General features: G+C 58.6%; 1 protein-coding gene and 2 long non-coding RNA genes across 5 annotated transcripts; 2 read left to right on the top strand and 1 right to left on the bottom strand.

The window, feature by feature from the left end:
• Window positions 1-47,605: 47,605 nt before the first annotated feature.
• LOC123382850 lies at window positions 47,606-50,898 on the top strand. The gene is made up of 2 exons (XR_006591920.1): window positions 47,606-50,198; window positions 50,843-50,898. It is a non-coding gene; the product is annotated as an uncharacterized LOC123382850 (long non-coding RNA).
• Window positions 50,899-54,863: 3,965 nt separating this feature from the next.
• STUM (stum, mechanosensory transduction mediator homolog) lies at window positions 54,864-117,028 on the top strand. 2 transcript variants are annotated; one of them, XM_023247311.2, is made up of 4 exons: window positions 54,864-55,215; window positions 103,330-103,509; window positions 110,581-110,589; window positions 111,597-117,028. In XM_023247311.2, exons 1-4 carry the CDS (start codon window positions 55,023-55,025, stop codon window positions 111,629-111,631), a joined length of 417 nt encoding a protein of 138 aa, XP_023103079.2. In that variant the 5' UTR covers window positions 54,864-55,022; the 3' UTR covers window positions 111,632-117,028. The 2 variants fall into 2 exon arrangements, with proteins under 2 accessions (XP_023103079.2, XP_044904546.1); XM_045048611.1 differs by lacking the exon at window positions 110,581-110,589 and having other exon boundaries at window positions 54,865-55,215.
• LOC123382733 lies at window positions 58,820-67,664 on the bottom strand. Of its 2 annotated transcripts, XR_006591606.1 has the most exons (3): window positions 66,773-67,664; window positions 64,560-64,948; window positions 58,820-61,361 (listed from the first exon to the last, which is right to left on the bottom strand). It is a non-coding gene; the product is annotated as an uncharacterized LOC123382733 (long non-coding RNA). The 2 variants fall into 2 exon arrangements; XR_006591607.1 differs by lacking the exon at window positions 64,560-64,948.
• Window positions 117,029-117,269: the final 241 nt, after the last annotated feature.

Consider the following 117,269-nt stretch of genomic DNA (forward strand, 5'->3'; position numbering starts at 1 on the left):
AACAAAAACATCTGGATGGCAATTTATTAATCTACCACGGGAAACTGGTATGCAGTAGACCTGAACTTGGAATTGACTGGTCAAGGTTGTTATCCTTTTAGGAAAGAAGGTAGGGTGCCCTTTGAGAATCCGAAGGGAGAGCAGGGCCCTGTGTCTGTGGCTCGGACAGAGGGTCTGCAGGGCCGAAGTCCGCAGGCTGTGGGGCCACAGACTGCCCTGCGCTCCGGGGTCACCGGGGCACTGCACCGTCCCTGTCCACTGGCCGCGTTTGGAGCCTCAGCAGCTCACCTGCAAAGGGTGGGCAGGGTCCTGTGTTCGCCGCTGACTCCCCCTGGACAGAGGGCAGGGGTGGAGCAGAGGTGTAGGGGGTCCTGAGAGGGACGGGGGGGCTCTGGGAGGGGTGGGGGCCACAGCCAGCTCCGGGACCACCGCAGCAGGGCCCAGACCTGTGATCAGAGACCCAGGGCGGCCGGGCCGGCGCGTTCCCTGTGGCCAGGACTGTCCTAGCCGGCACCTCCAAATCCTCGGCCTGCCGACCTTTTCCCGTCAGTTCCCAAATTCGCTTTGCGTGTAGGGGTAATGACACCCAGAGGAGCACTGAGGGCCGTTTCGAGGGACTGCCAACAGGGGGGGCAAGGTGCAGGTCGGGGCAGGGGGAGAGGCAGGAAACCACAGAACCCTCGTTCGGCCTCGGCCTGCTGTCTGGGTGTCCAAGGGGTTCCCCTGTAAGTGCCTCCCCTTCTCTATGAAGAAATAAAACCGGAGGAAAGAAAACCGTGCCCTTTCTTACAGATGCGGGCCAGCGTGGAGGACGGCGCTTTGGGTCAGCGGCGAACACCCGACCGCAGGAGAAAGCCCACTCTGGGGGTGCGTCTGGGACCACCCCGGGGGCGATGGGGACAGAGGGACGACTGGGAACCTCCATCTCCTGGGGACAGGTGAGTCAGGGAGGGGACGAAGGCCGGGCCTGGGATTAGAAATCTCTCCCGTGGGCGGTGGGCAAGAATCCGCCCCCGTCACATGACCGGTGGTGCGCTTGGGGGGGGGGGTGCCCTCCTGGGTTCGTCTTATGCTTACAACCCTCGATCTTTCGTTGTGCGTCAGGCCAGGCCATCTCTCATTCTTTTCTTCTTTTCCCTGGAAACATTGCCCACGTGGTCCAATGACACCTTCCCCGAGGCCCAGCGCCGCAGACTCTGGGGGCGGCCCCCCTCCTGTGTCCTCCTCTCAGCGCACGTCCTGCCCCCCCCATCCCAGCAGCCGGACCTGCTCCCTGCCGGAGGGCCCCCCACTCTGCTCCTCTCTCGAAGCTTCAGTACTGCCTCGCCCACCTGAGTGGGAGCCTCTGCCCTCCGAGCCCCCAGCAGTCTAAACCGATGCTGGCCGAGGATGTGTAAACCCCTGGGCCCCCTGACCCCCGGGGTGGGATTGTTCTGGAATCTCCAGGGTCTCCCATCAGGATTAAGCTTCAGCTGCCCTCGGAGGCGACTGGCCTGAGGAAGCGGCCCGTGTGGTGACTGTCCCCTCCTCCCCCTCCTGTCCACAGTAGACACCAGGAGCATCCTTCCGTCAGGTCTGCTTCTGGAGAAAACTGTAAGGTGCTCTGGACAAGGGACTGTCGCCCTTCCTACGCTTGGGACAAGCGTGGGGCGCGTGTGGCTGTCGCTGATGGTTCCAAAGCTGTCTCTTTACAGGTGGGCGGCCATTCATCCTGGCTTGCCCGGACCTGCGCTTCTGGTGTCCGCCTGGCTTAGCGTTTCCCTTGGAGGGAAGTGGCCCGGCTTGGGGGACCAGGTGCGCCATTCCTAGGACAGTTGTGGTTGGGCAGGGGAGCGGGGTTTAACAGGGCCCCGGAGGTTAGAGCCGATGGTGACGGATGAGGCAGCTGAGGCCCAGGGCACACGAGGGGGAAGGCTCCTGGCCAGGCCCCAGAAGCCAGGTGACGCTGGTCATGGCGTCCCCCTCGTCCCCCTTCCCCTGGCCCACCACTTTGCAGCAGGCCATCACTCAGCGGTGCCCCGTTGACCTTACCGTGGGGTCACAGCATCCTTGCTTCGAAAATCTGGCTTTGTTCTACGGGCGCCCGGGGGGCTCAGTCACTTAAGCCTCTGACTTCGGCTCCGGTCGTGATCTTATGGTTTGTGAGTTCAAGCCCGTGTCGGGCTCTGTGCTGACAGCTCGGAGCCTGGAGCCTGCTTGGGATTCTGTGTCTCCCTCTCTCTCTCTGCCCCTGCCCTGCTCTCCCCCTCTCAAAATAAAGTTTATAAACAAAACAACATCTGGCCATGTTCCGAAGGAAGCCTCGCTACACCTTGGCGAGTTGGTGCCTTAGCCTGGAAAGAAGTTGGACCCACTGACCACTAGGTGGCGTCCAACACACGCGCACTCGTCCCCTGCACGCGCGCCCTGGGGGCGCGCGTATAGATGAGCTGACGTCATGCACACACGTCCCCTGCACGCACACATCTCCAGCACGCGCGTCCCAGGCTGCGCAGACTACTTGACGTCACACACACACACACACACACACACACACACAGACCCACACACCCTGCATGCACATCCCGGGGCCGCACAGACGGCCTGAGGTCATCATACACACACACACACACACACACACACACACACACACACACACACACTCACACACACCCTGCACGCGCATCCTGGGCCGCGCAGACGGCCTGATGTCGGTGTAAGGACCCGCGAGGTCCGAGTCCGGCACCCGGGGCCTCACCTCGGCTCGCAGATGCACACCCACATCCGTTGGGCACACTTGGGGTGGAAAAGGTGAGGTGCGCCGTGCTCACGGGGAAGGGAGGTGAGCCTCCGAGAAAACATTCAGGGAACCTGCTGCCCCTTACAACTCGGCTCAGTGTCCTGTCGTCCTGGGAAACCTCCAGCCCCCTTGGGCAGAGCCTGGGTGACTTAAGAGCCCCCCCCCCCCCCCCCCCCCGGCACAGAGAGCCCTGGTTCCTGGCGTCCCGCTGCCCCTGCCCGCAGGTACCTTTGGGCAGAAACCCTGTCTCCACTTCTGGCTCTAGAAACCAGGGCCCCATGCACAGCAGTGCTTGTATTTGCTTGTTGAAGGAACGGCAGGTGCCGTCCGAGCTCAGCCTTTGTGAACAGGGAGGAATGAAGGGTGGGGATGGCCGGGTGCAGGGAGGGGGACACTCATTAGGAAGACAGGAAGCAGAGGCAAGAGGCTGCTTCCCACCCCCTCCACCATCACTCTATGGAGCATCTGAGCCACAGGGACCCCTTCTAGCTCCGGAAACCAAGAGCTTTGCAAGGCCGTCTCCTCCTAGGCCGGGCTCTGCACCAGGTCTCCTGGTTCTCTGGACATTTGCACGGCCTTGCAGGGGAGGCGTGTGGCCAGGGCCACCACGATGCTCCCGCCCCCTGGCGGCAGCCATCGCTGAGCCCGTGGCTCTCTTCTCCGAGTGAACTTCAGGATCACCAGGGAAGCTTTTCAAAAATACGGATGCTTTAGTTAATTGGCCTGGGGTGGGGCTGGGGGGGCATCGTGTGATCCTGGCGATTGGCGACACTGAGAAGCCCTGAGCTGCTTCCCCCAGCCTCCTTCCCCGCAGGACGTCCCAGAGCCCTCTGGGGGCTACATTACATGTCCCTGCGGCTGGCCTGCGGCTCCGTGGGTCCCGGAGACCTCTCCTGGGCAGATAAATGGAAGCGTTCAATCATTCGGCCACACGGAGAGACTCTTGGCCCCCGGAGAGAAGGACTGGGGGTTTGCGGGAAGCGCAGAGAGACAAGGGACAGTGAGGGGGGTGCATTGAAACAGGGGACAGTGAGGGGGCCCCCGAGAGGCAGAGGGAGAGAGCATGTGCGGGGGCTGGGCCGCAGCCAGAGAAGAGTCCCCTCTCTGGAACAGAAGACCCGCAGGGGGCCGTGGGGGCCACAGGCAGGTGGGTGGGCAGCCCAGAGGTTGGGCCGACGGGGTGGCGAGGCCTCTCAGGGTGGAAGGGAGCTTTTAGCCCCCACAAGTGGGGCAAAAGAACGCCTCTGTCCGTAGCAGCCCTTCAGGGCCCCAGCCAGAAATTTCCTCCCTGAGGACCGAGGCCCCGGCCTGCCAGCCCTGAGGACACAGACCACTGGGACTTCTGCGGGCAGGGCTCCTGGGAGCTCCTATCAGGCTTTTATTCATGCGCTGCTGAACGATGATTTCCCTAATAGTGGCCCTGGCTTTGGGCAGAGGACGGGTCGTGCTGGGGAGGGCTTGGCTTCTCAGCGGGGGGCCCAAGCCGTGGCCGTGGCCGGGCTGGGGCTCCGTGCTGCCGGATGGAGCCTTGTGGAGCCTGAGGCTCGTGGTGTGGGCGTCCCTGTGGGGCAAAGGGACAGCAGGAGGGTGGCGGTGGTGCGTGTGCTCTTACTGGGACAAGTCTCTAGAGACAGCTCTCGCGGGGCGCCTGGGTGGCTCAGTCGGTTGAGCGTTCGACTTCGACTCAGATCACGATCTCGCAGTTGGTGAGTTCGAGCCCCGCGTCTGGTTCTGTGCGGACAGCTCCGAGCCTCGAGCCCGCTTCGGATTCTGTGTCTCCCTCTCTCTCTGCCCCTCCCCCTTATGCTCTGTCTCTCTCTCTCCTTCAAAAATAAATAAACATTAAAATAAGTAAAAAATAAAAAAGAATCTAATACTTCTGTGTCCACGGAATGGACTAGCACGGCTGGGAAGGACATACACGGTGTCCGTCACGGGAGGCGCGCGGGGCTGCGGGAACACAGCTTGGGGTGAGGCCCCGAGGCCCCAGGCCTGCAGCAGGACCTGCCTGTCCCTGACCCGGAGGCTGTCATCAATTTTCAATTAGCCGGCGGCTGCGGGCTCCAGACACCCGCGCGCTAATGAAGGCATTGGAGACAGCGCTGGACCAGGACGGGCCTCAAATTAGGTTACCCTGTAGAGGGACATCCAGGCTTCGCTTTGGAGCTGTTGGCTTACCTCCGGCAGGGCGGGGCATCTCTCTGGGCTCGGGGGTTGGGGGTGAGCTCTGCCCCCCCCCCCGTCTTCCTCTGGGCCCGAGTGTGCCGGGGGGGGGGTGCTGGTGGTCAGAGACTTTTGTACCCCAGGGGCGGAGTCTCACGCCTCTGGAAGTCTTCCTTCTGGAAGGGCGAGCAGGAGCTGAAGACAGGGCTGGGGGTGGGGGGCTGTGTCCGCTGCCCACGTGTAGACGAGGCCGGGGGGAGCGAGGAGGCCCAGGCTCCACGACCGGAAGTCCGTCCGCAGGCAGAAGCGAGGCTGTTGCCGGAACGGGGAAGGGGGACAGGGCAGAGGGCCGGTCAGAGCACCGAAAGCTGGCCATACGACCCAGAACGGTCGCTGGGGAGCCCGGGCGGAGCCGTCCACGCTCCCGTCTCCCCGGCAAAGCGCCCGGGGAGTACCCGCTGCCCAGACCCGCTTGCCCTAGTCTGTCTAGTCTACCGTCCAGGCCAGCCACAGGCGGCCCGCGGTCGGGGCCGGCCCTCTGCCCTTCCGCCCGGATCCTCGGGAAGCTGGAAACAGGAGACGGTCCTGACAGGCTGGGGACCTGGCAGGAGGGGTGGGCGGGGGCTCGTCGTGACCCTCGGCACCCAGGTTGCCGCCTCAGGGCTTGCTGGGTGTGTCCCACCCTGGACTGGGGGGCCCGGGAAGGAGGCAGAGGGTCTGGGGGTGGGCGGGGGCTCCCCGACCTCCAGGAAGTTGAACCGACATCTGTGAAACGCCTTTCCCCGAAAGCGTCATTGTCTTTTCAGCGTGTGTCCTGGTGGCTCGGACACGGGCATGTGGGGGGCGCTCGGAAAGCATTTGGGGGGGGCGGATGAGTGGGGAAGCCTCTGGGTGATTCCTGCCTTCTCTCCAGCTTCAGGTAAGGCTCTGGGGTTTCAGGAGCCCGACAGCGTGCTGGTGGCCCGACACCAGCCGTGAGATTTGAGAGCCGGTCAGAACCCCACCTTTGCCCCGCCACGTCCCCGCGAGTGTGAAGTCATGGCCCACGGCCACCTGCCGGGGCCAACCTGCCCGTGCCCCGGAGGGGCCACTGCTGGGTCAGAAGAGGGTCGGGTCCAGAGCCTCAGCCACGCCAGTGGTGGCCGTCCGGGCTGCAGCAACAGGGCTCCCGGGGCCATGGTGGCTGCAGGGGCCTTCTCCTGGAGAGCGGGAGACAGAGGAGCGGCAGCTGGCACAGGACAGCTGGGACAGGTTCGGAGCACGCCTGCCAGATCCCCGGGGAGCCGCAGAGGTGACGCGTGTCTGCAGGTGGCGGGTGTCTGAGCCTAACAGATGGGACAGGACGAGCTAGCAGGGCTCGGCTCTTGCCAAAGGGATCCGACGGCACCTGGGGTGGGGTGCGGGGGGAGACCACGGCGCACAACCCTCTCTCCTAGCTCTGCGCCCTCCCGGAGGGAGGACTCCCCGCCGCTTGGACACGCAGCCCGGGGAAGGCCAGCCGGAGAAGGCTGGCCCAAGCCCTTCTCTTTGTGCGAGCCTGGTGTTCACGCCGGCTGTGGTTCCCGGGGGTGGTTCTGGGACACTCCCCTCCCCGCCCTCCCCATAGCTTCCATTTCTTTTTAGCAATTGTCAAGAAGTAGAATTTCGGAGTAAACATAAAACGTGGCTGTTTCACTTGTTAAGGAGCCGGCCGACCGCTTTCCAAAGGAGACGTTCTGTCTCACGCTCGGAGCGAGGAGCAGATTTCCAACGGCTTTGCGTTGTCATCGACGCTTTGTACTCTACATTTGAGCCACTCTGGTGGGGCTCCAGGGGTATCGAATCGCGGATTTAATCTGCACTTCCCTGGTGATTAACGACGTCCGGCGTTCTCAGATACTCCTCAAGGGAGAGGAGGTTTCGGCCAGCGTGCCCGCGGCTGTGTGGAATACGAAACACGGCTCAACTCGCTTGAACCACGAGGACTGCTGTCGTCCCTCACGTTCTGGTCCCTGGGTCCCCGGGTGGGGCGGGTGTCGGGGTGGACGCCATCCGCAGCCTCTGGCTCTGTTTCTGTCGCTCGACCCTCCTCTGGGCTGGCTTCGTCTTCAGACCGGTGCAGGCCGGTAGCCCCAATTCAGTCTCGGGGTCAGGCCGGAGAACATTCCACGGGAAGAAAGTGAGGCTCATTTCGCAGAAGCCGTATGCCTCGTTGGCTCCCATGAGGTCACATGCGCTTTCTAGAACCAACCACCTCGAGGGAGATGAGACTATCCTGAGACGGATGGGACCTACTCCGAATGCTGGTGCCCCCAGGTGCCCCCAGATCCTTCTCATTCGTGATTACCCTCTTCCGCGTCTTGCTGAAACTGACCTTGAATGACGAGAACAGTCGAAAGCCCAGGGAAGGAGGTGGAGAGGGGAACCGTTCTGTGACTCTGTTGGAGCGGGTGCCCTGACCTGAGGAAATGACCATCTGACCACCCTACGAGCTCGGTCATCTGGCGATTCCAGCTGGAGGGAGAGAAAGCCACGTGATCTGCTCGTTTCGTATCCACTGGCTTTCGTAATTCAATTCCTCACGTAGATTTTCTTCCCAGGAAGACAGTGTGCCGAGTGGACAATGTGTCTGACCTTCTTGTCAATTAAATATTAAATATTATAGCTCTCATTCTAAACTAATAAAGAGTCCCCTGGTTCCTCAAATCATTCCTTTGGAATTTCAGTTAAATCAGTTGGCCAAGGCCCGATCACCCCTGGAGAGCAGGGGACATTAGATCTCCTGGACTGAATAACTAAACCCTACATTAAAATACCCGGGTGGGGGGGTTGCGCCTGGGTGGCTCAGTCGGTTGAGCGTCCAACTTCGGCTCAGGTCACGATCTCACGGTTCGCGAGTTCGAGCCCCGCGTCGGGCTCTGTGCCGACAGCTCGGAGCCTGGAGCCTGCTTCCGATTCTGTGTCTCCCTCTCTCTCTGCCCCTCCCCCACTCGTGCTCTGTCTCTCTGTCTCTCAAAAATAAATAAGAACATTTATAAAAAAATTTTTTAAAAATACCTAGGTAAGTGTAAGTGTGGAATATTATCCTGATCAAGGTCGTGAGCTACCCGTGTTGGGTTCTGGGTGATCATGACAGATGCTGGGTGGACCCATCCCGAAAAGGATGTCCTGCTTCCAGTCTGACTACACAGACCTGCTTGGCCAAGGAGGCAACTGATACGTTAGTAGGTAATAATTCTGTCTGGGAAACACTAGGACGTTAAAAAAAAAATTTTGTTTTAAAGTTTATTCATTTTTTGAGAGACAGAGACAGAGCGTGAGCAGGGGAGGGGCAGAGAGAGAGAGAGGGAGACTCGGAATCCGAAGCAGTCTCCAGGCCCTGAGCTGTCAGAACACTATGGAAACAATAGCACAGAGACACAATGATCAGAACTTCACCCGGGGTGGGGGGGTGGGTTGCTGGCCGGCTCAGTCAAAAGAGCATGTGACTCCGGGGTCATGAGTTCGAGCCCCACAGTGGGTGTACAGATTATTCTGGGTTGAACAGAAAACCCAAGCTGCCTTGTAAATAGAAGTTCTGTTCGCATATATAACAGGGTCGCTGTCCCGTTAGACGCAGCTAAATCAGCTGCTCAAATGAGGCTCTCCGGGGTTTCTCTTTGCGTCGGGCCAGCCGCTGGTGGACGCATGGGGCTCTGGGGGAGCACACGCTCTGCCACCATCATCCCACATCTCCTCGGGTCCCCGTGTGGCTGTTTGCAGGGGTGCCAAGGTAGGGATGCTGGGAGCCAGACGATGTGATCCCCGCACTCCACGTGGTTACACGCTCTGTACACACGGGATGGGGAGGAACCTGATTAGCCTCTGGTTTCATCCCCCCCTCCCCCCACTCACTACAGGGATTTGGGGGAAAGGAAGGCGGCAGCATATTTGCGTGGTGTATGAACAGTGACCCCTTACCAGCGCCCCCCCCCCCCAAGGGCGGCCTGCATCCCGATATAAACCACCTCATCCTATCTGCATTAATATATTCGGATGCCTCATTTGCATGCCCACAAGACCTACCTGCGGACGGGGCGGGGGGACAGAGCCAGCACATACAAGTGACCGGATCTAGGATCGACGTAAGCGAGTCCGCTATTTCGCACGAAATCCAGCCTCTGACGCGTATCTTCATACTGGGTCCCGCCGTCAGGTTGTGGCCTCCCCAGCTGCTGCGCGGGGCCGGGGTGGGGGGTGGGGGGAGAGAATGTCTGGCCGGGTGGCTCAGAATCTCAGGGGCGTGTGTGGCCTTTCACCCTGACTTCGCGGAGGTACGTTCCAAATGAAAAGAGTTTAGGTGACTTTACACTGGCTGATCTTTGTGACGTTGAACACATCCCATAACGGATACAGTCCGAAAAACGCTGCCTCTGGTTGGTTTCCCCTGGTGACATCAAAGCTGGTGACTGTAGGAGGGTCCCTGTAGCTTGACACACACCAGCCCCCACCCCCGTGGAGCTGACATCCACTTTGGAGGGATGCGCGATGAGCAGAGAACAAAGGCCCAGTCGGTGGGGGCCGGGAGCTCACCCCCAGCCTTGCGGGTGCCCACGCCCCCCTCTCAGGAGCCTCCCTTCCCAGGAGGCTCGAATCCACAGACTCCACAAACCGTGAGATCACGACCTGAGCCCAAGTCAGATGCTTAACCCCTTAACCGGCTGAGCCACCCGGGCGCCCCTAAGTGTGTTTTTAAACGCAGGGACGTGTGGGTGCCTAGGGGGTGAGTGAGCGGGGGAACAGAGGCGGGTTCAAATAAGGCTGCCCTTGCCCTCTGGAGAAGGGCCCTGGATGAGATGCTGGTCTGGAGCAAGGCCTGGCCGCCTGGTGTGGGGGGAGGGGAGGGGAGGCTGGTTCAGGAGGGGGGTCGGCGACCCAGTGTCTGTCCAGCTTTCTCTGCAACCGGTCAGGAACGAGGCAGTCAGCTGGGCTGTTGTCCCTGCAAATTTCGGTGCGGGATCAGCGAGGGGCCGCCATCCAGGCTCTGTTCTGGTTCCACACTTGACAGCGGGGTGGGGGGTGGGGGGACCCCCGCCTCCCTTAGGAGTCCAGACGCGCTTCCCAGCGGAAGGGCTCGCTCGCTTGTCTCTCCTCGCTGGCAGGGGGGGAGAGAACAGTGAGTCCTCCCTCCCTCTCCCCGCCGGCACCTTCTAAAAGTGCCTCCCTGCCCACCTCCCCGTCCCCCAGCCATCAGAGCTTTGGGAGAGAGCCATAAAACACACGCGGTTCTCGGACAAGCTGTTACTGCATTTCCTCCGTCAAGTTCATGGCCGCGAGGCGCTTCAAGTAATAATAAAGACAGAAGTAACAACTTGCAGTCACAGAGGACTTTCGCTTTCGGGCCCTCCCACCCCTGTTCTCTCCTTGTGCACAGTCCTGCTAACCGAGCACAAGCACTTAGGGGGGAAGGGGCTGGCGGCCCCGAGCTATACTCGTCCCCAGGCCCTGTGTGTTCTCACTTAATCTTTGGAGCCTCACGCCTGGTCCCCTGGTCCCCCAGGCGCTTGGCATCAGGAGCCCAACTCGTCAGGTGAAGAAACGAAATTCAGAAAGATGCAAGGCGCTCCCTCCCCTCGGTGCTTTTTTTTTTTTTTTTTTTTTTTAAATATCTGCAAAGACGCAGATATAAACGAATCAATGGTAAATAAAAGCCACTTGCTCACGGCAGCCCTTCAGGGTCCTCGTCTCCACTTCCGACCTGGAGCTGGGTCACATCTGAAGAAGGGCTCCGGTCAACAAGGAGTGAGTAACTGAATAATTGCCCCCACTACTGCAATCTCTGGGCATCGTGGAGGGTCCCAGGTGCAGTTCCCAGAAACGCCTCCAGCGCCCTTCCCGGCCCCTCCAGTCCTTCCAGAATCCCATGATCCCCACCCCCGCAAGCCCCGAGCTCCCCTCCCCTCTGTATTCTTTTTTTTTTTTTTTCTTTCAATGTTTATTTAGTTTTGAGAGAGAAAGAGAGGTGCTGGAGAGAGAGAGAGCAGGGGAGGGGCAGGGAGAGGGAGAAAATCCCAAGCCGGCTCCACACTGTCAGCGCAGAGCCCGAAGTGGGGCTCGAACCCACAAATCAAACTGGGAGACCGTGGCCTGAGCCAGTCAGCCGCTTAACCGACTGAGCCAGGCGCCCCCCCCCCCCCTTTGTATTCTTGTGGCTTAGGGCTTTTCATTTAAGACTGACTGAAAGGGTTCTTCTGGAAGTCGACAGAAACATGGACCCTACCAAATACCTTGTCTGCTCTTGATTTTGAACCGCTTTCTAAGCGAACTATCTCCTACCTCATCTCCTGTGTCTCGCTTTTTGTTTGTGTTTTTTAAAGACAGCTCTGTTGGGACGTAATTCACCCACCACGCAATTCACCCGCGGAGAGAGTACATTTCAGTGGCTTTCGTGGTTCCCAGGCCGCGCGGACCCCACTGAGGTCACCTTAGAGCGGCTCATCCCCTGGGAAGTCAGCTCAGCGGCCTTCTCACTCTCCTTTTTCACCAACCTCACCCCTCCCAGCAACCAGGAATCTGCTCTGTGTCCCGAGCACAGAAAGAACAGGGCTGGCCTACTGGGGCCTTGCCCGTGAATGGAATCAGACAGCAGGTGTTCTTTGGAGACCGGCTTCTGTCCCTGAGTGTAATGTTCTGGGAGTTCACCCCTGTGGCCAAGGGTCAGGACGCCATTCCTCTTCTCACCGAGTAATGCTTCATGGTGTGGATATACTACGTTTTGTTTCTCCACTTGTCTGTTGCTGGAGGCTTACTTTTTTTTTTTTTTAAATTTTTTTTTTTTTTTAATTTTTTTTTTTCAACGTTTATTTATTTTTGGGACAGAGAGAGAGCATGAACGGGGGAGGGGCAGAGAGAGAGGGAGACACAGAATCGGAAACAGGCTCCAGGCTCTGAGCCATCAGCCCAGAGCCTGACGCGGGGCTCGAACCCACGGACCGCGAGATCGTGACCTGGCTGAAGTCGGACGCTTAACCGACTGCGCCACCCAGGCGCCCCAACATTTATTTATTTTTGAGACAGAGAGAGACAGAGCATGAAGGGGGGAGGGGCAGAGAGAGAAGGAGACACAGAATCGGAAGCAGGCTCCAGGCTCTGAGCCATCAGCCCAGAGCCTGACGCGGGGCTCGAACTCACGGACCGCGAGATCGTGACCTGGCTGAAGTCGGACGCTTAACCGACTGCGCCACCCAGGCGCCCCAACATTTATTTATTTTTGAGACAGAGAGAGACAGAGCATGAAGGGGGGAGGGGCAGAGAGAGAAGGAGACACAGAATCGGAAGCAGGCTCCAGGCTCTGAGCCATCAGCCCAGAGCCCGACGCGGGGCTCGAACTCACGGACCGCAAGATCGTGACCCGAGCCGAAGTCGGATGCTTAACCGACTGCGCCACCCAGGTGCCCCATTTCTTTCTTTCTTTTTTTTTTTTTAGTTTTTTTTTTTAACGTTTATTTATTTTTGAGACAGAGAGAGACAGAGCATGAACATCGTGGGGTTTCTTATTCCACCCCGAGCTAGGCCGGGGTAAGACAGCATACCGCATCGTGTTCTCGGGAGCAAAAACGGGGGTCCCTGTCCATCCTGCCCTTTGAGACGTGGGAACACCCCTAACCAACCTCAGCCCGGACGGGTGCTTGCCTGTGTGAGCTGCACGCGTGGGAGATGTTGCGGGTGATCCCGGGGGGCTCCCTGGGGGAAGCATCAGCCCCGGGTAGGCAGGGAAAGCACTGTCAGGGAGGAGAGAGCAGCCCAGTTCAGGCTCGGGGCTGCCGAGTAGTGGGGCTGGGGCCTCGATGCCTCGATCGGTGCTGTGGGCCCGACCCGGATGCGGAGCCAGCTCTACAGGAGAGGAGGGCTCTTCCTTCTTCGTCTGCAGGGGGGAGATTTTGCTGAGAAATGGGTAGCAAGTGACTTTCTCTTCCGTGGTAAGAACCAGTTTACAGAGATAGAGGACAAGCCCTCAGGAGTGTAGTTCCGATGACCTTGGGAGCTGCTGGTGGGCTTCCAGAAGTTTCTGGGAGCTGCCAGTGGGCTGCTGCAGGAGGAGCCCTGCCTCGCCTCCCTGCCGCCTGCCCTGGCCCCTTGGCTTCCTCCTCTCTAGTTAACCGGGCCCCAGACACACGATGATAGCAGCCGCGGGAGAGCCTCCGCGGGGCCCCGGCCCTCGGGCCCGGACGCGCCCCCCTGCCCTGGCGTGTGCCACCGCCGTCCCACCGCTGCGTCAGGTGTGTTCGCAGGGAGCATTCCCACCGGCCTCCAGGTGGCCCGGGGCCTTCGCTGCCGGGCCCTCTGCAACATGTAACGGCCGCCGCCCGCCAGCATCCGGCCCGTGTGGCTCCCACAGCTGCCTCGCTGTCCCAGAACCTGGTCATGCGTCGGAGTTGCCATTGAAGCTTAAACCTTACACGGTTTAACTGATAGGACGTAAATTGGTAAAAACCTGAGTGCAAAAACTATTGGGAAAGTGAATGTAAATGCCTTGGGAGGATTTAATAAAGACAAGTCATACAGGAAGGAAGGAAGGAAGGAAAGGAAGGAAGGATAAACTAGAGAAACCAGAAGTGGGCGAGACTCAAAACGACCGCGGAAACGACATCGAACAACCAGGGCTCTGAAGGCCGACGGCCTCACGAGCGTCTCTGCGCCTCCCTTCGCTGGAGACGCGTCGCACGTGGAAACCCCGGGGTAAAAGGCAACAGAGCTTCCCCTGAGAGAGAGGGTCAAGTCCAGACGGCAGGCCTGCGGGCACGGAAAGGCCCGGACTGCGCACTGCGAGACTGGAACAACGGTTACGTCATTTCCACAAACGTAAAACGCTTGAGACGCATCATTTTCAGTGATTTCTCTCTGCTCCGGTGAGCGCACACCGGGGTTGGCTGTGCGGGCGAAGAGGGCTCGGGCTGGCCGCGGACACGGGTGGGGACGCGGTGCCCCCTGCCCACGTGGCCGCAGCTGGGGGACACGGCGGCCCGTGGAAGCCCGTGGAACCCGTGGCGCTTGGGCCTCGTCTGAGCGGGTCCGCCCTGGGCTGTGGTGTTACCACCGCGGGGACCACCCCTCTCGCGGAGCCCTGTTCCTTTTGTTCCTGGTCCCTGGGGCTGGGTCCGGTCCGCTCAGGCCTGAGCAGCGCCCAAGCAGGGACGGGAGCTGTTTTTCGCTCCGCCGCGTTTCCGCAGTGCCCGGCACGTAGTAGGTGCTCAACTAATGGTGGCCCATGAATGAATGAGTGAAAGGGTCCTGTGAACACTAGAGAGGTTACCAGTGTGTGTGTGTGTGTGTGTGTGTGTGTGTGTGTGTGTGTGGTATCGGTACGTAAAGTACCCACGAGGTCTCTGACTTCAGAAAGCTCACATTAAGGGCACCTGGGTGGCTCAGTCGGTTGGGCGTCCGACGTCCGACTTTGGCTCAGGTCACGATCTCGCCATCCATGAGTTCGAGCCCCGCGTCGGGCTCTGTGCTGACAGCTGGAGCCTGGAGCCTGCTTCGGATTCTGTGTCTCCCTCTCTCTGCCCCTCTCCTGCTCACGCTCTTTCTCTCTTTCAAAAATAAATAAATGTTAAAACGCATTTTTTAAAAATGCCATGAAATTTACAGTTAAAAATATTTTCTGAACTTACAATGATTATCGTCAGGCCGAGTCATGTCAGGTCAGTGGATGCTTGTGCCCGCATGTGCAGTGGGCGTGCAGTTCCTGCACGGGCTTTGGCTTCCTCCGATGAAGTAAGCTTCTAGATGTCAGAGACTTGGCCCTCAGCACCTGCAGCTTGGTCACCCCCCGGGAGCCTGGCTTATCCTTAAAACGGACATAATATAATTACGGCGAGGCCATGTCGGGAGGGTGTCTGTGGGTGGTCTGAAAAACGGCCCCCAAAGAATCAGACCATGATCCCCGAAACTTGTCACTTCTGCGGTGTTTGGGAAAAGGATATTTGCGAACGTGAATACGTTAGATGTCTCGGGATGGGGAGACGAACTTGAGCTAGCCCCGGTCGGCCCTGAATGCGATCGCACGTGTCCTCCTAGGAGGCAGGGCGGGGAGGCCCGACCACGTGCTGAGGAGAAGGCCGGGTGGCGTTGGAGGGGAGGCTTCGGGGACGCGCGTGGTGTGGCCGCCAGCCGCGTTCTCCCCAGAGCCCCTGGAGGGAGCGCGTCCCTGCCCACACTTGGAGTTTGCTCCGGATGACTGATCCTGGACGTGTGGCCTCCAGCACCGTGAAAGGACAACATCTGCGTGGTTTTAAGCCTGCGGGAGCGGACACGCTAGGCGCACCACGCCGCGTGGCGCCCGGGCACCGCGAGCTGAGGGACCCATCCGCTTGCTTTGTGACTTTGGGGGAGCTCGTTCATCTCCGGCTCGGCTTGCTTTTTCACCGGTAAAACGGGTACGGCAGCACCTAGAACAGCGCCCATCTCCCAGGCTCCTGGTGGGAACAGAGGGGGAGGGGGGCAGAACTTCCTTCCGGCCCCTGGGGCCATTTGGGGCCCATCGGTCCTTGTTGTCGGGGGCGTGGCTGTGCTCCCCTGGCCTTTACATCCGCTCAACCGACAGGGACTATTTTTTTTTTTTTTTTTTTTAATTTTATCTAAATCCAGGCTGGTTAACATATCGTACCGATGGTTTCAGGAGTAGAATTCAGCGATTCATCGCTGACATACGACACCCAGGACTCGTCCCAACAAGTGTCCTCCTTCATGCCCTTCCCCCCCCCACCTCCCTCCAGAAACCCTCAGTTGGTTCTCTGTATTTTTTTCCTCTAATTAAAAAAAAAAAAATCTCTATTTTTGAGAGACAGATAGCGCGAGCAGGGGAGGAACGGAGGGAGAGGGAGACCCAGAATCCGAAGCAGGCTCCGGTCTCCGAGCCGTCAGCACGGAGCCCGACGCGGGGCTCGAACCCACCAACCGTGAGATCGTGACCTGAGCCGAAGGCGGGCGCTTCAACGACTGAGCCACCCGGGCGCCCCTGTTCTCTGTACTTAAGAGTCTCTTACAGCTTGCCTCCCTCTCTGGTTTGATCTTATTTTTCCTTCCCGTCCCCTATGTTCATCTGTCTTTGTTTCTTCAAACACGCCCTACCCCCTCCCAGCTCCGTGACCCCCGGCACGTTAGGTGCCACAGTCACCTGTGGAAAGGGGGTTAGTGTAAGGATTGCACAGGACGGTCCAGGCCGAGCATTTACAACAGAGTCTGTCCTACTCTCAGCTTCAGTTATAATCATCGCCGTCGTTAACTGCTGTTTGCTGTCTATGGACGGGCAGCCGGGAGCCAGAATGTGACCACTGCTTTTGGGCAGGTGGCCAGACGGCCTCGCGTCTCGGTGGCTTCTCAGGGCGCCGGCCAGGGCACCGCACACGTGACTGTGGTCACCGCGTTGTAGAAGGAGTCTCGCCACAGGCGGGATCTGCCCACGGCGTCGTCGTCGTCCCGGTGGGTCGCCCCAGACGGAGAGGCATGGCGTCACACTCTGTAAGATACTGCGTGGCCGGAGGGCGGCTCTGTCCCCAGGTGCGCTGGGGACGCGGGGGCACTGGGTGCTCGAAGCCAGACACGGGGACCGAGGAAGCCAAGACCCCCTTTTTGACAGTAAGGACAAGGGCGCTCGCTACGGACCTTCCGAGGGGTGCCGACCAGGCTACGCGTGAGCTGGGAGCCGATGCTGTGGGGTCTGGGGGGGGAGGGAGGCACACGGCCTCCTCTTGAAGACGTCCTACGAGTCCCTCCAGCTGCTCCCCGCCCTTCCCACAGTCCAGGCTGTGGTCACCAGGCCACCCCGGGAGCTATGAGGCTCTGGCAACGGAGGTTTCGCCGAGAGCACTGCTAGAAACGCAGAGGAAATCTGGGAGTCGGTTTCCGGAAGAAGGGAGAATGCGTGTTGGGCGAGCAGCGCTGGTCACGAGGGAGTCGGGTGAAATTTCCCAGGAGGAGGAAGCTGTCACTGCCACATCCTGGGGTTTCCCCAGAAGGGACCTGACGCCCAGGGCTGCAAGCCAAGGAGGTAGGTCTAGGCGATCGTTGGGAAGGGGGGAAGGAGGGAGAGCAGGCTTTCCAGCGGCCGCGATACTCCTCCAGCTCACCTTCGGACTCAGTTTCCCCAGCTGGCCTCCAGCCGCACCCCGATTAATATCCCATCCGTGTCCGTCCACAGCACTTGTACCGTTTTAACCCTAACCCCGATCTAGCCGTAACTTGAACCCAACCCTGACGCTAACCCCCCTCTAGGATGAGCCCCGACCTTACCCCCACACTGACCCTGACCCCGGCTTGCACCGCAACACCACCCCACCCGAATTCTTGGCCTGAACCCTAAGCCCCACCTAAGGGAACCTGCCCCTGAACCCAGTCACCACTGCAGCCTTGTGATGGGTCCTTCTCAGAAACAGAACCAAGTGGGTGTGTCCACACAAAAGCGTGTCGAAGGAGTCGGCTCACCTGGTTGCAGAGATCCGGCAGGAGCCGATGCTGCAGGTCTGGCGTGAGGGCCGCCGCTGCAGAATCCCCTCTTGCTCAGGGGAGGTCCGTCTTTTGTTGTATGTAGGCCTTCAACTGCTTGGACGAGGCCCACCCACATCGTGGAGGACAATCTGCTTTACTCAAAATCACAGAGGGGTTACCAGCCGGCTGGGGGCGGCAGTGGCTGGGCAGCAGAACCACAGTAGGCGCGGTGTCTGCTCAGCCCCTGGCCCACCAGGCGTGTGGCGGCCGGTGGTGTTTGCTGTACAAGGAGAACGTTCACAATACAGCGTCACCTTCCCGTTGACTTTAAGTGCGACCGTAGTGAATTGCGCTGAGTTCTACCTTCACTGGCTCGGGTTTAGTGGCTTTTGAATTCATCTTCTAAGTGTATGTAAATCACCCTTTCTGGTCCCAGATCCAGGAATTTGTGTGAGAGGACGGTGGGGTGTATTCCCGGAGGACTGCGATTTCTGGAGGGGGACTTTGTTCCAGCTCCTGCCGGCATCGGCTCACTGGCATGGGCCCCGCGGAAGATTCAAACGGGGGACGAAGCATCGAGACCGTTTGGCGGAACGAGGAACACTTCTTAGCGAGCAGAGGAGAAGCGATAGAAGGTCCTGATGCTGGACGGTCCAGCCGTGCGCTTCGGACACGGCCGGGGTTGGAATCGCAGGACGGCGAGCAGGAGAGCGGTGGTTACCAGGCTGGGGATGGGGGGCGGGGGACCTGGGGGGGGGGACGAGAACAGCGCCCAAGCGACACCCCACCCTCCTCTGCCTCAGTGCGGACGCGTCCGAAAGGTCGTCCCCGCGCGCTCTGTGAGAAAGGGCAGCTTTCCAGTGTGACTCCAGGCCCCGCGGGAAACGGGGTGCATTCTACGGGAATCTTGAGGGGCCCCAATGAGTCAGAGGCAGGGAAAGCTCCTGACTAGGGTAGTGAGACCCCCCCCCCCCCCCCGCCAGGCATCGCTGAGAAGCCATTCCCAGCCCTGGGCCTGAAGCTGGAGGAGGAGGAAACGGTAGATGAGCATCTGGTTAGAGCCCGAGTGGTCTGTGAGGTATTGTTGGCTACTGCTACGGTCCTGGCGGGAGGGACGTAGGCCCGCCAGGACCACCCGTAGGAGGAAGCAGGAAGACATTCCCAGACCCCTCGCTCCTCGTACCACCGGTGTGCTGGAACCCGCTCCCACTGGCTCACGAGGGCCGAAGAGCGTGTCTCCGACCCCAAATTCAAGCTGGTCTCTGAAACCTCTCCGGGGGGAGTATTTACTCCCCAGAAGTGGGCCGATGCTACCCGTCAGGCTGCTTCTCCCTGGCCGGCTGGCGGATACGCTCTTACTAGCACACCGCTGCCCCCCCCCCCCACCCCCAACTCTGGCATCTCTCCCTTTTTTTATTAGTGTTTATTTATTTTTGAGGGGGGGAGGGGCAGAGAGAAGGGGACAGGGGACCCGAAGCGGGCTCTGCGCTGACAGCAGCGAGCCGGACGCCGGGCTCGAGCTCCTGAGCCGCGAGGTCACGACCTGAGCCCAAACCAAGAGTCGGTCGCTTAACCAACTGAGCCACCCCGCTGTCCCCTGACATCTCTTCTTTCTGCCTCATCCGACCGGGAGTCAGAGGAAAGGAGTGCGGGTGAAGGAATCACTTACGGGTCGGCCCCCGGGGGCACAGGACAGGGCTCGGAGGGAGGAGAAAGAGCGGAAGGTCGGGGGGAGAGGAGCAGCCGGCGGGGGACAGCCGGCACGCGCACCTGTCACGCTTCACCCGTCCAGCCTGCTTTGTTTCACGGACCCCATCCCCCCCCGCGTGTGGATCTTAGCGTCGGTCTCTCGCCCCAGAGTGGAAGCTTCCCGGGAGAAGGGGCTTCATTTCCCCCTCTTAACCTGCCTCCGGCAGGTGCACGGCTCGCAAACTGGTGCCGAATGACCGAGTACCAGGCCGAACCGGAGTGGCTTCGGAGAAGCCGGAAGGACAGGGTCCTTTCACACCGTGGGTGGAGCACCCAGAGAGAAACGTCTAGCGGGCAGCTGCAAACAGGTCGGGGCCGAAGACGCAACTTGGTGCTGACACTGAGGATGCCAGGCTGCTGGGGACCGCGGGGGGGGGGGGGGGCGGGGAGGGGACGAGCGTCAGGGCCAGCCTCTCGAGATTCCTGTACTCAGAGCGAGGAGGGCCGGGGAGGAGGAGCCAGGGAGCACACGGGCAAGGTCAAGGCGGTGGTGGGTTCAGCAGCCGGATTCCAGTGAGCTGGGGGCTGATGGGACCGCTTGGGAAATGAGGCAAAATGCTACCACGGGGATGAACCCTGTAAACTCCCTGGGTGTGAAAGAAGCCGGTGACGGGACACCGGTCCCCGCGTCTGTTGCCTGAGTCTGTCGATACGAGACGTCCGGAAAAGGCAGATCAGTGCAGACAGAAAGTGGGTTGGTGGCTGCCGGGCACCGAGAGTGTGCAGAGCAATGGGCGGCGATGTCGGGGTGCAGGGAATCCTGGTGGGGGTGATGAACGTGATCTCCGGTTGGCTGTGGTTGCACAGCTCTGTGAATATGCTGGAAGCCAACGAACGGTATGCGTTCGACGGGTGAATCATGTTGTAGGTGCCTCACCTCTCAATAAAGTGGTTCTGGAAACACTTATTCGGAAATATTTCTCCTTACGGATACGGGCCGCGTCTTTTTCTCCTCTGAGGCATCATCGATCGCCAGAAGCATCGCGGTTTCAGGGCCACGGAGAAAGCGGCCTACCAAACACGTTAGGGCGCGAGGCTTTTTGGTTCTTAGCCCATGGATCGTGAGATGCAGCCCGATTTCCGAGAGGTTACGTGTTACAAATGCGTCTCTGAGAACCAGCAGGACACAGAGCATCCGTATGTGGCCGCGGAGGAGGCAGGTGTGGGCACAGGCCGTGAACGAGACGAGTCTAACAGAACGAGCCCCCGTACTTCCCACAGCACAGGGGCGCCCTCTGTGGATCCCTCCCCTCCCCCTGCTGTGACGTCATCGTGGGTTTTTTCTTCTTTCTTTTTTTTTTAACCTAGTATAACATCCTCCGGGCTCATCCATGTTGTAGCAGGTGTCCGAATTTCCTTCCTTTTTATTTTTATTTTTATTTTATTTATTTTTTTAACGTTTATTCATTTTTGAGACAGAGAGAGACAGAGCATGAATGGGGGAAGGTCAGAGAGAGAGGGAGACACAGAATCTGAAACAGGCTCCAGGCCCTGAGCTGTCAGCACAGAGCCCGACGTGGGGCTCGAACTCATGGACCGTGAGATCATGACCTGAGCCGAAGTTGGACGCCCAACCGGCTGAGCCACCCAGGCGCCCCCCCCCTTCCTTTTTAAAGTCGAACAATCTTGCCCTGTATGGATACACCATCCGTGTTCCGCGTTCACCTGCCGGTGGGGATTCGGGTTGCTAACTTTGGACTTCCGGGAATAATGCTGCTGTGAACATCGCTGTCCAGACCTACCTGTTCGAGTCCCTGCTTTCAATTCTTTCGAGAAGGGCGGGGGCGGGGGGAGAGAATCCCAAGCAGGCCCTGCACTAACAGCCAGGAGCCCGAGGCAGGGGTCCATCCCACCAACGGGGAGGGGAGATCGAGACCTGAGCTGAAATCGAGACTCGGACTCGTGCTTGACCTCCTGAGCCACCCAGCCGTCCCTCTGTGCCTCTAAATGACACATTGTTTACTTTGGCAAGTTTTTAACCTTTATTTCAAGAAGTCGTTTAGTCATCTGGGGGTGCAGGTGCTGGGGGAACCCCGCCTTCCCGTGGACAGCCTGGTGGGCAGTTCCCAGCAGGTGCGCGCTGGAAGGGGACTCGTGGCTCGTGGGAGAGGCTTGCTGGGCAGACTGACCCAGATCGAGGGGCAGGGAGGCCTTCTGAGGACTTAACTTATGAAGTTTGACGGTGAAGAAGTGCCACATGCAACGGCCGTGTGGAGGGCATGCAGGCTCGAGAGAAGGCTTTAAAAAAAATTTTTTTTTTAACGTTTGCTTATTTTTGAGAGAGAGACAGAGCTCAAGCAGGGGAAGGGCCAGAGAGAGAGGGAGACCCAGGATCCAAAGCAGGCTCCGGGTTCTGAGTTGTCAGCACAGAGCCGGATGCGGGGCTCGAACTGACAGACCGTGAGATCATGACCTGAGCCGAAGTCGGGTGCTTAACCGACTGAACCACCCAGGCGCCCCTGAGAGAAGGCTTTTTTGGGAAGAAGAACTCAGTCCAAAAATAGGGCACAAGGGGAGAGGGAAGGGTTGCAGACACCTGGCCCGCAGGGCGAGTTCCAGCACTGCAGGGGGGTGGGGTGCGAGTCCCCGAGCGGAGCAGGGTGTCTCCAGGATCCCCATGCTTCTCTGCTCTGCAGTCCCCCTGGCAGGGCCTGGGAAAGACAGGGCGGACAGCAGGGGAGGGGGCGCTCTGGGCAGAGGGCAGGGGTGGGGGCGCTCAGGACGCAGAGCAGGGGTGGAGAGCAGGGGCTGGGCGCTCAGGGCGCAGAGCAGTGGGGAGAGCAGGGGTGGAGGCGCTCAGGGCGGAGAGCAGGGGGCAGGGGCGCTCAGGGCGCAGAGCAGGGGTGGAGAGCAGGGGCGGGGGCGCTGGGGTGCGGAGAGAGCAAGGGCGCAGAGCAGGGGCGGGGGCGCCCGCAGCCTCGGGCTCTCACCGCCCCCCCCCCCCCCCAGCACGAAGAGGAACCGCTCCGCCCACCCCTCAATCTGTCGCCTGGTCACCCTCTGCCGCGTTCTATTGATAGGCGCCCGAGCGGTTCCGCCTCAGCACAGAGCCAGGTGGAGTCTATGAAAAGCCTCCTGCAGGCAGACGGCGGGGGCTGCAAGCGGGAGGGGCTCGGGCTTGCAGCCGCCCCCACCCCTGCCCCTTCCTTTGACCTCCTCCCCTCCAGGGCCGGTGAAGCCCGCAGAAACAACACCAGAGGTACTCCGCCGCCCCTCGGAGATGTCCCCCCCGCAGGGAGGGCCGGAAGACGCCTCCAGGGTCCTCGCAGGGAAGAGCTTTGGAGGGCAGTGACCCCAGGGAAGGTTCTGGAGGCTGTTCGGAGGCCGCACCTCCCGGTCCAGCCAGGGTGCAGGGGCCGGCAGGGGGTCACTTCTATCCCTTTGCCCCGGGGACCGTGGACGGGCAGACGACAGCTGTGGGACTTCTCTGGGCTCCTTTACAGCCGGGCTTCTCGTCCTTCGTGTATGCTTTGACGTATCCGTTGTAACTGCCGCCATCCCTCCCCCGCCCCGCACCCCGGGTGATAACGGCAGCCAGTGCGGTCACTGTCAAAGGCAGGTGGCCCGAGCCCAGGGGCCCAGGATCTGGAGTTCCCATCACAGAAGGTGACTCAAGCCTTTTTCTGTTCAGGGGAGACAGAGGCCCAGGGCAGCCGGCTCCCCTGCTCTGTCCTCCAAGCGTGGGCTGTGCCTCTGTCCCGCTCCCTGGCTCTCCCTCTGCCAGCTGGGTAGGTGACAGGGCTCATCTGGGGAGCAGGGGGGGGAGGGGGCAGCCTCCCTGGGGTGCTTCCGGGTCTATGTTCGTGGAGAGTGTGGGGTCCACACGGGAGGCATGGCAGACTGCCAGGCCAGGTTCCCAAGCCCCAGAGGTGGAGGCGGGAGGGACCCCTGTGCAGGACATGGTGTGCAGCCTGAGGGCGGCCCTCCGGCTGATGCCATCAGACCCACACGTGTGTGTGTGTGTGTGTGTGTGTGTGTGTGTGTGTGTTCCACTGCATTCCTTGCCAGGATGGAAAAACTGGGAGATTTCAGTAAAAAAAAAAAAAAAAGTCCGGAGTTGCAGCTTCCTTGACAAACAGAAAGATCTGGCATCACGGGTCCACTTGACTGAAGGACAGAAGCTGTTGGGGTGGGGGCCTGAGCCACGCCTGCGCCTCTAGCAGCCAGGGTGTGATAAGAGCTGGACCCCCGGTCCCAATGGCCCGTCCTCTGGGCTGCTGTCCTGGGCTGATAAACGAGCCAGCGTGGCTCCCCAGCACCAGATGCTTCTAGATGCATTTTAATCTCACTTCCGCCACTTGGCAATGCCCCTCATCTCACCCTCTGCCTCCCCCTGTCACTTCCCAGCGAGCAGCTGCCTTTGTGATCTGGCTTTTGGGAGGGCAGAAGAGCCCCCTGAGCAAGGCCAACCCCAGCGGCCAAGGATGAAGCAGGGGACAGGATGGGCGGGGAGCTTGCTGGGCTCCCCGATGCTTTGTCCCCTCGGGAAGCTCTAGAGGGAAAGCCTTGATGGGATCTCAGGTGGCCTTGCCTGCTTGACTTGGGCAAGGCATTTGAGGACGGTCTCAAGTCTTTTCAGCCACACCGAAAAAATGTGGCCGGCGGATAGCGGCGTTGACTGGATCTGTACATGTAGAGAGACCACACCCAGTCAGTTGTGGTCATTGGACGGACGTCAGCGTGGGTCGTCAAGAGGGCCAGTGTTCGCCAGAAGGAAAATGGAAAATATGTTTTTGCTGTGCATTTATGGGACAAACCCCACGGTGCTGACATTAAGAGCCTGGAGATGAGCAGACACAGGTTTAAATACCCGCTCTGCCGCTCGTTAGCTGTGTGACTGCAGGCAGATCGCTGGCGCTGTCCAGAGGTCTAGTTTCCTCATCTATAAAGAAGGTATAGCAGCGATACTGTCTTGTCGGGTTGCTGTCTTGTGAGGATTACACGGTCTAATCACAGGAGGGCACTCAGTAAACGTCCCTGACGGTGACATCAGGCAGCATTGCTGTGGGAGGATGGGGACAGAACACTGAGCGGCAAGGCGTGGTGTTGTTACCCAGTGAAAATGTTGTGTACCTGCGTCACTGCTACAAACACTACACTCTGTCTGTCGTCCACCTGGGACAGAGCCGGGCGGCAGGTGGAGGATCACACGGTCTCGCCCCCCCCCCCGACACTTGGGGACTGTGTTAGCGTTTTGGCTTCACGTATTAAGAGGGACACGTGGGACATTTTGCCTAAAAAGAGAAGCGTTCTTTCCCCCTCGCGTCCCAGCCTCCGAGCGCCTGGCACATAGCTAATGCTCAATAAATGTTGAGCCCTGGAGAAGAAAGAGGCTTGGCGGGGGGTGGGGGGGCGGGTGACAGTTCACGGTGACTTGGAAGCCTGTGCTAATGGTGGTGAGGGCAGGAGGGCCTCCCCGTGTAGCCAGCCTTCCCTCCCCCCCACCCCCGAGGAGATCCCATGGTCCTTATTATAGTTATCGAAGTACTGTGTGTACAGAGTCAAGATCAAGTACTTACAAAAGCTTATAATGGTCACAGTGGATCCTGCCCTGTCCTGTCCCACTCCCCAGAGGCAGCTGTAGTTGCACAACGGCCTCCCCTGGAGATATTTGCAGTAGGAAAGGGCTGGGAATGGCTTCCCCAGCGGCTGGAAAACAATGAAGAATCTCTTTATGAACCAATGTAAAATGATCTCGGCATCTATTAAGTGCAAAAAAAAGGAGGGTCAGATGAGTCCGCCTGGCATTTGCTACCAGTAATCAAAACAGGGGGACAAAAGATGTCTGTATGTCCCAGTGTCCCCGAGTGCTCGGGGAAGTCCCGGCCGACCACGACAAGCGCTGGCAGAGGCCTGAGGGGGGTGAGCGGATAGACTTTAGGGTGACCCCACTGATCCCGGTCTCCTGGCGTTCACCCCCCTTGAGTGTGGCAAAGGCGATGGGGGTTACTGCCACTTACTGTTGGATGAGGCTCCTTCTTAGCGGACTGGGACCAGAGGCCATCCCCGTGGGCTTGACAGAGGCCGTGGCCGAGGTGGAGAAGCCCACGCGGCAGGGAACCGTGGTGGCTTCTGGGGACTTTCTGTAGCCTGTAGGTCTGATGTCAGTAAGGAGCTGGGACTCTCAGTCACGCAACCACAGGGAGATGCTTCTGCTGACAACCTCAGTGAGTCTGGAAGAAGATTCTTCCTAGGTCGAGCCTGCGGATGAGGACACAGCCCGGCTGCTTTGGTCTGGGCCCTAATGGGGCTGCAGAGGGCCCATGCTCAGCCCCCTGACCCAGCGAAACTGTGAGATGATGAATATCTGTTAGCCCTTGACTGTCTGCTCACCTTTCAGAGAAGCTCTGTGAAGCCACCGCAGGCTCTGAATGCGTGGGGGCTGCTGGTCTTCCGGGATCTTTCTCTCCGGGGGCACTTCAACTACGAGAGAGGAGAATCCTCTATCTGCCTGCCCGGGGACAGGGTTCCTCGGCAGGAGCGGAGGACGGGAATCGGAAATCCACCGTGAAGTTTCAGGACTGCATTCCTGAACCTTCCTCCCCTCCACGCTCTGCCTGGGATCCCCAAGCTTCTCCAGAGAACAAGCTTTGGGCTTCTCGCCCCGGTGCGTGGCGGGGGAGGGACTCTGGGGTCCAGCTCGAGCAGGCTTCCACGCGAGCCCCCCACCCCCCTTCTCCGCCCCACACTGGACCACTACTCTCTGCACCTGTTGCCTCCCCGTCCCGAGTGTGTCTGGTTTTCCGCAGGCAAATGGGTTCGCTTCTCATCTGGAACCTGCCTCGCCGGAGCTTTAGTTTACAGCCCCCTCTGCCAACTTTCCTTCTCCATCTGCTTTCCGTCTTCTTTAAACTTTGTTGAAATCTCCTGTCTATAATTATCGCGTCTCATTTTCTCCTAGGCTTTGGGTTTACTTTCAAAGAATGCATTTGCTTTCCTCTTGGTGGGGAGGGATTTGGAGGAAGAGAGGACAAGGACCTGTAGACACGTCTTGTGCTACCGGCTGGGGCTCCGGGGCCTCTCCGGCATCCCCTGAGGGCTCCGAGCAGGGGCTGAGCTCAGACAGCTCTGGGGGGAGGGGGAAGGAGGAGTGGGCAGCCCACAGGCACCCCGCCGTCCCAGGGAGGTGGACATCTGGGACAACAGGCACATGCAGTTGCCCTTGGGGACCTTCGTCCTCCGGGAGTGGGGTTTGGCTCAATGACTGGGGTCTGAGTTTTGGGGAAGGTAAGATACCTAGTCCCAGGGCATGGCTCAGATGGGGATACCGAGGCAGATTGTGGCAAAACGGTTCTGGGGACTGAGTTACAGAAAGAGGGAGGGCCAAGGGGACGAGCCGAGTGTCCTGGAATCTGAGCTGGAATACCCGCAAGGCAGACAGTCAGGGCCCCTGTGACAGCGGGGGGTGGGACTGATTCTCACGCAAGGGCCCGGAGGTGACGTCAGGTGAACACAAGACCTGGAGGCAAGGAATACCGGAGAGTCTCTTCCACCAACAGGGCTTGAACTCAAATTGTGCCCCCGCCTCCCCCAGGACCTTTCCTGGGGCAGGGACTGGCTTTGACCCCTCATCGGCTCTGGAGGGAGACACACACCGTCGTCCGCTGGGAACCAGGCACGCGTGCTGGTAACTGACCGTCTGGATGAGCTGGGCAGGGGTGGGGGGGGAAGAACGAGCCTCTGCCGAGCAGGTGCGTTGCAGACATTATCTCCTTTAATCTCGCCATCGGCCCTCAAGGCGGGTCTTCCCCATCAAGCAGACGACGAACCAAGGCTCAGAGAGGCTGACCGGGTCGGCCAGGATCACACAGCTGGCAAGCGGCAGACCCAGAGCCAAGTCAGGCCCGCCTCAGTCTCTCCCCACGTCACCTGCCACCTCGCTGCCTCCCGAGGAGTGACTCGTGCTCCTTCGTGGCAGGAGTGGGGTCCCATGCCCTGACTGCCAGGCTCCCGTGCAAACACCGAGGCTGTCGCAGAAGCCGAACAAGGCTGGAGTGAACCTATGGGCGTGCCTGTCTCCTGACGCAGCACACGCGGAAGCCCCGGGTGCCAGGCAAGCCTGAGGTCTGCCTCTCCCGGCACACGGCCCTGGGGGCAGGATATGCCCTGCGGAGCCAGTAATAGGATTTCATTTGCAAGCCTGCTCTAAGTCTGCGGTGTTCATTGGGTCTGGGGCATTGCGAGCCCTGACGAAGCATCTGTGTTATCCGGGCAGGGCTGGTCCAGCCGGTCTGTGCGGATGTGTCCCGAGTCCTGAACCCGAGTCCGTCCCGGCTGCTGCCTGGGCCCACCTTGCAGGGGTCTGAGCTCAGACTCGGAAGGAGATTCTGGCAGAAGGGAAAACGTATGGAGACAGAGAGGTCATGCGCTAGACGTAGAAATAAAACATAACAGGCACACGAGTGCGGACAGACTCAGCCCAAGCAGAGGCCCCTGGAGACAGCGGCCCCTCACTGAGTTCATCCGACCCTCCCGCCAACCCCCTGCAGGAGTTTTTATCCCCGGTTTACAGAGGAGAAAGCGGGGCGACTCACCAGACCATACAGGGCTGGAGAGGAGACACGGTGGGGTCCCGATGGCTTGGTGAGGGCCCAGCCCCCCAGCCTCTGGCTCTCAGCCTCCTTGGGCCTCGCTCAGCCTTCTAAGGCAGCGGGGACGGAACCCCAAGCCCCACCTCGTCGCGATGCTTTGGTGGTAGGGAAGGGGACCCTGGGTTTAAACCCTGCTGAGCCCCCTGGCGGCCCTGAGAGCAGTGAAGCTGTCTGGGTGGGCACAGCAGGGAGGAAGGCTCAGAGAGAAGGGGCGAGAGGGGTCGTGCCTGGGCCCCACTGGATTCTGCTGGACACCCCGCCCTCTGGAGCTGTCTCTGACTTATTTGATTCCAACTGTAATAAAAACCCCACTGAACCGCACGCAGCGCAGGGGAGGCCCGGGAGGGTGGAGGCTACAGGCTGAGTTGTCCTCAATGGGCTCGCGTGCCCACAGTCAGAGCACGGGGACGGGAGCCCCGCGCAGACACAGCGGGGGCTCGGGGGCAGGAGAGGGGCCGGCACTGCCCTCCTTTTCCTCAGTCAAGCCTCCACAGAACTTCTTCTCCCCGGTCAGCCCTGGGCCTCCACCCACCCGGTCTCAGGGCCCGCGGGGCGCACACCAGGACCCCGGGAAACAGGCCGCAGGCTCCCTTATGCTATTGGCGTCGTTAGACTGGAATCCCAGCTCCGGGCCCCCTCCTAAGCCTCTAACCACATCATCCTTACTCTTCCAGCCTCTGTCTTTGAGGCTCATCTCCTGCTCTGGCCTCACCTCGCTCCGCTCCACTCAGGGCCAACTCTCCAGCGTTGACTTCCCGAGCTTCTGGTCCCTTCTGGGTCACAGCGGCTCCCCGGCCCTGGGCCCTTCCTCCAGCCAGCCTGCTTCACCAGGGTCCCGTGGGGGTCCAGGCAGGCTTGGGTGTTGCCCTACCGGGGGGGCTCCTGAGAGGTCGGGGTGATGGGGCCGAGGAGGCCAGCATCAGGACAGCGGATCCTTGCCCACAGTGGGAACGGGTTTCAGCATTTTATCCACAGGCACAGCCGCACAGTGCAGACCAGCTGGTCAGCAGCCCCGGCTGGTCCCGCCGAATGACGGTTGGATAGAAAAACAGGTCTCGATCGTAGGGGCTCGAACTCACACACTGTGAGATCACGACCTGTGCGGGAATCGAGGGTCAGCCGCTTAACCGCCTGAGCCCCCCAGGCGCCCCCTGTTTGCTCTTGCTGAGAGGAGGTGTGGGGGGGGGAATGGAGGGGAGAGGTAGCGGTCAAGACCTCAGGCTCTGACATCGCACTGTCCTGGTTTGACAGTTGGCTGCGTCACGGGCTGTGTGACCTTGGGAAAGTTGCTTACCCCCTCTGAGCCTTGGTTGCCTCATCTGGTACACAAGGCTAAACACGCTTCTCACTGGGGATCCGTGAGGTCGGTATGTTGGAAGTCTGTAAAGCACCTGGCATACAGTAAGTGCTCAATTAATGGTGACTCAATTAAAGTGCTCAATTAGGCACTGGAGCCTAATATTATTCTAAGTAACTTCGCTCTGATGGTCCAAGCTGCCTCTCACCCTTCCGGACGGTCAGGCCTCTGGGGATCAGGGCAGGGTGGGTCCAGCCCGGAGGACCAGCCGCCTGCTAGAGGCTTCCTTTTTAAGTACAGCCAGACGCTCACGGCACTAAACGGGGTCTGTTTCAGGGGCCGCTTGTATTAGAGCCGGTAGATCCGGGCTGCCTTCTTTCAGAGCTTTGCAGGCGTGTGTACTTAAACAGACCAGCAATCTGTCTTCGCATCTACCCTCCGATCCATTGTTCCACCAGGCAGCACGACTCCAGCCCCGATCCCGGCCGAAACTGATGACGAACGATCTGTCCTGCCTGGAAGTTTCCACCTCAGCCCCGCGGCGCTGTTCTCACGCACGAGCCCGAGAGGCCGCTGGTGACCATAACAAGCAGTTAGAGTTCTCATACCTTTGAAATGGAGACAATTGCTCGATTTTCTCTTCTTAAAAAATTTTTAATGGTTATTCATTTTTTGAGAGCGAGAGAGAGAGAGAGAGAGAGAATAAGTGGTGGAGGGGTAGAGAGAGAGAGAGAGAGAGAGAGAGAATCCCAAGTAGGCTCTGCACTGTCAGCTTAGAGCCTGATGTGTGGTTCGAACTCACAAACCTTAAGACTGTGACTTGAACCAAAGTGGGCCATTTAACCAACTGAGCCGCCCAGACGCCCCTTGATTTCTAATGCTGGTAATTTGTAGATCAGGATTTGTATACACTGCCTGACGCTGATGCCGCAGCAGACCCCATCCCTTTCGGGACGCCCGTGTCAGGCGTGCACGCCCACCTGTGACCTGTGCGCACGCTCGGTCCCGGGCGGGCGGCAGGTGCTGGAAGGCGGGCGAGACGCCCAGATGCGCGGAGCCCGTATGTTTCGCACATTAGGCGTGGAAAGAGACCAGGCTGCATTTGCTTCTTGTCAAGCACTAAAGCTTAATTGGGCCAGAAATACTCCCCAGTTCCTGCTTCTGGAAGACAGATCTCGACTGTCGCCGAGCATCTGTGGTCCCCGGAAGGGACTAGGGGAGTTCTGTGGGCTGGAGGCTTTGAGAAGGAGATGTTTTCCCCCCTCCGCGTCAATTGTGTGCATGGCGTTTGCTTTTCTTTGAACCTCTGTGTCTGGAACGTGGGCCCTGGGGCTGACGTCCTGAATGCGCACAGGAAAGTGTGCCCACTGAACCCTGGTCCCGCAGGGTGAGAGCCAAGGGGGGCTCCGAGCGGGGCGGGGCGGCTCAGGGAAGGCCTCCAGAGGCAGGCGGGGGGACTCTGGAGAGCTGACGACCTTGGAGGAAAGGGGGGTGCAGGCAGGGGAAGCTGGGGTGCTCAGGCGTGGAGGCAGCACATTCACCGGCTCCCTTCTTTGGAGGGTACCTGGTGCGCGTGCAGCAGCCAACAGGGCAGATCGGCTCCCGCCCCTGCCGTCGGGGAGGGGGAGGCGGAGGAGGGCATCGAGCAAAGGCAGGCTTTGATGATCTCTGCTCCTGGATGTGCACGGGCGGAGCCCGCGGGCAGAACAAGTGCAGCGGGCGTGAAGGGCACCACCAGGCCAGCCAGGTGTCTGGGGGAGCAGGGAAGGCGGCTGGCTGGGGAGGGCCGGGCGGGCACCCCCGGGGGCAGGGAGGAGGTCGCGGCACGTCAGGGCCAGGCCCTCTGCCCTGCGAGGGGATCCGTTACCTTATTCCACCCAACCCCTCAACCAGCCCAGAGGTGCACGGAGAGGGGCCGTGACTCACTCCAGGTCTCCATACAGGTGCTCCTGCTTGGGAATGGGGGTGGGGGGGTGGGCACGGCTCGCTGGAAGGTTGGCCTTCCCGAGGGAGGTGGGCAGAGAGGGAGGGCAGGTCCCGGGGCCTTGGGAACGTTCTCGGGGGGGGGGGCCTTGTGTTTCCGGGCGAGCCCCCGCCCAAGTGACCAGAGACACCTTCCCGGGTTCCCCCACCCCTTTCTGTTTCCCCTCCTCAGTTCCAGCCCCTTCTCTCGCCAAAGCCCCTTCTGCATGTCCCCCCCCAACCCCCAACCGGGCAGGCTGCGAGGCTGGGGTGAGTCTGCAGGTGTAAGCTGGGGACTCTCACGGGGCTGGCGAGCAGAGGGGCCCAAAGCTACCAGGGTCTTAAAAGGCCAATTAATGCCACTGGGGCCACAGTCAGGCCCCCACTGGCCTTTCACTGTCCCCTGGGGCCATCCTTCAATCCGCATGGAAGTCTGAAAGCATCTCCGTAGAGATGTCAGTCTGTCCCCTGGACAGAGAGCGCGGTGCGCCCCAGCTCTGGAGTGGGTCCGTCACTTGTCTGCGAGCTGGCCCGCCAGTCATGATGAGGCTCGGGTGTCTTCTCATCAGGACAACCAAACAGCCACATGTGAGCATCAGAGGGGTCTTTGGAGCTGCGTCTGTTTCGTGGCCTGTCCCTAACCATCCTCCCCGCTCCCAGCACGGCCCGGCCGCGGCTCACACGGCACCCGGACCCCAGCTTGCTGGGAGTCCCCTCCACCCCGCCCCGCCCCCCCCCCAGCCCCCGCCCCGCACACAGCAGCTCTCCCTTTAATTAGCAGCTCTGGAACGAATTAAAGCGTCTCCATGGAGTGGAGACGCCGAAGTGTCTCAGAATGATCCTGAGCGGGCTGTAAGGGGGTGGGGGGGAGGGTTCCGCAGAGGCTGGGGCAACGTCACCCCTCTGTCCCCAAGAAGAGGACCTCGCTGGCCCGTGCAGGCAGCTGGGGGGCGGGGGGCGGGGGAGAGACGGCAGGATGCGGTTCCTGAGTGGGCTTTCGTTCACACGGCAGGCAGCTCCCGGCACCCGCCCTGCTGTTGGGCGGGAGGGACAGCGTAAAGCCCTCCTCGGAGGAGGGCATCAGCCCTGCACGGGAGCGGGGGCGGGGCCGGGGGCGCGGGGGTGGGGGGGAAGGACCTCGGGGGACAGGAGTGTCACTTGGGCCAGCCCACCGGTCCCTCCTTTCCTCCCTGGTTCAGCCCCAGCAGTGAGCTCAAGATACGCTGCTTCCTGACCCGCTCCCGCCCCAGGCAAAGCCCGGACCAGGAAGGTTCTCGGAGGGGACAGCAGGGTCTTTTCGCACAGTTGAAGGCACAGAAGTGGGGATGGGGATAAAAAGGTCAGGACGGTGAAAGAAGAGGGCGTGTGAGACCGACATGCTACCTCCCCTGACTCCGACACGCACCTTCACGCAGACACGTGCACGTGCGTAAGTGCACACACACACAACAGCAACGTGAGCGTGCGTGCACACACAAGCATGACCACACACACACACGCGTGCATGCACACACACGCAAGCACGCACGCGTGCACACACAAGCGCGCGCACAAGCACACACAGCAGCACACGAGTGTGCATGCACATATGCACACGAGTGTGCATGCACGCAGCATGCACGCACAAGCACGCGCACACATGCACACGAGTGTGCACGCGCACACAGCATGCACACGCACACACATGCATATAAGTGCGCGCGCACACAGCATGCACACGAGTGTGCACGCACGCAGCATGCACACACAAGCACACTCACACATGCACACGAGTGTGCACGCGCGCACACCATGCACACGCACACACATGCACATAAGTGTGCGCGCACACAGCATGCACACGAGTGTGCACGCACACACAAGCACATGGCACACGCACGCCCATACACGTGCACGCACGCATGGCACACATGCACAGGAGCACGCACCGTGCACAAGCGCATTGCACATGAGCTTGCACACACACACGTGTGCAGGCACGCACGCGTACACACACACATACACGCACGCACATTCTCAGATACAGATGGCAGACGGGAGGAGTGAGAAGAGAGAGGGAGATGGGCGGATGGAGGGCCGTGTGACAGGAACCCCACTCCCTAACCATCACTCAAGCTGGAACAACCAAGCAGCGGGTGGCCCCTTATCACTGCTTTTGAAATAGGCCTGCAGTTGGCAAGCATGCGCCTGGGGGGCGAGGGTGTCTTTGGTGCTGGCCGTCCTGCCCAGCGCTGGGCGACACAGATCTGCCTTTAGGCCCCTTTGCAGTCTCCGGGCGAGAACCATCGGTATTCAGGCCGACCCCTCCGTGGGCTCCCCCCGTGCCCGGGCCTCTGGGGCTGCGCGGTCGTGTCCCGGGTGGGGGGATGCCTAGAGCTTAGCCCCACTTTGGGCGTCACTGCAGGGACCCCCCCCCCCACCAAACCTGCATCCAGACCCTGGAACCCGCCCCCTGTTCCTGAGCTCAGGGCCCCCTTGTAACCTGAGTCGGTGATGATGTGTTTATGACTCGTGTCACAGTCCCGTGGAGGGAGGCTCTCCTCACTATTACCAGCCCCTTGTTTTGTCCCTAGCCCCCTGGGTCCCCCTGTCGCCTGAGGCCTGAGGCCACGTGGCCATCCCCAAGGGTGTCCGACTGTTGCCTTAGCTCCTGACGCCAGCCCTGTGCCTAGATCATGTGTCACCTGTTTGCGGTGACATTTTCTTCAGCTCCCCGGGGTGACCACCGGGCCACACCTGAGCTGGCTCTTGCCGCGCCCTCCCAATTAAATGCCGCTTGCTTCGCATCGGAGCCCCAGCCCGGGGTCTGACGGTGATGACGGCAGCGAGGACACCACGGCGCTTACTCTTTGCTTCTCTTTGCTTATGAGAAAACAGGAGCCAGAAAGAAAGGGACAGGATTGTGAGGAATCCCTGTGTATCCATCACCCAAGTCACGGCCCATCTTGTTCGCTCGGTTCCGCCCGCTTTCGCTGGCGTTCATTTGTTTGCTGGAGAATTTTGAAGCCGATCCTAGAGGCCGTGACATTTGGGTCAGAACGCATCTGGGTCATTTTGAACTGGTTTGATATGTTCGCGTGTAAGACGCAGCCGTCAGGTCACTGTCGCGCCTAGCGCGTGTTAACTTCATGACCTGTACCGGATGGTCTTTAACCAGCTTGGTTTGTCCAATCGGCGCCCCCTGAGGCCTGCATATTCGCTCTTCGGTTGTCTCCTTGGACCCCTCCATTCCTTTCCCTCCCCCACTTAGAGACCCCTGGCCGTCTGCCCCGTAGAATGCTCCGTCTTCCGGACTGCGATGAATGCTGCCTTATGATGTCAGGTGACTTATTCCTCCCTGTTCCATATTTTCCGTAAGCTGTTATTCAGGCAGAGGTGTGTGAAGGCTGGAGACCCACCGGGGACAGATCTCCTGGAGGAAGAGGAATTTTATCACTGACGTCGCTCAGGGCGGCCGGTGCCCGGTGATAATAAAAAGCAAACTGACTTTGTGTTGGTTTTATTATTGGTTTAAAATTCTCTGTCGCCTGCACACGGGTGGACCCCTGCCTCCCCCGACCCCCTCCTTGGCCACTGGGTCCCAGTTGCATTTTTTCAGGCAAGAAGATTTTTACGGGTCGTGTTGTATGCTCTTGACCTCGTCCGGCACCAGGCGCGGGGTCTGGTTTGTCTTGTCAGGTGGGTTCAGGTCGTACCAGCGAGATGGGCTTAGCAGCTCAGATCCGTGATTTCCTTAGAGGTTGCAAACTTGTGATTTTTCCAGGCTATCATTTCTTCTGATTTGTTGTCTGACGGTTACCTTTTACAAAGAAGGATATCTCTCCTTTTGGTCAGTATTCAGAGTAAGGAGTTCTGCCCTAGCCTTGAATATTGACCAGTGGCTTTTATTGTTTTTAGTAACCTTTATTTTATCTTTTTAGAGAGTGTGTGTGAGAGGCAGAGAGAGGCAGAATCTTAAGCAGGCTCCACGCTCAGCCCAGATGTGCTGCTTGATCCCATGACGCTGGGATCACGATCTAGGACGAAATCAAGAGTCAGATGTTCAACTGAGTGAACCACCGAGGTGCCCCTTTTTGGTAACATTAGGGCACACAGATTTCTATCGGTGCGATGCCTCCAATCTACTGCAATTACTATTCTTTTGTGTTCTTTAGATGGTCTCTGCTTAGGTCAGTGGGTACGTCTCAGGGTTGGCTCCTCTGCCTTTTTGATGTGACCTCAGCCCTTCCTTTTTTTCTGGTGTAGCAACATACCCCACGCTCCTCCTAGGCATTTCCTGCCCCAGACCTAGGCTTGTCCATTTCTCCGAGGAGCCGTGGTTCCTCTGGGAGGAAATGGTGCGTAGAGAACCGCATCCGGTCACTAGCCGTGCTCAGTGCTATGGGGTTGTCATTACCTGCAGTCCTGATGGCACTCAGCTCAGGGGGTTTTGTTTGTTTGTTTTAAAGGACTGTTTTTTTTAAATGTTTATTTACTTTTGAGAGAGAGAGAGAGAGAGAGAGACAGAGTGCGAGTGGGGGAGGGGCAGAGAGAGAGCAAGTGAGAGCGAGAACGAAAGAGAGAGAGATATAGAGACAGCATCTGAAGCGGTCTCCAGGTTCCGAGCTGTCAGCACGGAACCCGACATGGGGCTCGAACCCGTGAACCGAGAGATCGTGACCTGAGCCGAAGGCGGACGCTTAACGGACAGAACCACCCAGGCGCCCCTGTTTGCTTTTAATTAAACTTTTCATTGTAACCGAGCACGTATTACAGGGAAGCGAATAGATCGTAAACGTTCAGCTTGATGAATTTTCACATAGAACGAGGAGGACACTTCCGTAATCAGTATCTGGATTGAGAAATGGATGGGAGCACCTGGAAGGCCCCCTAATCTCCCATCCCAGGCACTACCCCCTCACAAAGAAGACCACCCAGCTGACTTCTAACGGCAGAGTCTTTGTTCGGTTTTGAAATTTATACAAATGTCACAAAATGCGATGTTTTTATGCTCATATTTTTGAATTTTTTTTTAACGTTTATTTATTTTTGGGACAGAGAGAGACAGAACATGAACTGGGGAGGGGCAGAGAGAGAGGGAGACACAGAATCGGAAGCAGGCTCCAGGCTCTGAGCCATCAGCCCAGAGCCTGATGCGGGGCTCGAACTCCCGCACCGCGAGATCGTGACCTGAGCCGAAGTCGGACGCTTAACCGACTGAGCCACCCAGGCGCCCCTATGCTCATATTTTTGAAAGGCAAAGAATTATGAGTTCATACTGATATTTCCAATTCACATGTAAGATTACAGAGTTTATACTTAACTTGGTTGAATTTATGCTTTCCTTCCTTTTCTCTTTGCTGAAAGCTTGTTTTTTTAGTGACTTCAACACAATCCCTTATTTGCCTGGTTCCACAATAAAACTATAATAGTTTCAAAATAGCGGTGTGCCTATTGGGCTAAGAATAGGATTACTGAGTGGGGCCTAACATTTCTTTCTGGTTTGTTTTGTCTTAGAATATATCCTACCAGGACTGTATAATCGAAATTCTGTATTTGAAAGTCATTGGAAACTATTATTTTCTCTCTGTTGTTATGCTGGTGACTTGATTTGCAGTTAGGTGAATTTCTTTCCTTTTGTCTTCAATTTAAAAAGGTTTTCTAAGGGCACCTGGGTGGCTCAGTCGGTTGAGCGCCCGACTTCGGCTCAGGTCATGATCCCACGGTTCGTGGGTTTGAGCCCGCGTCGGGCTCTGTGCTGACAGCTCAGAGCCCAGAGCCTGCTTCGGATTCTGTGTCTCCCTCTCTCTCTCTGCCCCTCCCCTGCTCGTGCTTTCTCTCTCAAAAATAAGTAAGTAAACATCAAAAAAAAATTTTTTTAGATGATCTCTACACCCCACATGGGGCTCGAACTCCTAACCCTGAGATCAAGAGTCACACACTCCACCGACCGAGCCAGCCGGGAGCCCCTGCTTTCGACTGTTAAGACTTGCCTTTTTTCCATGTTTTGTTTTTAACTTTTGGTTTTTACTTTTTATTCAAGCGAAATTAACATACAGTGTCATGTGAGTTTCAGGTATATTGCCATGTTTATTATTATAAATTATTGATTCGTAGTCAAAACTATATAACCAGATCTATTCAGGAGAGTCCGACTTCCATTCTCTCTCCCTGCATAGGTAACTTTTTACTAACAGAGGTGATTTAAAAATTTCTCTATTTATTTATTTTGAGGGAGAGACAGAGAGCAAGAGAATGAGCAGGGGAGGGGCAGGGAGAGAGGGAGAGAGAGAATCCCAAGCCGGCTCTACACTGTCCGCAAGGAGCCAGATGCGGGGCTCGAACTCCCAAACCGTGAGATCGTGACCTGAGCCGAAATCAAGGGTCGACGCTCCACTGACCGAGCCACCCCGGGCGCCCTGTAACAGAGGTGACTTTTAATATTTGGTTTATCCATTCATCAGTTTAGAAACCAGAAGCGAATACGTATATGTTCACGTTTTGTAGTGGATTAATGAGGGTAACACGGTTTTTGTCACTCTCCCCCACTGAGCGGTGAAGTTTCTTTCTCTTCCCCTTCCACCTGGGTTGGTCTTGTGGCTGCTGTGACCAATAAGGGGCAGGGGACGGGACGGGGCACGCAGCCAACTGGCGACTTTCCTTCCCTCCTTGGTGAGCTCTTGGAATTTAGGACTCAGCTGCCTGGCTGGTGGGGGTCCAGCTGTGTGCAGGCGAGAGCACCCACCTAGGGGCACCTGGGTGGCTCAGTCGGTTAACGGTCTGACTCTTGATTTCGCCTCAGATCACGGGTTTGGGAGATCGAGCCCCGCGTCGGGCTCTGGGCTGACAGCTCGAAGCTTGGAGCCTGCTTGGGATTCTGGGTCCCCCTCTCTCTAGCTCTCCCCTCCCCTTCTCACATACACACGCTCTCTCTTTTTCTCTCTCAAAATAAAAGCCCACGCTAGCCTCCCTCCACCCCCAACCAAGGCACCAGACGTGTGAGTGAGTCACCTCGGATCGTCCAGCCCAGCCCCCCCCACCGCACCGCAGCGGAAGAAAACCCAGCAGAACTGCTCACTCAACCCACAGATTCACGAGAGAGTTTCTTTGTTGATGGGCTCAAGCCACTAAGTTTTGGGACGGTTCGTTTTTGCAGCAGTAGAAAATCAAAAAATCAAAAGGCCTATTTTTTTTTTTTTTAATGTTTATTTAGTTTTGAGAGAGAGACAGACAGACAGAATGCGAGCAGGAGAGGGGCAGCGAGAGAGAGGGAGACACGGAATCCGGAGCAGGCTCCGGGCTCCGAGCCGTCAGCACGGAGCCCGACGCGGGGCTCGAACCCACAAACTGCGAGATCGTGACCTGAGCCGACGACGGATGCTCAAGCGACTGAGCCCCCCAGGCGCCCCATTTCTCTCTTTTTAAAACTTGCCCGTACGCGTCCACATTTCTCTCTTCCGTCGGATTTCCTCCCCTCCCTCCCTTCCTCTCTCGCTTCCTACTTTCTTCTCTTCTCTCCTTCCAGTGGGGAAGGAAAGAGAGGGGGCGAGAGGAGAAAGCGCGGACCCGTTCTCTGTAGGCAGCCAGCCACCTCATGAGGTGCCCCCTCGGCCTCCAGGAACCCCTCAGGGTGCCCTGCGTTTCTTGCAAAGTGGAGCCTGGCGGGGCTTTGCCATCACGGGGGCCTCCCGGGCAGGGCCGCATCTGGTGATTAGGGCGCCTGTCTGGCCCCGGCCTGGGTGCGGCCAAGAGGAAAGGAGAAAAGCCAGGATGTATGATGCACGACTGGGGTGGGGGGGGCACAGGTCAGGTGTCTTCCTGCACTTGAACTTCGCAGCTACACCCCTCCCTGCCCTGAGGGCTTCCTGGAATCTCGGGCACTGGGGACCCAGGGACAGCAGAGACGGCCGCGCCGGAGGCAGGGCCCTGCCTGGGAGACCTGGCCCCGGCCCCTCCTGCGGTGACAAGGGCGCCTTGCTCCTGAGTGGGGCCACCGGGTGGCAAAATGCCCTCACGCTGAATTGCCTGCCCGGAAGAAAATCTAGAAATTTCCGTCTGAATGATGACCAGAGTGCCCTCAGCCGGGAGCCCACAGCTTACGATCACTTCGCCGTGCCCTTAACTTCTTGCGAGGAACGCGGCGGGTCCCGTGCTCTGCCCAAACCCTCACGTCACACCCAGCCAGCTTTGGCACTTCTCAGGACCCCTGCCAGGCTGGCAAAGTCACACGGGTGTGTGGAACACCACCGGCCACTCGGAGGAATCACGGCAGCTAGGAAAGGTGCTGGGGGAACAGAGCCGGGGAAACGCGTCCAGATCTTTGCAAACAAACAAGACACGTTTTACGACTGCATTTTGCCGAGTGTGATGTCAACCCCCAAGAAAATGCTCCCCAAACAAGTTTTCAGGACATGATTTTTAGGGACTTAGGGAAACAAAGCCGTCCTTGCCAGCTGTCGTTGATTGTTTATTAAAAATGAGCTTTCAGAGGGGCGCCTGGGTGGCCCAGTCGGTTAAGCGTCCGACTTCGGCTCAGGTCACGATCTCGCGGTTCGTGGGTCCGAGCCCCGCGTCGGGCTCCGTGCTGATGGCTCGGAGCCCGGAGCCTGCTTCGGATTCCGTGTCTCCCCCTCTCTCTCTGTTCCTCCCCTGATTGCGCACTGTCTGTCTGCCTCTCTCTCTCGGAAATAAAAAACATTAACAAAAAGAAAAAAACAATTAGCTTCCAGGGATTTCTGTGCCGAGATGAAAGCTGGATTCTAGTACCTTCCTCTCCCAATGCTGACCCTAAACCCAAAGACTTTGTCAGAAGGAAAAAGACGGGCCCATCGCACTCAGGAATATAGATGCAAAACCACTAGACAAAATATTAGCAAATAAGACACCAACATGGCATGAAAAAATAATATACTACGTGTACGTTAGGCCTATTCTGGAGGTTTCGGATGGTTTGCTCTAAGAGAACTGCAGGTGTACCCTTGCCTTATTTTTTTTTAACTTTTTTAATATTTATTTATTTTTGAGAGACAGAGAGAGTGCAAGCGGGGGAGGGGCAGAGAGAGAAGGAGACACAGAATCCGAAGCAGGCTCCAGGCTCCGAGCCGTCAGCACGGAGCCCGATATGGGGCTCGAACTCACGAACCACGAGATCGTGACCCGAGCCGAAGTCAGACGCTCAGCCGACTGAGCCACCCAGGCGCCCCTACCTTTGCCTTATTTAACGGATTAAAAGGGAAAAGCCGTCTAACCACCTCAGTAGACGCAATAGATTCATCTGTGATAAACTTAAAACAAATTTTTAAGTTTATTTATTGCGAGAGGGAGCTCAAGCGGGGGAGGGGCAGAGAGAGAAGGGAGAGAGAGAATCCCAAGCAGGCTCCGGGCTGCCCTAGACCTCCCGGCTCTGCCCTCTGCCCTCCTGGTCCCTTTGCCACGAGGTCCTCATTTGGATCCGCGCTTGGATGAAGAGGGGAGGGGAGGGGAGGCACGTGGATGGGCCTGGTTGTCCGCCAGACTAGGAAGTACCCCCCCCCCCAGCTGCGACTCAGTAGCCCCCCTTTCTCTTGCCTCTTTCCGGTGACTTCCGGTCACAGCCGCCGCCCACAGGCCCTGGTGCTGGCCACCAGCTCGCAGGACCCAGCCCTGCGCCTGGCGTGCTGGGTGGCAGTTCCTGCTAACTGGGGTCCTCCGTTGGGGGTGGGCTTAAAGCTTGGCCGGGAGACCAGATCTGGGGGTGGGGGCGGGAAGCCCCCCTTGCGAAGGCCATTTGGAGCCCGGTGGGCTGGGGGTGTCGGGACCGCCGTGAGCTGGGCTCTCACTGCTGGCTCTCGCCGCAGCCCTGCGTGGCCCTGACCCCCTGACTCCCTTCCCCTGTAAAAAAAAGCCCGTGACACCTCCGTCCCCCGCTGTCTAAGCGGGGATTTAACAAGAAGACACCGAGGGGGCACCCAGCGAAGAGCCTGTGTCTGGAGCCTGGCTTCTAGGCGCCCTCCCCGCAGGGGACAGGCTTCGGGGAGGATGGGGGCAGGAGGACGCCCCGGGTGACCCCAGCCGCGGAGACACCCCCGCGGAGGAGAGCGCGGCCGAGGAAAGGCCACCAATTTAGAGATCCACTTTCTGCCACTACGGTCACCGCTGCTCGCGACTCGTCCGTCCGCTCTGCGACCGGAGCTGCGCCAGCCTTTCCCACGGTGTTGTCCCCGTTCGCAGCGGGGGACACCGAGGCACAGGGGAGGTGAGTTGTCCAAGTTCACGCGGCTGGCGCCTGGCGGAGCTGGGACTCACGCCAGGCCAGTCTGCTCCCGGGAGGGCTGATCTCTGCCACTGCAGTGTTTTGTCTCTATTTTTTTTTTAAAGGCCTAAAAAGAGAAGGTCCCGCGTCCCTGCTCGCGGGACTTTCTGTCCAGGACCATGTCCCGGGACCCCTGCCTGTTGGCCCCGAGGACTCCGTCCGTTGACCCTGCAGGGCACAGTCCTGTTTCCAGGACTTCAGAGTCATTGCAGGCTAAACTCTCCCCTCCTCCCCCCTCCCCCTGTCCCCTTCTCCCTCCCCTTCCTTCTCCCTCCTCCTCCCCCCTTGGCCCTCCTCCACCCCTCCCCCCCCCCCCCCCCTTCCTCCTCCTCCTCCGTTAACATCTTGGGATATATTTACTCAGAACAGACTGGTTTCTTTCTGTCCTTGCTTCTCACTTGATGTTTTCCCTTTCATTTGTCAGTTTGCAAAATGACGAATTAGTTTATTAGCATCCTTAACTGATAACCGATTAGTTTCTTTCTTTCTTTCTTCCTTTTTTCAAGTTTATTTATTTATTTTGAGAGTGTGGGGAGAGGAGGAGGGAGGGGGAGAGACCGAATCCCCCAGCGGCTCTGCACACGGCACGGAGCCCGACACGGGGCTCCGTCCCATGAACGGCGAGATCCTGATCCCGAATCAAGAGCTGGACGCTCAAGGCTCAGCCACCCTGGCGCCCCTCTTTCTATTTTTTATAATGCCACTGCAGGTGCACAGACTTAAATACGCTTGACCTGCTTCAGTCTCCTGACGCCCCTGTCCTTACTGCCACACGCCGTCCTGTCTCTGGCGGGGACAGCCTCTTTGCGCTGGCTCCGGAGTCCTTCTGACCTGCGCCCCGGGGGTCTTGGGTGGCGTCCTCGCTATCTGGGGCGACAGCTTGGTCCGCCGCGTCATTTTCAGGGGCCCATCTGTCAGCGATGGTGGGAGAGGCCTAACTCGTTTTCCAGGATCTTCCTCTGATGTCCCTTTCCCCATGGTGGGGGGGGGGGGGGCGGGCGACAGAGGTGGGGGTAAGTCTGTGCTAGGTTTCAGGCTTGCTCAGGAGGTTTGGGCTGAGTTCCTCTGGGCTGGGGGCCGACCCGGGGGGGGCAGGTTTCCCCAAGAAAGGTGAAAGGCTGGGCGTGGGGGCTCCTCAGGGGGGCCATGTCCCCCTTGGAACCCCGGGGGTGTCAGACCCTTGCTGGGGCAGCCGGTGGGTGTGGGAGGCCAACCGAGCCGCGGGCTTGGGACGCTCCAGAGTCCCTGTTCCCGAGCATAGCTCGTGGGCCATGCCAGCCCGGGCCTCGGGCCTCTCAGGAGCCACCTGTGAGGGCAGGCTGGAGACCTTTCCTGGTTTTCCTATGAGTTCTGTCCTCTAATCTCGCACAGCTCAAGGAGGGGAGGCTGAATCTGACACGGCCCAGAGGCTGCTGTCACACACGAGGGCTGTCGTCTGTGACCGGGTCCCCAGTGCTGACACCCGCTGATTGGGACACTTTGTTCCCTGGTCCCGAGGCTCTGGGGACGGGAGGCTGTCCATTCTCCAGATGTGGACGACAGGAAGGGGAGGAGTTCTCTTTAAGACCCTTCATCAGTGCAGCGATGTGGAGGCCCCTCTACGCCCTGTTGCCCCGAGAACTCCAGTCTCACCCCTGCGGCCCTCCCCACCCCTCCCCACGACACACCCTGCAGGTGGAGGACCATGCCTGGGGCTCTGTCGCCTCTGGGCCTTGGCACCGCGGCCGTGTCAGTTCGGGTGAGATGGCGGTTGCACGTGACAAGGGTGACACACGAGGGGTTTGAATATGCCGTTCGTCCCTCTCGCGTGTGGAAGGAGCCGGAAGGAAGGCTCTCCAGGGCTGGTCTAGCTGCGCCACAGCTGTCGGGGAGCCAGGCTTCTGTTGACCCCCCGCCTGCCATGCTTCACAGCTTCCCTCCTGACGCCTGCTTTATGGCACAGAATGGCTGCTGGGATTGCAGCCATCGAGTCCATATTCCAGGCGGGGACGCCAGGCTGCAGGGGAGACGGGACTCCTTCTACGAAGCCCTGGGCACTTCCATTCAGACCACATTACTCACCAGCAGCCACAAGGGGGTCTGGGAAATGCCGTTCCTCAGCCGGACACTGCCCACCACCCAAAATGGTACCTAACCATAAGAGAGATGGACGTGTACCCGGCGGGAGCGGGTGACCTCGGCCACTCAGCGTCCTTTCCCACCTTCCGGATTGCTCTGCTGACCTTTCCGCTCCCCGTTTAGACACTGCTTCTTCTAGAAGCTTCCCCGGCCCCAGACTTGCTGGTGTTCACCCAGTCTCGCACCTGCCGGCTCACCGGTCTGACTCTCCTCTTCACCAGCGAGCTCCAGGAAGGCAGGGGCCGGAGGCGCTCCCCTCATGCTCATGGAGGCTGGGGCAGGAACGTTCTGGAACATTTCACGCGAATTCTCCCCGTTCGGGATGCTGTTAGAGCCCCCAGTCGATCTTGCTGGTTTTTGCGTCTGAGTCATCACCACAGACGTGTACCCAAGTCTCGTCTTTTTATTTTTTTGAAAGAAAAAGCGTCCCCTCCCCAACCCCTGGGGACGGTGCCCGACTGGCACCCTCGCGGCTTTGGGGAACGACTGGCGCACCCTGAACGGCGTTTGCGCCTGTTTCGCTGCCAGTCTGTAGGGTAATAAAATAAGAAGTAATTTGGAAGCGGCCAAGAACTTGAACTGAAGCACGGTCCCGTTTTGTGCCGAGAGCCAAGCTGTTCTGCACAATTTGTCAGCCGGCCAGGCCTCTGTGACTGTCTCAAGCCAACCTCTCCTGACTCGCTTCTCCTAACGCGATTCTAAGCGGCGGGCTCCCGGTGTCCCCAGTAAAGATGTTTTCTCCCTCTCAGCTGAGCCGGCTGGTCTAGCCTCCTGGCGGGTGGCCGGCCTGGAACAAACACTCTGGGCCGTCCCATTCCAGAACCCTCCCGGAACCTCGCTGGCGGAAAGTCTATCGGTGGTTTTCGGCCATTTCTATCACAGCAGGACAACTCGCTCCGAAATGCGGTGGCTTGAAATGACTATTGTTTCTGGGCCGGTGCCTTGCGGAGAAGGTGACCGGCTTTGGTCACCCATGCGGGGGCCCACCTGTGGCCGGCGCACGCGCAGGGGCCTGTCGTGTCCACCCACTGCCCCCCCCTCCCGTTTGGTCCCCCACCCGTCCTCCCCTGTTTGGTACCTAACTTGAGCTTTGTTTAGCACGGCAGCTGGCTTTCAAAAGGGGCTTTCTTTTTTTAAAGTTTATTTATTTATTTTTGAGAGAGAGAGAGAGAGAGAGAGTGTGTGTGAACAGGGGAGGGGCAGAGAGGGAGGGAGAGACAGAATCCCAAGCAGGCTCCGGGCCGTCAACCCAGAGCCCGACCTGGGACTCAAACACACACACACCGTGAGATCGTGACCTTGAGTGGAAACCAAGAGTCGGACGGTTAACCGACCGAGTCACCCAGGCGCCCCCAGAAAGCGACTTTCTAAGGGAGGAACCCCCAACTTGCAAGGTCCGGTCAGGCCTCCTGACAGTGAATATCCGATTGGTCACAGCAAGTCACATGGCCGATCCGAGAGTCACGAGACAGAGGAACACGCAGGGGAACACACGGATCCTGGGAGGCGCCGGTCCTTGGGCCCCCAGGGTAACAGTCTACACAAGTGGCCTCTGAGGGGAGTGGCCTGGGGACTCTGTGTCCCTCTTAGCCCAGGCCACACGTGACTTACTCCTTGAGTCCGGACGCAGGGCCAGTGGGTGAGCGTGGCAGGGAGACTGAGGACAGCTTCACAGCAGCTGCTCGGTGAGATGTCTGCTTTGGAAGAGAGTGAGTTCCTCATCACGGGAAGCATCCAAAGAGAGCCTGGACCACCTCTCGGTGGGGATGGACCGAGCCGGGACCGTAATCTCCTTCCAGCCGGGTCCGATGCCCTTTGCAGCGGGCCAAGTGCAGGGTCCCCCAGATAGCAGGTCCCCGTGTCGGGTCACCTGTGGTGGGGACGCGCATGGGGTCGGGGGAGGGACGCAGGGCCGAGGGAGGTGAGCGGGGCGGCCAGGGTCCCGCGGCTCCAGCATCCCGCACAGGGCTGTACCTACAGCGTGCGGGTCCGGTCCCGGGGTGATGGGCCTGCTTCCCCAGGAGGGGGTGGCCCCGTCCGCCCAGACGGCTGTCATGACAGGGCCCCCCTGGGGGGACCGAGGGAGAGGGGGGCGCGGCTCCGGAGCCAGATCTGATGGCCCTTCCCCTACAGCCCTGCAGTGACTCAGGAATGACCCCCTCCTCAGGGCAGCTCCAGGCAAAAGCTTTCAGGGAGCAACAGGGCCCTTTCCACCGGGAGATAAAAACCGGGTGGCCCCCCCCCCGCCACAGTTGACCCCCCCATGTGCGGCGCCCCCACCCCCTGCCCCAGGGCGCTCTGTTGCTGTCCCACAGGATGCCAGCGTAAGGGGACAACACACATCGGTCTCGCGCAGCGCGGGTGGGGCAGGAGCCGGGCGCGGCCTGCCCGGGTCCTCTGCTCGGGGTGTCACCAGGCTGCGAACCCCGCGTTAGCCCGCCTCGTTCTCTCCGGAGGCTCTCCCCGGAAGACCCCATTTCCAGGCTCACTCTGGAAATTCTGTCCTTGCAGCTCGGGAATGCGAGCTGTGCTTTTGGCTGGCTTCGTGACCGGAGGCTGTCCCTGGCTCCCTGCCACGTGGGCCTGGTCAGCACAGCCTCAGACTATGGCCAGAGCCTGTCACCTCGGGGAGGGCCCGGTTCTGCTTTAAGGGCATTCGCCTGATTAGGTCAGGCTCACCTGGGACAATCTCCCTTTATTTAGTTTCATTTATTTTATTTTATTTTTAATGTTTATTCTTTTTGAGAGAGAGAGAGAGAGAGAGCGCGAGCAGGGGAGGGGCAGAGAGAGAGGGAGACGCAGAATCCGAAGCGGGCTCCAGGCTCCGAGCCGTCAGCACAGAGCCCGACGCGGGGCTCGAACCCACGGAATGCGAGATCGTGACCTGAGCCGAAGTCGGGTGCTGAGCCAACTGAGCCGCCCAGGCGCCCCGTGTTATTGTCCCATTTTAAAGGTGTGGAAACTGAGTCTCAGTGTCTTGCTCAGGGTCTCATGGTGGCTGAGAGGCAGGAGCCCTCCTGGCGTGTCACACATGCCGCTGTTCCTCACCGGCTGGAGCACCTGGTTTTCCCTGAGCGCGTGCCTGGCTCCTCCCTGGAGTGCGGCCACACACGGGGTCTCTGAGGCAGCCCCTGGGGGCCCCGGGAGGGCGGGGGTGGGACGGGGCAGGAGGGCTGCCCAGGGCACAGGCCTGAGCCGGCTGCTCAGGAGGGAACCACCACCGCCCCCCCCCCAGCCCCCGCCCCCCCGGAGCTAACTGCCCAGAGTCCCGGAGCTCTGTGTCCCCATGTGTCATCACGGGAAACATGAGCCCCACAAGTGGGTGAAGCAGCCCAGCCCTGCCTGCTGCCCCCCCTCCTCCCTCCTGGGTGCTGGAGGGGTCGCCTGGGGGAGGCCACCAGGCCAGGACCCCCAGCATTAGGGCCAGAGGTCAGTGTTAGGCATTCAGCCGACGGACTCGGACACAGGTCAGTGGGGGGACGCTGGGTCTCTGCACGACCCATGGTCAGCGATGGGGGATGTCCAGGCTGCGGGACTTGGGGTTGCTGGTCTTTGTTTCCTTTTCCAGCTCCTTCCTTCCTCCCTCCCTCCCTCCGTCCTTCCTCCTCCCTCCCTCTCTCCTGCCTCCCTCCCTCCTCCCTTCCCTCCTGCCCTCCCTCCCTCCTTCTTCCTTCCTCCCTCCCTCCCTCCCTCCCTCCCTCCCTCCGTTCTTCCTCCTCCCTCCCTCTCTCCTGCCTCCCTCCCTCCTCCCATCCCTCCTGCCCTCCCTCCTGCCCTCCCTCCCTCCTCCTTCCTTCCTCCCTCCCTCCCTCCTCCCTTCCTTTCTACTTAATCCCAGCAGAGTTAACACACGGTGTTATATTCGTCCCAGTTGCACAATACAGTGATTCAACAAGTTTATACACCACGCAGTGCTCAGTGTGACAAGCGCGCTCTTAATCCCCGTTGCCTATGTCACGCTGTCACCTTCTTAGTTAAATGCCAGAGTCGTGAGTACAATGGTGCACGAGCCGCCCTGCGTCCCGGCACCCATCACCTTTAGGATAAGAGGCAAGCTCCCTCCGTCCGTCCGTCTGTCCGTCCGTCCGTCTCTCCCCTTCCCCCACCCAGACCCACTCCTCTCCTTCCTTCTCCCTGGCTTCTCTCGTCCCCCAACGACTCATCTCCTTCTAGGACACCCACTGCTTCCGAGAAGACATCAGTGGCTGGGGGTGGGGGGTGGGGGTGGGGGGGGCGCGGGGAAGCCGAACGAGAAAATTGCGCGGGGAGACAGGAATTGATTGGTGCCCGCACAAGTGGGCGAAGTCAGTCCACACTGATCGAACACCCGGGATGTGCAGCCTCTGTGCGAAGCCCGGGTGTGGGAGTGTTGCAGCGAGGGGGTGGGGGTGGCGGTGGGGCAGAAGGTTCCAGAAGCCCAAGCTGGCCGGCCTCACAGGAGGGGAGTGGGGGATGAATGGTCTGCGTCCCTGCCCCAACCGAGCGGCCCCACCCCTACTTGGGTTTCTGGGGAGGGAGAAGAGAGGGAGATTAATTCTCAGGTTCCGGGGTATCTCCCTCCCCTGTGCTCCTGGCTCCGCCACGTTTTTCTCTGTGACCTTCGGGCTCGAGGCCAGAGGTCTGTCCCCCACACCCTTAGCCTCAGGGACAGGTGGGGAATAGGACAGCAGGGAGCCCGTAGTCGGTGGCCACAGACCGCGGCAGAGAAGAGGAAAGGTATTTTGAGGTCACCTCATTTTTTTCTGTCAGTCACTTTGCTTTATTGCCTGGATCTTCAGCTGTAATTACTGGGAAACGCAAACCCGATGCCCACCAGATTTAATCAGGAGAGCTGGCTTATAGATTGATACAACTTAATAGATTTATTAGGGGCTGTGCAGGCCCCATGGGGAGTAGGCCGAGTGAGGCCTGCCTGCCTGCTGTGTTCGGAGGGAGGAAAGAGTGAAAGCCAGGAGGTGGGGGGAGGGGGAGCCGGGGTGAGGGGAGAGAGAGGGAGAGACACAGGAGGACCCGGACGGGGATGGAGGAGCGGGGGCTGGGGCAGGCAGAGAGGAAGGGGGCCCAAGGCTCTGGAACCTGTCTGGCCCCGCTCACTGTTCAACTTTGCTGAGCTGCAAGGTGTTCATCTGTGAAATGGGCATAAGGAACGCCTCCCCTGCAGTGAGTGTGTGTGTGTGTGTGTGTGTGTGTGTGTGTGTGAAACAGCTGGGCGCGGCAGCCTCCGGGGCCCGTGTGGCCACGGAGCGCTTGAACTGGGGCCTGCGGTGGGGAACCGGATGGTAAAGGGACTTGGGTCCAGGCGCCAGCGCGCAGGGTCTAGGAGTCCTCGGATCCCCAGAGAGTGCACGTCCGCCCCGTTGCAGCAGATCGGAAAGGCCCTGGCTCTCCTGTCCTCTTGACGGCATCTGACGCTTTCCTTGGCGACCTGGTCCGAGGCCGCAGCCTTCCCAACCTTAGAAACACGGAAAACTCTTGCGTCCGAAGCAGGGCTCCCCAAGGGCAGCGCCAGCTCTGAGGGGCTGCTGGGGGGTCCCTGAAGGAGACGGCGGTCTCTTTCTCCCAGGCCTCGCTAAGCCTGTTGGACGGCCACCCCAGCTCAGCTTCCTGCAGCGTGGATTAGCTTCTGCACCGGCACCTGTGCCTCTGAGCGTGCCTTCCTGCGAGCACTGGCTCTCCAGACGCTTCCGTAAACAGCTGGTGTCCAAATCTCGACAGCCGGGTCTGATTACCGCTCCGTCGCCAGCGTTACTCTTACGCTTACCCCATTCCGTGAGAACACAGGAGACCCGGAGGGGCAGCGCCCCTCCGTCGGGACAGGGGCCCGCTCCGAGCCCGGCACAGCGCGTTGGCTCCAGGGGGGCAGTGCGGAGGGCAGACGTCCTTACGGGGCGGCGGGGGAGAAGTTGCCTCCACGAGATAGCAGGGACGGGGGCCACCTGGTCCAAAGGCCTGAAATAACCCTCCTCTTCTAACTTGTGAGCTGAGGCCACACTCGGTCTCCCGGAAAGGGAAGGCTGGGTGTGGACGTGGACGTTCAGCAAACGGGCAAGCGGAGGCAGAGGGAGACGACGCGCTCTGACCGGGGTCCCACGGCTGGGTAGGGGTGACGTGAGAGGGGGGCACAAGCTGCGCTGGGCTCTCTGTCTTTGAGCTCACGCTTCCTGGGAGTAGGTGCATCTGGGAAAGACGACCGGAGGCCGTGTCCACGGAAGTCGGCACGGGGCGGGAAGAGTCCAAACACGTGGCTCCCGCAGGTCGAGATCCGTGACCTAGAAGGTTAATGATCAAGAAGCCCAGTCGCTGTCGTCGTCGCAGACAGAGGTCACTACTACAGCTGTGTGTCCAGCACGCCTCCCCACACCCCTGCTCTGGCTACGGTGCCACTGATTTCTCTGGGGGCCCTTCTACCCACTCCTTGAGGGCGGAGGGGGCTGTCGGTCCCAGAAAACCCCTCATCACGGGCCTGGCCACTTTTTGTACCCGGCCACAGTGACTGAGCCAAGAGCCCCTGGAGAGAGACGTTTCCTTCCTTCCTTCCAGAATCCGAAGCAGGCTCCGGGCTCCGAGCTGTCCGCACAGAGCCCGACGCGGGGCTCGAACCCACGAGCCAGGAGATCGTGCCCCGAGCCGAAGTCGGACGCTCAACCCGCCCCGAGAGACCTCTCTCTCTGCTGGGCTTGTTTGGGAAGATGTGAGTCTGGGGCATTCAGAGGCCATCTTCCTCACCGCATGGGGAGACCCAGTCGGCCGAATGAAGCCACACAGAGTGGAGATCGTTTGAGAGAGACACAGAAAGCGACAGAGAGAGAGGCATTCGTCCATTAGGTAACTTATTGATGTGACCCGGGGCTTCTCCGGGCCTCCCGGCCCCACGAGCATATTGTGTCAGCTAGGGTTCAACTAGAGAAGCAGAACTAGCAGAATCATGTAGATTAGACAGACAGACAGACGACAGAGGGATGGATTTGTCAACATAGGGGCCGGCTGAGCAAATCTGAGGCCCACAAGCCAGGCCCTCAGGGTGGGATGTTCACAAGCAGGCTGGAACCCAATGGCAAGGTCAAAGCTAGGTGTCCACAGGCTGCGGTGAGAAAGGAAGACCCAGGGGGAAGGGAGGAGCTGGGCGGCTCAGAGTCTCCCTCAGAGAAGGCCTGTGCCCGCCCTTGACGCCTGATTAAGTCAGGCCCACCCAGGGCAACCTGCCATTGACTAACTTAAAGTCAACCGACTAGGGGTTTTAACACACCTGCAGAACACCCTCGCTGCAGCACCTACATTATTCGTATTTGATTGAACGCCTTGGGGAGGGTGCATGGAATGGCCACACGCCCCCCTCTGTCCTCCAGCCCTTTGCAGAGATCGTCACTTGTAGCCCACCCCGAATGGAAGCGGTTCTGGGGACTGTAGTTCGGCCTCGCCATCATATCCATAAATTCTTTTTTTTCTTTTTTCTTTTTGTATCCTGAAAGGTAAATTGGGGTTGGCTTTCCACCATTTGGGATGAAAAAAAGCTCCTCATTCCGTTGCTGTGTCTCACGTGCCTTACGTATGTTCTCCCGCTTAATCCTCACTCCGACGCGGAGGAGACGGGGATTATTTCTAATTTCGGAGACCGCGGCTCAGCAGGGTTGAGAAGTCATTCAGAGACACAGAGCTCCAATAAGGTCTCTCTACTGCCAATGCTACGATGCTCGTCTTCGCCCAAGGGGCCACCCCAGTGGCGTATGAATTTCTTGTGCAGTTTGGAAGCTGATCTCAGCAAAATAATTTTGTTTTTCAGCTAAAGAGAGTTCCAAAGCGGAGGTACTTTATTCTGCTGACAGAACAAGGCCAAACAACATTTTTAAGTGTACTTTAAAGCTTTTTTTTTTTAAAGTTTATTTAGTTTGAGAGAGAGAGAGAGGGAGCAGAAGTGGGGAAGGGGCAGAGAGAGAGAGAGAGAGAGAGAGAGAGAGAATCCTAAGCAGGATCTGAGCTGTCAGCACAGAGCCTGATGCAGGGGTCGAACTCATGGACCATGAGCTCGTGACCTGAGCTGAAGTGGGACGCTTAAATTACTGAGCCACCCAGGCACCTCTTTTATTTTGTTTTGTTTTATTTTATAGTTTATTTTATTTTTCATATTTTTATCTTCGTGACCCAGTGCCCAGCCTGGATATGTTGTTCTTTGGCTGATGTAACCGTTTGAGACGTTTGCCCTGTTGTGTGGACATAGTAGAAACCCCTCGCGGGAACGACAGAAAAGAGAGAAAGCCCACAGGAACAGTATCAGGTCAGGACCGAAACAGGAGACATCATTACGGATTTTACAGACACGAAAGAGATAAGAGGGTATTATAAACAATTGTACGCCGACACGGTCAATAATGTGGATGAAAATGGACACGGTGGGAGAGACTTTTGCCCTGAGACTCCGGCGAGCCTCCTCTCCCTCCGCTGTAAATGATACCTCCTTAAGTATTATATGGAAAAAGGTGGATGTTTTACAACTAGACAAAACATCCTGCAGGCACTTTTGGGGTCTTACCACCCCCCCCCCCACATTTGACACTGCTTAAACATCTGGCTTCCATGAGACACTCTTAGTGTTTATCCTTTTAAACTTCCTTCTCCCCCCTTCTTTCCTTCCGCCTAATTCCATGGTGCTAGGGACCCTCTGGTCCCCCAAACCACATCTCATGATGGTGGTTTTAGAGCCGGGGGCCCAAGTTCTCGGACATTGCTGCACTGAGAGGTGGGCTGTCCTCTAAAAAGGTTTGTGACTGCTTTGCTAACAGGGTCCGCATAAATGACACCGAGTGACAGCTGAGGTCAGGGCAGAAAGTCCACGCAGCCTCTATTGGCCCTGCCCATGCTCTCCTTGGGGGCCCCTCTGGGCGGGGTTTCCTCTTGGAGGCCAGCCACCATATTGTGACAAGTCCGAGTCACGTGGTCAGGCCACGTGGTAGGCGCCCTGGGCGCAGGGTCCCGGTTGAGCCAGCTGTCAAGTTATCCCAGTCCAGGTACCGGATGGGAGAATCATTTTGGAAGTGAGTCCTCGACCCCAGCTGCTCTGGCCGCCACCACCTGCGTCTTCTAAGCTGAGGCTCCAGATGTTTCCAGACCCACAGAATTTGTGATCATTACAAAATGGTTGGGACAGGCCACGAAATTCTGGGGTAGTTTGTCACATAGTAATAGTAAACGGAACACTCACGCCAGGCCACACCCCTGCTTAGAATGTTCCCCGTGATTCCTCATTGCCACCAGGGTAAAGCCCGGATTCCTTTGCCCTTCCTTCCTGGGTTCCCGCCCACCACCAGAGCCAGCTCCCACCCCTCGCGCCTGAGACGGGGTCCCAGACACACTGTAATCCCTGGAACGTTCCCTGCTTTTCTTGACTTCCATGCTTCATCCGTGCTGTTGCTCTGTCTGGATATCTTTCGGACATCCAGATATTAAGTGAATCCTCTGGAACATTGGGGGATGTAAATCCACTTTCCTCCCTGAAATCCACCCCCCCTCCCCGGCCAGGAATAATAGTGTTTGCACGGCCCTAAAACAGTTCGAAAGAATATTCAAATAACGTGGGTTATCCCCTAGGTTTCTGAGTAAAATAAATCATCCATTTGGATTCTGGAGCCACACTGCCCACATTCCAATCCCAGCTCTATTACTTACTAGCGGGTGACTTTTGTGCAAGATACTCCACTTCTCTGTGCCCCCCTTTCCCCATCTGTAAACTAGGGCATAAAGAATACTTACCCCACAGAGTCACGGAGCAGGGGATTAAATGAATTAAAATGGGTAAGGTGCTTAGTACAGTGCCTGGCAGAGAGTATTTGGATAAAGAAGTGTTTCTTTAAAATAAAACACAGGGGCACCTGGGTGGCTCAGTTGCTGAGCGTCTCAGTTCGGCTCAGGTCACGGTCTCGTGGTTCATGAGTTCGAGCCCCGTATTGGGCTCACTACCGTCAGTGTGGAGTCGGCTTCGGATGTTCCGTCCCCCTCTCTCTGCCCCTCCCCTGCTTGCATTCTCTCACAAATAAGTAAACATTAAAAAAAGAGTAAAAAACATGACACATCTCCTGAAAGTAGCTGGCTAAAGCCATTGCTGGCTCTGGCCGGTAGCAGCTTCCGGGGCAGGCCCACGTTTGCTCAGCACCCTCAGCCCTGGCTTCTGTCACTGTCTGACTCTATCACCCTGACTCAGTTTATCTATCAGACCCACGATGCGAGAGCCTGGGCTTTACTCCTTCCTCTCTCCCCAGAACCTGAGTCTTCTGAGACCTCCAACAAACGTGTGTCCAACCTGGCTTTGATGTTACAATCGCACTAACTCAAGCCCAGAAAAGGCTCATGTGAGTTCTTCTCAGCCACACAGGTAATTAGCGGCTAAGAAGAGACTGAAACGCTCAGTCTTGTTCATTCTGACTGCCAGGTCCGAGCTAGTTACTGTGTGTGTGTGTGTGTGTGTGTGTGTGTGTGTGTGTGTGCGCGCGCGCGCGCGCGCGCACGAGTCTGTGTCCACGGTATCACCACTACCCCCTGCTGAGCATCTGCCTTTAAATTTTATGAAGATCCGCAAAAAGTACCCTATGGTCTTACAGCATCCTCCCTCTGACCCCTGGGCTGTTTTAGGGTCATGCAAACAACTATTATTCCTGAAGACGGAGAACTTGCCTTTTCCCGATTATTCGGACAGTTCGCCACATTGAAAAAGAGGCGGATGCTTTTGTCCGTTCATTTTTTCCAGGTGTGGAGGTGAGGACGGCATTTTTCCAAAAAAAAATCAAAACCAAAACCAAACCAAACCCCCCTAACTCCGTAGGGGGCCTCATGCCTCGGCTTGGACCCTGAGGCCGAACCTTCTCCTCGCTTCCACCAACTGCCGCGCTGTCAACACCAGACGGCGCTGTGCCCTCGCTGGCTTTTTAACCACCACGTCGAGCGCGCACAAGGCCAAGTCTTCCTCCCGGACGACGGTCCAGGGGTTGGATCCCAACATCCCCGCTTCCCGGCAGCAGGTGCAGGCCTTCCGCATCTGAGTGCGAGGGCGTGCGCACGTGCGTGCAGGGGAGGGTCCCATCTTAAGCAGTCTTGAACCTGTTTGAAAAGCTGTCTCCTGCCTGCAGCCCTATTACCGACCGGAACCAAATCCAGGAGAATCGGCAGGCGTTGTTGGCCTACTAGGCACCAGGCGCCGTGCGTCCCCGGCCCCCCACCTGCGCCGCGTCGTGTGCATCCTCCAGATTAAAGGACCCAACTCCCGGCTTTCGCGGCAGGGCCCGCCGAGCACACCGGCCCCCTTGGCGGTGTCCCGGGGCCGAGGTTCGCGCCGGCTCGGCTGTCGGGGGTGCGGGGGGCGCCGGGGCGTCCCTCCCTCCCGGGGAGGGGGCGGACCGGCGGCTCCCTCCGCCCCCACCCGTAAGTGGCATTTCTCCGCGGGGGAGGGGAGAGGGAGGGGCGTCGGAGCGCGGCCGCCGCGTGTGGCGCCGCCCCCTCCGCCCCGCGCCGGGGTGTGGGCGCGGCGCAGCGCCGGCCGCGTGGGGACGCGGGAGTGCGGGCTTCTGGGCGAGCCGCGCGGCGCGGGAGCACGCTGGCCGCCTGAGCTCGGCGCGGAGCCCGGGGCCCGGAGCCGCCGCCACCCGCCCCTGGGCGCGCCCCGCCATGGAGCCCTCGCACAAAGACGCCGAGACGGCGGCGGCGGCGGCGGCGGCGGACCCCCGCGCGGCGTCCTCGTCCAGCGGGGTGGTGGTGCAGGTCCGCGAGAAGAAGGGCCCCCTGCGCGCCGCCATCCCCTACATGCCCTTCCCCGTGGCCGTCATCTGCCTCTTCCTCAACACCTTCGTGCCGGGACTGGGTAAGACGCGGCGGCCGCGGCCCTGGCGCCCCCGGGTCCCGCCGCGGAGGGCACGGGGTCACCCCCGGGGGGCGCCCCCGCGCGCCGGCCCCCGCGCTCCCGGCGCCCCCTGGCAGGTGGCCGCGGCGCGTGGGGTGGGCGCCCCGGGGGAGGCGCCGCGCGGCAACCCCCCCAACCCGCCCTACGCCTCCCCCCACCTGTGAGCGCCGGGGGTCCGGCCCCGAGAGCCCGAACTTGTCCCGGAGAGCGGGGGCCGGCGGGCGGCGGCGCGGAAAGGCTCCCCCGGCTCCGAAGAGGCGCCGCTCCAGATGCCCCGAGACCCTCTGCCCCTGCTCGCCGCCGCGCGCGCCCTCCCGCGAGCCCCTTCCTTGGAGGGGCGCGGGGCCTGGCGTGGGGGGCGGGGGGAGCGCGGCGGCGACAGACCGCGGCGGAGCGGGGGAAAAGGGACACCCCGCGAACCCGCCTGCCTTCGCGGGGTGCGGACCGTGCGGGGGCGCGCGTCCTCCGCCTCCTTCCCGGGTGCCCTCGGTTCCGTCAGCGCCCGTTAGCTCCCGGGGGGTTGGGGGGACCATCTCGCTAGTTCCAGCGCTCCCGGCCGGAGGGGACCCCGTGGCTCCTTCCCAGCCCTTCTGTTCCTGACAGAGTGGGGAGCGCGCCGGGGCAATTCTGTGTCGGACCCTGGCTGCCCGCGGGGGCCCTGAGTTTCCCAGTGTCCCAAATTTTAAAACAAAGTCCCTTCCTAGAGGTAGGGGTGCCGAAGGGTGCGTAGCAGGAGGGAATGAGAAGTTTCCCCACCCTGCGTCTCCTTACCCCACCCCAATCTGCCCTCCCCCAACCCCCAGCTTGCCTGCCCGGGACCCCCTCCCATCTCCCAAATGCCTGAGGGACTGGAGCGACAGGCGCCTCTGAGCCCTCCCCAGGAGCGAGCCGGCTGCCAGCGTATAAGGCTCCAAGTTCCCAAAGAGGTCAGCTGGAAGTGCTTTTCTGTTTTACTTTGGCCTTTCTCACGGCCTCGGGCTCAGCGCGCTCAGCCCGGCCTCCGGCCGTGGCCGTGATAGCCAAGGTCACACCCACCCACCCACTTGGGTCGGATTCACATTCCCTTTCGCGCCTACTGGTGCTTCTGCGCTGGGCGGCCGCCCGGCCTGGGTCGTGGAGCTGTCCGAGCAGGCGGTTAGGGGTCCCCTCCGCGGCACCTCCAGCAGCCTGCACCGCCCTGCCCCCGGGTGGAGTGGGGGGTCATCAGGCCGGCTCTCTGCAAGTGTAGACTCCGGGAGGAAGGCTGGCCGATGTGAATTGCGTTGGAGATTCCCACCTGCTGGAGTACAGAGCACCGCCCAGCCATCTCTCCATCACTCCAGGATGTGAAGATCGTGTGTCTTCACTTTTTCCTTGTGGCGAAGTCAGTATCACCTGATATGGTCCTTTGAGGAAACAGATGCGTGTGGCCGGGTAGGAGATGCTGTACCAGGCTGGGGCCGGCTGAGGGGATCACCTCCAGGAGGGGCAGCTGCCCACCAGGGCACCTGCAGGCCTCCCCGGGTCTCACCTCCCCAGGTACCTTTCCCACCAGGTCCTGCCTGCCGCTCCTCCTGGGCCCCTGCTCTCCTGCCCGCGGGGTCCAGCTCTTCACGCTTCCCTTTGTTAGATCCGAATCCCACGGGATTTTTGTAAGGAACCTTCCTGGGAAGGCAGGAGAGAATAAAGAGAAAAATAAGCAAACCGCCAAAGGGCTTAAAACCGGTGAGCCGAGGGGGTGCAGATGTCTGAATTTTCAGCAACTGAATCCGGGCATTTTTTTTTTTTTTTCCGTTTCGTTTGGGTTGCCTTGTATAGTTCACTGGGCGCACAGCCCCCGCCCTTCTCCGTGCCATGGGAGGGGTTCCTGATCCTGGGTGGTGTTTCTCCTCTGTTAGTCGGGGATGCCTGTCACTCTGGGTCCTTGAGAGGATCGAATTAAATGATAGAAAGCTCCGGGGTGGGGTGCAGGGGTGGTGCTCCGGGGGTGGTGGGTTCCTCTTGCCCTTGGCCTTTCTGCAGAGCCGAGCCCTGCCCCCACCTCTGGATGTGTGGGGGTGCTCTTTGGGGCCTTTGAGTCCTGTGGCTCTCTCTGCTCCCCTCGACCCGCAGGGGAGCCCCGATAGAGCAGTCCCGGTGAAACTTACAGGTGGTTTTGTTCTGTCCTCCATGACTGGTGTCGGTGGTCCCAGCGCCTGGAAATCCTCTCCTTGGCCGAGACCCTCTTCTCCAGGTCCTTCTGGCTTATCTGAATATTTGTGAATATTAACTGAATATTTATGTCTGGCTCTGCCCTTTTGTAACACGCGGCCTGTTTCACTCCACGTGCTGTCATTCATTCCACAAACGCAGAGCGACCACCACAAGCCAGCCACCGGGCCTGACGATGAATACGTCGGCCGAGGCGTCATAGACTGTTGGGGAAGATCGATGCAAACTTCGAATTTGGTGAATGCTGTCTCGGCAGCAAGAACAGAGCGTTTGCGCGCAGTTAGTTCATTCTTCCTGTGTGGAAGTGGGGTTCAGAGAAAGCCTCCCAGGGGCGCAGTAGTGGGTTAGACCCTGCCGAGGAAATCAGCCCCACGGCCCCAAGCATTTGGGGTCCTCATTTTACCCGGGACTCTTTGGAAACCGGTCAGACCGTTGGCCCAAAGATCTTTTCTTTTTTTCTGGAAATGCCTTTCTCTGCAAGTCCTCTCCTCATTTGCAAATCGAATGAGAGAGCCAAGTGGGGGGCTGAATGAGGCCATGGGTTTCCTCTAATGCAGGTGTCTCCGGCTCACCCAGTGTGCAGGGTCTGCGTGAGGTGCCGAGTCCTTATAATCCCCGGGCCTTCTCGATGCAAGTGTCCGTGCTGTTAGGATGTCAGAGGGATGCTTCCTCCCCTGGGGAAAGGAAGGGAAGGAGCAGTGATCTGTGATCACTCTGACTCCTCATGGGAACAAAACAAAACAAATTTTAAAAATGGATGTGATGGTGGGGCGCCCGGGGGGCTCAGTCGGTTAAGTGTCCGACTTCGGCCCAGGTCATGATCTCGTGGTTCGTGAGTTCGAGCCCCGCGTCGTCGGGCTCTGGGCTGACAGCTTACAGCCTGGAGCCTGCTTCCGATTCTGTGTCTCCCTCTCTCTGCCCCTCCCCTGCTCGCACTCCGTTTCTCTCTCTCAAAAATAAATAAACGTTAAAAAGAAATTTAAAAACGGATGGTGGTAAAGAGAGTGCCTCCCGGCAGGACCCTCCCATGTCCCCCCGTCCCGTTCGGTGAAGTGCTACTCATCAAGACCATCGTGGGCAACTTCACGGTCCCAAAAGTAGGGCATTTTGAAGTTTCTATACAATTATTCATATGTGTTGTGAAAGTTCATTGTTAGGACCCAGCATGGACAGAGGGTTTGTCTGTTGGTCAGGGGCAACATCACACTTTCGTATTTGAAGATTTTATGTGTCTCGATTGACTTGGTGAAAAGAAAACGTTGGTTACAGGGGAGTGGTGGGGAGGAGAGCCTCTACTGATGGTTAGCCATTCTGTCAGAATCCTGTTGGCCATCCATCTGCAGTTGGACATTCAGAAATATTTAATCTCTCTCTAATACCCTGCCTAACTCTTTGACACTCAGCTGAAGTCTTGCTTCCCTAATAAGAGCACCGCAGGCCGGCTTTGCTTCTGTCTTAATTCCCCGTAGCCCCGAGGCTCAAACCGATGACGAATATTGCCCTCTCGTGTGGCGTCTTTTGTACTTGGCTTTTTGTTGCTGTTTTAAGAGTTTACTTTTTGCCACTCTAAACGTGAGTTCCTTGAAAGCAGCAACCATTTTAAATTTCTCCTTGATATTTATGCTAATTATGCTATGAATATGCTATGCTATTTACGAATGAATATGGACTTAGAAGCATACTCCTGGAATAGGGACTAGAGATCGTCCGGTCCGATGCCTTTATTTTATATATAAGTGTGGCAGTCCTGAGGATTCAAGAACCAAGGAAGTTTACATCCTATTCAGCCTTCTTAAGGAAGTTATTTGAGTACGTATTTCAGCAAAACCAGAGAGTAAACCAAGAGAGAAGATATGAGATCCAGGAAACAATGGATCCAATTCAGGGCAGCCATGAACATCGGAGGAGAAATTGTTCAGCGGGTCTGAGAGCAGTCAGTCTTCTTTAGAGGGGGAGGATGAAGGCGCCGGGGAAGAGTTTTCTGAGGATGAGGTGAGAAGGGGACATTCCATAGAGTTAAGAGTGTTATTGGGACTGCCAGAAATAAAAGCTTTGTTAAAAAACAGAAAGCAATCAGTAACTGCAGTAAAGACAGAAAGCTGTGCAAAAGCGTCAGGTTCCAAAAATGAAGCAGACCACCCAGTTAGATCAGGAGGTCAGCAGGCTTCGAAAAAGAAGAAGAAAAATATTCCACATGATAAATGGAGTGAGACAGAATTTGGAGGGGAGTGGGGATACAGTGCAGCACACGTTTCCTCTACCAACAATAGAAAAAAGAGACGTAATCAGCGACTTCAGAAAAACCAAACGTTTTTCATGAAAGGCATAACTCAGGAAACAAATCAAAATGTGGCCTGATACTGAGCAGATGGTGAAATATAAGAAAGGCTCTTTTAAGTGCGTAGGGCCTGGCTCATTGGAACAGTGGCCCACACTATGGGCTCTCAGCTCCTCTTTGACTCTGCAGCAAAGAACACTTGCTTAGTCATAATAATATACATGCTGCTCGGTAGTTTTCAACTCTTCAACGCAACCACAGACAGCCCCGAAGACTGCTTAATAACAGCTATAACGGAAGATGTAAAGATGTTCCATCCGGCGACGTAAAATGAAAACCATAGCTCGTAGAACTTGGCAAGTGGATTGTGGTAGATTAAATTATCGTTCCCGATTCTTCAGTGTCCTCCCTGAAAGAGGATGGCACTTACCCACCTGATGCCATATGGCTTGTCATGCTTCCTGTGGGAGGGGAGTACTTCCTTCCCTGCCCACTGATAACGGGCTTGGCCGTGTGACTGGCTTCAGCCAGTTGAATGCGAGTGGCGGTGACCGAGCAGACACTTAGAGAGGCGTTGTGAATTTCTGGCATCGTTCTTCTCTTTCTCCCGTGAGAATGGCCGGTGGGGTCTGCTCGGCAGTCTGCCTCCCAGAATAAAGAGGACATCAGAGGCCGGGCACCCCGTGTCGTGTGAGTGAGAAGCATGAGTCGCTGAGGTTTTGTTGTCGTCGTTAAGCATTGGCGAGGGGGGTAGGGTAGAGGGTGTGAATGCCCTACTCCTATAAAGCGAGATGCTGTCTGTAGTTGGCAGACCGAGAAATAAAGGTTACCAAGGTGATCATAAAGGTTGCCAAGGTGATCAGTCGATGAACTGAGCTAGAGTTATAGGGACAGTGGGGCAGTAGTGATCTCCTGGGATAATTTTGGAGGGGACGGCAGGAAGACGAGGGGTGATGTCAGTAAGCTAATCCCACCTAGCCTAGCAGAAAGTCAAGGGCCAATGCTGGTGAACTAGGAACAAACGATACCAGTATGCTCTGGAGATCAGGAAAATACCAGAAGAGTTCCCGCCCTTTTCTGACATCACCAAGGTTTCTGTGTCGACTGGCTCATTCCCAGTGGTGCGTGTACCTGCTGAAATCGTCCCCCGCCTTTTAAAACTAGCCTGTCTCCGTCCTGCACCATTCCCCGCGCCACGGCCCTCTCTCTCAGCTCCCGCAGGAAGTATGCGGGTTGGCGGTCACCCACCCCTCTTCTCTCACCTCCCCTCGAACCCACCGGCCTCTGCCTCCATCACTCACCTGAATTGTGCTTGTCGGGATCGCCGGCACCTCCAGGTTGCTAAATCCAGCGGTCAGGTCTCTGTCTCCGTCTTCTGGAACGTTCGGTAGCGTTGGACGCCGTCCCCGCTCCCTCCCCCTTGAAACACTATCTTCCCCCGGAACACCTCCCGTCCTGGTTTTCTCTGCACCTCACAGCCCCTTCTCCGTCTCCCGTGGTCGTCTCGGCAGCCTCCAAACTTGGGGGTCCCCGGGGCCCTTGAGGCTCTCAGTCTCCGCCTTCTCTTTGACCTTGTTCTTTTTCCCGCCTACGCTTGCTCCTTTGATGTTCCTGCTGTTTCCTGGCCTTCAGTTGCATCCTTAAAAAAAAAAAAAATTTTTAAGTTTATTTATTTTGAGAGAGACAGAGAGAGCACAAGCAGGGGAGGGGCGGAGAGAGAGAGAATCCCAAGCAGGCCCCTCGCTGTCAGCACAGAGCCTGACACGGGGCTCCAACTCCCGAAACCCTGAGATCACGACCTGAGCCTAAATCAAGAGTCGGGGGCTGAACCGACGGAGCCCCCCCCAGGCGCCCCTCGATTACGTCCTTATAATAACGACCCCCGAGGCCGGATCTTGGCTTCAGAGCTCTCCCCGGATTCCAAGGTCTCGTACCCCACTGACGTCCTAACGTCTCCTCTCAGAAACCAAAAGGCGTCGAGACGTAACCTCTCTAAAACCAACCCCTGCTGTTCCTCCCTGGACCTGCCTCTCCCTTCTTTCCCACCCCCCTCGCAGCAGATGACATCCTTCCAGGAGCTCAGGCCAAAAACCCGGACTCATCCTTGACTTTGCTTTTTCTTGCACCCCACGCCCAATCTGCCAGGAGACACTTCTGGCTCTGCTTTCAGAGTCTCTTCGGCATCTGACCCCTTCCTACCATGCCGCTTCTGTCTCGCTGGCCCAAGCCCGTCTTCTCCCGGATGATCTCAGTGGCCCCATAAATGACCTGCTCACCTCTGTTGATGTCCCTAGTGGTCCGCCCTCACCGTGACCGCCAGAGGGATCCTTTGAAAATAGGATGGAGTCAGGTCATGAAATTTTTGAGCTGGAAACCCTCCAATCGCTCCGTGTCGCCCGGGGCAAGAGCCCAAGTTTTTGTCGTAACCCACGAGGCCTTGGGCCCGAACTTTCCCAAAGAGATAGAACATGGGCCACAGGTATGACCTAAGATTTTCTAGGTACCTACGTTATTCAAGATAAAAAAGAACAGGAGGAATGGACTTTAATAGATATTTAACTCAATATGTCCAAACTACTTATCATCCGATGCGCATCAATAAAAATTATTGGGGCGCCCGGGTGGCTCAGTCGGTTGAGCACCGACTTCGGCTCAGGTCACGATCTCGCGGTTTGTGAGTCCGAGCCCTGCGTGGGGCTCTGTGCCGGCAGCTCGGAGCCCGGAGCCTGCTTCGGATTCTGTGTCTCCCTCTCTTCTCTGCGCCTCCCCTGCTCTCTCTCGCTCGCTCTCTCAAAAATAAAAAATAAAAATGATCAGTGGAAGGTTTTGTGTTTTTGTTTTGCGGGCTAAGTGTTCAAGACCTGGTGTGCGTCGCTCGCTTACGACACGTCGCAGTTTGAAGCGGCCCCGCCCCGGGGCTCACGGGCCACTGAGACGCGGCCAACGCATCTGTTTCCCACGGTCCTGCGGGTCATCGCCTCCTCTCCGTCTCGCTCACTGTGTTCCAGCCCCACCGGCCTCTTTGCCGTTTCTTGAATATTTCAGAGGCACCTTCTCACCCTCGAGCTTTGACATTTGCTGTTCCTTCCGCCTGGCGTCCTCGTCCCGCAGAGATCTATGTGGCTCGCTCATTCGCGTCCTGAGATCTCTGCTCCCGTGTCGCCGATGCCGCGAGGCCGCGTATTGGTGTGGCGGGGCGGCCACGGCCAGCGCCACAGACCGGGCGGCTTGAGCGACAGGAATTTATCTTTCTCACAGTTCCGGAGGCTGGCGTGAGGGGCTGGGGGTGGGGACTTCAACTTGGGGACTTTGAGGGGATGCAGTTCAGCTCAGACACCTTCCCAGAGGATGTTACTTGGGACTGCAGCTCTTCCCCACCTCCCCACACCCCTACCTTTCCCTACTCCGCTTTCCTTAAGAGCACTATTTTTTCCTACCGTCTGTCTCCTGGGGGAGGGCAGGGTTTGTTGTTTGTTTGGTTTTGGTTCTGGTCTGCGTTGTTCATTGCTGTAACCCTGCACCCTGGAACAGAGCCTGGTTTATGACAGAGGCTCCACAGACAGAAGCTGGATGGATGATGGGTTGGGGGGGTGGGGTGGATATGCTAAAACCAGAAATAGAAGTGATTGCCTTTTGCGGCACCCGGGGGGCTCCATCGGTCAAGCGTCCGGCTCTTGATTTCAGCTCAGGTCATGATCTCACAGTTGATGGGATCAAGCCCTGCCTTGGGCTCGGCACTGACCGCACGGAGCCTGCTTGGGATTCTGTCTCTCCCCCTCTCTGCCCCTCCCTGGCTCGTGATCTCTCCCGAAAGAAAAGAAGTGATTGCCCTTGGGAAGCTGGACGCGGAGCAGGGAGAGGTGACGTAGGGGACGATTGCTTTCCCCTGAAAGCCCCTTTTTCCCTATCTGATTTTTTGAAAAAACTATATACCTGTATTGCTTGCTTTTTTTCTTTAAGTTTATTTGTTTTGGGGGGGGGGAGGGGCAGAGAAAGGAGGAGAGAGAGAGAGAGAGAGAGAGAGAAAATCCCAAGCAGGCACCGTGCTGTCAGTGCAGAGCCCGAGGTGGGGCTTGAACCCACGAACCATGAGATCATGACCTGAGCCAAAATCGAGAGTCAGACGCTCAACCGACTGAGCCCCCACCAGATGCCCTACATGCTTTTTTTTTTTTTTTTTAAGGATAAGAATCAACGCTATGGAAAGAGAAGGGACTTTTATACCCTGTCAATAGGAACGTAAATTGGGATGTCTTTTCTGGAAGCCAGTTTGGCCCTTACGTATTAAGAGTCTTAAAACATTCATGCCCTTTAATTCAGTAATTCCACTTTCAGGAATTCATCCTAAGGAGACAACCAAAAGCAGGGACAAAAAGTTATGCATCAAAATGTGCCACGAAGCATTATTTATAACCTCGAAAATCGTAAACAAACTCGGCACCTGGCTGGCTCAGTCAGTGGAGCGTGTGACTACTTGATCTTGGGATTGTGAGTTCGAGCCCCACGTTGGGCACAGAGATTACTTTTAAAAATGGTGTTGGGGCGCCTGGGTGGCCTAGTGCGTTGAGCCTCCGACTTCGGCTCAGGTCGTGATCTCGTGGTCCTTTAGTTTGAGCCCCGCATCAGGCTCGGTGCTGACAGTTCGGAGCCTGGAGCCTGCTTCGGATTCTGTGTCTCCCTCTCTCTCTGCCCCTCCCCCGCTTGCGCTCCCCCCCTCTCTCTCAAAAACGAAACATTAACAAAATTTAAAAAATGGCGTTATAAAGAAACCCAGTTGACAACAACGGAAGAAAGGTTAAATAAATCGCGGCTGTCTTTATGGTAGAATATTATATACCTATGAAAATAGTGTTTACAAAGTTTCTGATGATGTGGCAGAAGGGGGGAAATGTAGGTTGCAATTGTGCCATCAGTAGGATCTCAAATCTTTGTTGTTTGCTTGATTCCAAGGTACCTCCTTTCCCCACATTTGGGATGTTTCTAAACGGGAGACTGATACCAAGAGACGTGATCTTTTTCCTTTCTTTCCTAAAAAGTGGCCGGATTAGCGGCGTGTCCTATGATCGACAGACTCTTAAAATCCAGACGACGCAAGGTGGAACGTAGCTAGGTAAATAGACAGATGGGCAGAAAGAACCAGAAGATGGCACATGGAGATGGTAACAGGTGGCGAGAGCCTGGGGGATTATTTTTCTTCCTTACACTCTTCTGTATTTTCCAAATTTTCTAAAATGAACAGAAAATGTATTACTTATTTTTTTTAAGGTTTATTCATTTTCGAGAGAGACAGAGCACAGGCGGGGTTCGGGCAGGGAGAGAGAGGGAGACACAGAATCTGAAGCAGGCTCCAGGCTGTCAGCACAGAGCCCGACACAGGGCTCAAACCCATGAACCGTGAGATCATGACTCGAGCTGAAGTCAGACGCTCAACCGACTGAGCCCCCCAGGCTCCCCTGTGTATTACTTAAAAAAAATTTTTTTTTTTTAATGTTTATTTGTTTTTCAGACAGAGAGAGACAGAGCATGAACGAGGGAGGGTCAGAGAGAGAGAGAGACACAGAATGTGAAGCAGGCTCCAGGCTCTGAGCTGTCAGCACAGAGCCCAACACGGGGCTCGAACTCACGGACTGTGAGATCATGACCTGAGCCGAAGTCGGTCGCTTAACCGACTGAGCCACCCAGGCGCCCCTGTGTATTACTTTTCTAACTGGAGAAGCCGAATAAACATTGTCTTGAGCGCCCCGTCACTCTCACGAGCTGTGTGACGTGCTCAGTGACTCTCCCGTGGGATGTGTCCCATTATGGGTTGGGTCAGGGGTGACTGGGTCCAGTTCGGTAACGCAGCTGGCCTCCCCATTTCTTCTGAGATGTTTCGAGGGCCCGAGCTGTTGGAAGCGGTTGGTCAGCAGGGGATACGGAAGAAGTTTGTGTTTCAAAGAAGCGTGGCCCGAGTGCTGAGCAGGGGACAGTGACTTCCGGGTGCCCCCAGCAGCGTGTCACTTGCCGGGCATGCAGTATGCCCCTACTGTGTTCCAGGTCTGTACTCGAGCTGAGGAACGGAGTGAGAGAAGACAAGGCCCCGCCCTCTAGGAGCTGGCTGGCTGTTGGGGAGGGGGGCCAGAGCAACGGGCGTGTGCGTTAATGGAAGAATGTTCTGGGCCCAACTAATGCGGTGCACAGAGGTGAGGGAATGCGTGTCGGCAAAACTGGCCTCGGAAAACGAGCCATGGGCTGAACAGAATGACCTGGGGCAGGGGGGCACCTGGGTGGCTTGGTCAGTTAAGCAAACAACTTCGGCTCAGGTCTCAACTCTCGCGGCTCAAGGGTTTGAGCCCCGCGTTGGGCTCTGTGCTGACATCTCAGAGCCTGGAGCCTGCTAGGGATTCTGTGTCTCCCTCTCTCTCTGCCCCTCCCCTGCTCGTGTTCTGTCTCTCTCTCAAAAATAAATATAAAAAAAAAAAAAAAAAAAAAAAAAAAAAAAACAATGACCCGGAGGGGAGGGGGGCATTGGAATGAAGTGACATTTCCCGTTGTGCATCAGAGTCCCGAAGCCGCAAGTGTCATGGACGTCAGGAGGCCTTGGAGCTCGTTCCGGATCTCAAGAGCGTGAGACCCGGAGCAGGCCCCGTGACCTCTCCGAGCCTCTGTGTCTCCATCCGTGAAATGGACATAATTCCCGCCCAGCCGCCTCACAAGGTCATTGTCAAGGTCATTGTCTTTTTTTCGTTATGAGTTGACATCCGGAAAATTTCTTGGGTTCTCAAGGTGATCTCTGGGGCCATTCTGGCAGAGGCTCTGGGCTCGGGGGGCAGGACACCAGGAGCACTTCCTCCTGAGCATTCAGGCCCCACGCGCTGGGGGTGAGTGAGGTCTCTGGGGTGGAGGGTGTTGATGGTGCACACCCCATACCCAGGGCCCGAGGCTGACTTTATAGTTTTCTAAGAGGCCGTGGGAGCATCCGACTGGTAATGTGTGTGTGTTGGGGGGGGGGGACGCATATGCATGTGCACACACGAATCCCACCCCAGCCTTTACCTCGAGTTATCTTACCGTAGACAGAGGCGGTTCCTAGGCCTGTGTGGTGCCCCGTGAAGCCCCGTCACCTGGGCAAGGTGGGGGTGGCCTTGGCTGTATGTCGGGCAGGTGCGTCTCCAGCGTGGGAACTTCCCCACGAGAACTGAGTGCTGGGTCTCCGTGCCCCAGGCTGAGCCGTGCGCACCCGGACGACCTTTCCAGGGGACGCCGAGGCGACGGCGTGGGGGCAACGTTTCCTTATTCAAATGGCAAAACACAGGGGCCTGTTCTGCATTTCCTTTATAAAAAGCCTTAAATCCATTGGAGAGGTTGCTCTCCTGGACGGAGTAAGCTGACGTTGAGGCCAGGGCCGTCCCGGAGCCCAGAATGCGGGGTTGGGCACGGCCGGGGTTCGCCCGTGGAGCCGAGCACCCCGTGGGCTTTGGCCGTTGACAGAGAAGCTTGACTTCGATGCCAAGAATAATCCGGTGTCTGTGAAAAACAGCCTGTCCTAGAACCTGGACAAAGTAAATGGTCCGGCCTTCCCAGGGCCGGGAGCTTTACCCGAGAGGGGCCGCCTCTGCCCGGGGGGCCTGCCCTGGGTCTGTCCCCGCCGACTCCGGCAGCGACCCTCCCGCCGCCTCGGTGCCGCTCGTAGTGGGCGCCCGATTGCCACTTGTCAAATCGAGTGTGCGCACGGGCCCTGCAGAGATGTACCGAGGGCTGCGGGGGACGGCGTGTGACCCGCCGCCAGGGCCTCCTCGTCACTGCCAGCCTCTGCGCCCCTCCTGATGGCCTCGTGGAGGTGAATTCGCAGGCCTGTCGTGCGCATTGTGGATAGTGATCTCCCACGGATGGAAGGTTCGTGGCAGCAAGTCTCTGGGGGCCGTTTTCCCAGTGCATCTGCTCACTTCCTGTCTCCGTGTCACGTTCGGCTAACTCTCGCGATATTTCTGACTTTCTCGTTATTACAGTTGCTATAGTGGTCTGTGGTCGGCGTTTCTGATTCCGACGCACAGATGGCTGGTGTTCGCTTGGCTTGTTTTTTTTTAAAAAAATTTTAATGTTTATTTATTTTGGGGAGAGACAGAGCGTGAGTGGAGCAGAGAGAAGGAGACGCAGAATCCGAAGCCGGCCCCAGGCTCCGAGCCGTCAGCACAGAGCCCGACGCGGGGCTCGAACCCAAGAGCTGTGAGATCATGACCTGAGCCGAAGTCGGATGCTTACCCGACTGAGCCACCCAGGCGCTCCTGTCTGGTTTGTTTTTTATTATTTTTTTTTAATTTATTTTTTTATTTTTTTTTAACGTTTTATTTATTTTTGAGACCAGGAGAGACAGAGCATGAACAGGGGAGGGTCAGAGAGAGGGAGATGCAGAATCCGAAGCCGGCCCCAGGCTCTGAGCCGTCAGCACAGAGCCGGACGCGGGGCTCGAACTCGCAGACGGTGAGATGGTGACCTGAGCCGAAGTCGGACGCTGAACCGACTGAGCCGTGCAGGCGCCCCCTTGACTTGTTTTATTGTAACCGTCACTTTGCTGCGGCGTTCTGGAGCCAGACCCGCAGTGCCCCCGAGGTCCACCTGTACATACCGCGTGCCCCTTTCAAAGTGTGTGATTCCGTGTTTGTTGTTCGTTAGCAAATCCATCCTTTTCTGTGCCTTCCCGCGTCCTGTCTTCCGCTCTCGCTATTTGACCGCGTTCTCTCAGAACCTCCGAAGCGTGATGCCACGGGAGCGCGCCAACACAGGTGCCTCCGAGGAAGCTTCTCGGCGTGGCCGCCTCGGGGTCAGCTGGCGCAGGCACGCGCGGCCGGGCAGGCCGGGCCCGGGTCGCTGTGGCGGATGGTGACGACGCGTCCGGCCTGGAAGGCCAACCCCCCCAGGGAAGACGCGACAGCCCGGCACCAGTGCGGAAGCTGAATCCTGGGACCTTTCCGGGGTGGAGAGAGCCCTGCCCTGCGGGACAGGCCGGCTCTGGCCACGCTGGCGTGTGTGGGAAGCGTCCCCTGTGGGCCGGGCTGCGTGGCCGCGGCCCCTCCCGGGTCACCGCGTGGTGCGGCCGGGCGGTGACGTTGCTGTGCCAACGGGGCTTCTGTGTCCCCAGATCACATCTGTGCCCCCGTCCCCGCTCTGACCACTTCCTCTTCTGCTCCGAAGCCCTCGGCAGCTCCCCGCCGTCCACGCACGGGCTCAGTTCGGACGCCACGCTGGGCCCGCGGGACCCGTGAACTGTGACCCACGCTGCTTCAGTGGTTTGTTTAGTCCAGCGGGGCCGCTTGGTTTCCCAGGGTGCCACCTGGGCCCTGGCCCCTGTCGCACATCTGCCCCCGCCGTCACGGGGGGGATGCCCAGCCGTCTAGGCCCATCTCACTGGCCTCCTGACCACTTCCGTGTGGGCGCTCCTCCTTCCGGCACCGTCCGGCCTCCTCCGTGTTCCTCTTGCTCCCCCGAAATCCTGCTTTTTCTGTTTAAACCTACAGTGTCCTTCCTGTGGCGGTGCGGGCTAAGTGTCTGTCACCTGCTGGTGGGGCCTCCCACCGCCGGTCCGGGCAGGTGGAACGAAACGCACGTTGATTTCCCGTGGCAAAGTAGGGTGGAGGGCGCCTTGTTCCTTTCACCTGCTGAACCCCAACCCGAGGGACACGGGCTTTCGTGTCCCCCCCTCCGCCTTCCCAGCTCAGCCGGAGGTAGGGGGACCGCGTTCTCCGGCTGCAGGCGGAGTGGAGGGCGTGCTGTACCGGAGCATGTGCGCCTCTGAGGGGTCCTTGGTGTCCCGGCCGCTCCGGGGAGGGATGTTGGCTGTCCCTTTGCTGGGGCAGAGGGCCTGCTCTGCAGGAGCTTCGCTGGGGACAGTCACGAGGTTACTGAGAAGAACCGGGCCTCCATCCGTCCGTTCGAGTTACGTAGCTAATGGCTGATAAGTGGAGGAGGCCGACAGGGGAGGTGATCGATCTTAGTAAACGGTTTTAATCAAGATTGGCTTGGGCAGTAGCCATCACATTACATCTAGGGGGGAGTTTTGACGGAGAGCAGGATGTTTGCGTGACCTCAAAATGTCTCCACAGAATGCTTATGACTTGCGGGGGGGGGGGGGGGCGGGCGCCTGGGGGGCTCAGTCGGTTAAGCGTCTGACTCTTGACTTCGACTCCGGTCGTGATCTCGCGGCTCATGACTTCGAGACCCGCATCAGACTGTGCTGACAGGGTGGAGCCCGTTTGGGATTTTTCTCCCCCCGCCGCCATCCCTCACCTGCTCTCACTCTCTGTCTCTGTTTCTCTGTCTCTCAAAATAAATAAAGAAACTTTAAAAAAAACCTGCAAAGGGAAAAGTCGTACGGCATCTCGCCGGGTGAACCGAGTAATATCGCCTAGACCTTGAAAGAATTATGGCCACACACTGTACGGGCGCATTTCTATGGACTGTCTGGAAGGGGCAGGTGCACAGAGGTGGAAGACAGCGTGGCCGAGGGGCATGGCTCGGAGAACACGGGGAGACCTGCGGATACATACGGGGGTTCTTCCCGGGTGGCAGAGACGTCCTCAAATTGGATGTGCTGCTTTGCATGACTCTGAATATACCAGAAGCCCCTCAATTATTAAATGGGTGAATGTGACAGTACATGAATTACCTCTCAGTTCAGCTGTTAAGAATTTACATCGCCAAGGCGGGACGCAAAGATATGGCGGGCCTCTTGGTGGGATCTCCTGGGTGGGGGGGGGGGGTCATAGCAACACTTGTGTCGCGTTGGGGGGTGCGTGATCTGAACCTACTCTGAAGAAACACCAGGAAGCCCAAAGTGAAGGGCATTCTGCAACATAGTTGGGCAGCGTTCTTCCAAAATATCAGTGTCGTGAAAGATTAAAGAAGACTGAAGAAACACGACAGCCGGGTACAGAGCATAATCTTGGATCGGATCCTGTACTGGAGGGAAAACAAGTACCAAAATGGGCATTATCGAAGCAAAGTGGCAAAGCCGGAATATTGGGCTCTCAATTAGATACGTTACCTTTATCTGTTGTCGCGTTTCCTCAAATCGGCAACTGTGTAAGAACACAGCTTTGTCGTTAGACGCACGATTAAGGGACTCGAGAGCCGGGACGTATGCAGCCTGTTCACAAATGGGTCGGGAAAAAGGAATCATAACACAGAGCGAAAGAAACTCGCTAAATAAATGTAGCAAAGTAGCAAGAATCGGTGATCTGGGTAGAGCATAGATGGGAGTGCCCTGGATTGTTCTTGAAACTTCTCTGCAAGTTTGGGAGTATTTTAAAAGTTAAAAAATATGGTTAAAGGGGCGCTTGAGTGGCTCAGTCGGTTAAGTGTCCAACTTCAGCTCCAGACATGATCTCACGGTTTGTGGGTTCGAGCCCCGCGTCGGGCTCTGTGCTGACAGCTCAGAACCTGGAGCCTGCTTTGGATTCTGTTTCCTTCTCTCTCTGCCCGTCTCCTGGTCTCTCTCTCTCTCTCTCTCTCTTAAAAAGAAATAAACATTAAAAGAAGAATTAAAAAAATAAATGGTTAAAAATCAAATATACTCCTAGGGTTCAACTAAATGCAAAGTAGGGTACTCTGAGTAGGCTCTTCCTTCTCCCCTAAGGTCTATTACCAGTTCTGACCAACTCGGGGGCCGTCTGGGGCCACAGGAGGGGAGTCATGGTGCAGGTGGCATTGGCCTGTAGGGCCCAGACCCCCTTAAGAGGTTTTCCCAGGAACTCCCCCTGTTGAACCCCCCGAGGTCACACGCAAGTTTGGCGCAGTCCTGTGGGTGTGTGTGATCCGCGCAGGCTTGAGCGTCACAGAAATGAGTTTCCCAGCAGGCCGGGCAATATAGGCAGCTTCCTCTGCAGCGGCCAGCTGGGACTAAACCTGCTGCGTGTGCAGCCTGCCTTTGGGGCGCACCAAGAATCTGAACGCCCCAGCCAGAGCTGGAGCGGATCCCAGGGCTCCAGATCTATTTTGGAGAGGTCTTTTCTTGTTTATTCCTGTTTGGCATCTCCGTGTGGAGTCAGAGAATCCTCCGTGGACCTCAGAGAAACCAACCTCCAGCCAACGGCCAGTGAGTGCATCACATCGTCACGCCAAGCACAGAACTTCCCCGCGGCCTTGGCTGCTCCGGCAGGGAGGGGGGCTCTGGGGTTGAACGTACAAATGGAATCTTTCCAGGAATCACTCTGTGGCCCGGCTCGGAAGCGGATGGAAACGTAACCGTCTTTGGCCCAGAGAGCTGGGGTTCTGAGGTCGGAAGGTTCGGTTGGTCTTGGGCTTCAGCATCCGTGGCTTGACTCTGAGTCTGACGCACGTCAAGGAGCGGGGCCTCGGTGCTTCGGAAATGATTTTAACGAAAGCGGGGAGAAGCCACAGGGGCCCGTCGCTTGGGCCCGCTCTTGGACGACCCTCCGCCGTGCGCTTTATTTTCCTCGCCAGCTCTCACCTCAGCGCAGCGCAGCTCCCGCCACGGGATGTTCTGGATCTCCCCGTGTGGGGCCCCCCGAGGACCCAGGGCCAGCTCTCCCCTGTGTCAGGACGCAGGGACTCGGGGATGCTCGGAGAGACCAGGGGAAAGGCAGCCGGGTCTCCGCAGTGCTGTCTGCATCCTGTCATTTCGTGTTCCGTTTGGGGCTCCCGGCCGCCGGGGGGACCGGCACCGTCACTGTCACCGCCCGGGAGGGGAAGTGCACGTGACTGTCAACACAAGTCTGAAGATCGCGAACGCTGACCGGGGGTGGGAGGCGGACCGACGGGCAGAACGTCCCTTAAAACCGAGCAGCCGTTGTCTTGGGCTCTCTGGTCTACCTGCCACTCCGCTTCCATTTATCACGAGAGCCCGCCTCCCAGCCTCTCCTTCCAGCTCCGCCGTGAGGGCCCCGGACCCCGAATGGTGCTCACCGCCCCCGTCTGGGCCCCACCGTGTGCCTGTCCACAGCCGGGGTGGCGAGCAGTCCCGCCTCTGTGTTTATGCTGGGACGGTCGAAGATCTCCGAGCAGGACCACGGCAGCCTGTACCTTTGTCAGGAGGCGAATGGGGGCCCCACTCCGGCTGCCTGGCCTGCTGGCCCTGGTTGGTTTCGTGCTTTTGTTTCCCGAAGGGGTGAGCCCTGCCCTTGCGGAGGTGGGGGCAGGAGGGGAGGCCTCCACCGCCTGTCTCCCTGGGCCCCGGGGTGCTGGCCTGCCTCACCAGGGGTGCTGGGCACTGGGAGGCACTGGCAGGGGATGGAAGAGAGGGACGGAGGCTGGCTGTCAGCTCCTCCTGTGGCCGTGGCTTCTGCCCCGCAGCCCCCTTCTGCCACCCCAGCCCCACCCAGCCCGTTTCCTGCTGGGACCCTCTGGTGCAGAGATGGCTGTTTCCAGCGCGTTCCCCTTCACCGGGCAGGGGGATCCTGGCCTGCCAAGCTTGGCCCCCCCCCACCCCCCCCACTTCCCCTGTGGTCCTGCAGAAGCCGGTTCTAACACGGTCTTCCTCGTGGAAGTTCTGGAACAGCCAGTACCCCGAGCCGGAGCCTCCTGCCCGCGGACGGTCGTGGGCGTCCGGCTGCCAAACGGCTCCCGTGCTCGTGAGATGCCGTGCTCCCAAGTGGGCCGGGGGGGGGGGCGGGCAGGGCAGCGTGACTCCCCGGCTTGCACATCGGGGGTCCCCTTCTGGGTTTCCTCCACGGTTTTCGCCTTCTTGCTTTGCCGCCAGCCTCGGCCGGGCTCCCCGGGGCGGCTCTGGGCCCGGCGCTTGGCTCACGGAGCTCGGGGCCGACCTCTCCTCCCAGGAAAGCTGGGCTCTGGAGGCTCCGCCGTGCCGGGAGCACCCTCCCCTCCTCCTGCCTCTGCCTCTGCCTCTGGGCCACCACCCGCTCCGCCTCTCCCCTTCCCCACAGTCCACAGACGCCCGCCTTTCGCCAACTCCCCGTCCATCGGCAGTCCTCAGGGACACTTCTCCGGCTTTGTCATCACTTTGGAAGAGGCACCGTCTGGCCCCTGTTCGTGCCTGGCACAGCTACTCCTCTTTGGCTCCCTGAGATAACCACGGGCCATTAAAAGCCAGTCACCTCCTCCGTCCGGGGCACTGTCCACTCCCAAAGACCCAGCATTTTGCTCTCTCACCCCCCTCTTCCCTTCTGTCCCCCACCCGCCCCCTTCGGAGCCCGGGGCCAGGAACACCGCGAAATCGTCATCGCGTGGCTTGATTTTTCTTCCTCCACGCACAGCGAGAGCCTCCGCTGTTTGAGTTGTCTAAAGCCCCCGGCGATTCCTTGTTAGGAGAAGAGTCATCAAAACACGCTTATTATGTTTTAAGTCTTCACAAAAGACGCCCCAAAGCGGTGCGTCGTCTGCTTGAAAGGATCCCCTGCGATAGCCATGCCAATTATGGTTTGAAAAAGCAGAAAGGTTCTAGTCGGGTACTTCTGAATCCGGCTTTCTCCCCCTCCTGTGTGATTTGTGTGCAGACTTCTGAGAAGCGGGTTTTATAATAGAGATTCAGCCAGGCTAAATCGCAGCGGCAGAAGCTTATGCAATTGCTAAGAGCCTGTGAGTTAAAAATGGAATTGTCTTGCAGAGTGGAGAAGGTAATAATATCAGTGATGTGAAAATAGAAAGTAAAAAAATTAGTCTTTTCAGCCGTTCGGGTCTCTTACCCGCATTTTTCGGCACCAGAAGATCTTGGTGTCCTTTTCCAGAATAACTCCAAAGTGCAGTCTCTCATTAGGAAAATAAAACTTTGCTTTCCCAGATTCAAACCCCCCGCCCCCCTGAGTACAGGAGCCCCTTTTTACGGACGTCTGGGCCCTGGGGCCACGAAACGCATTTTGTGTTTGTTCCATCTGTATGTTCGCTAATGCTCATCAAGGAACAGATTTTAGGTTTTTATAAGTGGGTTTTGTTAATTTGCTATTTTAAAAATACTTGTGAGACCTTTACAGTTGCCATGGTGATATAATTTCCATAAACATGATTTTGGTGGGGATTTTTGCACATTGAAGGCTGAGGTTGATACTGAAGGCAGTGTTGGTGGGGGGAGGGGGGAGGTAGGTGGTGAATCTGGCAGTCGGTCCAGCTCTGCCTCCCTCAAACACTGCAGATCTGATTCCAAGGATCCGCACCCCGGCAGAGCCCCGAGCCCCTAAACCTAACACCCAAGGCTTCTGGGGAGTGGGCCTGGTCAGGGGACAAGGGGCCCAGCCGGCTGGCTGATGGGTCACGGGCATCCCCTTGGCTTATCAGTGGTCCTGCCCAGGTCAGAGCGACCCACAAAGCTTTGGGGGGATCCGACCTCGGAGCTGCCCGAGGGGTGGTAAAGAGCCTGAAGCCTCTTGTGCCTTTGAACCAGATTCATCCAAAAAGAAAACAGAATAATTTCCCACATCATGCGCGGTACTGCTGAAATGCTGAACGCTTGCAACGGAAGACAACAGCGAGTGAAAACGTAACAAATGTTAGCTGTTAAAACAAGAGGACCTTGTGGAAGAAATTCTTGTGTTAAGGCCCTCTTGAATGCCAGCAGTTGAGAAGAAGCCGGTTTAATTAGAAGAAGAGTTAGATGGTCCCAGTGGCACCAAACTTCTTATCAATGACGCTAGACATTTGTCTCGGCTCACGGGGAGGCTTTGCCATTAAGCTTTATTTCACAGAGAAAGGAGTATACAGAGAGATCAAGGGAGAAGCAGAATAAATAAGAGAGAAATTTCTAACAACGCAGAGTGTTCTGGGAAAGCAGCAGGTGGAAACGTGTCCGCACGAGACGATCCACGAGGCTCTCCAGTGTCCCGCCGGGCACGCGATGGCAGGCGCTGCCTAACTGAGAGTCGGGGCGCAGCCGAAGGGTTTGAATCATACAGAACCATGAATCATAAGGAATTATGAATTACTAGAAAGCCCTTGCGTTGACTGTTTTTATGCACGTAAGACCAGAAACCCGAACAGGGCCCCCCAGAGGAGAACGTGCCAGACTCCCCTGCCTGGCAGAGGGCTGATCTTGGTTCCTTGAAAGCCAAGCCGAGGTGTCCGGGAGAGTGTGTTGTGCGCGTGTGGGCCGGCACGCCGTTGCCCGGCGTGTGCACTGGGCAAGGGCGTGCTCTCAGGTTCGCTGGAAAGGCGCAGAGCACCAGCTGCACCTCTGCACGGTCTCGTCCTCAAGCCTCACGCCTGCGGAGGCACAGAAGGTCACGGAAAGTTGATTTTTTTTTTTTTTTTTTAAAGTAATGCTTCATTAGCAGGCAGCGTGGCTGCTGGCAGGGGCTGGTGGGCGGTGAGGAGGAGAGGGAAGGATCCTGCGGGGGGGGGGGGGGCAGGTACATCCCTTGGCTTCGGCCCTGGGCTGTGGGGAGCTTTGCCCTCGGGGTGCTGCCTTCTGAGCTTCTCTGTGATGCTCCAGGGTGCAGGAAGGCCAGGATGGGCCCCTGCTCCCCGTGTCGGGAATGGGAAGATTTCACCCTTTGGGAGGAAACAGGAAGCGGAAGTAGATTCACCTGCCACGCTGCCTGGAGGAGGGCACGTGGGAGGGAGAGGTCCCCTTTGGGTTGTTGTCGAGCAAAAGGGCATTTCATGATGGGGAGCCAGGGACCCAGAATTTTTGTGTGTGAGTGCTTCCCTGAGTCCTGGTGACCTCTGGCTGGGTAGCACTTCTTTGGCTGAGGGGAGCCCTCCTGGATCCCACTCTGCCGTGTGAGAGCTGTGTGACCTCGGGCAAGTGACTTAACCTCTCTGCTTCTTCGTCTGCAAAATGGGGATACCGATAGTACCTGCCTCGCGGGGCTCTTTGGAAGGTTAACCAGGCTGTTCCACAAACCGCCTGGAATGGTGCTTGGCACATGGGGAGGGTTACATTTCCTTTCCAGGCTCTAAAGGAATGTATTTTTGTCTCCCCCTCTCCCCCCCGTGCCCCAGCCTCTGGTGACCACCGTTCTACCGGCCGTTACTCTGAGCTTGGAGGTGTTTTTTTTTTTTTTTTTTTTTTAGCTGTGGCATGTGAGATCGTGCGGCGTGTGTCTTTTCGCGTCTGGCTTATTTCACTTAGCGTTACTTCCTCAAGTTTCATTCACGTCGTTGGCAAATGGCAAGGTTCCATTCCAGCGTTCAGGCGGAATAACGTTGCACGGTACACAGACCGCGTTTTCTTTATCTGCTCGTCCGTCCATCCGTCCACCGAGGGGCGTGTAGGTTGTTTCCGGATCTTGGCTATAATGTGGCGATGCGCGTGGGGGTGCAGGTGTCTCTTTGGGACCGTGATTTTTGTTTCCTGTGGATCCGTACCCAGGAGCGAAATCGCGGGATCACGGTTCTCTCTTTTCAGGAGCCTCCACGCTGTTCCCGCCAAGGGTGCACGAGGGTTCCCCTTCCGCCGCATCCTCGCCGACACCTGTCGTCTGTCGCATGATGGCCGTTCTGACGCCTCCTGTGGTTTCGATTTGCGTTTCCCCGGGGATGAGTGATGTTGAGCACCTGTTGGCCACGTGTGTGTCCTCTCTGGAGAGATGTCCGTTCAGGTCCTCTGCCCGTCGTAGGATTATTTTTTTTCCGATTAAATATTATTGTCATCTTGGAACATGTTGGGGGGGGGGTCTAGCTGTAAGAGAACGGATGCCGTGTGAGCCACCAGGGCCCCTGGATGGTGGGCCGTGGGCACACTCACCTCTGTTCCACCAGGGACACGGGACACTGCCTGGCTCCCGGCGGGTGCTCAGAAATTCTGGAACAGAGTACCCGGTCGGGGACGTGGCCAGTATGGGTGTGGTCCCCCACTGTGGTTTTCTAACCTCAAGGCGCCTCCGAATCCCCTGGGGAAGCTTGTGAGATGTCACATTCCAGCTGCCGCCCTCGGAGAGTCTGATTTAGTAGGAGGAGGAGCGGGGCGGGGCCGAGGAACTTGCATTTCTGGAGAAGAACCCCATTTGAGAAATACTGCTGGGGAGCCTCAGTCCATGGCACCCTAACATGCTGCTGAAGCCTGGCCGGGGGAGGAGGAGGAAAGCAGGGTGGGTGCTGGCAGGGCCAGCCCTGAGGGCTGGGAGGGGAGGGGGGTGGCCCGTGCCCGGGGCGGTCTGGTAGAAACACCAGGGAAGGGGCGCCCCGGGGGGCTCGGCCGGTTGAGCGTCCAGCTTCGGCTCAGGTCACGATCTCGCGGTCCGTGAGTTCGAGCCCCGCGTCGGGCTCTGTGCCCACAGCTCGGAGCCCGGAGCCTCCTTCGGGTTCTGTGTCTCCCTCTCTCTCTCTGCCCCTCCCCCGCTCGCGCTCTGTCTCTCGGTCTCTGTCTCTCTCAACAAATAAGTAAACATTTTTAAAAATATTTAAAGAAGAGAAAAGAAACAGCAGGGAAGACTGGGGCCTCCCAGGGAGAGAGGCTGTGGTTGGACTTGGTCTAAAGCATGCTTAACTTGAAACCTTCTGCAGCAGGGAGCAGTGAGGCCAGTGGCTCCTGGAACTACTGAAAGGACAGGACAGCCCGGGACAGGGTGGTGGCTCACTGGTCCCTTGAGGTGGCCCCCCACGTCTCAGGGCCCCTCCTGCACCCTCCGCCCAGGCGGGCCCCTTCTGGGGGGCCGTCCCTCACGAACCCCCCTGCCCGGAGTCTGAGGGCGGCTGGGGCCAGGACGGTGGCGTCCTTTCTGCCGTGGCCGTCACCCTGAGCTCCGCCAGTGGCCTCTCTGGATACTTAGAGCAGTGCATCAGGTTTTCCTGAAGGCTCCGAGTGAGACCTTTCTGATGAGAACAGCTGCCGGGTTAACCCAAGTGGCCCCAGGACGGGACAGAGTGCCGCTGAGGGGGGAGGAATGGGCTTTGATGGGGCGCCGTGCTTGGAGGTACAGCTGGGGTTTGTGTCTTAGCAGCGGGGCTCCCGCCAAGCACGCCAGCAGCGTCGGGACATCCGGCCGTGCCCGCCAGCACCCTGCAAAATGCGACAAAATCCGGAGAGGAGGAGAGACCGAAGCAGAGTGCCTCCGGCGGGAGGGATGCTCAGAGCCCGGAGCGGAGGTAGTAGCCACAGGGGTAGACCAGAGACGGGGTGTAGACCAGAGCGGCCCAACCCACCTGCTAAGCCACCTGCCCCCGCGGGGCTCCCGTTCTCCGACCAGCATCCCTGGGGGGCTCTGCCCTGGTCACGCCTCCTCCCTCCCCAAGTGGCCCTCCAGAGAGAGCCTCAGCTGGAAGATGGCAGGCTTGAGCCCCGGAGGAGACATCAGACCCTGACCCAGAGGTTCCAAACCTTGTTGTAGTGCCGTTGGACCCGTTAGCTGTCTGATGGACTCGGACCCCTTCTCGGAATACTGGGTTTCTTAAAAATGCATCTTACATGCCTTTATTATTAAAACTTTATTTTTAAATTGATACTAAGATTTTTTTTTTTAATTTTACTCATTTCTTGGAGAGAGAAAGAGAGAGAGAACCAGCAGGGAGGGTCAGAGAGAGGGAGAGAGAGAATCCAAAGCAGGCTCTGAGCTGTCAGCACGGAGCCCGAGGCGGGGCTCGAACTCACGAACCGTGAGATCACGACCTGAGCTGAAGTCGGACGCTTAACCGACTGAGCCACTTGGGCACCCCTCTTAAATGCTTTTGATACGGGGTGGCCCGGGTGGTTCAGTCGGTTAAGCATCTGACTCTTGATTTCGACGCAGGTCGTGATCTCACTGTTCGTGAGTTCGAGCCCCGCCTCGGGCTCCGTGCTGACAGCTCAGAGCCTGCTTTGGATTCTCTCTCTTTCCGCCCTGCTGCCTGCTCTCTCTCTCTCTCTCTTAAAGTAAATAAACTTAAAAATATATAAATGCCTTTAATACAGACTCACAAAGACCACCAAAGATACTAAAAAATAATCATGGACATATTTAAAAAGCCAGCTTTGTGCGCAGAGATGCTCCGCTTCTGTATTCATGCATTAAATAAGACCCAGCAGTGGGTCTCACAAGTGCCTTAACTTTGAAATGTTTTAGAGATTAGTGTCAATGATGTTTGGAGAAAGCTCTTCGGCTGCACCGGGGTCCGGAAATATCTGTGATTTCTACTGGTGATGAAGGCCAGGTTCTCCTAATGTTATTGTGGCTGTTGCCTGCATCTGATAATGAACGGAAATGCTGAAATTGAGTTAGAGGTTAGTGTAAACACGGAAGCATGTTTTCAGTCCCAGCTCACGGATCCCCAGGGGCTCAGGTCGTGATCTCGCGGTTGGTGGGTTCAAGCCCCGCGTCCGGCTCTGTGCTGTCAGACCCCGACCCAGAGGTCCCTTGGGCAGCCCCCTGCTCTATCCTACTTCTGTGGCCCCCGAGGCCTGTTAACAAAGTTGCTTAAAAACCCACGTTGTTGGAGCTGCTACGCGGGCACGGACAGACAGACGGGCAGAACAGAGAGGCAGCGAGGCACTCCTGAACGAGCACGGCCAATGCGTAAAGGCTATGGGACAGCGTGGTGTCGTGCTGCTGTGAGACCCGGTGACCCCGCTCGGCAGAGAGGCCCGTGCAGTCGCCTGCCTCCCTCCACAGAGGGACGTTTACGGCACAGATGTCCAAGGTCAGGGCCATCGCGATGTCCTTCGATCTTGGAAGCATGAGAGCCCTTACCTGTGAGTTCCTCGGGAAGCATGAATGGGGGCCTTCCTCGGTCAGCTTTCCTTTCCTTTTTAATGTTTATTTTTTTAAGTTTATTTATTTTGAGAGAGACAGGGACAGGTTGAGTGGGGGACGGCAGAGAGAGAGGGGGGAGAGAGAATCCCACGCGGGCTCCACGCTGTCAGCTCAGAGCCCGACGTGGGGCTCGAGGCCACGAAGCTGAGAGATCGTGACGTGAACCGAAACCGGGAGTTGGACACGTAACCGCCTGAGCCCCCCAGACCCCCCCGTTGTTCTAACGTCTACTATGTTCACGAACAGCTCTTGGCAAGCGTTTCATGAAGTGCCTCCAGGGCAGTGGGTGCTGGGCTAAGTCCGGGCCACGGTGCCGTTCTCCTGCAGGCGGGTCAGGTGGACGGGGACAAGCCGCCCAGAGTGCCCGCAGTCCCTGGGTCTGGGAACCAGGCTCCCTGGCCGCCTGCCCTGGGGCACGGCCACCTGCAGGCTGCTGGGACGGCCTCTGGGCACGTGCGTTGCTGAGCAGGAAGGTCGAGGACCCCCCGGCTCTGGTTCTGCCCGAACGGCTTTCTTCTGTCCCGCGGGACCAGGGTCACAGGAGCTTAGAGCTGGGAGGCTTCTTGGGGAACGTGCCATCCACGTGTCTTGTTTCACAGACGTGGACGGCCAGGCTCAGAGGCCTGCCAGGTCACCGGGCGAGAGCCGGGGAGGCGGGCTGGAGGTCGCGCCCGAGTCCTGGGCCAGGTGCGGGTCGCACGTTACATACAAGCGGCTGAGTCAGCCCGGCAACCGCAAGTGTCATCCGGGCGGTCCCGGCGCCGGTGACCCACACAGGTGAGTCACTACACGGGTCTGGTTTCCAGAGCCGGGTACTTGGTGCCGCCCGTTTTAACCTCAGCCAGGCCGGGTAGGCTCTTTGCAGCTGCTAGTGCCGACTTCACAGGCTTTTCGCCACATGCGAGTTAATGCACGCGGAACTCTCGGAGGTGCCCGCTGAGCGTCTTTCCGGTAGGAGCATGAGGACCACAGCTCTACTGGCTTAAACCGAAGAGGGACGGGCGCCCGCGGGGCTCAGGCGGTTGAGCGTCCAACTCGGGCTCAGGTCACGATCTCGCGGTTCGTGAGTTCGAGCCCCGCGTCGGGCTCTGGGCTGATGGCTCAGAGCCTGGAGCCTGTTTCCGATTCTGTGTCTCCCTCTCTCTCTGCCCCTCTCCCGTTCATGCTCTGTCTCTCTCTGTCCCAAAAATAAATAAACGTTGAAAAAAAAATTTAAATGAGCAATCCCAGTGAAAAGAGGGCTTCCCCCCTCCCCCCCTCCCCCCCGCCCCGTTGGTTCAGCGCAACTGCTGCCACTGACCTGGCTTTGGTCCTCAGCCCATCTCTGAGCCGGTCACGGTGGCCCAGGGACTGAAGTGCCCACCTCAGGAGCTGGAGAGAAGTAACAGATGACCAGACAGGGCAGGGGGTTGTGGTGACGTCACAGAAGGCACATCTCGGGGAGCCAAGGGTGCCGATGACCCTGCTAGCGACTCTCAAGAGAGAGCAGAGCACAGGAGAGGGACGAGGTGACTGTCCCGCAGGCCTGGAATGGGAACACAGACTGTCCGTCCCTGACACACCCAGGGCACCACTGAGGAGTTTCCTTGGGGACTTACGTCGGGTAACAGACCTGGGCCGGTGAGCCTGGTTCCTGGCCACCAGTCTTCGCTGTGTGTGAGCAGCCGATGCCATTCTGAGGGAGGAGGGGGACTCCTTGTGGAGGAATCTCAGCGTCCCCAGGGCTGCGGCCGGGCCCCAGAAGGGGGTGCGAGTGAGCGAGCCAGAGGAGTGGAACGGGGCACGGGCCAGGGCTCAGGGGCCCAGGGCAGAGGGTCTCACAACCCCCCAGGGAAAGTCGTGTCCAGCACTCACGGGGGACGAGCAGAGAGAGCAGGTGTGGACCACTGCCCCTGTCCCCATCCTCAGTTACTAGACTGGGTGACCCCGGTATCATGGTGAAGGGCAGGGGTCCGGGTCCCACGCCTGGAGGCCCCGCTGGCCGTGTGTCCGGCTCCGTGGCGGGAGCCCTGCGTGTATTCACTCCCTCGTTCGTCACGCCGGCCCCGTTGCCGCGGACTGAACTGTGTCTCCATCAGGGTCGCCTGTTGACGCCTTAGCCTTCCATGTGTCTGTGTCTGGAGACGAGGCTTTTAGGAAGTAGGGTTACGGGAGGTCAGAAGTACGGGGCTCTGCTGCGATGGGGTCGGCGCCCCGGGCAGAAGAGACCCCAGACGGCTCGCTCGCTCCCTCGCTCTGCCAGATGGGAGCCCACGGAGAAGGCGTCTACCAGCCCAGATGAGAGCTCCCCCCAGACACCGCATCAGCTGGCACCTCGATCGCGGGCTTTCAGCTTCCAGAACCGTGAGATATGAATGGCTGTTGTTTAACGGGCCCGTCTGGTGCCCCGTGAAGCAGGTGCCGGTGACGTCGGCCCCGTCGTGCGGAAGGAGGACCGGAGACGCCGAGCCCCCGATCGACCCGCTCCGGGTCAGAGGGGGGCAGAGCCAGGTCGACACGGATGCCCTGCTCCCTTGCAAGCGGCATCCGGCTCTCGGGCTTTGAGGCCCGAACGAGGCAGAGCACGTGACCAGGCCCAGCACCGAGCCAGCCCGCGGTGGCGGTGAGCACGGTCGCTCTGCTCTCCTGGGCACCTGAGGACGTGGGCATGAAGCAAGGGGGCCGCGGTGGGAACCACCCCCAGCGGGGGGCTGAGGGCTCCTGGAAAGACAGGCAGTGGGGGGGGGGCGGCCGGTTGGTGACGTTGAGAGGCAGGCAGGACGCCGGCGAGCGGGTCCCCAAGCCCGGCGGGTGGGCCCGGCTGGGGTCCGGGGGTGGGGAGCTCAGGGGAAGCGTCCAGGGGACGGCAGGGACGGTGGGGGGCGGTGAATGGGCCAGCCTCCGCCTACACCGTGGCCGCCCGGGAAAACGTGGGGGTGCCCCCGGGAGGCCGGCAGGGGACAGGACGTCCCGGGGCCATCTCCGAGAGGAAGAAACGGCAGCCGTGTTTCAGCCCCGCTTTCGGCGGCCTGGAGCCCGCGGTGGCTGGTTTCCACTCCCAGAACATCAAAGGCAGCCACGCTCTGCACACAAATTCAACCTGTCACGCTGCAGAGTCTTCTTGCCCTAATAGGAAATGTCTGCTGGTGAGCGGCTCCCCAGGGCCTGCCTTGGCGCCCGGCCCGGGGCCGAGTCCTGCCCGCCCGGCTCCAGAATGTACTGCCCGGGGCTGCAGGGCCCCAGATTCGTCTGCCTGCACCTGACGAGCTCTGCCTCGAGAAGCCCGTCCGTCGGCTGCCGCCGCGGCCCCGTGAGTCCCTGCTGAGCTCAGTAATCGGACGGTGGCCAGGAGGAGCTGGCGTTTCCCAGCGGCTCCCTGGCAGGTGGATGGATGGCTCGTCCCTCCGCCGGGGCTCAGAAGGACCTCATTAAAGCGGGTGACGCACCGTCTCCTGGAGCTGCTGGCCGGCGTGGCTGCAGAAGCCACGTTAGAGGGACGGTGCCGCGAGTGCGCGTTCTGGGCTTCCCAGCTGGGGTGCCCCTCGACGGCCGGGCGCCCCGATTTGGCGTGCACACCCCGCGGCCCCTACGCATTGGGCCTCTCTGATCAGGTTGGCGTTCGGGGAAGAAGAAGGGATTCCGGATCCCGTCGTGGGGAGATCCCGCGTGAGCAAGGCTCTCCAGGGCTGCTGAGGGCAGCGCGTGCGTCCCGGGGCCAGAGCGGGGTTGTCACGAGCTGGCGAGTCCGCGGATGTCCCCGAAGGGCGCTTTCGTACCATGGTCAAATCTATGTGACGTGAAACTTACCGTTCTCGACATTCTTCAGCGTGCGGCTCAGCGGGGTTAAGCACATGCACAGCGTTGTGCGACCACCGCCATCCATTCCAGAACTTTCTCTCCCATGCAGGGGCTCTAGAACGGTTAAGCAGCAGCTGTCCGTTCCCTCCTCCCTGTCCCGTGGCAACCACATTCCCCTTTCTGTGTCTGTGATTCTGACTCCTCTGGGCTCTTCCTCAAGTGCAGTCACACGGCGGTGAATTTTTTGGTGACTTGGTCGTCAGAATTTCTTTCCTTGTTAAGGCTGAAGAGTATTGCGTCGCATCCCTTCATCTGTTGATGGCCGTTTGGGCGTCTTTAAAATGAAGTGGCCGGGGGCACCTGGGGGGGCTCCGTCGGCTGAGCATCCGACTCTTGGTTTCAGCTCAGGTCACGATCTCACGGTTCGTGGGTTCGAGGCCCGCATCGGGTTCTGCGCTGACAGCTCGGAGCCTGCTTGGGATTCTCTCTCTCTCTCTCTCTCTCTCTCTCTCTCTCTCTGCCCCTCCCCCCCTTGCGCATGCTCTCTGTCTCTCTCAAAATATTTAAAAAAGGATCTGGAAGTATTAAAAAAAACAAAACGCAACAGCTGTTTCAGGGCCTCCAGATACCCAGCTGGGACATCTCAGTGCAGTGGCTCTAGGGTTGACTCGGAACATCTGGTTGCCTGGGAGGGGGTGCCCAGAGGAGAGAGAGGGGAGCCCCACCCTGGTAAGCGGCCTGGGCGGCGGGAGCCAGATTGAAGGTCGACATCTTCCCCAACCCAGACGGCTCGTCCACCGTACCCCTCTCGTGGGTGACCGATGTGGACGTGGGACAGGTGACCTGGTTGTCATTCATCAGGGAAGTGTCTGTTCCCTGCCTTCCTGACATCGTCACGTCTGGATCGAGGCTCCCGGAACGGCTGCAGCCATCTGGGGACCAGCCCGAAGGTGAGGCCGCCTGTAAGGAGAGGCACAGAGCACAGAGACACGGAAACAGCCCGGGCCCTCGGTGACAGTGGCACTGCTCAGCGAGCCCACTTCCGAGCTGCCGGTCATAATGCCGCGTGCCAGGTAAGCTCGTGTGGCTTGCTTTGCGTCCCGTCCAGCCCAGAGCATCCGAAGAGATCTCATCCCTGAGTAGCTAGATCCCTTGGCTGGATCCTTCCGTGGGTTATCTTTGGAAAGAGTGCGTAAGAACAGGGGCGACTCACCAGCCGCGATGTTGACCTACACCCGCCAGTAAGTGTAAATATAGACAAAATGGAACAAATGACCCTTTTTTTTTGGTTGGTTCATCAGCCAGTCGCTACGTGTACACTCCCATATCGCCAGGACCTCGGTGGGCGTAGCTGGCATCCCACCCGGGTTTACGGCGTGAACGCCAGATGCCTCTCTCTCCCTGCACCTTCTCGAGCCCCGTGGAGGTGGCCTGGGGCACGTCAGCAGGTGACGTGCTGAGTCTGGCAGCACAGGGGAGGCCTGACTCCGTGCTGACCCCCCTCCAGACCTTCTGGGCGCCCATCCCCACCGCTGATGGCGCCAGGAAAGGCACGAAAGAGAACAGAAACTGCCTTTGAACACCGTTACCTTTGAAGGGGTGACTCAGACATGAAATCCGCTCCCGTTTATGAGATGCACGTTTATGGAGATGCTCTTGTCCTGAGTGTTCTTGGCCCCGGCCGGGGCCGCCATTGGCTCAGAGCAAGCAGAGAGAGCACCCTCCGGGGATCCGCTGTCAGGATCAGCAGCGCCGTCTTTTGAGAATTCTAGATTGTTCCAGAATGCATCCAAGGAGGGGGAAACTCATTTCTGGAAACGGCCGGAGATGTTTGCGGCCGAGCGAGGTGACCGTGGTGGCGATCGAGCCGCGTCATCTGACTTCTGTGGATGGAGAGCCGCGACCCAGACCCGCGTCTGAATCCCGACGTGGGTCCCGGGGCCGCTGTGCGGGGTTCGGGTTCTGATCGAGCAAGTGTGAACAGGAAGCGGGTCAGAGAGGGAATCTGCCTAGGGTGGGACCCCCTGTCGATGTGAGGGGCAGGTCACAGAGTTGTTTCTGACATCTCCCTGGGGGCGGGGTTGTGGCTTGGTCCCCAGACCCTTTGGGGACCTTCCCCCTGATTTGTGTGTGGGTCTGTTTGTGACGCTCTGGGACATAAAGTCCTTATGCTGTTCATAGTCCCTTCTCTGCAGGGCTTTTGGGTCTCGTCAGGCTTCTGTCCCTCTCCTGCCCCCTCCCCAGACCCTGCCAGGCCTGTGGGAGGGAGAGGAACCTACTTAATGACCTGCACGGCCACGTTCACGGTCAGAAGGCAGAGTGATGCCCAGCCCAGCATCCCCCTCACTGAATTTTGCTGGTGCCAGGAGTAATGACATCCATGATAACCGTCCCAGGAGGCGGTGCTCAGGAGGGCAGGTGATGGTGGGGGCGCCTGAGTGGCTCAGTCCGTTGAGCGTCAGTCTTGATTTCGGCTCAGGTCACCGTCTCACGGTTCATGACAGGTCGAGCCCCAGCCGGGCTCCGTGCTGACAGCGTGGAACCAGCTTGGGATTCTCTGTCTCCCTCTCTCTCTGCCGCTCCCCTGCTCATGCTCTCTCTCTCAAAATGAATAAATAAACTTAAAAAAAAAAATCTAGCTAAGAAATACAGGAGGGGGAGTGATGGCCGAGGTCCTGGGTGGCAGGGGCCCGAGGCTGTCTGGAGGCCAGGATCACGGCTCCACGTCCCTTTACCGCGCGGCCTTTCCTAAGCAGCCCTGAGGTTGGAGGGTGTGCAGGGAGTCTGCTTGTCTCGGTGGGACCCAGCCCATCCCTCGCCTGCAGGGACCAGGAGGGGCCGATCAGTCTCCTTGGCTTCTCAGCTGGGATGGTCCACGAGGGCACTGGTGCCCTGTGCTGTCCAACCCCCTACCCGTCCTCTTCCGCTCAGGGCAACGCGGAGAGGTGGACATGATTGCTGCCATTCTCGGGGGAACAAACCGAGGCACGGGAAGGTTAAGTGACCCATCCAGAGTCACACAGGACGCTGATGAGTGGCAGGGTTGGGGCTCAACCCCGAGCAGCCTGTGTTCAGAGTCGGTATCCTTTTCTTTAATTTTTTTTTTTTTAATGTTTATTTATTTTTGAGAGAGAAAGAGAGAGAGAGAGACAGAGCACAAGCAGGGGAGGGAGGCAGAGAGAGAGGGAGACACCGAATCTGAAGCAAGTTCCAGGCTCTGATCTGTCAGCACAGAGCCCGACATGGGGCTCAAACCCAAGAGCTGTGAGATCGTGAGCTGAGCCGGAGTCAGACGCTTAACCGACTGAGCCACCCAGGCGCCCCTCTTTTTTTTTTTTTAATGTTTATATTTACCTTGAGAGACAGAGAGCGAGCAGGGGAGGGCAGAGAAAGAGAGAGAATCCCAAGCTGGCTCTGTGCTGTCAGCACAGAGCCTGACGCGGGGCTCGAACCCACGAACCGTGAGATCATGACCTGAGCTGAAACCAAGAGTCGGACGCTCAGCCGACGGAGCCCCCCCCAGGGCACCCCCGCCCTCGGCTGCACGGCCTCAAGGGGCTCATGGCTTGTGCAGAGGACGAGGCATAAGCTCTTGGGGCCCCCTCCCACCTGGCACTTGTCCTCACATGGGTGACACGCAGCGATTCGAGTCGATTCAGATTCCTCGGGGACTTGTAGCTGGTGCTCGTGGGCCCGCCGCCCTGCCACCCCTCTGGCGAGCCCCTTTCTGAGCCGGCCTGGCCTGGTCCCTCGGCCTACCCCCTGCAGCCTCGTTGGCCCCAGCGCCTCCAGCCTCTCCTTGGAAGCTACCGTCCCGGGGGTCCTGCCCACAGCTCCGCGGTGGCGAGGCCGGCACTGGGATGGTCGCGTGGCCCCGCGCCGGTGGAGGTCGAGTCCGGGCCGCCCGGATTCACGGAGGGAAGGCCTCCGTCATCAGGACAGCCGGTTGTAATTCTCCGTCCTTTCCTGACAGAAGTTTCCGGGCGGGAAGAGGGGTTCTCAAATCCGTTCTGTTCTTTGCCCCTTTAGGAAACGAGCAAGGGGGCCTTGGGGGTCCGTGGGAAGCTGGACCGCGTTTGTTGGGCTCTTGTTTTCCGGAAAGGCGTCCTCCAGCCCCAGGGTAAGGGGTCCCGGCAGAAGCCCCAGTGCCCAGCCTCTCCTTCCCCTTCGCTGGCGGCCACAGGTTTGTGCAGACGGGCGTGTGCTGGTGTCTCAGTCAGCTTTGCTGTGTAACAACCACCCCCCTCCCAAGCTTCATGGCCTAAAACAACAGCCGTTTATTTAGTCCGCATGCTGCGGGTTGCGATTTGGGCTCAGCCAGGATGGCCGCCTCCTCCTCCAGCAAGGCTGCCCGGACTTGTCGCGTGGTGGCCGGACAGAGGGCGAGAGCAGGTGGAGGCCCGCGTGGCCCCGGTGGCCTCGGCTCGGAGCGTGCCGCTTCCGCCACGTTACGTCTGCCCGCGAAAGTCACGGTCAGCCCGGATTCTAAGAGCGGGGAAGCAGACCCTCTCCTGTAACGAGAGGCCGTGCGGAGTCGCGTGTCGAAGGGCATGGGCGCAGGGAGAGTTCTCCAGAACTGGGGCCACTTGTGCAGTCGGCTCCGCCGGCTGAGGTGCCTTTTGTCCTGGGTCTTGTCTGTTCAAAGGGGGAGTAAAGACGAGGTTGCTGCGGCCACCGGGCAGGGCCACGCAGTGACACGGTGACGTCTCCTGAGTGCTCCGTACCCTGCAGATTCGTAGTCCTAATCCCGGGGCCGCTGGTCCCCATGGCGTTGGCGGCTGACAGGTGCACAGGTCAGCCCAGAAGACAGCGTAAAGCCGGTCTCTGTTTTCCCGCCTCGGTGGCTTATTAGTCTGTCCCTGTGCACCTAGAAGGGTCCTCGGGGAGCCCCTCCCCTGCCTCCCCACAGCCTCTAGGTCTGCTGCGGTCCTGCTCTGCGCCCCCCAGCCAGCCGCCGTCCCTCGAGGGGACGAGGTTCTGTGTCCAGGAGGCACGGAAGTCGGAGTGGCCCAGCCCCTCTTGTCCAGGCCGCTGGTTCCCGTTGCGTGGGCTGGAGCCCATCTAGATGACATGCGGTGGCTCCTCGGGGTTTCTAGGGACTGGAGTCCTTCCCTGGCTTCTAAACAGGAGCCCTCAGCGTCCTCCCCGCCCCCCCCCCCCCCGGCAGGTGAGCTCAGACCGTCGGTTTAGCCGAGAGCCTCGCTTTGTCTGGTTAACTGGGAAGGACGCCCTTGGATGGGGGCCACGTCCCAGAGCCCTTCCTGGAAGTTCGGGGGCTTTTGTCACGGCAGCAGGACAGTCATACGGCATCCTTTGTTTTCTGTGTCGGGTGCCTGTGGGCTTCTGTCCCCCGGCTTGCTTGGCCGCCGTGTGGGCCTCTCTGTGGCCACTGCGATGCACTCGACAGGTGCCGGGCACTTCCGTTGAAGTGGGAAGAGAATCTCGTTTTGAAAGAAAGGCAGCGTCACACCCTGCGGTCCTTGTCCGCAAGCGTGAACACACTGTTGGATGGTCCCCTGAACAGCACGCACACCGTGGTCGTAACCGTCCTGAAAAGACTCGCGTGTCGGGCCGCGTAGCCTTCCTGATTGCCACTTTTCCGGTTGCCTCAGGCCGTGGCACGTGGATGGGCACCGGGCCTCGGGCTTCGAGAGGCTGGGACATCCCGAACCTAGCAATTAGAATACGTTTCTTTCGACGGTAGGGTGACAGGTACCACCACTGGCCGCAAAACGCTGTAAGAACGGGCTTCACCGGGATCGTCAAGTTCCATGTCGAATTCCCAGCGAATAACCTTACTCCTCAAGGTTCTGCTTTGGCATTGGCCCCTGGGAAAGACTTTTCGGGTCACCTGACCCCCCCCTGCCCCGCAGTCTGGGTGGCATCCCCCCGTCATGCTCCCACGTACCCCTTACCGAGTGCACCCTGTGTTCTCTGGTCCGCATGTCCGTGAGATGTGTCGTTACCGTGATTGCACAGGGGGAAACTGAGGCCTGGAGAAGTTACATCACTTGTCCAGACCTCGCGTCTTGTGGCTGGTCCCGCTGGGGTTCGGGCCCTTGGCCTTCTGGCGCCCGGCCACCTCTGTACCCACGGCATCATCCTGCTGCCGCCCCCGTCACAGCACTGACCGCGTGGCCCTGCGTTCCGTGGCTTATGCGTCCCGTCACTACTCTGAGGGTCTCGAGGGCCGGGACGCTTCCTCTCTGTGGGGCACACGTGGCTTCAGCTCAGGTCGTGGCTCCCGGCAAGGGTTTCATAAGTGCTACCTGGATACAAGGGGGAACAGAATGGACGAAACGAATCGTATCGATTTTAACCAAGAGGCGGCTTCGTGCCCAGAAGTGCAGGCCTCCAGGCCCGGGCCGTGTGGTTGCGAATGTTCTCCTGCCCGCGATGCACGTGGGAGGCCCAGCAGGCCTGCGCTGCCGGGGGCTCAGGGGCAGGATGCGGGGTGTTCCATCCTCCCGATGCCAGGGGGTGTGGCACAACTTGGGGCGCCCGGGGACCGCTCGCCCCTGGGCCCCGGCGGTGGTCCGCCAGGCTGTGAAGGTCCCCGGTGCGTGGCACGCCGGGCCCCACTCACGCTTGGCGCTGGAGGCCCAGGGCATCTTGCCTCCACGGCTTGAGAGGACCGGGGCCCGTGACCCCGTTTCACAAGCCGGAGGCCGAGCACACAGTAGGTGCGTCGTACCTGGCAGGTGTTCCCCGGGGGCTCGAGTGGTTGAATGAGGCTCGGCCACGAGCCCGCAAGTCTCAGCGGCGCCCCTGTGGATAAAAGAGCCACTGAGGCCAGTGGCCCCAGAAGAGGGTTTCAGTTTTCACTGCGTTCATCTCACAGAGGCTCCCGGCGGCTGTGACCTTGGCCCCGAGCCCCTCTCTGTTTCCAATCGCCGCGTCTGCCCATCCGTGGAAACTTCATCTTGTCAGGCTGCGGATCCTGAGCAGACGGAAGTGTGCCGTCCCCTCCAACACGTGTCCTCTGCTGCCCTTGCACCTGACCGGCCAGCTGTAACACCCGGCCGGCTGGAGGGCGGGGAGGACAAAGCCCAGCCCCCAGGGCCTCAGCGCCCTTGCAGCCCCTTCCTGTCCCCGCCCTCCCCCTCCCAGCTCACTCTCTGGCATTTAAGCCCAGACTCTGTCGTGACGGGGCTCAGAGCTGGGGAACCCAGAATTCCATGTGGTTGAATTTCTGCTCAGGCTCAACATCCTGGGGAGATCCCGGGGTCCCCTCCCGGTCCCTCCCCCCTCCCCTCCCCCCCGCCAGATAGACCTAAAATGTGCAGTTCTGTTCGCCGTCCGTCCAGGGCAGGGAGCGTGTCGTGGATCTGGGGGGGCTCGCGGAGGAGGTTTGCGGACAAGCCCGGGGAGGCCGATTCAGCACCAGGGCCACTAAAATCAATTAGCGGCTCCGGTCGACCTCGCCTCCAGCGGGGTGATCAGCCTGTCACGGTGGAGGCGCAAAGAAGGACAGAGGGAGCTGATGTCATTTTCTCTGTCCTCGAGAAGGACGCCAGACTTATTTGTGGCAGCCCGGGGCGGGGGGGGGGGGGCTCCCTGTCCTCCTTGTTGGGAGGGAGCGGTAGCCGCTAAGGGCCGTTATCCCCAGGGTCTCACCTGTAAGCCCCCTCCTGTGTCCCTCCTGTCCCCGACCCGCCCCGCCCGCAGGTCCCCCAGCCGCCCTCTGTTGTGCGTGCGTCCCAGGGGAGAACAGGAGCGTGTACCCCGAGCTGGCGCTTTCTGACTCGGGGTCAGCGGGGAGGGCGCCGGGCGCGGGCAGCAGCTGAGGCCGAGGACACCCCGTCCCTGTGGAGGGACACAGGCACCCCGGCCGCCCTTCATTCCTTTTCTCCTTTGAAACCTGTGCTCGGAAAGATTTAAGTCACGATGAATTCACTTCCCCGTCTCTGAGTGGTCGAGGGGGACAGAAGGGTCGCAGGCGACAGCCTGATCACCGCACTGACGTGTTTCCAGCGTGCGACGGGCCGGGCCCCCCCATTAAGGAGCTCGTGTGCTGTCGGGGTGTGGAAAACCGTCCACAGATCCCTTCACCGCGGGTCCGACATTTACGGGTGGGAGCCGCCGGCGGGTGGGTTTTCCGGAACGTGGAGCGTGGTCGGGAGCTGGAGCACTGTGTTTGCCCTGCTCTCCTGTCTCAAGCTTTCAGAGTCTCCCTCTTTGCAAGTTCCCGTTGGGCAGTGCGTGAGGCAGAGGCCAGTGCTGGGTCGACGGGACCCACGAGGACACAGCGTCCCCACCGACCTCCGCAGCCTCGAACCCCGGGAGGCCGTCCTCCGGCTCCTGGGGGCTGCCTTCACCCTGCGCGACACACACGGTCCCACTGGATGCGGTCCAGACACCCCTTCCTCTCCCGCTTCCCCTGCCGTGACCTTGCACTCTGCTCTGGGGTCGCCAGATGGAAGGGTGCGAACGCAGGTGGCCCAGGTCCCCCGCTTCTGTCCCCTCCTAAAACCAGAAGCGAGGTGTGCGCGTGAGGGAGGGACGCGCCGAGCCCTGTGGAGGCCCGGCCCCCTGGCTCCCCGAGGCCGCGGGCACCTAGTTCAAGCCTCCCTGACCTTCCTTGCCAGGACTTTTGGCCCGAATCGTTTGTGAACCTGCAGGCCTTCCCTCCCGCTTCTGGGTGAGCTAAGTGACGTTAATGAGAAGCCGACAGCCAGACGAGCCGTCTTGGCCTCTCTGGGGCTGGGGCCCTGGACCGTGTTTTTGCACCCTCTCTGTGGCTTCTGAGGCCCCCCGCCCCCGAGGCCTGAGAGTCGCAGCTTCTTAGGGCCGACTGTGACCTTCCATTCATCTGGTTCCGGCCGGACCAGACCGCAGTGAGGAGGGACCTCTGTCCTCGGGTGCGGTCACCCTCCCATTTACATTCCCCCGTGCTCCCCGGAGCTCAGGTGCAAGGTTGTGCCCCTGACAGGGCTGTGCACAGGCAACCGTCCCCGGGGGGTGACGGAGAGCGTCCGGGAGCGAGCCACAGCCGCTGACAACAGCACGGCTCGATGACCGCAGAGCCCGCGTCCGGGATCAGACTTGCCTGACCGGCCGGCCCAGGGCTGGGGGTCACCTTTGTCAGGAGCAGTTACTTCGGAAGACAGCCCTGGCCTTCTCCTCCGAGTTCCAAGAGGCCCTGGGACCCCGCTCCAAACCCAGCACCCTCCGCAGCTCCCCGGTGAACCTGCAGGGCTGCAGGAAGAGGTCATTGGCCCCCGTTCTCTGTCCCCGCGCCCTGTCCCCAGGGAGCAGAGCCGCCCCTCGTGGGGAGGACGTGCCAGTCACTTCTGGGCAGGAGCGGGGCCGGCCCCAGGCCCCTGTCCCCCGGCTGTGCCGCAGAGGGTGACCTCCTCGCCCCGGCTCCGCGTCGTGGGGGGCTGATCAGAGTCTTGTGCTAGTTTCCCACCAGGGTGTGTGACGTTTTCATTCCGTATCTCTGAGGCCGCTCTCTCCTCCCCTCGGGGGAGAGTTCTTTTTTCTTTTTTTTAATTTATTTATTTTGAGAGAGAGAGAGAGAGAGAGAGAGAGAAAGAGAGGGCGCGGGGCAGGGGAGGAGAGAGAGGGAGACAGAGAATCCCAAGCAGGCTCTGCTCCATCAGCACGGAGCCCGACACCGGGCTCGATCCCACGAACCGTGAGATCGCGACCTGAGCCGAAAACCAGGAGTCGGACGCTCAACCGACTGAGCCCCCCCGGGGGGCCCCCTCAGAGAAGGGCTCTTACACCTGATTGTATGTTAGCGCCCGACGGGGCGTGTTTGTTTTCATTTTTTAAGCAAGTAATTCCTGGCTGGATCCCTGTGCCGTCGGTGGTCGGGAGGCGGGGCCCTTGACCTGCCTTTTCGCGAAGGTCGGTTAGAGGATTCTGATGGGCAGATTGGTTTGGAAACTGCTATAGACCCCTTCCCCGCGCTCCCCTCCTCATCTTATCGGGTGCCCTCACCCCTCCTTCCACCCCCCCCCCACTCCCCACCACCCACGACTCCCGCCCCACCAAGCAGCGTCCTCTCAGCAGGTAAACAAGCTTACGTTTCTTGAATGTGCTTGTTGAAAGCGTGGTCCTCGCCCTTGTCCCGCAATCCCGCACCTCGTTCTCTCCCAGACCTCTGACCCCCTGCTTCCGCTTTGTCACCCTGTCAGACCTCCCCCTGCAGAGGCCACTCGTAGCCGGATGCGCCCCTGCTCCCACCCGGTCCCTGGGCCCGCAGCCCAGCATCCCGAGTCCCTGTTTACGCTCTCCCGACCACAGGTCCCCGGGTCACCTTGTAGAGCGGAAAACTGAACCCAAACCCGGCTGGGCCTTCTTCCCCTCCTTCTGTGCAGCCGCTCACTGGGTCCCGGGGACACCACCTCCTTGGGTCTTCCTGCCTGGTCCCCGCGGCCACCCTGGCTTCCCGCCTCTGACCCGTCACCGGGATCTTGGCACCCTCTCTCCTCGCAGCCTCCTGCCTCACCCCTTCCACCCCGTTCTCCCCCCTCGGGGTCACAGCGTGTGCTCTGTAATTAAAACCCGACCGTATAATCAGTCCCCTGTCGGCTCCCTTCCCAGCGGCTGCCAGAGGCTGGAGAGGGAAGCCAGGCCTCAGGACCTCTCCAGTCTGACCACTGCCCCCTGGGCCCCACTCTATTATTTTTAAATTAAATTATTATTATTTTTTTTTAGAGAGAGAGAGAGTGCAAGAGTGGGGAGGGGAAGAGGGAGAGAGAGAGAAAGAATCCCAAGCAGGTTCTGCGCTCAGCGCAGAGCCCGACTCGGGGCTCGATCCCACGACCCCGGGATTATGGCCTGAGCCCGGATCAAGAGTCAGACGCTCAACCGACTGAGCCACCCAGGCGCCCCTATTTTTTTTTCTACTGAAGCGTGAGCCGGCCTTGTCTCCCTCGCTCCCCTGTGTGCACCCTGTGTCGCCGCTCCTTTTGAGACGCCGTGTGCCCGCGAGGGTGTGAGCTCCCGGGACGGCGGTGGGCCAAGCCCCCTCCCTCCCGGGCTCCACATTCCCTGGACCCGGTACTGGCCCACGGCTGGCGCTCAAGTGGAATAAATTTAGAACTAACACGTCACCGTGGGGTACCGCTCTTTATTTAGCGGGTGAGACTCATTGAAAACAATTAACACCTCTTCGTACGAAAATGTGCTAAAGCCGTTTTTCAAACTCACTGCTGAAAAGACTAAAACGATGTTTTCATACTGTGAAGCTAGGCCCTTAACCCTAACCTTCCTGTGGCGCCTGTAAGCTTATAATGGCACAAGGGACCTATGACCATCATTTCCTAATTAGCGAAGTTATCGGTCCCGGTTAATGATGGATTCTTCATTTATCCACACGGACGCAGCTGCTGGTGACATACGTAACGTGTCCTACGAGTCAGCGCGTGCGCGAGGCGCTTGTGTTTTTGCGCCCAAGAGTTATCACGAGCACGTCAACGCGGGTCAGAGGGCAGTGGCCGGGAGCCCCTCCCACACCTCGCGCCCGGTAGGTCGCCTCCTCCTTCAGACAAAACGTGGCCAGCCCGTCTCCTCCTGGCAGACGAGCCGGTGTCTTGGCCAGCGTTGCCGTTTCGCACCGCCCCGCGTGCCCACGGAGCGGCCGGTTCCGTGGCGGGCGGGTGGGGGTACGTAGAGGCCCAGAGGCCTCTGATGGGCTTGGTGATTCCGGCCGGGTTCCCTCTTTGGGCAGCTGATGGACGGGTGCCTTTCGAACTCTAACAACCTCTGAGCTCAGGGACAGTCGCCTGATGCTCAAGACGTCCGTGTATATAGCAGGCTGAGCCGTATGAAATCGCTGTTCCCCGGCTATTCTTGACCCATGAACGTGGTAATCTCACGTGGTCTGGCCCAAGGAAAACAGGCCGGGAGCCTGAGGCTTGGCCGCAGCTATAGAACAGCTATAGAACATGAATTCAGCCAGATCCCACCGAGTCCGGGCACTGGGGCCACAGGTCACAGAGACCCTCTGCTTCAGGGTCTCCCGTGAAGGACTCTGGCCCCGGGCAGGGTGGTGGGGGGAGAGCTTCAAGGATATTTTGCAAATCACGAAGGATGAGGGTTCTTTACTTGTTTTTTTTTTTTTTTTATTGCGTTAAAATTCGCACAGCAAGAAATTTACCGCCCCAGCCGTTTTTAAGCACACAGTCCAGTGGGATTAGGAGCGTTCATAATTGTTCCCTAGCCACCACCGCCACCCGTCCCCAGAACTTTTGTTGTTCTGCAAAACTGAAACTCTGTCCTCATTAAACACTAAGCCCCCTTCTCCTCTCCCCCAGGCCCTAGCCATCACCATCCTATTTTCTGTCTCTAGGAGTTTGAGCGTTCTGGTCACGTATATGGGGTCACACAGTCCTTGTCCTTCTGTGACTGGCTTATTTCACTCCGCATGACCTCCTCCAGGTTCATCCATGTCGTAGCAGGGGTCAGATTCCATTCCTTTTTAAGGATGAATGACATTCCAGGGTATTACGCACCACAGTTTGTTTATCTGTTCATCTACCTGTAGACACTTGGGGCGGTCACATGTTTAAAAAAAATTTTTTTTTAATGTGTATTTTTGAGAGAGAGACAGAGACAGAGCATGAGCAGGGGAGGGGCAGAGAGAGAGGGAGACACAGAATCCGAAGCAGGGTCCAGGCTCCGAGCTGTCAGCACAGAGCCTGAGGCGGGGCTGGAACCCACGGACTGTGAGATCCGTGTGAGACTGTGTGACCAGAGCCAAAGTCCGACGCTTAACTGACGGAGCCACCCAGGAGCCCCAAAAATGTTTATTTATTTTGAGACAGAGAGAGAGCAAGTGGGGGAGGGGCAGGGAGAGAGGGAGACACAGAATCGGAAGCAGGCTCCAGGCTCCGAGCCGTCAGCACAGAGCCCGACGCGGGGCTCGAACTCCCGGACCGCGAGATCGTGACCTGAGCTGAAGTCGGACGCTTAACCGACTGCGCCACCCAGGCGCCCCTAGGGGTCTGAGGCTCTAGCCATTGTGCACAATGCTGCCGTGACCATGGGTGTGCAAATATCTATTTGTGACTCTGCGTTCAGTTCTTTTGGGTGTATACCCAGAAGTGAAGTGGCTGGCTTATGTGGTAATTCTATTTTTAATTTTTTGAGGAAGCCTCCGTATGTTTCCCACAGCAGCCGACCTAATTTACCTTATTATTATTTTTTTTTTACCGTAAGGATGTAACACAAAGAGCTCAGGCTTCTAAACTAGACAGCTCCGGGCTTAAATCTTGGCTCGGCTGTGTGGCCAAATCACCTAGGCTCTCGGAGACGTGGGGTTAGTAATAACTCCCTCCGACGGTTGTAAGGGTTAGAGGTGCGGTAGGCAGGGGGAGGGTAGCGCGGTCTAGCGCACCGTACATGTGGGGGGGTGGTGGCATCTGTGTCATTTTTCCCTGATTTTCCCCCCACGTGCCCGTGTTCAGCGTCTGCTCTCTTGCTGTTCCTGTAGCCTTCTCTTTTCCCTGCTGTCCACGCGGGTCCGTCTCATTTCCCACCACGCGCCACGTGCCGGGGGCGCACGCTTCCCAAGGGTCCCTAAGTCCCCCGTCTCATCCTGTGTCCACTGCCGAGCCCTGGGTCCGTGTCCCCATCGCTCCTCAGCCGCTGCCTTCCGGTCTCGGACACTCGCAACCCACAGCACCTGCTGACACATTAATTGTCCTGAATCACTGCTCCCGTTAGATCACTCTCCTGCTCCCAGTGCTGGCCGAGCTCTGTTTCCCTCCGCTCAGGGGCGTGCGCCCTCTCCAGGCATTCCAGGCCCTTGGCCAGTGCCCCGGCAGCACCCCCCACCCCATGTCACCTGCCCCCACAGGACCCCGCGCTGCTCCTGCCTGTGGGAGGAGGCTGGAGTTCAAGTGCCCTACCTCTGTAAACCGGGGCACACCCGGGGCGGGGGTAGGGGGTGGGGGGGAGGATGAGGGGCCTGCTCACCCATCTGGGGGCTCCCAAGGGCGGGGACTGAGTCAGGTTTCTGGATGAGCCGCTGTGAGACCTGAGTAGTGTATCCGGCCACATCCCGCAGAAGGGGGGGGGGGGTCCAGCAAGGCTCTGCGCCCCCAGCCGGGCTGTCCTTGGCTGAGAGAGGAGGGTCTCCCGGCTCTGGGCCGGTTCCTGGGTTGATCTTAAGTCCGCGGTTGTCACACTTCAGTGGGCATTTGCGCGGAGCGAGGAACTTGCTTAGAAATGCAGGTTCGCCTGCCTCCCTCCCCCAGATCTAAAATCAGATCCAAAGCCAGCGGGTGGGGGGGGGGGACCCAGGCATCTGCATTGTTTCCAGTTCTGCTGAGAAGTAACTGACGCCCGTCACCGGGTAAGCGTGAGGTGTGGGGCGTGATGGTTTGATTGACATCTGCCGTGAAGTGATCGCCTGGGTGGGGGGAGAGGGGTGTGGGGGGGGGTTCAGCTCACATCCAGCTTCTCCTGTAGAGACGATACAAGGAGAGAACAAACTCCTCTCCCCGTGCTGAGATCTCAGGACTTACTCTGAGCCTCCCTACGTACTCACAGCAGCGCCAGCTCCCGTCACCAGGCTGGACGGACGCCCCCCAGGGCTCACCTCGACCTGGGGTGTGCACCTTCTGACCCCTCCCTCCGGCTCCCCCGCCCCCACCCCTCCTCTGGTCTCTGTTTTCCACCATTTCGGCTTTCGTTTCGTTTTAGATCCCACATATAAATGAGATCACGCGGTATTTGTCTTTTTTCTGTCTCTGGCATATTTCACTTAGCGCAGTGCCTTCAAGGTCCACCCACGTTGGCACAAATGGGAGAATTTCTTCGCTTTTTAAGGCTGAATAATATTCCATTGTGTGTATACCTCGTCCTCTTCATTCATCCACCACGGACTCGTGGGTTGCCTCCGTATCTCGGCCACCTGCTTGGTAAATTCTGCAGTGAACGTGGGGGTGCAGGTATCTTTGGATCAAAATGGAAATGCTGGACCATACGGTCGTTCTATTTTTAACTCTTTGAAGAAGCTCCCTCCCGTTTCCCACAGTGGCTGCACCAGTTTGCCTTCCCACCAACAGGGCACGGGGTCCCTTTTTCTCCACGTCCTCGCCAACACACCTGTTGTTTCTTGTCTTTTTGATTCTAGCCGTTCTGACGGGCGTGAGGTGGAATCTGAGTGTGGTTTTGATTTGCATTTCCCTGATGATGGGCGGTGTTGAGCATCTTTTCACGTACCTGTTGGCCATCTGGTTGTCTTCTTGGGAGAAGTGTTTGTTCAGGTCCTTTGTCCATGTTTTAAAAAAAAATTTTAATGTTTATTTTTGAGAGAGTGAGCGAGAGAGAGAGAGAAAGAGAGAGAGAGATGCATGGAGTGTGAGTGGTAGAGGGGCAGAGAGAAAGGGAGACACAGAATCTGAGGCAGGTTCCAGACTCTGAGCTGTCAGTACAGAGCCCGACGTGAGGCTCTCATGAGGTCATGGCCTGAGCCGAAGTCAGACACTTAAGCAACGGAGCCACCCAGGTGTCCCTGCCTTTGCCCATTTTTTAATTGAGTTATTTGTTTTTCTGCTATTTTTTTAAAAAAAATTTAGGTTTATTTATTTATTTTGAGAGAGACCCCAAGACAGTTGGAGTGGGGGAAGGGCAGAGAGAGCGGAAGAGAGAAAGAATCCCACAGCAGGCTCCACATTGCCAGCGCAGAGCCCGATGCAGGGCTCGAACCCAAGAAACCGTGAGATCGCGACCTGAGCCAAAACCGAGAGTCGGACGCTTAACTGACTGAGCCAGCCAGGTGCCCTTGTTTTTCTGCTATTGAGTCGTAGGAGTTCTTTATGTATATTGGATACTGACCCCTTATCAGATGTATGGTGCGCAGATAGTTTCTCCCATTCCACAGGTGGTCTTTTTGCTTTGTCGATGATTTCCTTTGCTGTGCAGAAGCCTTTTGGTTGGATGTAGCCCCACGTGTTTATTTTTGCATTAGTTACTTGAGTTTTAAGGGTCCTCTCCAAGAAACCATCGCCAAGCCCCACGTCAGAGAGCTCTGTGTCTGTTTCCTTCCAGGAGTTTCTTGGTTTCAGGTCTTACGTTTAAGTTCTTGGTCCATTTCAAGTTACTCTTTGTGAGTGGTGTGAGGTAGGGGTCTAGTCTCGTTATTTTCTATGCGAATATCCACTTATCCCAGCGCCATTTATTGAAGAGACTGTCTTCTCTCTGTCAAGTATTCTTGGCTCCCTTGTCAAAGAGCAGTCGACTCTCTACGCCTGGGTTCCTTTCTGGGCTCTCAGTTCTGTCCCGTTGGTCTGTTTGTTTTTATGCCGGTACCATATCGGTTTGACGATCGTAGCTTTACAGTACGGCTTGCAATCAGGAAGTGTGACGCTTCCCACTTCGTTCTTCTTTCCCTGAGTTCCCGGGTCAGCTGAGGTCACCACTTTTGCTTTGCGGATGGGCAGAGCCACAGGCTGTGCCCTGTGTCCAGGTGCTGCCATAAGCGGGGCTGTTGGGTGGGCTGCACAGTGTCCCGTGTGCCTGGCATGCTGGAGGCGTGTTCCACAGTGAGCGGGGCTACAAACTAGTATCCTGGCCTGGTGTGGCGGGAGAAGCAGCTCTGAGGCTGGTAAAACTCATTCCTTGTTGTCTTAACTCGGCCAAGCCATGCCCCTAGTTCCCTGGGTGAGCAGGTGCACTGGTTTTCCCTCTGCTGGCTTTGCCTGCCCTTGTCCCGGCGGGAGCACCCACACAGAGCTTCCGGCCGGGCTCATCAGATAGGGCAGCAGGTGGGGCTAGGGAGGGCAGCTTAGGGCAACTCTCAATTTTCCAAACACACCTTCCATTGGGAGGGGCTGGGAGCTGGCCTTGGGGTTGGCTGTGGATTAATCCTCTTGCCTATGCGCAGCAGGGAAACCCTCCAGTTGGGACTGGCTTTGCCCCCCGGGGTGATTAGCCTGCCCGGCCTCTGGCCTGGAGGGTTTCGGGGTGTTCCAAGTGGCTGGGAAGTCCCCTGCACAGCATGTGGGGCTGGGACGCAGCTCCCGCCCTGGGCAAGCCGGGCTGTAAGGCCGGCAGAATCCTTTGTTTGGGGATCCAGAGCAGGCAGATCTGATTCTGCACCGACCCCTGGTGAGCGTGTGTCACCGGCTTTGGGGATTGCGACGTGGGCCCTGCGGGTGTGGCCCGCGTGCCCCGATCTGTGCTGGGTGCTTTGGATCGCCCCCCTCCCCCGTCAGAGCCGGAGATGTGCCTGCAGTCCTGTGGAAGGAGATCAGAAGGAGGGCGCCCAGAAGGGACTCGGGGGGTGGGGGGGACCTCTGGTGGTGGCGCGCTGGCCCGGGGAAGGGGCTGGGGGGGTCAGGGTGTAGCCGCTGCTCTTGTCCGTCCGGCGTGGCCTGTGTTGGTCTCTGCGGTGTGAGGGTGCTCTCGCCTCACCGCCCCCGTTCTTGGAGTCATCGGTGGTGTTTTGCTCATGAATACTTGTTGGCTCTCCTTTTGGGGAAGGGCAGTGACGTCAGCAAGGACCTCTGGCGCCGTCTTGGTGACGTCACTCCCTCCAGGCGTCTGCAGGTTTAGCACACAGAGCAGGTGCGATGCAGGTGGTCTGACGCGCACGGGACGCTGGGTGCATTTGGACCCTCGAATTCCACCTCCCGTATTCAGGCGCTGCACTGGGGGCTGGGGACAGTAAGGTGAATGGGATGCCACCTGGGGTCCCAGAGGGACTGTCAGCCCTTCAGGCGGCAGAAACACAGTCGGTGGCAGTTGTTAAGAGGAGGAGGGTGGGTAGGGGTCGGGATCAGGAATCAGCACGTGGACTCAGGGGTCAGCCTTGGATCTGAGGCACCAAGGGGTGGGCCCGTGGGAAAGGCCACCTCGGGAAGCCAGCGGGGGCCACCGGGATTGGGCAGGGACGGGCCAGAAGCCAGGGTGCAGAGAGGGAGGAAATGGGCCCCCGGGGTAGCTTCCCCGAGGCGTGGGAACCGTGAGGAGGAGGGGGGTGAGGGAGCTCACCGGTCTCCTGGCTCGTTTCCGGAATGGCCTGCTCTCTCGTCTGGACCTGCTATGGCACGTCACCCCCGCCTGCGAGGCAGCGGGAGTCGGCAGCCCCTTTAAAGACGCCCCCTAGGTTTTAGGGGGGCCTGGGCGGCTCAGTCAGTTGCACATCCAACTCTTGAATTTGGCTCAGGTCATGATCCCGGGGTCATGGGATCGAGCCCCACTTTGGGCTCCGTGTTGGGTGTGAACCTGGTGGCCCGGAGTGTGAGAGCCTGTGAAGGAGGGGATAGGTGTGTGGGCTGTGGACTGGTTGGTTCGCGGATGAAAGTCCATCACTGGCCCTGGGGGGGCAGTCTCTGGGGGGAGGGGCAGTCTCTCGGGGGGGGGGCAGCCTCTCAGGGCAGGGGGCAGGACACCAGGTGTCAAAGCTCGAGGGACTCCTGGCTGACACCTGCTTAGCGCGGAAGGCGGAATGATGCCCCCCCAGAGATGTGCACACCCTGACCCCCAGAGCCTTGGAAAATGTTCCCTTCCGCAGCGTAGGGGGCTCTGCAGACGTGACTACGGGAAGGACCTTGCGACGGGGGGGGGGGGGGGGGGGGGGGTCTCTCTGGCTGATCGGGTGGGCCCAGCGTCATCACAGGGGTCTTACAGGAGGGAGGCGGGAGGGTCAGAGTCAGGGAGAGACGTGAAGGTGTGGGGTGTGGGAGCAGGGGTCGCAGAGGAGGGATGTGGGTGCTGGCTGGGCTGGTGCGGGAGGGGCCGGGAGCCCATAAACGCGGCAGCCGAAGAGCCTCCGGAAGGACCCAGCCCTGAGGACGTTCTAGACTCGCGACCTCCCGAGCTGTAAGAGGGTGGTACCCGCTGCTCGAAGCCGCTGAGGTTGTGGTGGCTGCTGCAGACAGGGGACGGCCACTCGTCCTACTGTGGGCTGCCGCGAGGCCCAGGGCCCAGTAGGAAGGCAGCCTGGCTCCAGGCAAGTGACAGCTGCGTCGCGACATTTCCCGTAGGGACCTGGGAAGTCATACCCGGTAAGGGCCCTGGACACATGCACAACCTTGCTCTGAGTGCCCGTGGATGTTCGGTAAATCTCAGGCTCCCCGTCCCCTCCCCCACTCGCCGGCGTGGGGCTAAGAGGCGGGCCGGGCCGGAGTGGGAAGGTGCTGGATGCCGGCCCCTCCTCTCCGAGCTCCTGGGGGTTGGGCCCCTGGCCGGCCGTCAGCACGCAGGCCACCGTGTCCCCGGCACCCTCCGAAAGCTGTCCCCTCTGGCCTCTCACAGGGACGTTCGTCTCGGCCTTCGCCGTCCTCTGCGGAGCCCGCACCGACCTCCCGGACAGGCACGTGTGCTGCGTCTTCTGGCTGAACATCGCGGCGGCCCTCATCCAGACCCTCACGGCCATCGTCATGGTGGGCTGGATCATGAGCATCTTCTGGGGCATGGACATGGTCATCCTCGCCAGTGAGTAGCCCGCCAGCGCCCTGCTTTCTGGGGCGGGGGCCGGGATTCGGGGGGAGGGGGCAGGCGCCGAATGGTCTGGGCGGCTGTGATCCTGCGGGGTGTTGGCGCTTTGCAGGCAGGCCCGCCCCTCCCTGGAGCCCGGTGCTCAGGAGGGCTCACGGGTGTCCTCGTCACTGGAGTCTGCAGCCCCCTGGCACAGGGGACCCTCCCCACGCGCCCGGCCCAATGCCTGCAGGGAATCCCGAGTGCACACAGGCAGAGACCCGGGCCAGAGGGCGTGAGTGAGCAAGAAAGTCAGAGCTGCTCATCAGCTCAGACGCATCGGCCTCCTCTTTATCAAGGAAGCAGCCCCCGAGGACCCTGAGTGGCCGGGGCGTGGCCCGCGTGAGCTGAGGTCCCCGTGCCTGGCATCCCCTGTCTCCATCCTGCGGTTTTCCAGAAAGAAGGAAAGCCTACCTGGCATCTCTGCCCACGGGACGCCCTGTGACTGTGGCGTGTGTTTTTGTTTCGTTGGACAGCCAGGACGGCACGATTTGCCTCCCCCTTGGGATCCCAGCGTTGTTCGTTGTGCTGCGTGAACCCTTGCTGATCATTCGGCCCACACTTGGTGCAGACACAAAACTGCTCTGCGCGAGTGCTTAATGTTACAAGGTCAAGTTTACCAAAAATGACTTGATGAACCTTTAAAAAATAACCTGGCAATATGCCTGGAGATAAACCTAACCGAAGAGGTGAAAAATCGATACGCTGAAAACCATAGAAAGCTTATGAAAGAAATCGAAAACGACACACCCCCCCCCCAAATGGAAAAACGTTCCAAGCTCCTGGATTGGAAGAACAAATATTGTTAAAATGTCGATACTCCCCAGAGCAGTCTACATATTCAATGCGATCCCTATCAAAGTAACACCAGCATTCTTCACAGAGCTAGAACAAACAGTCCTAAAATGTGTATGGAACCAGAAAAGACCCCAAATAGAAAAAGCAACCTTGAGAAAGAAAACCGAAGCAGGAGGCATCACAATCCCGGACTTCAAGCTGTGTCACAAAGCTGTCATCATCAAGACACTGGCCCAAAAAGAGACACACAGATCAATGGAAGAGAATAGAGAACCCAGGAACGAACCCACAAACCTATGGCCAACTAATCTTGGACAAAGCAGGAAAGAATATGCCGTGGAAAAAAGACTCTTCAGCAAGTGGTGCTGGGAAAACTGGACAGCGACACAAAGAAAAATGAACCTGGGCCACTTTCTTACGTCATACACAACAATAAACTCAAAATGGATGAAAGACCTCAATGTAAGACAGGAAGCCATCAAAATCCTCGCGGAGAAAGCAGGCAAAAAAACCTCTTTGATCCTGGCCGCAGCAACCTCTTACTCAACACGTCTCCGGAGGCAAGGGAAACAAAAGCCAAAATGAACTACTGGGACCTCATCAAAATAAAAAGCTTCTGCACAGCGACGGAAACAATCAGCAAAACTAAAAGGCAGCCGACAGACTGGGAGAAGATATTTGCAAACGACATATCAGATAAAGGGTTAGTATCCAACATCTACAAAGAACTTATCAAACTCAACGGCCAAAAAACAAATAATCCAGTGAAGAAACGGGCAAAAGACATGAATAGACGCTTCTTCCAAGGAGACATCCAGATGGCCAACCGACCCATGAAAGAATGCTCAACGTCACTCATCATCAGGGAAATACAAATCAAAACCACAATGAGGTACCACCTTACACCTGTCAGAATGGCTAACGCTAACAACTCAGGAACAGCAGATGTTGGCGAGGATGCGGAGAAAGAGAGGGTCTCTTCTCCACTGTTGGCGGGAATGCAAACTGGTGCAGCCGCTCTGGAAAACAGTGTGGAGGTTCCTCAAAAAATTAAAAATAGAACTACCCTATGAGCCAGCAATAGCACTGCTAGGAATTTACCCAAGGGATACAGATGTGTAATTTGTAGGGGCACATGCACCCCAGTGTTTATAGCAGCGCTATTGACAAGAGCCAAAGTATGGAAAGAGCCCAAATGTCCATCGATGGATGAATGGATAAAGAAGCGGTGTGTGTGTGTGTGCACACACACACACACACACAATGGAGTATATATATACACACACACAATGGAGTATTACGCGGCAATCAAAAAGAATGAAATCTTGCCATTTGCAACTACGTGGATGGAACTAGAGTGTATCATGCTAAGTGAAATAAGTCAGAGAAAGACAAATATCGTGACTTCACTCACGTGTGGCATTTAAGATACACAACAGATGAACATAAGGGAGAGGGAAGCAAAAATAATACAAACACAGAGCAGGAGACCAACCGTAAGAGACTCTTAAATACAGAGAACAAACTGAGGGTTGCCGGTGGGGTGCTGGGTGAGGAGAAGGGCTGAGGGGTGATGTGATGGGTGTTAGGGAGGGCACTGGTTGGGATGAGCACTGGGTGTTCTGTGGAAGTGATGGATCACTATTCTATTCCTGGGAAAAAAAAGATATTTTGATTAAAAATAAATAAGTAAATAAATGATAACACACACACACACACACACAAAGAACTAAAACCACTCACCGCTGTTTGGCTCTACAACGATAAAAAGAGATCTTCCAAAATGACTTGTAAAGAAACAACAACCGTACTTGCCAAAAATGGACTGAAGGGTGAGGTGGTAACACCCAACGTCTGCTTTTCCCGGGACTTTCCTGAACTTTCTAAGCAGACGGTTTTGGCCAAGTAGAGGAGAGATCTCTACGAGGCCGACCTCCCTCGGTGCATTAAGGAATTCTCACGAGTGCAGAATAGCATGATGTGGTTTAAGCTCTAGGCGTCTCCTGTTGTGGTTTGGACAGAGCAGGAGAAGGTGTTACTGAGGTTTCACGCGGGGTCTTTCTGCAGAGACATGGAGGGAGCCATTTTGTTTCATTTAAGAACGCTTTCGGGGTGCCTGGGTGGCGCAGTCGGTTAAGCGTTCGACTTCAGCCAGGTCACGATCTCGCGGTCTGGGAGTTCGAGCCCCGCGTCGGGCTCTGAGCTGATGGCTCGGAGCCTGGAGCCTGTTTCCGATTCTGTGTCTCCCTCTCTCTCTGCCCCTCCCCCATTCATGCTCTGTCTCTCTCTGTCCCAAAAATAAATAAACGTTGAAAAAAAAAAAAAAAAAAGAACGCTTTGGCCTGTTTCCAGTGGTTTCACAAATATCCCCTCAAGGTAAGAACACAAGCCGGCCTCCAGATATTTGCGACTTTCTTGCAAAGACGTCCAGGGCAATTAAAAAAAAAAAGTTCTATGTGGAACCGTGTTAGTAACCTTAGTGACTAATACTTCTCAGAAGTACAAAACATCCTCAGGGGAAGTTTTTTCAGTAAAATGAAAATGGCTTAATGTTCTCTAAGCGTAAAACCACTGTTTATTATTATTTTAAAAAATGCAGAAAATGAGGAAGAGAGTGAAAAAAAAAATAGCACGAATAAGGAAATATTTAAAGATATTCAGAAGGAACCCCTGGCAACATTTGGCTCATCATTCCAGAACCTTTACAGAATATATTCAAATGTATCTTATGCAGTTTTTAAAATTTGGATTATTTTATGGATATCGTTCGTGTTTGAAATTTGGTGAGGTTTTTTTTGTTTGTTTCGCATTTCCATGTCTAGAAATATATGGAATTTTAATTACTTTCAGGATCTCCTTTGGATGTCACGATTAAGTTTTTCCCTTTGCAGAACATAGTTGAAAAAACCTTTTGCAACTAGACGTTCGATAAACGCTTTCTGGTGACAAAAACCACCGGTGGGAGAAGGGCACCTGTCCGTCCGTCCCTGCGGTGGGTTCCCCGGTGGGTTCCCACTCCGGGGGGGCGGTGGGGGGGGCTGTTGTTGACCTTGAAACCAGGAAAGGCCGCCGTTAAAACCTGAGTTTGTGCTTCTGTTCAGTTCCCTTGGCCGTCACTTCAAGGGGAAACGACTTTACTTTTAATGTGTATCAGAGAGGAATTCTCTTTTACACTTTGCAATTTAAAACTAGCTGTTCTCGCAGCACCCGGGTGGCTCAGTCCGTTGAGCGCCCGACTCTTGATTTCGGCTCAGGAGGAAAGAGTGGAGAACTTCCAGACTGGACCGGTTTGGGCGAAAGAGACGCGTTCACGAAGTGCGGTCTGTGCTCGGGCACTGGACCCTTGGACAGCCAAGGGGCATTCGGAGACCAGTTCATGAAAGCAGTGCAAACTCCGCGGATCGCACAGTTTCCCTGATAACTGCCCCGTGCTTATGTGTGAGGCCAACATTGGGAGAACGTGGCTCAAGGGTACCTAGGAATGTTTTTGTGCTATTTTTTTTTTAATTTTTTTTTTTTCAACGCTTCTTTATTTTTGGGACAGAGAGAGACAGAGCATGAACGGGGGAGGGGCAGAGAGAGAGGGAGACCCAGAATCGGAAACAGGCTCCAGGCTCCGAGCCATCAGCCCAGAGCCCGACGCGGGGCTCGAACTCCCGGACCGCGAGATCGTGACCTGGCTGAAGTCGGACGCTTAACCGACTGCGCCACCCAGGCGCCCCCGTGCTATTTTTGCAAACTGCCCGAAATCTGAAATTCCGTCACCCTGAAAAGTGAAAGGATTAAAGAATAATAATCCCCTTAGCGAGACCTCAGAACAGACACCGCGCGTGCCTTAAAGCAGCCACACTCGTCGCCGGGTGCCCCCGTGCGGGTTTGCTGTTTCCACGCGTCCCGTCTACCTCATTGGGCCACGGATTCTCGAGGACAAGGCGCCACCTTGCCCCTCTCTTCACACCCCAGGCTCCTCGTGGTGTCCTGCACACAGCAAACCATTCGTGGGGGCGACTCTCAGTGTCAGAGGTAGGGACGGCAGAGGCAGGAGGGGAAGTCGGGAGCCCTAGAAGGATCGGGAACAACTGTCGTGCCTGGGTTCGGGGTCCCCTGAGGGTCCAGGCTCTGGGGCGCACATAGATGCTGGGGCCAGGCGGGGCCGGGGGTCAGCGACCGGGCAGGCCACCCGGCCAGAGAAAATCCAGGCGCCGGAGCCCGAGTGGGATCCAGCAGAACCAGTGGTTGATCCGTCAGACTGGCTTCCGGGAAGGAGGTCGTCCGGCAGCAGAGGTCAGGGAAGACGTGGGGTGGCTGTTCTGCCAGGGGGTCCCAGAGTCAGGGCAAACCAGGCAGACCCCGGGAGACAGGGACAGCCAGAGAAACAGGAGGGGAGCACCAAGCCTGGCCCGCAGTGGGAGGGATGAGCAGGGGAGGGGTCAGGAGGCTGGGGAGGGCCGTTCTCAGGGCAGACACTGCCCCCCTCAGGAAGTCAGGGTGGAGGTGGGCAAGGAGACAGAGACCGAGGCTGGCCCGTCATGGGAGCCTCCCCCTGTGTGCTCGGGGGAGGGTGCGGGCCATCGCAGGCATTCGGGGGGAGGGTGCGATCGATCGATCGATCGATCGTAGGCGGTGCAGCGAGGCTGACGGTTCCCCAGAGGGAACTGGGTGCTTCCCTAGGGGCCTATGGGACGGCCCACAGGCTCCTGACCCTTCCCCAGTTGGAACCTGGGAGGTGTGTCTGCTCTGGGAAGCGTCCTCAGCCTCAGCGGCAAAGCCTGACCCCTCGACTGCCTTTTTTGCCATCGCGCCGATGGCCGGCGGGGCACTTGGGCATTTAGGAAGGAAACCCTCCACTAGAGCGGAACGTGTCGTGTCACCGGCCTGTCTCAGTAAAAGTGAGGTGGCGCCTAATCCCTAGAGCTTTCTGGTTATTTTTATCTGGGTCACCCTTAAAATCCAGGGACCGCGGGGTCTGTATCTCAGACATAATTGAAAGCCCCACCCCCCGCCCAGACCCCAAGAAGATGGGGGGAAACCTGGTCACATCCTCTCTTTCCATCACCCCAGACTGTGGTCTTAGCCGGAAACCCCTCCCGTGTCCGGGTGGCCGCTCTGGGTGGGCCACGGGATACCAGTGCGAGAACCCCCATTTCCACCCCTCCCCAGGCCTTCGCTGTGGTCACTCGGCTCCTTGGATGTCCCCACACTGGCTCCGGGGATGCTCTTTTTGCGCCAGAGTCTTTAGACTTGGCTGCAGGAGGAAACCTCGCAGGATGGACACTCTGAGGGGAGGACCCGCAGTTGACTTGTCCACCCGAATCCACAGGTGGACGGGGGCTGTCCTTTCTGGGGTCATCCCGCCCCTCGCCGCAAAAAAGAAGGAAACTTCTCGGTCGGAACAGAGCGGGATGATTTTCACACAGCCCTGTCCAGAGCGTCATCGACAAACATACCCCCAAGAGACCCCCCCCAGCAAGAGGACCACCAGGTTAAACCCGGATCTAAGTAGACGTTAAAACCGAGGTCGTAGGAGCTTGCTGCTCTGCTGATGTGAATAACGACAAAGTACGGCCCACGACAGCCCGTCCTGGTCGCGGGTCCATACGTCCTCGGCAGTTCTCCGGCACTCTCCCTCTGCCGCTGCACCCGGGGCAGACGCTGCGGATCGGATTCAGGACGCTTCCTGCTGATGAGTCATGTGTGTTCTTGATACACGGCTTTGGACAACCGCTGCCCGCTGATCCGGAAAGTCGACAAGACAAAATCTGTTGGCCATCCCCCGACCCGGCCTCGGGCTTTCCCGAGGCGCTAGGTTTTCTGTGTGCGGCTCCTGTCCCTATAAAGGGTGACCGTGTGGCTCAGGCGGAGCCAGGCTGGGGCCAGGGTGGGTCGCTTCCAAATCTTCAGTCTGTCCTGCAGGCATCTCTCCTTGGGCCCACCTGGAATTCATCTCCAGGCGCCCATGGGGGGCGGCGAGGAGAGAGTGAGGGGCAGGGGGTGGTCCTGGAGGGAGCAGTGGGCTTGGTTGAGCTGTGGGGCTGGGGGTGGCCCCATGGGAGCCTCCCGTGAGCCCCTGCAGCCCAGCGTGTACCTGCTGGTCCCTGGACCGGGGCACAGTCCTTCTACAGCCTCCTCCTCAGCCCCCGTGGCCTCTGTTTTTACCCTTTTTCACCTTGTTTTCTCTCTTTCTTTCTCTCCGCTCCCTCCTGCGGCCTCACATCTTGTGTCGCCCCCAAGTTTCCCAAGGTGAGTCTGCCGATGGGCGATGGGCGGCCTCGAACCCGCCACTGGCCTCACCGCCCCCAGAACACGGATGCTCCCCGCCCCAACTTGGCCATCAGGCTTTTATTTTGTTTTTTAGATCTGTTTGTATTTATTTTTGCGTCTTTTGTGTATCCCGGGTTTTGCTTTTGTTTTCTCTTTGTTTGGATTTTTAGCTTTTTGCTTTGGACAACGTTGAAACAGACAAAAGCCGAGGGCCTGGTATACTGAGTCCCTCAGCGCCCACACCGGCTTCAACAGCTGCCAACTCACGGTCACTCCTGTGTCATCTGGGACATCTTCTCTCTTTCCTACATTTCCGCCCCTCCCCCCCCATAATTAGGACTCAAAATTGGTGAATAATTTGGGAAATAGACAAAAAGCAGTCAAGTCCACAGAAGTTCCCTCTGGGGGCTGAGTGACCAGCTAACGGGGGGAACCTTTCAGCAGATTCCAGTGGCTGAATTTTCCCAACGGCCTCAAAATGATTAACGGTGTTTTAAAGGCTTGGAGCCCTTTGTGTCCCACACGTCTGGCTGCTTGAGCTCACACGTGCGGTGACGGTCTTTTGCGTCCTGTCTCCTGTTTTGCTTTCCGTCCTCCTGTCCATCCACACGTCCCAGGTGCCTGTCACACTGCCACTGCCTCCCACGGCTCTGCCCTGGGAAGTCACACCAGGCAGTGACTTCTGGGGTGTGGCTTGAATACCTTGAATACGTTGAATACCTTACTGCCCCCACCCGGACACCCCCCTCTCCGACACCCCCAGTAAACCCAAATTTCCACGGCTCTCCATTCATCCTTCTGTTTCCCATTAAAAAGTGCATGCCCCTGGGAAAAGTCGGACCCCCCCCCCCTCCCCCAAGCATAGCAGTCATTTCTACTTCAGTGAGAATAAGACCTCACAAACATATTCCGGTTCGCAGGCACCTCCTGGGGAAATCCCGGAGGAAGCTAGCGTCTCACCCCGTCTCTCTGCTTCTCCCTCGCAGGCTACAAGGAGCAGGGCATCCCACAGCAGCTGTGAGCCCGAAGGAGCCGCCAAGAACTCCGGGGTGGTCCGTGAGGGCCGCACCAGGCAGCGGCGGGCACAAGGACCCTTACGTCTTCTCTTCTGCCGTGTCCTGGGTTTGGAGCGCCAAGTGGGGGCGATTTAGAAAGATATTTATTTCGAAAACACGTCTGCTTTTCTTGGTAGGGTGTGAGGCTGCCCACCCCTCCCCCTGCTCCAGAAAGACGCGGGAGCCCCGAGCATCTCAAGCGGGGTAGGGAGTGGGGTCAGGGTTGCTGACAGCGAAGCTGGCATCCTGGGCTCACCCCTGCCTCGCACGGCTCCCTGGGTCCCCCTAAGCGTCTCCTGGCCCTGCCTCTCCCTTCTGCAGCCCACGCTTCGCCCACTCCCTTCCTCACGCCTGAAATCTCTGGGCCCGGTTGTGTTTCGATCTTTGCTTCCCTGGAAGGAGGCCAGTGACCCCCACCCCCCCCCCCCAGACCAGAATCCCCAACGAAGGCCAGAAGCTTTCTCGTGACACTTAACTCTGCTTCTGGCCCGCGGCCCTCCGGAAATCCTCGGGGCTGGACGGGTCTCGGAATTCCAAAAACCCGGATCCGAGAAAGAACGAGAGACATTTACCGCCCGTTTCCTGCTGCCCAGTCGGGACCAGCTCCCTGCCGTCAAGCACAGGACCGTTTCTGCGGAGAGACGTGTGAACAGTCGGGCCGATTGGGATCAATAAAAACGCCAAATAGCGTCACCTTGTTGGTTCAGGTCAGATTTGGGCCTCAGGAAGCGACGGAAGGAAACCCAGCATTCGAGAGCGTTCGGGGATGTAGAGCGGCAAAAAAACCCGTAGGAGTTGTGCCCTTCTCTCCGGAAACCCCTCTTGCGCATGAGTCCCCGGGGACGTTGCTGTCGTGACGGGGGTTCCTCCCACTGCAAAGGGACAGTCGGGGCCTTTGCGGCACCTGCGTAAAGATTGTGAGTTGGATCCTGGAGGGGGAGGGGGGCAGGAGCTCACGGAAGTTGTTTGGGCCACTGCGGGTCGAGTGTTGATCTGAGGTTAAGAGAAAGGAGATCCAAGGTCATGTGACAGGTGGACATCTGCATGCCCGTTTTCGTCTCGCAGAAATTGCTAAACCGTGGGTCTGGCTCCAAGCTGTTTGCGAACCTGGGGCTCCCCGTGGAGAAGTGGAACCCCCCACCCCCCCGGACGCAGCCCCTACCCACCACCCCCAGCCCCGAGTCGGAGGCGGCCCGATCCGGCCCCTCTGCCAGCCGCTTGGCTTTGACCAACGCCTGGTCCTCTCCCGTGGCCGCCCGGGGCCGGCCTGCACTTCCTAAACCCCTGGCTGTGTCCGTCTTCCTGTCCTTTCCCCCCCGACCCAGCCAGGCCTCTCTGCTGCTGCTTCCGTGTTTGCGATCCTGTGTGTTTTCAACGCGTGGGACCAGGCTTGGTTTTCTGCAGAAAGGCAGAACCTTCCGGTGGGTGAAGACGGCATCGTCTGGGCCAGGAAGAGACCAGGAGGCTGCTGGGAGCAGAGGATCTTGCCTTCCGGCCGCGGAGGGGCAGAGAAGAAAGAGCAGTCTCCGTGGCATGTTTAGTGGCAGTCCAGACACAGGTGGGGTTTTCCTGGGTGACAAGTGTCACCTTGAGCCCGGTGGGGGCGGCCTACTACAGGGTTCGGTGGGCTCGGAAGGCCCATTCCCCTGGGCACCCCCGCCTCCGAGGCTCCCCTCCGCCGACACCTGCTTCCGAACCGGACAGTCCGTGAGGATCGCCTCACCGGGGAGCAGCCCACTGTGGCCTGAGTGTCACCGTCCCCTGATGGTGATGGCCAGTGGCCAGTGGTCTCCAAGGAGTCAGAGGTGGCCGCTCGGGCTGTTGGAAGTTCAGCCGATTCATTAAACGGCAGCCAGCTGCAAAGTAGGGTTCCCGTGAGCAAGTGACGCAGCACAGGGCGATGGCCCCGAGGTCCCGGGCTCACCCCAGGTGCGGCCTCTCGGTGCTCACGCTTCTGCAGGATGCCCCCCAGCCGCGGGTGTCTGGGGCAGGGACCTCAGGCACACAGAGAAGGCCGCAGCACACGGGATACACCCAGGACCCTGCGGTGGCCCTCGGACCTGAGCGGCAGTTCCTGGGGCAAGAAGGAGCCACCGGGACCCGGGGACGTCCCGTGCATGGTGGAGACTGTTCAGTTCCGAGTCCGCGGTAGAGCCGAGGACCTCCGGCCGGGAGGCCCAGGCCCCGTGGGAGCGGTGGGGGACGGGGGATGTCGGGCCCCGGTCCCTGCACCCTTCTGGCCGCTGTGGGGCGGGGGCCACGGTGGGGCCGACACGCTCGAGCCGCCCCTCTGCCCCTGCTTCAGAAGCGGCACCCTGGCCTTGGAGCCCGTCCCCGGCTGCACTTGAGGGGGCGTAAAGAAGGGACCAGGAGCAAGATGCCTTCCCTGCGTGGCCCCAGAGCCGTGTGTCAGCCCCGACGACGGGGGAGCTGCCCGGTCCTAACACGGAGGACCAGGCCCCCGCCGTCCCCGCCTGGGGGCTCCGGGCGCTCTGACCACCACTCCCAGAGGCAGGGCCGTGACTTCAGCTTCATGCGGACGCCCCGAGGGCCGAGGAGCAGCGGGCAGGACACGTAGAGACAGTGGTGGAAGCCACACGGTCACCATTCGCCCGGGAAGAACAGGGACCCAGGCGTCAGAAGGAAAATCCCAACACTGAGCCCTGAGGCCAGCGCAAGGGGGGGCTGAGTCCCCAGGAGGAGAGAAGGCCTTCTGGAGGCCTGGGGCTCTCCAGGGGGAAGGCTGTCCCTTTTGCCACAGCTCAGCTCTTAAAAAGGCAAAAGGAAGTCTCAGATGCTTTCTTCCCGAACCCCCATCTCTGCACAGAGGGGTGAGTTTGCGAGGGTTACTTTGGTTTTGCCTGGATCCTGCGCCCCGGGCCCCTCCGGCTGCCACGACATTCGCTGTCTTCACCCCGTTGGTGGCATTGGCAGAGAAAGCCCGTGTGTGTCGCGTCAACCGCTTAGGGACCCGGAACTTAGACCCAAGCCCCCCAGGTGGTGGCCGCAGACCTTGTTCAGCGTATTTATTACTCCCGCTTGCTGGTTGGTTCGGAGGGCTTTCCTCAGAGGGACCGCAGGTGGGTCCCAGCTGCACTGTGACCCTCCCTGGAGACCGTGACTTTGCACTTTGCACGTGCGGGAGCCGTCTGGAGCCGCTGCTGACCGCGAACCTGCCCCGGGGCTGAGCAGAGACGGGCTTCCTTCTTCTCAACGGTCCCCCCTGTGCTGGCGGCAGGCGGTTCTCGAAGGTGGGGCTCCCTGCCCTGCGTTTGTATCCAGAGAGCACTCCGTGGACGCTGGTGTGGACTGACGGGGGTCTCCTGGCGCCCTGGCCGCCACGCCATGCCCTTCCCGCCCTCAGGGGGAACAGCAAAGTGAGTGGAGGCAGGAGGGGCGCCTCTCCCCGCGGAGGGCGCCGTGTGTGTGTCGGGATGGGGAGGAGGCCAGGCAGTGGGAAGGGAGGCCAGGAGCGGCCTGAGCAGGTGGGCGATGTTCGGGCTCCCGTGTTCTTCACCCGCCGGGCTCCTAGGGCTTCAGAACGCTCACGGGGTCGCGGGCGTGCAAGCCACGTGGGACCCTCCCTGTGGTGATGCGTGGGGCACTTCGGGGGTGACTTCCAGCTTCCGTGCCGTTCGTCTCTCCTCCCGGCTCGTGCCTCCGTTTGACCATCTGTAGGCTGGGGACAAGGGGGGGCTGGGCAGCCAACGCCGGTCGGTCCCTTTTCTCTCCAAGCCAAGGGCCTGGAGGACGACGAGTCCAGCCCGGGCGACCCTCGATTCCACGGTCCCGTCCCGATCCTGTCACAGCGGGAGGCAGAGGACAGGGTCGCACGAGTACGGGCCCTGTTTCCAGTACAGCTTGTCTCTCTCCTCGGCTTTGGTCCCCGGCCCCTCCCTTCCTGCCTGGATTTGCCAAAATGCCAGCCACCCGCAGTCCAGCCCGGGCCACTGTCACCGTAGGTGAGGCGCACAGACACATGCACGCTCTGTCACACACGCGTGCAACACCCCACGCACACACACGTGTGCTCACAGCCCCTTTGGCTGCTGGGTGAGGACGGGACTGTCTGGGGACTTAGGACTGGGTGTTTCACGTCCGCAGAGGGGCCTCTCACACCCCCCGGGAGCCGTTCCCTCCGGCGTGGCTCTGGCGGGCGCAGCTCCCCTTTATCATCTGCAGGGCCCTTGGGCCTGGAGCTCTTCCTCCGGGGGACCCTTGGCTCAATACCCCCACCCACCAAACCCAGCTGTGCTCGTCCCCCACGCCTGGCTTGTGGGAGGGACAGCGTGGGTCTGCCCAGAGCGGCGGGGACCGTGATCCCTTTCTGGGCCCTTCTGGGGCTAGACGGTCCTCTCCTCAGGCTCCTTTTCCCACAACCCTCGCACCGGCCCCAGGACGGGACGCAGCGGGGAGAGAAGGGGACGGAGGTCAGGCCCACCCTGCCTTCTGGGTCAGCGCCTGGCTGGGCGTCCCCACCGGGGAGCAGGCGATGGTGGCCGTAACTGGCCCGGGCACCCCGTGGGAGCACTTGGCTGGCCCTCTGCCGAGCGATAGGCCTGTCGTAGCTGGTGCCAAACTTTTTTAAACAACATACATAAACACAAGCCTGGGTGTGTGCATATTAGCCGAATTTATATTTGGACGAGTGTTGTGTTGAGACTTGGAGTTTTTGACCCGTGATTGACTGTTTGGGTCTCTCTTCCTTCTGTTAAGCGAATCCCTGTACGTTTCCGTGGTTCTCTGGCAAGACCCGCTGCCCGGTCTCCCAGGGCTCTTTCTACTCCTGCCTAGACCCACAGCGGCTTCACCCCACCCGCGGCCACTTCCCTGGGGGTCCTACGAGCCTGCCAAGGGGGTTTTCCGGCGCATTCCGTGGACGGGAGCCTTCCTCGGTTCTACGAGAGGGAGAAAGTCTCAGGTTGGGGACCTGGGGAAGCTTCCAGACTTGCAGCCTGGGGCCCAGGCCTGCAGCTTTGCCTTCCCAGTGTCCTCAGGACGGAGCCCCCGGCAGGCCCGCCCGCCACTGCCCGGGGCCCCTCTGCTGCCCGGGGCCCCGCGCCCCTCGAGGCGCCGAGCAGGGCCCCGACTTCCCCAGCGCCCCGCCAGCTTCAGAAGTCACAGCCCAAACGCCATGCCGTATACGTCATGGCAGACAGCGTGCATGACGCTAGGAACCTGTATACATAGCCCCGTGTACATATTTATATATTCCTATTATAAATACACAAAGCATGGCAATCTTTTGGCATTCCAAATCTGTGTTTTTTTAAATCCTGGAAATACAACTTTAGACACCTTTTCTTCCTGTTTCTCTTTTCTATGTAATAAACGTTCACGTGACCTTTCTGGTGGCTTCTCAACCCCCTGTGTGCTCTCGTTTTTCCGGCTGGATGGACCCAGACTTGGTCCCCAGCGCCTCCCACGCTCGCTCCGCCAAACCTGCCGATGCTGTTCTCTCGGCACGAAGGCTGGCTGTCCTTCCGAGGGCAGGGCTTCGTTTCCCACCCTCCCCTTCTCCTGGGGGTAGATCTTTGGTGATCCGATCCCTTTGGAACTGGGAATTCACCCGCCACCCTGGGCATCGCCCCCCCCCCCCCGCCC

Source organism: Felis catus, chromosome F1 (genome assembly GCF_018350175.1).
Source record: "Felis catus isolate Fca126 chromosome F1, F.catus_Fca126_mat1.0, whole genome shotgun sequence".
NCBI lineage: Eukaryota > Metazoa > Chordata > Mammalia > Carnivora > Felidae > Felis > Felis catus.

What these genes read in the sequence shown, in the direction of transcription:
- STUM (XM_023247311.2), top strand. Translation starts at nt 55,023, where the DNA reads ATGGAGCCCTCGCACAAAGACGCCGAGACGGCGGCGGCGGCGGCGGCG. An exon ending in CACCTTCGTGCCGGGACTGG is followed by an intron (nt 55,216 to 103,329) that starts GTAAGACGCGGC and finishes GGCCTCTCACAG; the next exon opens with GGACGTTCGTCTCGGCCTTC.